This window comes from Entelurus aequoreus, linkage group LG10, assembly GCF_033978785.1.
Source record: "Entelurus aequoreus isolate RoL-2023_Sb linkage group LG10, RoL_Eaeq_v1.1, whole genome shotgun sequence".
NCBI classification, from domain to species: domain Eukaryota; kingdom Metazoa; phylum Chordata; class Actinopteri; order Syngnathiformes; family Syngnathidae; genus Entelurus; species Entelurus aequoreus.
Genome location: NC_084740.1, coordinates 51,032,348 through 51,155,732, shown reverse-complemented (window position 1 = coordinate 51,155,732; position 123,385 = coordinate 51,032,348). Strand labels below are relative to the sequence as shown.

At 38.5% G+C, this 123,385-nt stretch overlaps 2 protein-coding genes across 2 annotated transcripts; one reads left to right on the top strand and one right to left on the bottom strand.

Moving 5' to 3' along the window:
* The first annotated feature begins 10,122 nt into the window (after nucleotides 1-10,122).
* On the top strand, nucleotides 10,123-13,668 carry LOC133658762 (immunoglobulin superfamily containing leucine-rich repeat protein 2-like). The gene is made up of 2 exons (XM_062061135.1): nucleotides 10,123-10,401; nucleotides 10,530-13,668. Exon 2 carries the CDS (start codon nucleotides 10,533-10,535, stop codon nucleotides 12,633-12,635), a length of 2,103 nt encoding a protein of 700 aa, XP_061917119.1. The 5' UTR covers nucleotides 10,123-10,401; nucleotides 10,530-10,532; the 3' UTR covers nucleotides 12,636-13,668.
* Nucleotides 13,501-94,465, bottom strand: LOC133658763 (receptor for retinol uptake stra6-like). The gene is made up of 18 exons (XM_062061136.1): nucleotides 94,117-94,465; nucleotides 84,731-85,038; nucleotides 83,689-83,755; nucleotides 81,901-81,983; nucleotides 74,408-74,541; nucleotides 71,092-71,258; nucleotides 65,373-65,498; nucleotides 58,965-59,035; nucleotides 53,433-53,512; nucleotides 53,291-53,352; nucleotides 53,042-53,204; nucleotides 50,318-50,393; nucleotides 49,931-50,064; nucleotides 37,525-37,642; nucleotides 37,301-37,402; nucleotides 34,690-34,853; nucleotides 24,880-25,017; nucleotides 13,501-14,791 (listed from the first exon to the last, which is right to left on the bottom strand). Exons 2-18 carry the CDS (start codon nucleotides 84,796-84,798, stop codon nucleotides 14,580-14,582), a joined length of 1,965 nt encoding a protein of 654 aa, XP_061917120.1. The 5' UTR covers nucleotides 84,799-85,038; nucleotides 94,117-94,465; the 3' UTR covers nucleotides 13,501-14,579.
* Between the last annotated feature and the right edge of the window lie 28,920 nt (nucleotides 94,466-123,385).

The window sequence follows — 123,385 nt, the reverse complement described above, 5'->3', positions numbered from 1 at the left end:
AAAATGACTTTAAAAGTCTTATATAAGTGTTATAATGAAGACAACACATGATGTAAGTGTCTATTTATATTAGATATTAGCCTACTATCAAAATTACTTTAAAAGTCTTATATAAGTGTTATAATGAAGACAACGCATGATGTAAGTGTCTATTTATATTAGCCTACGATCAAAATTACTTTATAAGTGTTGTAATGAAGACAACACATGATGTAAGTGTCTATTTATATTAGCCTACTATCAAAATGACTTTAAAAGTCTTATATAAGTGTTATAATGAAGACAACACATGATGAAAGTGTCTCTCTTAGCAATATTAGCCTACTATCAAAATGACTTTAAAAGTCTTATATAAGTGTTATAATGAAGGCAACACATGATGAAAGTGTCTATTTTAGCTATATTAGCCTACTATCAAAATTACTTTAAAAGTCTTATATAAGTGTTATAATGAAGACAACACATTATGTAATTGTCTATTTATATTAGCCTATTATCAAAATGACTTTAAAAGTCTTATAAAACTGTTACAATGAAGGCAACACAAGATGAAAGTGTCTATATTAGCTATATTAGCCTACTATCAAAATGACTATGTTTTGCAGGCTGACGCAAATCTTTGTTGACAGAAATGTTGAAATTTAATATTTATTCTACACATTTTTACAACATTGAAAAAATATTAGTAAAACGGAGGCTTCTCAGAGGATGAGATAACTCCTGGAAATTGCTGACTTAGAATGTGTGTCCAAGTTAAAGGAAACATCAGGCTGTCTTCTTCTAATGGATTTATTACAATCTTTGCAAGCTGGGTAACGTTTGCTGTAGTCTGGAACAACATGGCACACAAACAACTATCAGAAATGTAGCCAATATCACATCCAGATAATGTGTCATGAGACATGCAAATATGAATTAAATACACAGAGGACATAAATAAAGGATATTAGATGAGCTCAAATATACCTACAAGCCTTAATAGCATGTTAGCATCGATTAGCTTGCAGTCATGCACTGACCAAATATGCCTGATTAGCACTCCAACAAGTCGATAACATCAACAAAGCTCAAGTTAGTGCATTCACGCACAGCATACAACGTTTGGTGGACAAAATGAGACAAAGAAGGAGTGACATAAAACATGTCTTTCTGTGGCAGCGTCGGAGAAAGTTGTACATGTAAACAAACTACGATGAGTTCAAGTACTGCTGAAATTAGTAGGACAAAACGGCACTCGCCAAATACAGTAAAGCATAAACACAAACATATTAAACAGTGGGATTTTTAACAATTAGGAAGGTTTGTGTTATGTTTGTCCTCTTGCAGAAACCATATTAGGACAAAAAATATGTTTTTTACCTCATTTTTGCCATTTTCATACATTTTTGAAAAAGCTCCAGGGAGCCACTAGAGCGGTGCTAAAGAGCCGTGTGACCCCCACACTAGGGAGTCACATGATCAAGATTTTTGTAAAGGATTTTTTTTTTGCTTTCATTAAAATCTGTCAGTTGTAAAATACGATGTTATAAAAGTTAAGATCAAATCAATTTTGCAGTCAAAGTTCAATCACAAGGTTGAAAAGTTTCACTTGTTTTTAGCACATAACTGTGGTGCGTTCAAAAAACCCTGATTAAGGTTCCAAACAGAGGCACCAGGTCATTTCATTTTTCATTTCATGAATTTATTTTGAACACAAAAATCTTATATAGCGTCTTCAATACAATATCGTCATCTGAAAAAAAACAATCATGGTATTAAAAGAAAGAAGAAGAAAAAAACATGGTGTTTGTCCAAAATGAGCAGGAAGAAGCCAAAGATGACATGGTCCTGCCCCCCCCCTCCTAGATGCACTAATAATTATAACTCTATATATATACATATATATATATACACACACTACCGTTCAAAAGTTTGGGGTCACATTGAAATGTCCTTATTTTTGAAGGAAAAGCACTGTACTTTTCAATGAAGATAACTTTAAACTAGTCTTAACTTTAAAGAAATACACTCTATACATTGCTAATGTGGTAAATGACTATTCTAGCTGCAAATGTCTGGTTTTTGGTGCAATATCTACATGGGTGTTTAGAGGCCCATTTCCAGCAACTATCACTCCAGTGTTCTAATGGTACAATGTGTTTGCTCATTGGCTCAGAAGGCTAATTGATGATTAGAAAACCCTTGTGCAATCATGTTCACACATGTGAAAACAGTTTAGCTTGTTACAGAAGCTACAAAACTGACCTTCCTTTGAGCAGATTGAGTTTCTGGAGCATCACATTTGCGGGGTCAACTAAACGCTCAAAATGGCCAGAAAAAGAGAACTTTCATCTGAAACTCGACAGTCTATTCTTGTTCTTAGAAATGAAGGCTAGTCCACAAAATTGTTTGGGTGACCCCAAACTTTTGAACGGTAGTGTACATTTCACTGATTGACAAATAAACTCAACTTTAGTTCTATTTCGTTAACAATTGAGCCTTGGTGGAGGTCGTTAAAGTAGAACATACACATAATGTGATGGCGGCCTGAGACATTTGCAGATTCATACTTCTACTTCCGATTGAATGCACTTTTTATTGTATTTTATTGTATATTTATAGTTTATGCCTGAGTTGGTATTCTGCATTATTCTGTGTTTTCACTTGCAAATGTTTTTATTGAATAGACACAAAAAGTTGATTTTGTTCTGCAAATGATTTCGTATTATAAGAATATATTTTTTATAACAATAATCGAATTATTGCTGGGTTGATTTGATTGTTTATTGCTTCAATAAAAAACGAGCTGATACAAACACGTCATTTTACGGATCTTCATGTCTTTGGCATTATAGAAATGTTGTGTTTTCCTGCTCTGTTACTCGTGTCTATCTTAGGCCAGTCACTCTTGGCAAGTTGTTGGCAGACAACATGTGAGTATGCATCATCTTCTTCTTCCTCAATCCCTCCTTGGTTTGCTCTTGTTTCCATGCCAAGTCTCATGAGAATGAGCTCCCTGATGCAAACTTTCCCCTCAGAGCTTTCAAGGTCTGCTTGGCTCCTTAATGATGAGATGCAACCAAACCCTCAGTGCAGCTGGGGCTTAAACCAGAATGTGTTGGCGTAATGTAACCTTGGTAAAGCCCTGGCTGATAGGATTGTCATCACTTCTATTCTAGTAAATAATCCCCTCACACCCTTTTACTCCCTTCAGCTCGGCGTCGCTTTGTAACTTCAACTGATACGGCGGCCTTGAAGTTTGCAGGGCTGCCGAGAGTAAATAGACCTTGGACCTCAGGGAAATTGTTAGGCCACCGTTTGAAGCAACTAATTGTTCAGTCACTTCCTGTGAACAGGAGGTTCAGGGAGGCGGCCAAAGTAAAGGAACAAGCGGAACGAAAACATTGATATTTTTCTTTTTTTAAGTGTAAAACATAGAGCCACGCCCTGCCAACACCAAAACAAGCTGATTAATTCTGGCCTTATATAATATTTTTGTTTATTATGTATTCATGTTTAGAGTTAAACAAGGGATTTCCAAAGTGCGGCCCCAAGCTCATTGTTTATTTTATTTATACGTAAAGATAAGTTAAAGGCCTACTGAAATGAATTTTTTTTTATTTAAACGGGGATAGCAGATCCATTCTATGTGTCATACTTGATCATTTCGCGATATTGCCATATTTTTGCTGAAAGGATTTAGTAGAGAACATCGACGATAAAGTTCGCAACTTTTGGTCGCTGATAACAAAAAAGCCTTGCCTGTACCGGAAGTAGCGTGACGTCACAGGTTGAAAGGCTCCTCACATTTCCCCATTGTTTACACCAGCAGCGAGAGCGATTCGGACCGAGAAAGCGACGATTACCCCATTAATTTGAGCGAGGATGAAAGATTTGTGGATGAGGAACGTGAGAGTGAAGGACTAGAGTGCAGTGCAGGACGTATCTTTTTTCGCTCTGACCGTAACTTAAGTACAAGGGTTCATTGGATTCCACACTTTCTCCTTTTTCTATTGTGGATCACGGATTTGTATTTTAAACCACCTCGGATACTATATCCTCTTGAAAATGAGAGTCGAGAACGTGAAATGGACATTCACAGTGACTTTTATCTCCACGACAATACATCGGCGAAGCTCTTTGGCTACTGAGCTAACGTGATAGCATCGGGCTCAAATGCAGATAGAAACAAAAGAAATAAACCCCTGACTGGAAGGATAGACAGATGATCAACAATAATATTAAACCATGGACATGTAACTACACGGTTAATAATTCCCAGCTTGGCGAAGCTTAACAATGCTGTTGCTAACGACGCCATTGAAGCTAAATTAGCAACGGGACCTCACAGAGCTATGATAAAAACATTAGCGCTCCACCTACGCCAGCCAGCCCTCATCTTCTCATGAACACCCGTGCTCACCTGCGTTCCAGCGATCGACGGAAGGACGAAGGACTTCACCCGATCATCCGTGTGGTCGGCGGCTAGTGTCGGCTAGCGTCGGCTAGCGCGTCTGCTATCCAAGTCAAAGTCCTCCTGGTTGTGTTGCTGCAGCCAGCCGCTAATACACCGATCCCACCTACAGCTTTCTTCTTTGCCGTCTCCATTGTTCATTAAACAAATTGCAAAACATTCACCAACACAGATGTCCAGAATACTGTGGAATTTTGAGATGAAAACAGAGCTTTTTTGTATTGGATTCAATGGTGTACCAATACTTCCGTTTCAACCATTGACGTCACGCGCAAACGTCATCATACCGAGACGTTTTCAGACGGATATTTCCCGGGAAATTTAAAATTGCACTTTATAAGTTAACCCGGCCGTATTGGCATGTGTTGCAATGTTAAGATTTCATCATTGTTATATAAACTATCAGACTGCGCGGTCGGTAATTGTGGCTTTCAGTAGGCCTTTAAGCATGTCCCAGATTAGAACATTGTAAAAACCTTAACAAAATTATACAAAGGCCCAATTTTCCCTATAAATGGGACCTGAAATTTTAAATGGCCGATGACCGCTGGTCTTGGATGGCTTCCACAAACATTTCTTGCAAGCCACGCTAAGTTTTCAAGTGTACTAAATTAAGCCCTCAAAATGATTCTAGTTGTCTGTATCATATTCATATCAGATCATTACAGATATAATGATGATAAGAAATATATCTCCAGCGGGTGCAGGCCAGGCAAGTTTATTGGAGAACACGATTTGTATGCAAGACAATTCAAAGTGCTTCACAGATGTATAACATCATTCACTAACAGTGTTACAAAAAAGATCAGTTATAATAATACATCATGTTGGATATAGAGAACATACAAACACTTTATTTATTGAAACAAAAATACTGAAATTCCACCACATAGTGAATTTGCAAACAGCTAAAATTATACACAAAGCAAACTATAACCTGCTAGACAAGAATGTTCAACAATTCTTCTCAAAAAAAGAGGAGAAATATAATCTTAGAGAAAAATGTAATTTAAAACATTTGTACACACGTACAACACTTAAGACCTTCAGTATATCAGTATGTGGAATTAAATGATGGAATGGATTAAGCAAAGCAATCAAAAAATGTACTAATATGATCCACTTCAAGAAACTCTTCACACTTAAAGTGTTTATGAACATTCTGAATTTATTTAATCCATCCATTCATTTTCAAAATAATCTTACCGTATTTTTCTGACTATAAATCGCAGTTTTTTTCATAGTTTGGCTGGGGGCGCGACTTATACTCTGGAGCGACTTATGTGTGAAATTATTAACACATTAGCGTAAAATATCAAATAATATTATTTAGCTCATTCACGTAAGAGACTAGATGTACCGATAGAAGAGGAAGCGGCGCATTGTCTACCTTTGGAGTTGGCAGAGTTGTATAGAAGCAACACAGAGGAAGAAGATTTCATCGGATTTAGCGATTAGGAGTGACAGATTGCACCGTAAAAACTGAAATCTAAGTAAGATGAAATATCTCAAATAAGGGTGATATTTGCTTATTTTCTGTCTGATAAGATAATTCTTCTCACTAAGCAGATTTTATGTTAGTGTTTTACTTGTTTTAAGGGTTTTGGTCCAAAATGATCTCAGTAGCTGAGATTTGATGACCTATATTGAGTAAAACATGCTTGAAACTAGAATATCAACTGTTGCAAAGCTGTGTCATCAACACTCACAAGTATAAAACTACTTTTTTAAAGTAATCATTTCTTACCTCAAGCATGAAAAAAAAAATCATGATGCCGAGCGCATATCATTATGTCAAGATAATGGCACTAGCATTTACTTATTTAAGAATATTTTTCAACATATTGAGCAAAAAGGTCTCATTTTTATTTTCTAGCAAGAAAAGTGCACTTGTTATTAGTGAGAATATACTTATTTTAAGGTATTTTTGGGTTCATTGAAGTTAGCTAATTTGACTTGTTTTGGAAAGTCTTGACAAGCCAAATTTTCTTGTTCTATTGGCAGATAATTTTGCTTAGTTCAAATAAAATACCCCTCATTTTTGTATTTTTTTTTCTTGTTTTTGAACACTGACTTTTTGCAGTGTAGTTGGTAAACGTATAGCATGTTCTATATGTTATAGTTATTTGAATGACTCTTACCATAATATGTTACGTTAACATACCAGGCACGTTCTCAGTTGGTTATTTATGCCTCATATAACATACACTTATTCAGCCTGTTGTTCACTATTCTTTATTTATTTTAAATTGCCTTTAAAACATGCATCCATAAATGTGGACGCATGTGAAAAAGTGCAATATATTTATCTGTACAGTAACCTATTTATTTATTTATATATGCACCTTATTGCTTTTTTATCCTGCACTACCATGATCTTATGTAACGAAATGTTGTTCTTATCTGTACTGTAAAGTTCAAATTTGAATGACAATAAAAAGGAAGTCTAAGTCTAAATGTCTATTCTTGGTGTTGGATTTCATCAAAAAAAATTCCCCAAAAAATGCGACTTATACTCCAGTGCGACTTATATATGTTTTTTTTCCTTCTTTATTATGCATTTTCGTCCGGTGTGATTTAAACTCCGGAGCGATTTATAATCCAAAAAATACGGTCCTCATATCACTATATGAAATATAACTTACTTACTTCACCGAGTATTATTTATTTATTTATTTATTTTTATTGTGATTACTTATGGAGTATATTGTGAATAAATTGGGAACAGGAAGTGAACAAAAGTTTTAGCAACTGTTATGTAAAAGAAAAGGGGTAGGATTAAATGGGCTCTGCTTCTTCCTACTCTTTTTCCAACATGTTCAAAAGAGAAACTGGAAATTGTGATGTATCATGTTGTATGCTTGCATGTTCCAAATAAACTCAAACTCAAACTCAAACATTACAAGAAGGCAAACAAAATGATGAATAAAAGGAATAAGATCCTCATAAAATAATGAAGAATTAATCTAATTGGCCTTGTAACCAAAGTTAAAATGGCATATTTTGACCTATATTGTATTGGTTTTAGTATATTTTATATACAACATGTATGAAGGTCCCCCACACACCCTTTAATTTGTGTGGCAAAATTTGGACACCCCTGCTTAAATAACAAATGTGTCTGCAGTGACTTCATGTAAACAACAGGGGGCAGTGTCTTACAGTTAAATCCATCCAAACACTGCTGACTGAGCCAGCGATAATCTCACCTATGTGGTAAATATATTATGTTGGTGAAACATTAGCTTCAGATAATAAAAACTGCATTTTTTGATACGTAATGTGTGATTGCTAATATATTTTCTATCCAATAATCAAATATATGTGTTTATATTTACAGTACCAGTTTGGACACGCTGACAGTACGCACTGTCACACTTGAGAAGGGTGTTTAAAGGCCGACTGAAATAAAAAAAAATGTATTTAAACGGGGATAGCAGATCCATTCTATGTGTCATACTTGATCATTTCGCGATATTGCCATATTTTTGCTGAAAGGATTTAGTAGAGAACATCGACGATAAAGTTCGCAACTTTTGGTCACTGATAAAAAAAAGCCTTGCCTGTACCGGAAGTAGCGTGACGTCGCAGGTTGAAAGGCTCCTCACATTTCCCCATTGTTTACACCAGCAGCGAGAGCGATTCGGACCGAGAAAGCGACGATTACCCCATTAATTTGAGCGAGGATGAACGATTCGTGGATGAGGAACGTTAGAGTGAAGGACTAGAGTGCAGTGCAGGACGTATCTTTTTTCGTTCTGACCGTAACTTAGGTACAAGGGTTCATTGGATTCCACACTTTCTCCTTTTTCTATTGTGGATCACGGATTTGTATTTTAAACCACCTCGGATACTATATCCTCTTGAAAAAGAGAGTCGAGAACACGAAATGGACATTCACAGTGACTTTTATCTCCACGACAATACATCGGCGAAGCACTTTAGCTAACGTGATAGCATCAGGCCTAAATGCAGATAGAAACAAAAGAAATAAACCCCTGACTGGAAGGATGGACAGAAAATCAACAATACTATTAAACCATGGACCTGTAACTACACGGTTAATGCTTTCCAGGCTGGCGAAGCTTAACAATGCTGTTGCTAATGACGCCATTGAAGCTAACTTAGCAACGGGACCTCACAGAGCTATGCTAAAAACATTAGCTATCCACCTACGCCAGCCAGCCCTCATCTGCTCATCAACACCCGTGCTCACCTGCGTTCCAGCGATCGACGGAGCGACGAAGGACTTCACCCGATCATACATGCGGTCGGAGGCCCGGAGACGGAGGAAGTCAAGGTGAGGTCGGCGGCTAGCGCGTCTGCTATCCATCTCAAAGTCCTCCTGGTTGTGTTGCTGCAGCCAGCCGCTAATACACCAATCCCACCTACAGCTTTCTTCTTTGCAGTCTCCATTGTTCATTAAACAAATTGCAAAAGATTCACCAACACAGATGTCCAGAATACTGTGGAATTTTGAGATGAAAACAGAGTTTTTTGTATAGGATTCGATGTGTCCGTATACTTCCGTACCAACCCTTGACGTCACGCGCATACGTCAGCATAAAAAAACGTTTTCAACCGGAAGTGTGGCGGGAAATTTAAAATTGCACTTTATAAGTTAACCCGGCCGTATTGGCATGTGTTGCAATGTTAAGATTTCATCATTGATATATAAACTATCAGACTGCGTGGTTGGTAGTAGTGGCTTTCAGTAGGCCTTTAAGTATCAAAGCTCTTACATTATTAGAAACCGTCTGTTGCAAAAAAAAATTACTTTATTAAAACCAACAATGATCAGTCAAAAAAATACAAAGTTATTTTATAGTAATCCCGATTTGTTTCATTCATCCTGTTCAAGTGTAAAGGTGAAAAACAAGGAGTGCATGCAGTCCAAACGTAGTCTCTTGTGATGACATCTTTCAGGCAGCAGAGGTCACTGTTGCGCTAAAGTTGAGGAAAAACAAGAGGGCAACTTCTTCCTGGTGACGTCATCGGACAAGCCTCCATAATGTTACATTTGATGTGTTTTAATACACAACTTATAGTCAAATGTGGGGATTTGTTTTGACATTTATTTTTTTTAAATCAATCTGCATACGACAAAGACAACACAAACATGAAAAATAGTCTATGTGTATTTGTACAAGTACATATTCACAAAAAATAATTTGAATTAAATGTTCATATTTAGCACGCTTCCTGAACATCAAACCAAGCTAATATACTTGCCTGTAGACTTTTAAATTCTGATTATTGATTTTATTTCTTATTTTTGATCCCACATGTGACTTGCACTCAGTACTCGTGGTGTACTGAGTAAATTGTTTTCTTTTCTAAAAATAATATATTTCAATTGTATATCAATAAATATTTGTACGATTATTTCATTTTTGAATGTCTTCTAATGTCTTTTATTTATTTTTGTAAAATGGTGCTCATGCGCAGTCCTCCCCTGCAGCTTCTTGAACTAGACTACTAGGTAAATATTAGTTTTAATATAGTGTAATATTATGGTGTCGTGTTATTTGAATCTGAAATGTGCACAAGGTGTGTAAAAACAGGACAAAAACAAAGCTGAATGAGGTCAAAGAAGATGTTTTGTCTGCTTTATGAATGATGGATGATTTCCTTGGAGGATGCAGCTTCTGTAACTTTAATAAGAGGAGAGGAGCGCGCGATGGGAGAGGCTGCGCGCTCCCGACGCCTTTCCTGGCTCCACGACGACGGGAGCGCGCAGTGGGGTTTGTCACGCTCACGAAAGGGAGAGAAATCACCGACGGACCGTGAACTGCTCACCGGGACAAACAAACACAAAAATGTTGCCTTTTAGGAGGGAAAAGTCACGTCAATTGTAAAAAAAAAACACCTTTTTGTGGCACTTTTGAAGCTTTTTGGGTGGAAAGTGGAGCGAATTGACTGAAGACAGACCACATTGGATTGGACAGGTAAGTTCATTTGAATATTTTTGGGAAAGGGTTAAGCAAAGAAAATAATGTTGTTTTAAACTCTTACATATTAATGAAAAGGTTTCTAAAAAGTAGCATTTTCACTTTTTTTTTTATTGTGTTTGCAGAAAATGGCGTCCAAGCTTGTGCGCGTCCTGGCTTTGTGGACCTCGCTGCTGGCGAGCGTCCGCTGCTGTCCAGAGCTTTGCACCTGCCAAGACAAATTTGCCCATCAATTCGCCGACTGCGCCTACAAAGACCTCCTGGCGGTGCCTTCGGGTCTGCCCGCCAACGTAACCACCGTCAGCCTCTCGGCCAACAAGCTCACTTTCCTGCCGAGCAAAACCTTCGCCGACATCACCCAGGTCACCTCTCTCTGGTTGGCCCATAACGAGATCGTCTCCATAGAGATGGACACTTTAGCCCCTTTGGTGCAGCTCCGAAACTTGGACGTCAGCTTTAATAAAATAGTCAGGTTCCCCTGGGAGGACCTTCGCAACCTGACCGCCTTGCAGCTGCTGAAAATGAACAATAACGAGATGGTGGACCTTCCCGGGGACGCCTTCGCCACGCTGAAAGACCTGCGCTCGCTGCGTATCAGCAACAACAAGTTCACCACCATCGTCCAGGGCACCTTCAGCGCTCTGTCCTCCATGTCTCACCTGCAGATCTACAACAACCCCTTCTCGTGCTCCTGCAGCTTGGAGTGGCTGAAGGACTGGATGGCAACGACCAAGATCTTGGTCCCCGAGCCCAATTCTATTGTGTGCGAATCGCCCGAGCTCCACAGAGGTGTGATGGTCTCCGAAATCCCCAAACTGGACTGTCAGGCGCCTCTTGTCACCATAACCTACCAACCGGACATTGATAAGACGGAGCTCCTTGAAGGCTCCACGGTGGTCTTGAATTGTGAAACACAAGGAAGCCCCAAACCGCAGGTCAGCTGGGAGGTGATTGCGGGAAACCAGAATTTCCTCTTCCCTTTGCCGTTCGGCGGCGAGACCAACAACCTGCCGGTCAATGACAAAACCACCAACAGTCGGTTCCTTGTTTTTCAAAACGGCACCCTAGTGGTCCCCCGTCTGACTAAAAAGGAAGACGGGAATTACAGCTGCCTTGCAGTGAACGAGCTGGGCAAGTCCCAGAGTTCTGTTCAATTGACCTCGACGGGCAGCAAAAAACACGCCGCGTCGTCGGACGCCACGGTGGACAGGATCCGACCGTCTCCCAACAAGCCTTCCCAACCCAAGACCTCCAAAAACAACGTCATCAAAAGCGACGACAGGACCAAGATCAAACCGCAAGGGTGGCCGGGCAAACAAGACGGCGCCCAGGCGGCTCCTAAAGACCCCGTCTTTAGCGGCAAGTGCGGCGTGAGGGACGGCAGCGAGTACGTCTCCAACCACGCCTTCAACATGAGCCTGGACGACCTCAAGCAGTACACCTTCGACTTCGGCATCATCGCCCTGGAAGTGTCCGAGACGGACGCCAAGGTCAAACTCAACCCTCTGCAGCTTTCTCGCAGCAAATCCAACCTTCACATGAGTCAGGGGGAGAAGGAGGACGTGTTGGTGCAGGAGCCCGCCGGTCTGTACCAGGCGTCCTCGGGGAACCACATCCCGGACATGCTCTACATCTGCGTGGACACCGGGCACGGACACTCCCTCATCAAGTGGTCCAACATCGAAGACGGGGTCAACTCCTATTTGTTCACCGGATTACAGCCTGGCACCAACTACACGCTTTGTCTCACTTACGGAGGACAGGACTGCCAGGTGCAGGTGGTCTTCACCACCAGGAGGAAGATCCCGTCACTGCTCATCATCGTGGTGGTCAGCATCTTCCTCCTGGGCCTGGCCACCGTCCCCCTGCTGGGGGCCACCTGCTGCCACCTCCTCTACAAATACCAAGGGAAGACCTACAAGCTGGTCATGAAGACGCAGAATCCGGACCAGCTGGAGAAGCAAGCCGACTTCCACCGCCGGGCGTCTTTGGTGGAGTCGGAGAAGACCTTCGACCCCAGCGAGGCGGGCGACGGGGAGGGGGAGAGAGACAGTCCCGTGCTGGGAGACGGCGCGACCGAGGCAACCGAGTCCATCCCGGGGTCCTCGTCAAAGACCAACCAGGACGACTTCGAGGCGGGGTCCGAGTACAGTGACAGGTTGCCGCTGGGGGCCGAGGCGGTCAACATCTCGGAGGAGATCAACGGAAACTACAAGCAGTCCAGCCGCTGACTGCCCGCCAGGTGTACACTTTTTGTAAGATATCACCCTTTTTCTTACCTGGAACCAAACCACCGCTGAGATTGTATTTGACGTCATTTTTAACATTAGAGGCATGTAAATGTAAAGCACACAATATTGGCCTATTAATTATTATTATTAATATTATTATTAATTACTGCGCAGCGCAACGAGCAAAAAAAAAAAAAAACCCGGCATGAATTTACAAAGGACTTTTTTTTTTTGTAACTAAAATAGTCAATCTGGTTTACTAAAAGCCTCTCAGGAATTATTTTAAGCCAAATCTGCCGGTGTTTTTTTAAATATAAAAATCCAAGTATGCATCAGCATTGATCGTGTGATGAGAATATGTTTACATATATCGTTAAATCTCATCTGATGTTAATAATGAATGTGTATTGACGCATGACGTCACTGGTGTTTTACTACTCTTTGTGTCGTAGATTACTCTTATTTGACTATTTTATATATGCTGTCAAATTGTGCCGTGAAGTGAGTTATCATCTGAGTATTTTTTAATTTTTTAAAACAAGTTTCTATAAGAAGCCCCCCAAAAAAAAAAAAAAAAAAAAAAAAAAAAAAAGGACGAGCGAGACGCGTCCTGCGGCTTGTTTTTTCTGTGGAATTTGATGTTAAACAAAAATAAAAATACATACCAAATCTGTGTACGCTCAATATTTTTGCTCTATCATTTCTTGTAAATGGGATTAATAAATTAATAAAACTTGGATTTGTCGTTCATTTTGCTGAGAAATGCGTGCAAATTCAGGTCAGAGAAGAAAAAAATAGACGCAATACTTTTCTTCTCACTAGATTTATTTGTAAAGAAAAATAAATGGGAGGGGATTGTGTTTTTGTTTCTTTTATGTCATTTTGTATTTTTATTTCCAGTGCAGTAGATATTCAGATTGTCTAATTCGGTTCCATGAGACCAGAAAAAAACATTTGTAAAGAATATATAATATTATATAAATAATATTTGTAAAGAAAAATAAATGGGAGGGATTGTGTTTTTGTTTCTTTTATGTAATTTTGTATTTTTATTTCCAGTGCAGTAAGATATTCAGATTGTCTAATTCGGTTCAATAAAACCAGAAAAAAACATTTGTAAAGAATATATAACATTATATATATAATATTTGTAAAGAAAAATAAATGGGAGGGATTGTATTTTTGTCTTTTATGTCATTTTGTATTTTTATTTCCAGTGCAGTATGATATTGAGATTGTCTAATTCGGTTCCATGAGACCAGAAAAAAACATTTGTAAAGAATATATAATATTATATATATAATATTTGCAAACAAAATAAATGGGAGGGGATTGTGTTTTTGTCTCTTTTATGTCATTTTGTATTTTTATTTCCAGTGCAGTATGCTATTCAGATTGTCTAATTCGGTTCCATGAGAACAGAAAAAAACCATTTGTAAAGAATATATAATATTATATATATAGTATTTGTAAACAAAAATAAATGGGAGGGGATTGTGTTTTTGTCTCTTTTATGTCATTTTGTATTTTTATTATTTCCAGTGCAGTAGATATTCAGATTGTCTAATTCGGTTCAATGAGACCAGAAAAAAACAATAGAATAAATCAGGTCCTGTTCCATTGAAAAGTAACAGCTAATGCATAAATAGTCACTTTGTAGAATAAATATACCCTCTTGTAAATAATTGTTTTTAGCACATTTATGTGTTTTAGTTGAGATGAATTCCACATTTACAGGCCAATAAGTGGTATTTATGTGCTGCACATTATGATGTACAGTAGACACACAAGCTCCTCCCACCTACAAGAGACCATGTGACCCATGTTGACCTCAAGGCCTGCAAGCACGGGACAAAGTGTGGAGGACTTGAGGAAGATCTGCACTGTAAGTGTGTGGAAAAACAACAACATGGCCGTTATGAATCACTTTGGACATTTTCATGCTCAGTTGCAGGCGGCCGCCTCCGCTTCCTTCCTGCTGCCCTTCAGGCTCCCGTTCAGAAAGCCCTCGGTGGCCGTGCGCTGCTGGAAGTGCTTCCGGGTGCCCACCAAAGAGGGGTTGTTGACCAGCGTGTAGAGGAGGTGCCAGTGGCCTCGGGCTCGCTTGGCGCTGGAGATCTTCAGGTGCTTCTTCTCCTGCTGGACCAGCTGGATCCCTGAGGACAACCGTTCATATAATATCATATACATCCTCACCGTATCATCTACCCTATTAGAAATCATATCATGCCATACCAAATCATCACGTCAAACCATATCATTTAAACCAGGGGAGTCAAACGTACGGCCCGCAAACAGTTTTTATCCGGGCCGCGGGAAGAGTTTGCTATGAATAAAAATGAGCCGAAATTTTGGAATGAAAAAAAAACTGCTGTTCTAAACGTGTCCACTAGATGTCGCAATAGCAATTCTTTGTATCCTTATAGATGATGCTACATATGTAAAAAAAAAAAAAAAAAAAAAAACCACCAGTCAAGGAAAATGAGCAAACTACATAAATCACATCCTGTAATTTGATTTTGACATGATTTTTTTATCTTGATAGATTGAAAATAAACACCAATGAGTTGACTCAGAAAGTATACATAACAACAAATAAAGATAGAACACTATTAACCGCAACGTGTAAGTGTAAAATAAAACCCAACCATTATGATTTTTACATTTTCAGAATGTGCTTGTTCCATTTTTAGACAAAGAAAACAATCTGAAGTTGTCTTTATTTTTAAGTTATCGTGCCGTGATTTTACCAGTCCGGCCCACTTGGGAGTAGATTTTTCATTTTCTCCATGTAGCCCCCCATCTAACATGAGTTTGACACCCCTGATTTATAGTCACTGTGTCATATGATACCACTGATACATCCAAAATATCACATCATATGACCTCATCCTGTATTACATCATCATTGTACATGTCATCTTATTAAAGATCATATGTCATTGTAACACATACAGTACAGGCCAAAAGTTTGGACACACCTTCTCCTCATTCAATGTGTTTTCTTTATTTTCATGACTATTTACATTGTAGATTGTCACATCAAAACTATGACACCTGTGAAGTGAAAACCATTTCAGGTGACTACCTCTTGAAGCTCATGGAGAGAATGCCAAGAGTGTGCAAAGCAGTAATCAGAGCAAAGGGTGGCTATTTTGAAGGAACTAGAATATAAAACACATTTTCAGTTATTTCACCTTTTTTTGTTAAGTACATAACTCCACATGTGTTCATTCATAGTTTTGATGTGACAATCTACAATGTAAATAGTCATGAAAATAAAGAAAACTCATTGAATGAAGAGAAGGTGTGTCCAAACTTTTGACCTGTACTAGGGATAATATCGGCCTGCCGATATTATCGGCCGATAAATGCTTTAAAATGTAATATCGGAAATTATGGGTATCGTTTTTTTTATTATCTGTATCGTTTTTTGGGGGTTTAAAAAACTTTTTTTTTTAATTAAATCAACATAAAAAACACAAGATACCCTTACAGTCTGCAAGGGATACAGTCCGTAAGCACACATGATTGTGCGTGCTGCTGCTCCACTAATAGTACTAACCTTTAACAGTTAATTTTACTAATTTTCATTAAATACTAGTTTCTATGTAACTGTTTTTATATTGTTTTACTTTCTTTTTTATTCAAGAAAATGTTTTTAATTTATTTATTTTATTTTATTTTTTATTTTTTAAAAAAGGACCTTATCTTTACCATACCTGGTTGTCCAAATTAGGCATAATAATGTGTTAATTCCACCACTGTATAAATCGGTATCGGTAATTAAGAGTTGGACAATATCGGAATATCGGCAAAAAAGCCATTATCGGACATCCCTAACCTGTATTGTACATCATACTATGCCAAATAGCATCATATCATACATCATCATGTCATATATCATATTAATGATTCTATATCATGGCTAAACCGTACTCCTCACACCATACCCTACCACACATTACATTTATGTAACAATAAGACAATTTATTTCACGGTTATTGTGAGCAAAATGATGAAGGTTATTATTGTTGCAATGTTGTTAAATGTGTCAAAGTCAGGGCCCGCGGGCCAGATCTGGTGAATGAATCATATATGGCCCCCGGGATGATATTTGATTAGTATTAGAACCGGCCCGCAGGCCACAGCCAACTACTTTGGCACGTGTTGCAGCCATGAAATTCTAAGTTAATTATTATTTGCCAAAAAAAAAATTAAGTTTATGAGTTTGAACATCAAATATGTTGTCTTTGTAGTGCATTCAACTGAATATGGGTTGAAAAGGATTTGCAAATCATTGTATTCCGTTTATATTTACATCTAACACAATTTCCCAACTCATATGGAAACGGGGTTTGTATTATCAATTTTATGCAGAAATTAGTCGTAAAAATTTGCTTCCGCATCTGTTCCTGACACATGCGTTTCGGGCTGGCTGCTCGGAAAACAAGCCCCGCCCACTCTGCTTTGTTCCTGGTCTGAGCTGCTGTGACCTAGATTACCCTAATAACTCCTAGAACACCCTAAAGTGCAGATTTCAACCATTGAAATACTTTCTATAGTTCAAGACTTGCGCTCATTATAAAAAACAGCACTGCACATCATAATGGCGGCGACAGTTTTGATGTTAAAGGTCTAAAAAAATATATTTTCCGCACTATAAGGCGCACCGGATTATAAGGCGCACCTTCAATGAATGGCCTATTTTAAAACTTTGTTCATATATAAGGCGCACCGCATTATAAGGCGCATAGAATAGAACATGGGTGTCCAAAGTGCGGCCCGGGGGCCATTTGCGGCCCGCGGGTCATTTTTTAACAGCCCCACGGCACATTTTAAAAATACGGTTGAAAAAAATTAAAAACATAAAAAGTGGTATGAAAGAGCAAACAGGTGAAATGTAACAAGAAAATGTTGCAATGTTTACTCTAATAACACAAAGCTGTCATGCAGGCTGTTTCTTTCTTTAAAAAATAATAATGAATCAAAATCAATGTCATTATGAATTATTGACCTATTCAAGGCTCCAATTACGTCACATTAAATATTGCACTGAGATATTTTTTGGGGAAAATGTTGCATATTTTGTGTTCGCCATATAAAAAAACTGAGCTATTTTTTTTAAAGAAGGGCCTCAAACGAACAAACAAAAAACATAAACTACAATAAAACTTATAATTGACGGACGGATCTGAAGTTGATCTCGAGATTATTGTGTTCAAAGTAAACAGTAAAAAAAAAATTATAATTTATTTTTTAAAACTTTAATGAGTAGGGCCCTTTTGGATCCCCAATAATTTTAGTGGGATTTGTTTTTAAGTGTCATTGCTTAAAAAATAATGAATTAAAATCAACGGTGTTATGAGTTATTGACCTTTTTAAGGCTCCAATTATTATATAATCTCAAATATTCCACTTAAAAATTTTATTGGGTGAAAATATTGCATATTTTGTATTTTTTCCATTAAAAAAATGTGTTTTCTGTGACAAAAAGAGCATACAACTTTAATCTTTAAAAACGTTATATTGACAGATAGACCTAATGTTGATCTAGAGATTTAAAACTTGAATAATAATAAAAAATTATAATACTGAATAATGACACATTTTTTATATTTTTTTGGACCAAAACCCTGTGGGGTCCCCGGGATCAAGCTTGACTGGAGGCCTAAATGTATATTTTTTATACACACACTACCGTTCAAAAGTTTGGGGTCACATTGAAATGTCCTTATTTTTGAAGGAAAAGCACTGTACTTTTCAATGAAGTTAACTTTAAACTAGTCTTAACTTTAAAGAAATACACTCTATACCAGGGGTCGGCAACCCAAAATGTTGAAAGAGCCACATTGGACCAAAAATACAAAAACAAATCTGTCTGGAGCCGCAAAAAAGTAAAAGCCATATTACATGTGTCATGAGATACTCGAATCAGTGAAGCATGTTTAATATAAACAGTGTGATTTATAACAATTAGGGAGGTTTGTGTCATGTTTGTCCTCCTACAGAAACCATACTAAAACAAAAAAATATATTTTTTTCCCATCATCTTTTTCCATTCTTCATACATTTTTGAAAAATCTCCATAGAGCCACTAGGGCGGCGCTAAAGAGCCGCATGCGGCTCTAGAGCCGCGTGTTGCCGACCCCCGCTCTATACATTGCTAATGTGGTAAATGACTATTCTAGCTGCAAATGTCTGGTTTTTGGTGCAATATCTACATAGGTGTATAGAGGCCCATTTCCAGCAACTATCACTCCAGTGTTCTAATGGTACAATGTGTTTGCTCATTGGCTCAGAAGGCTAATTGATGATTAGAAAACCCTTGTGCAATCATGTTCACACATCTGAAAACAGTTTAGCTCGTTACAGAAGCTACAAAACTGACCTTCCTTTGAGCAGATTGAGTTTCTGGAGCATCACATTTGTGGGGTCAATTAAAACGCTCAAAATGGCCAGAAAAAGAGAACTTTCATCTGAAACTCGACAGTCTATTCTTGTTCTTAGAAATGAAGGCTATTAAACAAAATTGTTTGGGTGACCCCAAACTTTTGAACAGTAGTGTATATTGTAGTAGTTTTTGAAATAAAAAATATCAAAATGGCCCCCGCTTGCTTTGATTTTTCAGTGTGCGGCCCTCTGTGAAAAAAGTTTGGACACCCCTGGAATAGACGCTGCAGTAGAGGCTGGGGTTGCGAGACCTGTTGTGGCTCAATATCGGTCCATATATAAGGTGCACCGGAGTATAAGGCGCACTGTCAGCTTTTGAGAAAATTGGAGGTTTTTAGGTGCGCCTTATAGTGCGGAAAATACGGTATGTAGAACGTCCAGGGGGCCGGATTGTAAATCTTAACGGGTCGTATTTTGCCCAGGTCGGCCATACCACATGACAAATAGCAAATATACAATTGATCAAGTGACACTGCAGCATCAAATGAGACATAAGAGTAATTTAAAAAAATGCATGGACAAAAATACTTAAAAATTAAGGGTAATTCACATAATCGGAGCAATTTTGCACGGAAAAAGTTTGATATTTTAGAACCGATCCTATTGTTGGATCTGCGCAGGTGTACCAGATGTCTGCTCTTCAATATAACCATCACTGCAATAACAACATTTGAGGACCGTAGAGATTGGACAAGAGCAGTAAGAATAGAAAGCAATCACACCGTAATCCCCTCGGCGCGGTACAGAACACGCGTCTGCGTTCTCGCCGTTAACGCCGAAAAAACCTGGGTCCCTGAGCCGCGTGAATATAAACCAGGCAATTAGCGCAGCTCATCTGTGTAATCAGCTCCCACACAATGAATCCATGTAGCTTATTGTTGGCCAGTAGTATCATATTAGGCACATCTAAAAGGGCCCTGATGGATTTTTGGGTTAATAGCTCAATTTATTTTCCTGCCTTCAGGCATCCCTTTAAATAAAACATGTGGTTGATATTTGGACACGCTGGAAAGGGCAGCTGAATACTTTATGACAGATTTGATTGAGACCATAAGCCCTGAGACTGTAAATTATGCCGCGCGAGACTCAATTTGCTCTTCACATATTAAATCAGCCTTCGTTTCTACGGCGCGTGCAAGACGGCGTCACGATGGGATTATGTATCGGACACTTGCTGCTGAATGCTAAAGCAACACCAGCTCCGTCTCCACAAGTCTGTCTGCTGCCTAAAATCCTTCTGGGGTGAATAATGTGATGATTATGTGGAGAAAAAACAATCACTACACTGCAAAAAGTCAGTGTTCAAAAACAAGAAAAAATTAAAGCTGCAAGCAGCGTTGGTCGGGCCCGCATATTTGGCAGGTGCTAGTCCTAAGTGTCCAAAAACTTTTGTCTACTGTTAGTCCTAAGTGTCCCAATACTTTTGTTGACATCAGCGCAGTGGTCCAGTGGTTTTATGAAGGCTCGTAAAATCACAGCAGCATTATCAGCGCAGCGGTTCTTTGAAGGCTCGTAAAATCAAAACCGTAGCACTTATCAAAACTCTTTGAGTATCCGTCAATCAGAAGGGTTCAATCTCTCTCCTGTAGTAGTTTGAAGCCGAAACGACAAACGCGCTCAGAGGAGATAATGTTTGATGTTTGGTGACCGCTTTTTACAAAAATTTTGTTTTGAAGGGGAGATTGCAAACTTCCTGTTAATTTTTGCTGAAGGATGTCAATCTATGAAATGTAGGTCTAAGTGAGACCTACGTATAGGTTTTTGTTGCATGTCTCTAAGACGATACTACCGGAAGTTACAAGCAGTTTTGTCTGTGTTTTCCTCTGAGGAGCAGTTTTGTCTCTGTTTTATTAAAAAATTGCGCTAGAGCGCAATTTTGAGTTTTGGGGTTCCTTTTTTTATTAGATCGCAATTTCCACCAGTCCTGATGTGTGTGAAAAGTTTGGTGAGTTTTGAAGTATTTTAAGGGGGTCAAATTACAGCTCAAAGAGGCAAAAATGAGTGTTTTTAGTAAATTTTTGTCTTGAAGGGGAAATTGCCAACTTTCTGTTGGTTTTTGCCCGAGGATGTGAAATTATGAAAGGTAGGTCTAAGTTAGACCTACATAGAGGTTTTTGTTTTATGTCTCTACGACCTTCCTAGTGGGAGTTACAGGCAGTTTGTTTGTTTTTTTTCCTAGGGGGCGGTAGAGCGCAATTTTGAGTTTTGGGGTTTGGTTTTTTTATTAGATGGCAATTTTCGCAGGTCCTGATGTGTGTGTCAAATATGGTGAGTTTTGAAGCATGTTAAGTGGGTCAAATTGCAGCTCAAAGAGGCGGCTGGTATAATAATAATAAAACCTTACAAATTCAATAGAGTCCTCTGTCCCTGTACAAAGGACTCCCTGTGGGAGTCCTTTATACAGGGCCATGCGGGCCCTAAAAAATACAAAAATGAGGGGTATTTTATTTGAACTAAGCAAAATTATCTGCCAATAGAACAAGAAAATGTGGCTTGTCAAGACTTTCCAAAACAAGCTAGCTAACTTCAATGAACCCCAAAATAGCTTAAAATAAGTATATTCTCACTAATAAGTGCACTTTTCTTGGTAGAAAAAAAAGAGACATTTTTGCTCAATATGTTGAAAAATATTCTTAAATGAAGTAAATGCTAGTGCCATTATCTTGACATAATGATATGCGCTCGGCATTACATTTCTTGAAACCAGCAAACTTATACTAAAAACTAGTTTATTGTTCTTAAAGGCCTACTGAAATGAATTTTTTTTATTTAAACGGGGATAGCAGATCCATTCTATGTGTCATACTTGATCATTTCGCGATATTGCCATATTTTTGCTGAAAGGATTTAGTATAGAACAACGACGATAAAGTTCGCAACTTTTGGTCTCTGATAAAAAAAAAGCCTTGCCCCTACCGGAAGTAGCGTGACGTTGTCAGTTGTTCACTTCCTCATATTTTCCTATTGCTTTCAATGCAGCTAGAGCTATTCGGACCAAGAAAGCGACGATTACCCCATTAATTTGAGCGAGGATGAAAGATTCGTGGATGAGGAACGTTAGAGTGACGGACTAGAATGCAGTGAAATACATATCTTTTTTCGCTCTGACCGTAACTTAGGTACAAGCTGGCTCATTGGATTCCATACTCTCTCCTTTTTCTATTGTGGATCACGGATTTGTATTTTAAACCACCTCGGATACCATATCCTCTTGAAAATGAGAGTCGAGAACGCGAAATGGACATTCACAGTGACTTTTATCTCCACGACAATACATCGACGAAGCTCTTTAGCTACTGAGCTAATGTGATAGCATCTGTCTCAAATGCGGATAGAAACAAAATAAATAAACCCCTGACTGGAAGGATAGACAGAAGATCAACAATACTATTAAACCATGTACATGTAACTACACAGTTAATAATTCTCAGCCTGGCAAAGCTTAACAATGCTGTTGCTAACGACGCTAAGGCTAACTTAACAACTTAGCAACCGGACCTCACAGAGCTATGATAAAAACATTAGCGCTCCAACTACGCCAGCCAGCCCTCATATGCTCATCAACACCCGTGCTCACCTGCGTTCCAGCGATCGACGGCGCGACGAAGGACTTCCCCCCAACACAGATGCGGTTGGCGGCTAGCATCGGCTGGCGCGTCTGCTATCCAAGTAAGTCCTTCTTGTTGTGTTGCTACAGCCAGCCGCTAATACACCGATCCCACCTACAGCTTTCTTCTTTGCAGTCTTCATTGTTCATTAAACAAATTGCAAAAGATTCACCAACACAGATTTCCAGAATACTGTGGAATTATGAAATGAAAACAGAGCTTTTTGTATTAGCTTCAATGGGGAAGCCATACCTCTGTTCTCCTGGCTACGTCACGCGCATACGTCATCCTCCAAAGGCGTTTTCAACCGGAAGTTTAGCGGGAAATTTAAAATTGCACTTTATAAGTTAACCCGGCCGTATTGGCATGTGTTGCAATGTTAAGATTTCATCATTGATATATAAACTATCAGACTGCGTGGTCGGTAGTAGTGGCTTTCAGTAGGCCTTTAATGGAAAGGCAACAAGGCAAGCGCTTGTTACTCTCGGGGTCTCCTAGCCGCTCATGCAAATCATATTGTCTAAAAAAGCATTTTTCCATGGATAACATGACATCATCGCGCCAAGTGCGTGCTCTTTCAGTCAATTAGTGCACATATATACAGCCCGGCTCCCGGCCAACATTTTTTTTATTGTAATTTTGAGGAATTTATCTGAATGTGCATGAACTTATTCTGTTCAAAATAGTTTGAAATGTTAAATGTTAAATATTTTAAATATTAACTGTCAGTTCACTGTACTGTGCCAACTGTACTACTACATGATTTTTTTTTCATGCTCGAAATAAGAAATGATTACTTTAAAAAAGTAGTTTTATACCTGTGAGTGTTGATGACACGGCTTTGCAACAGTTGATATTCTAGTTTCAAGCATGTTTTACTCAATATAGGTCATCAAATCTCAGCAACAAGCTGTAATATCTTACTGAGATCATTTAGGACTAGAGCTGTCCGATATTATCGGCCAATAAATGCTTTAAAATGTAATATCGGAAATTATCGGTATCGTTTTTTTAATTATCGGTATCGGTTTTAAATTAAATTTTTTTTATTTTTATTAAATCAACATAAAAAACACAAGATACACTTACAATTAGTGCACCAACCCAAAAAACCTCCCTCCCCCATTCACACTCATTCACACAAAAGGGTTGTTTCTTTCTGTTATTAATATTCTGGTTCCTACATATATTATATTATAAGAGGTTCCGCAGCCTCCGTAGCAGAACCTCCAGGTTCTGTAACAGCTTCTTCCCTCAAGCCGTAAGACTCTTGAACGCATCATAATTAAATTATCCCCTCATCTCCCCCCCAAAATGGATTAACTCGCTGGAATAAAAAAGACAATAAAACATACATCCATAAACGTGGACGCATGTGGAAAAGTGCAATGTATTTATCTGTACAGTAATCTATTTATTTATTTATATATATTTATATATTTTTATTTAGTATATATATATATATATGTATTTATTATTTATATATATTTATTTATTTATATATGCACCTTATTGCTTTTTTATCCTGCACTACCATGAGCTTATGTAACGAAATTTCGTTCTTATCTGTGCTGTAAAGTTCAAATTTGAATGACAATAAAAAGGAAGTCTAAGTCTAAGTCTATATATCAATACAGTCTGCAAGGGATACAGTCGGTAAGCACACATGATTGTGCGTGCTGCTGGTCCACTAATAGTACTAACCTTTAACAGTTAATTTGACTCATTTTCATTCATTACTAGTTTCTATGTAACTGTTTTTATATTGTTTTACTTTCTTCTTTATTCAAGAAAATGTTTTTAATTTGTTTATCTTATTTTATTTTATTATTATTTTTTAAAAAAGGACCTTATCTTCACCATACCTGGTTGTCCAAATTAGGCATAATAATGTGTTAATTCCACGACTGTATATATCGGTATCGGTTGGTATCGGTATTTAAGAGTTGGACAATATCGGAATATCGGATATCAGCAAAAAAGCCATTGTCGGACATCCCTGTTTAGGACCAAAACCCTTAAAACAAGTAAAACACTCTAACATAAAATCTGCCTAGTGAGAAGAATGATCTTATCAGACAGAAAATAAGCAAATATCACCCTTATTTGAGATATTTAATCTTATTTAGATTTCAGTTTTTGCAGTGTTTGGGCACCAAATGACATTCCTTTTTGCTACACACCCTCTTCAGCATCCCGCGACCTCTGCGTGACATTGTCCTTCTGGTCCGCCGACTGCAGCAGCATCCCGCAGAAAGCTTTCATCACAGGGTGGGACTGGCTCACCTCAATCTTCAGATAATGAGCATAACAGCGGTAGGCTGCAGACGGACACAAGTGGTGGAGGGGGTTTTAAAAAAAAACACAAAAAAAAGCGTTAGCTTTGAGGCAATCACACATAATCACCATACAATCATGTGCTTTTTCAAACACCTGTTTTGGCTGACAAGAGGTGTCTTAAAGCTGCAGCCGTTTCAGAGTGCGCTATTAGAGTCACTCGCATTGCGTCGCACCGCATACACAAATCACACAAGCTGCACTTAGTCGAGCCAGGGAAAGTCATGTGGATATGGTGAGGCTGAAAGCCGCATCAGCTCGGGGGAAAATGGCTTCATTTTAAACAATTCCAGGTTATTTGAATATTGTGAAAAAAAAAAAAAGATTTTGGATAGAGATGTATCCAAATGTACAGATGTAATATTGTACATGCTAATTGGGATATTTATATATTGTATATGTTACATAAAAATATAATTTAATAATATATCAGTATGTATCATATACTACGGAGCCCCTAAAGGGACGTAGGGGAATTTCTTTTTTTTATTTTATTTTATTTTTAAAAAAAAATTTTTAGACATGTATCTCCTGCGCAAGAGAAACTATCTCGTGCGTACGAGAAACTTTTTATAAAGTTATAAAAAAACATATACTTATAATTTTTTATTTTTTTAAATTTTTTTAGACATGTATCATGTATCTCTTGCGCACGAGATAGGGAAATTCATTTTTTTATAATAATTTTTTTTTTAGACATGTACAGTATCTCATGCGCACGAGAAACTATCTCGCGTGCACAAACTTTCTCGTGCGCACAAGATAGTTTCTCGTGCGGCACGAGATACATGTCTTTAAAAAAAAACTTTTTACAAAGTTATAAAAAAAAAAAAGAAATGTATAATTTTTTATTTTTTTTAAAAAACATTTTTAAACATGTATCTTCTGCGCACGAGATAGGGAATTTTTTGTTTTTATATATTTTTTCATTTTTTTAGACATGTATCTCGTGTGCACAAGAAACTATCTGCTGCGCACGAGATACATGTCTAAAAAAAAAAAAAAATTATACATTTTTAAAACATTTTTTTATAACTTTATAAAAAGTTTCTCGTGTGGCACGAGATACATGTCTAAAAAAAAAAACTTTTTACAAAGTTATAAAAAAAAAAAGAAATGTATAATTTTTTTTTATTTTATTTTTTTTAGACATGTATCTCGTGCGCACAAGATAGGGAATTTTTTGTTTTTATATATGTTTTTCTTTTTTTTAGACATGTATCTCGTGCACACGAGAAACTATCTGCTGCGCACGAGATACATGTCTAAAAAAAAAAAAAATTATACATTTTAAAATTTTGTTTTTATAACTTTATAAAAAGCTTCTCGTGCGCACGAGATACATGTCTAAAAAAAAACTCTTTACAAAGTTATAAAAAAAAAAAAAGAAATGTATAATTTTTTATTTTTTTAGACATGTATCTCCTGCGCACGAGATAGGGAATTTTTTGTTTTTATATATTTTTTCCTTTTTTTTAGACATGTATCTCGTGCGCACGAGAAACTATCTGCTGCGCACGAGATACATGTCTTAAAAAAAAAAAAAAATTATACACTTTTAAATTTTTTTTTTATAACTTTATAAAAAGTTTCTCGTGCGCACGAGACACATGTCTAAAAAAAAAAAAATTAAAAAATGTTTTTTTTCCCCCATGTCCCTTAGTAATATACTGTATATATAATATGTAAATATTACATATATGTTAGGGCTGGGCGATATGGCCTATTTTTAATATCTGGATATGTTTAGGCCATGTGACGATACACCATATATATGTGGATATTTTGCCTTAGCCTTGAATGAACACTTGATGCATATAATCACAGCAGTATGATGATTCTATGTGTCTACATTAAAACATTATTCTTCATACTGCATTAATATATGCTACTTTTAAACTTTCATGCAGAGAGGGAAATCACAACTAAAAGTGTATTTATTAAACAGTTATTAAGCAGTGGCACAAACATTCATGTCATTTCAAAACAGAAAGTGCAAGATTGTCAGAGACATTTTAAAACAAGCTATTAGTGCACTTTTGTGCATGATGTCACTAAGATGACATATCAAAACAACACTAAATTAAAGTGCACTTTTTGTACAGAACGCCACTACAATAGTTTAAAACAAATAAAGTGCACTTTTGTGCATGATGTCACACAAGATATGTCAATAAGTGTCAAATACAAATGAGCTGCATAATAGGAAATCAAATCCTTCGCTATGTGGTAGGTTCCTGCGGACAATATCTCCTTCTGTTGTTGACTATTTTTTTCCACACGGTGTTGATGTGGAAATGGTTGCTTGGGCATTTTGTGGGTGTGGCACCGGCCGGAGATGTTGACATGTGGGGTTTCAAGCACTCTTCATTCTCTAGCGGGTGACTTTTCAAATGATGCTACAAATTAGCAGTGATGCTACTTTTTGTAGCGACGCAATTGCCCCACACTTGACATATTACGGTTGTCTGTTCGACATCTTCCCGCTTGTAGCCAAACCACCGCCAGACGATGGACCCCCTGCTGTTTTTCTTGGGAATTAATTCTTCCTTCATTTGTTACCAGATCCGCACCTTCTTTCTCTCGTATTACCACTCGCACCAAAGCTAACTTTAGCCATGCTGCTACCTCTCTGCTCGGCGAGGGCGTATACGTATGTGACATATGTAAGAAGGTGCGCTTGTTTTACGTCTCTGTGAGAAGGAGAGACAAGAAAGAGTGAGAAGAGCCTGTAGTGTAATGCCCGCAGCTAAAAGCGACTGCGTGAGAACGTATACTCCAATATCACCATGTAGTAATTTTCTATATCGCACAGAGACAAACCCGCGATATATCGATATATCGCCCAGCCCTAATATATGTTAGATTTTATATTGCTACTATGGTACATTTTTAGTCTACTTTATACCTGCATTATCCTTTCCATCCTTTGTAAGTGAGCTACTGTGTGGGACAATTTCCCTTGTGGATCAATAAAGTTTGTCTAAGTCCAAGTCTAAGTCTAAGATGTAAAAAGGTGTTGCTGTATTTAATGAATCCCCAAAACTACTATTCAAATGAATTATTAGGGCATACTTGCCAACCTTGGGACCTCCGAATCCGGGAGATGTATATTGTAGCGTCCCGGAAGAGTTAGTGCTGCAAGGGATTCTGGGTATTTGTTCTGTTGTGTTTATGTTGTGTTACGGTGCGGATGTTCTCCCGAAATGTGTTTGTCATTCTTGTTTGGTGTGGGTTCACAGTGTGGCGCATATTTCTAACAGTGTTAAAGTTGTTTATACGGCCACCCTCAGTGTGACCTGTATGGCTGTTGACCAAGTATGATTTGCATTCACTTATGTGTGTGTGTAAAAGCCGCATATATTATGTGAGAGGGCCGGCACGCTGTTTGTAAGGAGAAAAAACGGGCGTGACGACAGGTTGTAGAGGACGCTGAAGCATACTTGCCAACCCTCCCGTTTTTAGCGGGAGAATCCCGGTATTCAGCGCCTCTCCCGACAACCTCCCGGCAGAGATTTTCTCCCGACAAACTCCCGGTATTCAGCCGGAGCTGGAGGCCACGCCCCCACCAGCTCAATGCGGACCTGAGACTTAGTGGGGACAGCCTGTTCTCACGTCCGCTTTCCCACAATATAAACAGCTTGCCTGCCCAATGAACGGAGAAGTTAAACAGGACAATACTGCCATCTAATGGATAGCCAACGGAACACTGAAATTCAAGTATTTTTTTTTTCTATGTAAATAAAATAAATATATATATATATATATATATATATATATATATATATATATATATATATATATATATATATATATATATATATGAAATATATATGAAATACTCGAGTTGGTGAATCCTAGCTGTAAATAACAACGCCCCCACCCCCCACCTCCTGATATTGGAGGTCTCAAGGTTGGCAAGTATGCACCGAAGGCATTGCCTTTAAGGCACGCCCCCAATATTGTTGTCCGGCTGGAAATCAGGAGAAATTCGGGAGAATGGTTGCCCCGGGAGATTTTTGGGAGGGGCACTGAAATTTGCGAGTCTCCCGGGAAAATCGGGAGGGTTGGCAATTATGTATTAGGGGTGTCGCGATACGATACTGATATCAGTCCGATATCAGCAAAACAAGTATCTGATGACATCGGCTTGCATGTAAAATCTACGATATAGGCGCAGATACGAGCAGTCCTACAAGCACGTTTACTTGTGCAAAGCTGGACAGCCATCGAAGTATCCTCCAATAAACACACAACGTTGGTCTTTTCTTGTATTCTAGTGAAGTCATTTACAAAAGGAAAACATGGGACCTAGCAGCTACACAACAGCTAAGCAGTTGTGTATAATACAATACAAGTGTCTTTAATTGACCAATATTGCAGTCTAAAACATGACATTGATGAATATAAACACAATAATTATAGCTGCATATTACTGACGGATACAAAGGCAGAAGCGTAGTAGAAAATATCCAGTAACAAATGTGTCCGCATTATTTAACTTACTGCCTCACGCCATTGATTTAAAGAATTATTGTGATGGCTACATGTCGCCAAAACCAAATTAACATTCCGTTTCAAAAGTATAAATCTGCCCTACGGTTGGTGTTTTTCATACCAACCTGAGTAATTACACTTCATCAAACATTTTCTAACATTCCACTTCACAAAATGGAGGCTCCAATATCGGTATCATATATCGGAGGTGAAAAAGTCGTATTGCTAATGATATTTACTCACATTACAGTAATTGAGGGGTTATTTGTACATTTTACAATCCAATGACCTAAATGTACTTCCTCCACCAGGAAGTCATGCAATCATGGTCAATGATGTTTCTGTCATTTAGGAAAATAACTCAAAATGTTAAGGGCAGATTTTCTATGAAAATTTCAGCAATTGTAAGAAATAGATCTAGATACAGTAATCCCTTGTACTGTTAATTGGTTCCGGGCCTGACTGTTGTAAATGGAATTATTATTCATGAATTAAATATTTTAATCGCTAGAGCAAGCAAAAGATGACCTTCAAAACACGAGTTTGACATTATAAAAGCCCTCTAGACATGAAAAAAGGGACACATGATTACATTTTAGCCTGATATTTTTCTACAGTGAATCTTGTTTTTTGGTTAGTCATCCATCCTAAAAAGGACTGAATCGTACAAAAATCCGATCAATTTTTTCATAACAAATCCAATGAATCCGTTTCAGACACCCTCAAATATGAACACAAACACATTTTGTAGAGAATAATTATATTTGTATATGCAGAAAACAATGCAAAATACATATAAATGGATGATACTTTTCCACAAGTTCTTTCTTGAATTTAATATACCCTCATCAACCAAAAGGACTTTGGCTTGGATAGCAGACGCGCTATCCGACGCTAGCCGCCGACCGCATCGATGATCGGGTGAAGTCCTTCGTCGCTCCGTCGATCGCTGGAACGCAGGTGAGCACGGGTGTTGATGAGCAGATGAGGGCTGGCGTAGGTGGAGCGCTAATGTTTTTATCATAGCTCCGACGAGGTCCCGTAGCTAAGTTAGCTTTAATGGCGTCGTTAGCAACAGCATTGCTAGGCTTCGACAGGCGGCACAGCATTAACCGTGTAGTTACAGGTCCAGTGTTTGGTTCTGTGTCTCCTGATAGTAGTATTGTTGATCTTCTGTCTATCCTTCCAGTCAGGGGCTTATTTCTTTTGTTTCTATCTGCATTTAAGCACAATGCTATCACGTTAGCTCCGTAGCTAAAGTGCTTCGCCGATGTATTGTCGTGGAGATAAAAGTCACTGTGAATGTCCATTTCACGTTCTCGACTCTCATTTTCAAGAGGATATAGTATCCGAGGTGGTTTAAAATACTAATCCGTGATCCACAATAGAAAAAGGAGAGAGTGTGGAATCCAATGAGCCAGCTTGTACCTAAGTTACGGTCAGAGCAAAAAAAGATACGTCCTGCACTGCACTCTAGTCCTTCACTCTTACGTTCCTCATCCACAAATCTTTCATCCTCGCTCAAATTAATGGGGTAATCGTCGCTTTCTCGGTCCGAACCGCTCTCGCTGCTGGTGTAAACAATGGGGAAATGTGAGGAGCCTTTCAACTTGTGACGTCACGCTACTTTCGGTACAGGCAAGGCTTTTTTTTATCAGCGACCAAAAGTTGCGAACTTTATCGTCGATGTTCTCTACTAAATCCTTTCAGCAAAAATATGGCAATATCGCGAAATGATCAAGTATGACACATAGAATGGATCTGCCAACCCCGTTTAAATAAAAAAAAATCATTTCAGTAGGCCTTTAAGGCGGTCTGTCATAACATTTTTAGCATTCAATCAGACTTCATTGTGAGGTTTTATATTAGTGTTCCTAAGATATACTGGCCCCCAGACACATTTGTTTCTCTAAATTTGGCCCCCGAGTCAAAATAATTGCCCAGGCCTGCTCTAGACCATCGCCTGAAACCCATAAATGCCATGAGGTCACTGGATTGCAACCCAGCTACACCCCTCTAACTGTATTCTATGTCTGCTCTTAGACAGTTGTATTAGTCATCAATCCCACTGTATTTTTAAGTCAAATAAACTGCAGGGCAAATAACGCTATTGTATTCTAGTTTAAATCATATATATTATTGAATAGCAAATATATACATAAAAACAAATAAGCACACCTGGAAACAATAGTGAATATTGGACAGAACAACCGCCTGGCAGTAAGTTATTTATTTATTTATGTTTTGCACTTTCATTCTTAAAAGGTGTTGCATAATTGACAAAGACCTGGTTTTATACCATGTGTTACAAACCCCAAAACCAGTGAAGTTGTCACATTATGTAAATTATAAATAAAAACAAAATACGATGATTTGCAAATCCTTTTCAACTTATATTCAATTGAATAGACTGCAAAGACAAGATAATTAACGTTCGAACTGGAAAACTTTGTTATTTTTTACCAATGTTAGCTCATTTGGAATTTGATGCCTGCGACATGTTTCAAAAAAGCTGGCACAAGTGGCAAAAAAGACTGAGGAAGTTGAGGAATGCTCATCAAACACTTATTTGGAACATCCCACAGGTGAACAGGCTAATTGGGAACAGGTGGGTGCCATGATTGGGTATAAAAGCAGCTTCCATGAAATGCTCAGTCATTCACAAACAAGGATGGGGCGAGGGTCACCACTTTGTCAACAAATGCCTGAGCAAATTGTTGAACAGTTTAAGAACAACATTTCTCAACCAGCTATTGCAAGGAATTTAGGGATTTCACCATCTACGCTCCGTAATATCATCAAAAGGTTCAGAGAATCTGGAGAAATCACTGCACGTAAGCCATGATATTACGGACCTTCGATCCCTCAGGCGGTACTGCATCAAAAAGCGACATCAGTGTGTAAAGGATATCACCACATGGGCTCAGGAAAACTTCAGAAAAACCACTGTCAGCAACTACAGTGTGTAGCTAAATCTGTAAGTGCAAGTTAAAACTCTACCATGCAAAGCGAAAGCCATTTATCAACAACACCCAGAAACGCCGCCGGCTTCGCTGGGCCTGAGCTTATCTAAGATGGACTGATACAAAGTGGAAAAGTGTTCTGTGATCTGACGAGTCCACATTTCAAATTGTTTTTTTAAACTGTGGACGTCGTGTCCTCCGGACCAAAGAGGAAAAGAACCATCCGGATTGTTCTAGGCGCAAAGTGGAAAAGCCAGCATGTGTGATGGTATGGGGGTGTATTAGTGCCCAAGACATGGGTAACTTACACATCTGTGAAGGCGGCATTAATGCTGAAAGGTACATACAGCTTTTGGAGCAACATATGTTGCCATCCAAGCAACGTTACCATGGACGCCCCTGCTTATTTCAGCAAGACAATGCCAAGCCACGTGTTACATCAACGTGGCTTCATAGTAAAATAATGCGGGTACTAGACTGGCCTGCCTGTAGTCCAGACCTGTCTCCCATTGAAAATGTGTGGCGCATTATGAAGCCTAAAATAGCACAAAGGAGACCCCCGGACTGTTGAACAACTTAAGCTGTACATCAAGCAAGAATGGGAAAGAATTCCACCTGAGAAGCTTCAAAAATGTGTCTCCTCAGTTCCCAAACATTTACTGAGTGTTGTTAAAAGGAAAGGCCATGTAACACAGTGGTGAACATGCCCTTTCCCAACTACTTTGGCATGTGTTGCAGCCATGCAATTCTAAGTTAATGATTATTAAGTATACGTATCTAAGTTTGAACATGAAGTATCTTGTCTTTGCAGTCTATTCAATTGAATATAAGATGAAAAGGATTTGCAAATCATCGTATTCTCTTTTTATTTACGAATTTACACGTGACAACTTCACTGGTATTGGGTTTTGTAAACATTGATACAAAAAAAAAGTCTGACCATTTTTAATCAGTTAAAAATGAGCAGATGTTTGGACGTGTAGTTAGGTCAAATTTCAGTTTTACATTGTTTAAGTACTTTAGTGATTTTTTTCACATAGAAATGTACTGCCGACGACGCGGCGTAAAGAGAAAATCAAGCCCTGTTCCTTCAGTACTACCACAAGCACTGAATGGTTAGATATTCCAAAGCAGTAAGAATACTGCTCTAAAAACATCTTATAGTGGGAAGAAGAATGCACACAAAATGTACATGCTAGGTCAGCTTAGGGCAGGGGTGTCCAAAGTGCGGCCCGGGGGCCATTTGCGGCCCGCAGCTAATTGTTTACCGGCCCGCCACACATTCTGGAAATGCTATTGCAAAAAACAAAAAAATTAACATTAAAAAAAGTGGAATGAGGTGAAATCTAACAAGAAAAAGTTGCAATGTTGACACAAAAGCTGCCATGCAGGCTATTTTTTTTCTCTTTTGTCTATCTTTCTTTTTCTTTTTTTTGCCACTGCTCAAAAAGAAAAATAATGACAAAAAATCCATGTTACAATGAATTATTTTCAAATCTCCAATTAGTTCAAATTTTTCACTTTAAAATGTTTTATGGGGTAAACATTGCATATATTGTGTAGTTGTCATATAAAAACAAACAAAATAATAGTTCAAACGTAAAATGGAATGATATATCTGAAGTTGATCTCGTAACTTAAGTGATGAAAGTAAAAAAAAAAAAAATAATAAAAATGTATCACTTTATGAGTGAGGCACCTTTTGGATCCCAAATATATTTAGTGGTATTTTATTTATCTTTTCACTGTGATGACTCAAAAATATCAAATAATTAAAATCAATGTTGTCCTGCATTATTTATATTTTAGGGCTCTAATTACTACATACTGCATATTTCAGTTTTACTATAAAAACAAAGTTGTTTTTGACAGAAAAGTCATAAAACCTTTTTTTTTTAAAAGTTGATATAGAGATTTACTGTAAGCGTTAAATAAAAAATAATAATACAAATTAGACTTATTTTTAACATTTTAATAACTGAGACCCTTTATGGTCCCCGGGACCCCTAAAGGTAAAATAAATACAAAAAAATCCATATATTTTGTTATGGTTTGAAATGAAAAATATCAAAATGGCCCCCACATGCTTTAATTTGTCCGTTTGCGGCCCTCAGTGGAAAAAGTTTGGACACCCTTGGAGACATGGAAGTAGTTGGCATGTTGGATTGTGTCTGCATGCCATCCAAAGAGGTTTACCTGGATCGAATGCTTCCACATTTCTGTTGAGAAGGCTGATGTCCATGCGTCCCATGTGAAGGATGTTAAACAAGGCTGTGATGATCAGACGCCAGACTGCTAGTAGCACCCCGATGAGAACATTGACTGGAAACAGCAGGAAGGTCAGCAGGAAGAGGTTTCCCCTGGAAGAGAGGTTAGTGAGAAGGTATTAATTGAACAATATGTTTATGATTGTAGTTGAAGTCGCTGCTGTAGAACTATACTGCACCCAGTGTTGGGTTAGTTACTGAAAACCAGTAACTAGTTACAGTTACTAGTTACTTTATTTCAAAAGTAACTCAGTTACTTACACCAAAAAGTAGTGCGTTACTGTGAAAAGTAAGTATTTTGTTACTTATATTTCTATATTTTTTTTTTTTTAAGGCTCCCATTATTGCCCTTTTAGCCTTCATTTCAGTACTGTTATTGCACTGGAGAATAATACAATGTGTTGATCAACTTGACATGCATTTGCATCACTGAACTCTGTAATGCTAGGTTCACACCAACGGCGCTTTGACGGCGCTTTAAAGCGGCATGCAAAGCGGCGTTAAAGCGTAACAAAGCCTGATTAAAGCGTGAGGGTCGTAATGGATCGTGGGAAAGCTTGTAGTGAAGCGGGACATGCGGCAAGTTCGCCAACATTTTTTAAACAGTTTAAAAAAATTCGGCGCTCTGTCAAGGATGGAATAAAGCGCCGAAAGCGTATCAAAGCGTAGGAAAGCTTAACAGATCTTGGTTCAAAGCGCGGACCCCAGTCTACAAGTACAAATAGGAAGAGACTGTGATATTGACTAGTGACATTGAATATAAAAAATAAAAGAAAGACAATTTTAGAAAAAAAATACAACCTTAAAAATTATTTTAGGATTTTTAAACACATATACCTTTTTACCTTTTAAAATCCTTCCTCTTCTTTTCTGACAATTCTGACAATGTTCAAGTAATTTTTTTTTTTATTATTGTAAAGAATAATAAATACATTTTAATTTAATTCTTCATTTTAGCTTCTGTTTTTTCGACAAAGAATATTTGTGAAATATTTCTTCAAACTTATTATGATTAAAATTCAAAAAAATTATTCTGGCAAATCTAGAAAATCTGTAGAATCAAATTTTAATCTTATTTCAAAGTCTTTTGAATTTCTTTTAAAATTTTTGTTCTGGAAAATCTAGAAGAAATAATGATTTGTCTTTGTTAGAAATATAGCTTGGTCCAATTTGTTATATATTTTAACAAAGTGTAAATTGGATTTTAACCTATTTAAAACATGTCATCAAAATTCTAAAATTAATCTTAATCAGGAAAAATTACTAATGATGTTCCTTAAATAATTTTTTTAATTTTTAAAAAATGATTCGAATTAGCTAGTTTTTCTCTTCTTTTTTTCGGTTGAATTTTGAATTTTAAAGAGTCAAAATTTAACATAAACTATGTTTCAAAATTGAATTGTCATTTTTTTCGTGTTTTCTCCTCTTTTAAACCGTTCAATTAAGTTTAAATATAATTAATTATTAATAATAACATAGAGTTAAAGGTAAATTGAGCAAATTGGCTATTTCTGGCAATTTATTTAAGTGTGTATCAAACTAGTAGCCCTTCGCATTAATCAGTACCCAAGAAGTAGCTCTTGGTTTCAAAAAGGTTGGTGACCCCTGCTCTAACCCTAACCAAAATTAAGTCTTTGTTACTTAGAATATGTTCCCCTAGTGTCCAAAAAACTCTAAATTAAGTCTTTGTTACTTAGAATATGTTCCCCATACTAAAGTGTTACCAAAAACATATAACTGTCTTGAATTTGAAAAAAACAACATTTTATTTTTCACTAAAGAAGGGTTCGGTGAATGCGCATATGAAACTGGTGGGGTTCGGTACCTCCAACAAGGTCAAGAACCACTGATTTAGAGTGATGTGATCATCAAACACTCTAGAAGTCTAGAATAAAAGAGTATATAAGAGAATTGACAGAGTGTGTGCACCTTCAGTGCTGTAATGGCTCTATCAATGTTGTCCTGGCTAGCAGTGCCTCGTTAAAATCCAGCCGCTGTTGCTTAGGAGGTGAAGTGTGTCTCTCTTTACGAGCTTCCTCGAAGCATGTTGCTTTTGTAGCTGTCTCAGCAGATTTGATCCAAGACACAACTTACATTGAACTCAAATGTTCATTTCTTTGTGGTCGACAAAAGAAAAGTAGTGAGAATATCTCCATATTAAGAAACTCGGCATCGGGCTTCGCCATGATGTCTTGTTAGTAAACACAGACACGCCCCCTCCCACACAGACAGAGCGCGCCTCATCTCCGTCGCCTCTTCTGCAACTCTCCAATAAAACCCACTCAGATCTTCTCAGTTTCTAGCCGATACTACATGGAAAATAACGTAAAATAACGCATGTAGTAACGGTAACTGAGTTACTGAATATAAAAAATAACGCGTTAGATGACTATTTAGCGCCGAAAGTAACGGCGTTACAGTAACAATCACTGACTGCACCATACTGAGAGTTGGTACTAATTATTCATTAATTAACAATTCAAGAGGCGTTAACATTTGTATTAAGCATGATAAGGACTGAAAGATACTTTTCATTTTACCTGTTGTCAAGGTCTCGTGTGCCAGCCGTCTTTTTGATAAAACAAAACCTGGCAGTTAAATGCTGAATCAGCACAGACAGGAGGATCATCAGCCAGAAAGGCCTAGAAGGACAACATAAACAATCAAACAGCTCCTGCAACGCTCAAAGAATCACCTTTTACAACACTACAGACGACAAACACGACTCTTGTAGCATCCTTTGAGTTACAATGTAGGCACTCACCACATGTTCCACATGGTCTGGAAGAGAATCAGGTTCTGCTGGTGCAGAATGGGCATGATGATGAGGAAGACAGCAATGAGAAGACACAGGAAGAACACCATGGTCTGGATCAGCATGGCTACACGGGGCGAGACAAGGCGTCATTAGTGCATCCAACAACACACACACACTAAATGCTGTCATAGGCAAAGCTTATTTGGAAGAAAGGTAGTTATTTAAAAACTCAATTCTCCAACTTAAATTTCAAAATGTACTGTCTGGAGTACATGAGAAAGTGGAGCAGAAAACTCTCTGACCACATGGTAATTTATCAACAAGTGTATTGCACAACACAGCATAAGAGAACCAGTGTTGTAGTAGCAGTAGGGAGTATGGAACTGGGCTAGCAATACAACCAATGATGGACTGCTTGTAAACAACAGTACGGCAAGTTTAACTCATAAAACAGCAGCTAAATAGCACAACCAACATTTTAAAGTGCATGCAGAGTGACATAAAGCTGCTAGAGCAGGGGTGGGCAATTAATTTTTACCGGGGGCCGTATGAGCAACCCAAGCACTGCTGGAGGGCCACATCGACAATATTTCAATTAAATTTTGATCAATATTATTTTTGATATATACCGTAAGATAAATAATAATAATAATAATAATTTCATTTAACCTAACTTAACTTTATACCAAAAGCACTGCTTTGGAAATCATTTGTACCCCTTTCAGAGATCACATTTAGTTGCCCTTAAACATCCTCATGTAGCACAATGAAATGTAAGCATAGGATGAAGTGTGCATTCCTGTAACTTTCTCTGGTAACAGCATTCCATGATTAATATCAATAAATTAACATTAATAATAAATGACAGTAAAATAAGCACATGTATGACTGAGGAGTCATAGTGTAACTTTGTGTGGTGTTTGAGTTGTCCGACTTTTTGTGTGGCCATAAACGCACCAGTGGCTTAGTGCTATGCGTGTTGGTGACAGATGACAAGTTGGTTTTAGCCTGGTTTGTACGGCAGAAAATGACTAGTTTTTCGAGATAAAAGTGTTTTACTTATGTTTTTGGTGTGGTTATGGCCGAATATAAACAGTTTTGCTCAATAAAGTGATCGATATAATTCCTGTCCTCGAAGCATCTCGATAGACGTTACAATAATTGAACGGCGTTCAATTGAACGGTGTTGACGAACACCGTTAGGGCCGCTTGTTGTCACTGTCACTCACAGTTGCATTGCAAAATTACACAGAATAAATGTGTTTATTTTGTTTAGACTTCAGATGGGATTTGATTTGGTGCGCAGCATATATTTGCTGTGCGCAGAGGACGGTTGAGCAGTGCGCAATTGCGCAGGCGCGCACCTTAGAGGGAACGTTGCTTGGCAGTCCATGTCTTGTTGAAAACACGCCATTCCTCATCAACTTTTCTCTTTTTAGCGTCTCGGGTGTAAACCGTGCATCACTTGTCGCTGTGCACCTTCCCTCACAGGATACACACAGACATACGCCCATAAATAACACTTTTCAAAATAAAAGCAGCACAGTTGTATTGCGCGCACGACATAGATGTTTTTTCAACTTTATTCTGTAATTTGTGATTGCAGCTGTTCACATTCACTCACAATCACGCACGCGCATACGTCCACACGGAAGTAATACAAATAACGCTTTTCAAAACAAAAGCAGCACCGTTGTATTGCACACTCGACATAGATACTTTTCTAAATGTATTTTGTCATTTATGATTGGCCTCACACGGGCCGGACAGGGACGCACAAAGGGCCGGATGTGGCCCGCGGGCCGCAGAATGCCCAGGTCTGCGCTAGAGGCTGATCACTAATACAATTAAATGCAGTTATTGTCATTTGAGTTAATAAAAAACTACTGGGAGGCAATACACTATTCAATGGGCAATTCCAAAAAAAATAGAAAAATAAAAATACAAAAGTATTTGGAAATTTCTTGGTATATTTTCGTAATTTTAATATTTGAAATCATTTGCACTTAAATAGTTAGCACTATTTTATTTTGCCTCACCTAAGTCATTTGTCTTATTTTACTTAACTGTACTACCTCTTTACGCCCCATCTTAACTCCAGCAGCTACTTGTTCTAATCCAGGAACAAAACCCTGATCTCTTGGTACCATTGATCTCGGTTGTCTTTAGCTAGATTAGAAAGTATGGGAGGGTTGAATAAACTGTTGTTATAGTTGTCATTGTGTTGTTTTTTCAAACTTCCTGCAAACATTTCCTACCTTTACTTGTACTTGATTGTCTGAAAAATGTATATACCATATTTTTCAGACTAGAAGGCGCAGTTTTTTTCATAGTTTGGCCGGGGGTGCAACTTATACTCAGGAGCGACTTATGTGTGAAATGATTAACACATTAGCGTAAAATATCAAATAATATTATTTATCTCATTCACGTAAGAGACTAGACGTATAAGATTTCATGGGATTTAGCGATTAGGAGTGACAGATTGTTTGGTAAACGTATAGCATGTTCTATATGTTATAGTTATTTGAATGACTCTTACCATAATATGTTACGTTAACATACCAGGCACGTTCTCAGTTGGTTATTTATGCCTCATATAACGTACACTTATTCAGCCTGTTGTTCACTATTCTTTGTTTATTTTAAATTGCCTTTCAAATGTCTATTCTTAATGTTGGGCTTTATCAAATACATTTCCCCAAAAAATGCGACTTATACTCCAGTGCGACTTATATATGTTTTTTCCTTCCTTTATTATGCATTTTCGGCAGGTGCGACTTATACTCCGGTGCGACTTATACTCCGAAAAATACGGTAAATATATTTCAAAAAATAAAACTACAGGAGGGTGCCTACAACCACAGCTATTAATGCAAGTGTATTTGGACCCAGTGCTACGTCGAGACCCCTGTGTTATTTACTTTTTTAGACCACGTATCCACATACTTGCCAACCCTCCCGATTTTCCCGGGAGACTCCCGAATTTCAGTGCCCCTCCCGAAAATCTACCGGGGCAACCATTCTCCCGAATTTCTCCCGATTTCCACCCGGACAACAATATCGGGGGCGTGCCTTAAAGGCACTGCCTTTAGCGTCCTCTACAACCTGTCGTCACGTCCGCTTTTCCTCCATTCAAACAGCGTGCCCACCCAGCCACGTAATATATGCGGTTTTTACACACACATGAGTGACTGCAAGGTATAAACAACTTAAACACTGTTACAAATATGCGCCACACTGTGAACCCACACCAAACAAGAATGACAAACACATTTCGGGAGAACATCCGCACCGTAACACAACATAAACACAACAGAACAAATACCCAGAACCCCTTGCAGCACCAACTCTTCCGGGACGCTACAATATACACCCCCTCGCTACCAGCAAACCGCCCCCCCCCCCCCCCCCCCCCACACACACACACACACACGCACACACACACTCCTGAATTCGGAGGTCTCAAGGTTGGCAAGTATACGTACCCACCAACCACCACAGGTGACTAGATTAAAAAGAACAGAGGCGTTAATTTAAGTATGATTTTTTTGTCCTGTAGTATGCACAAACAACTCAGAGCCTGCTACCATACCTGTAGTAATGACAAATAGGAATTGCAAACACCATAATAATACTGTCCACTAGGGGTGCAACGATTGATCAACACATCGATATATTCATTTATATTACCAAATTTCAAGTATATCAATATGTGCTCGGCAAGTTTTCCATCCAATATTGTTTTAAAAGTTAATCAATCGATTGTATCAATACTGGAAAAAGGAAAACATTGGCTTTAAGAACGGTAGACCTTTTATGAAGTTTAGAACTTTTAATAAAGATGTTAAACGTCAACTCTATTTTTCTGTCTGTGGCATCATCAAAACAAAAATGCCGCAGATCTACGGTGGTGGAGAAAGGTCATAACAAACGCAAACGCCACAAGACAATAGAGTACCGTATTTTCCGCACTATAAGGCGCACCTAAAAACCTCCAATTTTGTCAAAATCTTACAGTGCGCCTTATAATCTGGTGCGCCTTATATATGGACCAATATTGAGCCTCCAACAGGTAAAAGTTTCAATCAATCAATCAATCAATCGCAACTACGGTAAGCAGCCGCCAACTTAATTTTCCCCCGTAGAAGAAGAAGCGCGCGGTGCATGCTGGGATATATGACTGCGCGAGGCGTGCCGTTTCATTTCCATTTAGTTGTTTATGTAGAGACCCAAAAATGGCTCCTATTGAGAGACATGCTTACGACGCAGAGTTTAAACTTAAAGGCCTACTGAAATGCGATTTTCTTATTTAAGCGGGGATAGCAGATCCATTCTATGTGTCATACTTGATCATTTCGCGATATTGCCATATTTTTGCTGAAAGGATTTAGTAGAGAACATCGACGATAAAGTTCGCAACTTATGGTCGCTGATAAAAAAGCCTTGCCTGTACCGGAAGTAGCGTGACGTCACAGGTTGTGGAGCTCCTCACATCTGCACATTGTTTACAATCATGGCCACCATAATTTGAGCGAGGATGAAAGATTCGTGGATGAGGAAAGTGAGAGTGAAGGATTAGAGGGCAGTGGAAGCGATTCAGATAGGGAAGATGCTGTGAGAGGCGGGTGGGACCTGATATTCAGCTGGGAATGACAAAAACAGTAAATAAAGACATATATATACTCTATTAGCCACAACACAACCAGGCTTATATTAATATGTCACAAATTAATCCCACATAACAAACACCTCCCCCCTCCCATCCATATAACCCGCCAATACAAATCAAACACCCGCACAACACACTCAATCCCACAGCCCAAAGTACCGTTCACCTCCCCAAAGTTCATACAGCACATATATTTCCCCAAAGTCCCCAAAGTTACGTATGTGACATGCACATAGCGGCACGCACGTACGGGCAAGCGATCAAATGTTTGGAAGCCGCAGCTGCGTACTCACGGTACCGCATATCCAACTCAAAGTCCTCCTGGTAAGAGTCTCTGTTGTCCCAGTTCTCCACAGGCCAATGGTAAAGCTTGACCGTCATCTTTCGGGAATGTAAACAATGAAACATCGGCTGTGTTTGTGTTGCTGCAGCCGGCCGAAATACACCGCTTCCCACCTACAGCTTTCTTCTTTGCTGTCTCCATTGTTCATTGAACAAATTGCAAAAGATTCACCAACACAGAGGTCCAGAATACTGGACTTAGACTGATATTTTTTTTACTCTTCCCTCCTTTCCCAATATCACCTTTTTCCCACCTTTTTTAAAGGAGCGCCGTAAGTGGCGGATCCGTTGGCGGTCCTGTCTTGTCTCCCTGTAAACGTACTGTATGTCTGCTCTTAGTGGGACTGTGCCCAAAATGAAATTTCAGTTCTTATGTGTCTTGTACATGTTAAAGAATGGACAATAATAAAGCATCTTGAATCTTGAATCTTGAGTAAGTCCACAAGAGAACAATATGATACCATGATATCTGCTCACAGATGCTACCTGGTGGTTGTTTGAGACCACTGCAGCTAGTCCTGGACAGTCCCACTCCTTTATGCTCACATGCAGGATTCTCACAGGAGTGAGGCAAAAATACAACCTTACCTACCTCACCTCTCTGCAGAGAAATACTCTACTGCATTTAGACAGTGTTGCGCAGCCTTACAACATTGATGTTGATGTTGATACTCAAGTTTTAGCTTTCAATTACCACTGCTCCGCCATTCTTGATGAGGTTGCTCTTTTAAAGCCTCGTAAAATTCCAGCAGCAGATACAACTCGCTGGTTAAACGACGATATTTGTTGTCTGTGTCGGGGAGCTGAGTGCTTGTGGAAGTCAACAAAACTTATTGTCCATTGTCTCTATCTAAAGCAGGAATGTCCAAAGTGCCATTTGCGGTCCGCAGGTAATTTTTTAACGGCCCCACGGCAGATTCTAAAAATACGATAAAAAACAAACAAACATAAAAAGTAGTATAAAAGAGTAAACTGGTGACAATAAAATGTTGCTATGTTGACTCTAATAACACTAAGCTGTCATGCAGGCTGTTTCTTTCTTTAAAACATAATAATGAATCAAAAACAATGTTATTATGAATTATTGACCTATTCAAGGCTCCAATTAGGTCACATTAAATATTCCACTTTGAGATATTTTTTGGGGAAAATGTTGCACATTTTGTGTTTGCCATATAAAAAACTATGTTTTTTGTTTTTTTTAAAGAAGGGCCTAAAATGAACAAACAAGGAACATAATAAACAACAATACAAGTTATAATTGACGGATAGATCTGAAGTTGATCTCGAGACTATTGTGTTAACAGTTTAAAAAAAAAAAAAGATTTATTTTTTAACACTTTACTGAGCAGCACCCTTTTTGGATCCCCAATAATTTTAGTGGGACTTTTTTTTTTTTAAGTGTCGTTGCTCAAAAAATAATAATAAATTAAAATCAATGTTGTTATGAGTTATGTTATGAGTTATGTTATGAGCTCCAATTATTATATAATCTGAAATGTTGCACTTTAAAATTTTATTGGGGGACAATATTTCATATTTTGTGTTTTTTCCCAAAAAAACTGGGTTTTCTTTGACAAAAAGGGCATACAACATAAATCTAAAAAAACAAAAACGTTATATTGACAGATATACCTAATGTTGATCTAGATATTTAAACTTTGAATAATAATAATAATAATAATACTAAATAATTACATTTTTTAAATTTTTTTTTAACCTAAACCCTTTGGAGTCCCCGGTATCAAGCCTGAGTGGAGGCCTGAATGTATATTTTCTTTACATACACTACCGTTCAAAAGTTTGGGGTCACCCAAACAATTTTGTGGAATAGCCTTCATTTCTAAGAACAAGAAGAGACTGTCGAATTTCAAATGAAAGTTCTCTTTTTCTGGCCATTTTGAGCGTTTAATTAACCCCACAAATGTGATGCTCCAGAAACTCAATCTGCTCAAAGGAAGGTCAGTTTTGTAGCTTCTGTAACGAGCTAAACTGTTTTCAGATGTGTGAACATGATTGCACAAGGGTTTTCTAATCATCAATTAGCCTCCTGAGCCAATGAGCAAACACATTGTACCATTAGAACACTGGAGTGATAGTTGCTGGAAATGGGCCTCTATACACCTATGTAGATATTGCACCAAAAACCAGACATTTGCAGCTAGAATAGTCATTTACCACATTAGCAATGTATAGAGTGTATTTCTTTAAAGTTAAGACTAGTTTAAAGTTATCTTCATTGAAAAGTTCAGTGCTTTTCCTTCAAAAATAAGGACATTTCAATGTGACCCCAAACTTTTGAACGGTAGTGTATATTGTATTGGTTTTTTAAATAAAAAATATCAAAATAGCCCCCGCTTGCTTTGATTTTTCAGTGTGCGGCCCTCAGTGGAAAAAGTTTGGAATAATTGTTAGTTGAATTCAATTGTATGGTCAAGATGGCCAAAGCCTGTTATTTTACAAATCTTATTACCTCCAATAAATTAAATCCAAGGGTCATTTTCTACACTATAAACTACATTACTGGTGCACAACCATCAGTTCCACTCTCGTCTTTTAAAAAGGACTGCGGTATTTAAGTTTTTTTGTAAACAAAGTTGCCAGCGTCAATGCCAATAATATACCACCGTCCATCTTTTCCTTCTTACTCCTTTACAACATATCTTGTGCATAAAATGAATATAAATTCTAGTCCATTAGACATCCTGTCCACAACCTTGTTAAAAAAAGGTGTTTAGAACTATTGGTCCATCTCTGCTATACTTAATTAATTGCTCACTGGTTTCCGAAAGCGCCCCGTCCCACTTTGGGCAGCCTCTTCTTAAAAAATCAGACCTTGACCTCTTCATTCTTAGCAACTATCGGCCCATCTCCAAGTAGACTTTCTGTCCAAAATTTTAGAAACATTGTTGTGGCTCGGTTGGTAGAGCGCCATCTTAGTCACTGCCAATGTGTCTTTGAGCAAGACCCTTTGCCCACCTGCTCCCACTGCCACCCACACTGCTTTAAATGTAGCTTCAAGATGTAGATAATGGGTTTCACTATGTAAAGCGCTTTGAGTCTCTAGAGAAAAATGTTCTATATAAATGTAATTTCTTTCACTTCACTTCTCGTGCGGAGTGCCCAAGGGTTCAGTTTTGGTGCCCATCCTTTGTACCCTCTACATCAGGGGTGTCCAAACTTTTTCCACTGAGGGCCGCACACTGAAAAATCAAGCAAGCGGGGGCCATTTTGATATTTTTTATTTTAAAAACCAATACAATATATGTATAAAAAAGATACATTTAGGCCTCCACTCAGACTTGATCCCGGGGACCCCAAAAGGTTTTGATCAAAAAAAAAATTACAAATGTGTCATTATTTAGTATAATAATTATTATTATTATTCAAGGTTTAAATCTCTAGATCAACATTAGGTCTATCTGTCAATATAACGCTTTTAAAGATTTAAATTGTATGCCATTTTTGTCAAGGAAAACCGTGTTTTTTTATGGAAAAAAACAAAATATGCAATATTTTTCCTCAATAAAATTTTAAAGTGGAATATTTGAGATTATATAATAATTGGAGTCTTAAAAAGGTCAATAACTCATAACAACATTGATTTTAATTCATTATTTTTTTGAGCAATGCCACTTAAAAAAAAAAAAAAAGTCCCACTAAAATTATTGGGGATCCAAAAGGGTACTGCTCAGTAAAGTTTAAAAAAATAAATCCAACATTTTTTTTAACTTTTACCACAATAGTCTCAAGATCAACTTCAGATCTATCCGTCAATTATACGTTTTATTGTTGTTTGTGTTTTTTGTTTGTTCGTTTTAGGCCCTTCTTTAAAAAAACTTAGTTTTTTAAATGGCAACCAAAAAATATGCAACATTTTCCCCCCAAAATATCTCATTTCATGTGACCTAATTGGAGCCTTGAATAGGTCAATAATTTGATTCATTATTATTTTTTAAAGAAAGAAAAAGCCTGCATGGCAGCTTTGTGTTATTAGAGTAAATAATGCAACATTTTCTTGTTACATTTCACCTGTTTGCTCTTTTATACCACTTTTTATGTTAGAATGTGCCGTGGGGCCGTTAAAAAATTACCTGCGGGCCGCATTTTGGACACCCCTGCTCTACATGCTTCCACTCAGGGATGCCATTAGTAATGTTGAAGATACCTCATACCACATGTACGTGGGTGACCTTCAGTTATATTACCCTGATAGGACACTGGAAATGAATACACTAAATGGTTGTCTGAATGAAGTTTAAGACTAATGATCAACAGAAGTGTTAATTATTACTGCATCTTCAAAACTAGCCAGCTGCCGAGGGTAAATCAATCATCAATCAAAGTTTACTTATACATCCCTTAATCACAAGTGTCTCAAAGGGCTGCGCAAGCCACAACGATACCTTGGTACAACTGTGTGCCCCATTTTGAGGAATCTTGGGGTCACATTTAACCACTCTATACTTTTTGTTGGAGCACATCAAAAGTACAACCAGCTCCTGCTTTTTCCACCACAGAAACATTTTCAAAAACAGATCTATAGTATCTCATTCTGAACTAGAAATGATCTTGTGTCCTCACGTCTTGACTATTGTAATTCACTTGTCTCAACAAAACGTCTACAGATCGCCTGTAAGCAGTACAGCTCATGGAGGGCGGACGCTCACCTTTCCTCTCCCTTATCTCTCCTGCTTGCTTCTTTGTCTTGTCTTAACTTTATTGTTGCCTCTTTTTGCACTGCTCTCCAAATCTAAACATTGGAACTATTTAACTGGCCTCAACCAAATTGACAAGATCTTTGGTTTGGGGGAACTAGCTTGTCATGACGAAGCGGTTGTTGCTGGATACATGACGGACTCTTGGGAGAAGGAGTTCCGCGTGCCTGGCGACCCTTCAGTTGAGGACGTGAAGATATCCACCTATTCGGAATTATGACAACAGGACATCTGTTGATTGGAGTAAGCGTTGCTCTGGTTTGTCCACAAATTGGAAGTTGCTGGCAGTCTTCAAAGTAGCCCAAAGCTGACACAAATGATTGGAGGATGCGGGAAGAACTGTGGACACTCTTGTGATTTTGGATCACATCGGACTGTCTGCCCCGCAGGTTTGAGGACCGGTCATAGACGATTTAGAGTGAAAAGCAATTTTCACTCTCATACAAAACGTTCTAACTTGGATTGTTTCCCTGGCTTGGAGACTCTCCCGAAGGACAGTGCAGCGAAGACACAACAAACTCCCTTCTTGTCTCTCATGGACACACACCTGTTGTTGTTGACTTTGGACTAGCGACTGCACGACATCAAGGCTGCGGAACAGAGACACACTGCGGGTTTACACACACACATGCATCCACAAAAATATACGCCACACATACACACCCCACTCCCCCCAACCCAACGCCCTCGACGCAAATCCCATATGGGTGATGAATGGATGGTCAGCGTCTGAGAGCTGCGGCCTACCATCATGACCTCGCACTCCTCCCTTCCCTCTGTTGCTAGATATCTGGAGATGTACGTTGTAATATGTATATGTGCTTTGCTATGGAGGTTTTTTTCCCACTCCAGACTGGGCCCCCTTAGGAGCCCAGTCTAGATTGTATTTTTTTTTAGTCATCCTTCCCCAGCGTTTTACCTTTTTCCCCATCTTTTACGGGGCGTCTTGTGGCGACCCATCAACATTCCTGTTCTGTAACCCTGTACACAGTTTGTCTAATCTTGAACGGGTTTGTGCTGAAAACAAAGTTTCGTTGTACTTGTGCAATGACAATAAAGACCCATCTATCTATCCATCTATCTATCTATCTATCTATCTATCTATCTATCTATCTATCTATCTATCTATCTATCTATCTATCTATCTATCTATCTATCTATCTATCTATCTATCTATCTACAGAACACTGTCACAAGGCTCTTGTCAAGATGTCATCAATTCAGTCATATTACTCCCGTTTTAGTGTTCTTGGACTGACCATCTGTTCATTTCAGGATACAACATCCTACATACTTGCCAACCTTGAGACATCCGATACCGGGAGGTGGGGGGCGTGTTCGGGGGTGGGGCGGGGGCGTGGTTAAGGGCGTAGATGGTTAAGGGACGGCGTGGCGAAGTTGGTAGAGTGGCCGTGCCAGCAATCGGAGGGTTGCTGGTTACTGGGGTTCAATCCCCACCTTCTACCATCCTAGTCACGTCCGTTGTGTCCTTGGGCAAGACACTTCACCCTTGCTCCTGATGGCTGCTGGTTAGCGCCTTGCATGGCAGCTCCCGCCATCAGTGTGTGAATATGTGTGTGAATGGATGAATGTGGAAATACTGTCAAAGCGCTTTGAGTACCTTGAAGGTAGAAAAGCGCTATACAAGTATAACCCATTTATCATTTATTTATTTATATATATTTATATATATATATATATATACATATATATATATATATATATATTTATATATATATATATATATATATATATATATATATATATATATATATATATATATATATATATATATATGAAATACTTGACTTTCAGTGAATTTTAGCTATATATATATATATATATTTATTTTATTATACATATAAATAAAATAAATACTTGAATTTCAGTGTTCCGGGGGCTATCCAGTAGATGGCAGTATTGTCCTGTTTAACTTCTCCTCCGTTCATGACTCGACCACCGTTTTCAATGGAGAAGTCTGTTCTACTAAATGTACCGGCAACATAATTACATATCCCTTCCCCTTCGAACTGTCCTGGATGAACTGAAATTCTTGTTTCCATTCGTTTTGGAACTTGCAAGCGTATTATTTCATCTTGCTCGTCGACGGCGTTGCCATGTCTGTAACTTCCTCGTTCTTCTGCTTCGTCTCCTTGTTGTGTGCGCAGTTGTGCACTCTACTCTCTAAAAGCCGTAGATGTTATGACGTCATTGGGCAGGCAAGCTGTTTATATTGTGGGAAAGCGGACGTGAGAACAGGCTGTCCCCACTCAGGTCCGCATTGAGCTGGAGGGGGCGTGGCCTCCAGCTCCGGCTGAATACCGGGAGTTTGTCGGGAGAAAATTTCTGCCGGGAGGTTATCGGGAGAGGCGCTGAATACCGGGAGTCTCCCGCTAGAAACAGGAGGGTTGGCAAGTATGACATCCTATCTATATTACTTGCAGGGTACTCAGTGGCCAATGTGTGTATCTACACAACCTAATAAGATCCACTACAGGAACAATTAACAATTGTTTATTATTGTAGTTTAGGACTATCACTTTCCGTGATGCATTGCAGTTCTACACAAAACACATTAGTGTCCAATCATACATTCGACTCAGCTCTGATAGTGGACCTCATTAGATTGTGCATTTGTTGTGTCTGCAGTGCATTTTTATTTAGGCTGTTTCAAACATACCGATGCAGACGTGAGCAGCCGTGAAGCTGGTGTATCCCATCCAGCACACCAGGGCAGGCCGCGAAGCTCGAATACTTCTCTGGCAATTATAAACATTATAGATATCTCCCCTGTAAAGCCCCTTCAGGTTTGACCTGCAAAATAAAGACATAACGGAACAGCAATTTACTCTAATAGCAGGCCATTTAATTTATTTCTCTCTTAATAGCCGTTTCCGTGCAGCAGTAAATGCAGAACGAATTCAATCCAGTCATTCTAGTAAGTTATTACTCGATTGTGTTATAATAACACCCAAGTGTACCACTGTATTAAAATGAGAGAACCACAATGTGAAGCTTCTGCAGAAAGAATTACAATAGAGAAGGATTTTAGACTGTCTGTTCCTACCGATGGAGAACCATGGACCTCATGAACATTGCCAAGTTGACGAGGCTTGACAGGGTCATCGCTGAGATGTAGCACACTGCCATAAGACAAACAACATATTAGTAATGTGGTCTTTTTCTGCATAGACAAAATGCCATAGAAAATATTATAGATTATAGAATATTAGGGATGAGGCGATCGATCAACCACCAAATCAGTATCGGAAAATATGGAGAAAAAGTAAGTGATCACCATTGTCAATGAATGCAAATCACATACACAAATACCCATGGCTAACACTACATATTTGTAGCCCCTCGGCTGAAAAGCGGCTAGCAGCTAATTGTGTGTCTCCATACACGGTGTGGAGTCTCTTCCTTCACCTAATAATCTCCTTCATTGCAGCAAATAAACTTAATTTCTTAGTATCTAAAGTATCATTATCAAGTGATGATAATCACTGAAGGACGAGGCTAAATATGTTACACAGCGAGAGCAAGCCAGGAAAATACTAATAGCTAAGCTGACCGCTAAACAGTTTTTGCTTTTGTTTGACTTTTTTAGATCAAACAATTGTATTAATAAAAGAGAAGAAGGATCTAGTTTAAATATTGTGTTGATATTGTTAAGCGTTCAATAGCACTCACCGTAAATACTTTGAAAAATGTACAGTTAATACATATAATAGGTATTAGTATCCGCCAATCTCACTCATGAATGATCGCTATTAGAATTCTAAGCATAAAACCCTGATCGGAACATTCCTATTAATTAACACAATGCTGATTAAAGGCCTACTGAAATGACATTTTCTTATTTAAACGGGGATAGCAGATCCATTCTATGTGTCATACTTGATCATTTCGCGATATTGCCATATTTTTGCTGAAAGGATTTAGTAGAGAACATCGACGATAAAGTTCGCCACTTTTGGTCGCTGATAAAAAAAGCCTTGCCTGTACCGGAAGTAGCGTGACGTCACAGATTGAAGGGCTCCTCACATTTCCCCATTGTTTACACCAGCAGCGAGAGCGATTCGGACCGAGAAAGCGACGATTACCCCATTAATTTGAGCCAGGATGAAAGATTCGTGGATGAGGAAAGTGAGAGTGAAGGATTAGAGTGCAGTGCAGGACGTATCTTTTTTCGCTCTGACCGTAACTTAAGTACAAGGGCTCATTGGATTCCACACTCTCTCCTTTTTCTATTGTGGATCACGGATTTGTATTTTAAACCACCTCGGATACTATATCTTCTTGAAAATGAGAGTCGAGAACGCGAAATGGACATTCACAGTGACTTTTATCTCCACGACAATACATCGGCGAAGCACTTTAGCTACGGAGCTAACGTGATAGCATCGTGCTTGAATGCAGATAGAAACAGAAAAAATAAGCCCCTGACTGGAAGGATAGACAGAAGATCAACAATACTACCAAACACTGGACCTGTAACCAGCCTGGCGAAGCCTAGCAATGCTGTTGCTAACGACCCCATTGAAGCTAACTTAGCTACGGGACCTCACAGAGCTATGCTAAAAACATTAGCTCTCCACCTACGCCAGCCCTCATCTGCCCATCAACCCCCGTGCTCACCTGCGTTCCAGCGATCGACGGCGCGACGAAGGACTTCACCACGATGATCGGTACGGTCGGCGGCCCGGGGACGGAGGAAGTCAACCCAGACAGGTGAGGACAGCGGCGTGGCGGCGGACGGCATTGTAGCTTTCGACGACACCCCGGCCGCCATCAGAGTCGGCAAGAAACATATATTTCCCCAAAGTTACGTACGTGACATGCACATAGCGGCACGCACGTACGGGCAAGCGTTCAAATGTTTGGAAGCCAAAGCTGTACTCACGGTAGCGCGTCTGCTATCCAACTCAAAGTCCTGCTGGTTGTGTTGCTGCAGCCAGCCGCTAATACACCGATCCCACCTACAGCTTTCTTCTTTGCAGTCTCCATTGTTAATTGATCAAATTGCAAAAGATTCACCAACACAGATGTCCAGAATACTGTGGAATTATGTGGTGAAAACAAACGACTTAAACTGGCCACCGTGCTATTCCAAAATGTCTGCTTCAATCCGTGACGTCACGCGCAAACGTCATCATACATAGACGTTTTCAGCCGGAAGTTTCCCGGGAAATTTAAAATTGCACTTTATAAGTTAACCCGGCCGTATTGGCATGTGTTGCAATGTTAAGATTTCATCATTGATATATAAACTATCAGACTGCGTGGTCGGTAGTAGTGGCTTTCAGTAGGCCTTTAATATACTGTATTACATACTGTATTAATATCAATATATTTATTAATTCAATTGACATATTATAGAGACAAAAGATGAAGTCTGGGTATGTTTTTTGCTTTTTCCTTAAGATTTTTACAGCGTTTTTGAACTCCTTACTACAAAAACTGAATAGCCTTAAAAAAGGGTGTTATTAGAAGATTATACACAGGAATCTATCTCTAGCGAGCACATCATATATATCAAGTTAAGGTAGAGTATTTTATATGTCTTATTTGTGGTTAACTTCTTTTTCCACTTTATATGCCGCGTTACGCCATCAAAGTTAAGGTTTTCATTTGAACTGCAATTAACCTATTTCAACCCTTATATGACAGTAAACTGTGTTACCTAATAGAGGTTTTATAAAGGTGACAGTTTGACCCTGGAACAGATTATTGTAGTTCTATTTCCACTATTTTCTACTGGAAAAAAACGATTTGTAGATATACTCACCCTCCACACACCACATGTAATACACCACTATTCTGACCACTTCATGTTTATCTGGAGAGAGCACAATCTTGAAGCCGGCTAAAACGTTGGCGATGTCTTCATCCACTCCCATGCGGGCAGTCTGTAGTGAAGGCACTACAGATATTATCAGCAGCAGGCCCACCTAAAATATAAGTTTGTTGAAGCAGTTAAACAAGAGGAGAATGATCAAAAATATACCACACCCATTTATAAGCTATAAAAGATGACCTGATAGAGTGTGATAAATGACGCTACTCCAGATATGGCCAACTTTAGAGGGAATCGGAAAGCTGTTTCGGAAAGGCAAAAGTCAACTTTTTTGTCAGGTTATAATAAAACACACTGTATGAAAACAAAAAGGATGCTTTACCTTCCTCTGGTGTATAAATGTATGACTTTACAGCATCAATTATTCGTTGAGGGAGCTTAGGGGTCTCTGTGCTTGATGTGCTGAATGAGGTGAAAGGTCGACAAAAATTACAAAATGATACGTTATATTAGTGGTCACCAACCTTTTCCATGATCTCAGGCAACAACCAAAGCAATAAATACCCCCGCGTTAACTATGTTATATATATATATGTGTGTGTGTATATATATATATATATATATATATATATATATATATATATATATATATATATATATATATATATATATATATATATATATATATATATATATATATATATATATATATATATATATATATATATATATATATATATATATATATATATGTGTGTGTATATATATGTACAAACCCCGTTTCCATATGAGTTGGGAAATTGTGTTAGATGTAAATATAAACGGAATACAATGATTTGCAAATCATTTTTAACCCATATTCAGTTGAATATGCTACAAAGACAACATATTTGATGTTCAAACTAATAAACTTTTTTTTTTTGTTGCAAATAATCATTAACTTTAGAATTTGATGCCAGCAACACATGACAAAGAAGTTGGGAAAGGTGGCAATGAATACTGATAAAGTTGAGGAATGCTCATCAAACACTTATTTGGAACATCCCACAGGTGTGCAGGCTCATTGGGAACAGGTGGGTGCCATGATTGGGTATAAAAACAGCTTCCCAAAAAATGCTCAGGCTTTCACAAGAAAGGATGGGGCGAGGTACACCCCACAACTGCGTGAGCAAATAGTCAAACAGTTTAAGAACAACGTTTCTCAAAGTGCAATTGCAAGAAATTTAGGGATTTCAACATCTACGGTCCATAATATCATCAAAGGGTTCAGAGAATCTGGAGAAATCACTCCACGTAAGCGGCATGGCCGGAAACCAACATTGAATGAGCGTGACCTTCGATCCCTCAGACGGCACTGTATCAAAAACCCACATCAATCTCTAAAGGATAACACCACATGGGCTCAGGAACACTTCAGAAAACCACTGTCACTAAATACAATTGGTCGCTACATCTGTAAGTGCTAGTTAAAGCTCTACTATGCAAAGCAAAAGCAGTTTATCAACAACACCCAGAACCGCTGCCGGCTTCTCTGGGCCCGAGATCATCTAAGATGGACTCATGCAAAGTGGAAAAGTGTTCTGTGGTCTGACGAGTCCACATTTCAAATTGTTTTTGGAAATATTCGACATCGTGTCATCCGGACCAAAGGGGAAGCGAACCATCCAGACTGTTATCGACGCAAAGTTCAAAAGCCAGCATGTGTGATGGTATGGGGGTGTATTAGTGCCCAAGACATGGGTAACTTACACATCTGTGAAGGCACCATTAATGCTGAAAGGTACATACAGGTTTTGGAACAACATATGCTGCCATCTAAGCGCCGTCTTTTTCATGGACGCCCCTGCTTATTTCAGCAAACAATGCCAAGCCACATTCAGCACGTGTTACAACAGCGTGGCTTCGTAAAAAAAGAGTGCGGGTACTTTCCTGGCCCGCCTGCAGTCCTGACCTGTCTCCCAGGTCAGGACTGCAACCTCTACATAAAACAAGAATGGGAAAGAATTCCACTTTCAAAGCTTCAACAATTAGTTTCTTCAGTTCCCAAACGTTTACTGAGTGTTGTTAAAAGAAAAGGTGATGTAACACAGTGGTGAACATGCCCTTTCCCAACTACTTTGTTGCAGCCATGAAATTCTAAGTTAATTATTATTTGCAACAAAAGTTTGAACATCAAATATGTTGTCTTTGCAGTGCATTCAATTGAATATGGGTTGAAAAGGATTTGCAAATCATTGTATTCCGTTTATATTTACATCTAACACAATTTCCTAACTCATATGGAAACGGGGTTTGTATGTGCGTGTATATATATGTGTATATACGTTTGTATATATTAGGGTTGTACAGTATACCAGTACTAATAAAGTAACGCAATACTAATTAATTGAAATCGGTACTATACAACCTTTGAAAAATACCGGTACCGTTCTTTAATCCGTGTCAAAACGCACACATAAAGGGCATACAAGCAATACCATCTTGGCGAGGAAGAATGGCAAAAAAAACGTCATTTCTACTGGTTAATAAAGGGGGTGCATGAAGCGCAATGTGGAGATATTTGGGCTTCAAAACTAACGATAAAGGTGATGCTCTAAACAGGGAGGCGCTGCGCTGCGAGTGTTGCTTTAAAACACGCCTCGCCAAATGTGGCAGTTAGTATTAGCACCTTTGCTTCTGCGAGTGTTGCTTTAAAACACGCCTCGCCAAATGTGGCAGTTAGTATTAGCACCTTTGCTTCAAACTTAGGTAATCATTTAAATAATAAGAATTCAGATCTGCACAAGAAGTTTTTAGGAGTGACAGGTAATAATGTTGTTAGACCTTTCCTGCTGTTCGGCTCCGGTGCAGACCGTAGTCGAGGAGCACAGGGCTAACGTTCGCTCCAGGGTCGATGTTTTCGTCGGGGGTAACACCCTTCACTTGCTAAGCCCTACTTTTGGGTCAGAATGACAAGACTGCCGATTCGTGACAATCACTATATTATTAGTTTTGACATAGTTAACCAGCTCCCCTGCACATGTAGATATGTAGACTCTCATGACATAGTTAACCAGCTCCCCTGCACTTGTAGATATGTAGACTCTCGTGACATAGTTAACCAGCTCCCCTGCACATGTAGATATGTAGACTCTCGTGACATAGTTAACCAGCTCCCCTGCACATGTAGATATGTAGACTCTCATGACATAGTTAACCAGCTCCCCTGCACTTGTAGATATGTAGACTCTCGTGACATAGTTAACCAGCTCCCCTGCACATGTAGATATGTAGACTCTCGTGACATAGTTAACCAGCTCCCCTGCACATGTAGATATGTAGACTCTCATGACATAGTTAACCAGCTCCCCTGCACATGTAGATATGTAGACTCTCATGACATAGTTAACCAGCTCCCCTGCACATTTAGATATGTAGACTCTCATGACATAGTTAACCAGCTCCCCTGCACATGTAGATATGTAGACTCTCGTGACATAGTTAACCAGCTCCCCTGCACATGTAGATATGTAGACGCGCACACAGCTGCTTGACATGATGCCAAATATTAGCTGCGTTAAGACCGCCCAATTTGCGTCAACTAATGCAAGTGACATTACTGAATTTTGTAACAAATTGCTACAAATCGTGTTTTATCTTTAACAATTGTGCGTTTTACCTGCTACATCTGTGTACATTTATCCATATTTTTGTTTTTAGTACATACTAATAATTGTATTTCTCTTAAAAGCACAGGCCAGGAGGAGCATCCATAAATCATGAACCGATTAATATTATGTCTATAAAGCTTTTTATTATATTCTAATCTAATCCTTGATTATGGCAGACTATATATGTAATATGGAAAATTGTAAGTGCAACAAGAAAAGCCCAAAGTGTTTAATGCCCTTTAATTGATATTTCAACATTGTAAAATCGTTCTTTGAGTGCAATAAGAAACATATGTTTGTTGTATTGTAAGCGTTTCTGTTAAATTAAGTCAATATTGAAATTTTTTTTTAGTTCCCTTTATTTGGAAAAATATCGAAAAGTAACAATATACATTTTGGTACCGGTACCAAAATATTGGTATCGGGACAACCCTAATATGTGTGTGTATATATGTATATATATATATATATATATATATATATATATATATATATATATATATATATATATATATATATATATATATATATACATATATATATATATATATGTATATATATATATACATATATATGTATATATATATATATGTATATATATATGTATATATATATATATATATATATATATATATATATATATATATATATATATATATATATATATATATGTGTATATATATATATATACACACACATATATATATATATATATATATATATATATATATATATATATATATATATATATATGACGTATATCAAGATTCTTCTTCTTTGTACTTTGTGAACACTTGTAGTTTGAACAGCCTCTTAAACTGGATAATGTTAGTACATTGTCTGATATCCTTGCTTAATCTATTCCATACCATCTTACTGCAACCATGTTCCTATTTTTCTATTTTGCACATTTCCAGTTAATCTCCAAAGGAGGATGACACTCAGCAGAAAGGCATACAACCTATTTCCAATTGAACAGGGGTGTCCAAAGTGCGGCCCGGGGGCCATTTGCGGCCCGCATGTCATTTTTTAACGGCCCCACGACACATTCTAAAAATACGATTAAAAAATACCAAACAAACGTGGTACAAAAGAGCAAACAGGTGAAATGTAACAAGAAAATGTTGCAATGTTTACTCTAATAACACAAAGCTGCCATGCAGGCTGTTTCTTTCTTTAAAAAATAATATTTAATCAAAATCAACGTCATTATGAATTATTGACCTATTCAAGGCTCCAATTACGTCACATTAAATATTCCACTTTGAGATATTCTTTGGGGAAAATTTTGCACATTTTGTGTTTGCCATATAAAAAACTGAGCTGTTGTTTTTTAAAAGAAGGGCCTAAAACGAACAAACAAAAAACATAAACAACAATAAAACTTAGAATTTAAGAAACAGATCTGAAGCTGATCTCGAGATTATTGTGCTAAAAGTAATCAGTTAAAAAAAAAAAAGTATAATTTATTTTTTAACACTTTAATGAGTAGGACCCTTTTGGATCCCCAATCATTTTAGTGGGATTTTTTTTTTGCGTGTGTCATTGCTAAAAAAATGTCAATGTTGTTATGAGTTATGAGAATTATTTTATAATCTCAAATATTCTACTTTAAAAATTTTAATTGGGGGAAAATATTGCATATTTGGTGGGTTTTTTTTCCATAAAAAACCTGGGTTTTCTTTGACAAAAAGGGCATACAACTTAAATGTTTAAAAACGTTTTTTTGACAGATAGACCTAATGTTGATTTAGAGATTTAAACTTTGAATAATAATAATAAAAATAATACTAAATAATGACACATTTTTTATATTTTTTTGACCAAAACTCTTTGGGTTCACCGGGATCAAGCCTGAGTGGCGGCCTAAATGTATATATTTTTTATACATATATTGTATTAGTTTTTAAAATAAAAAATATCAAAATGGCCCCCGCTTGCTTTGATTTTTCAGTGTGCGGCCCTCAGTGGAAAAAGTTTGGACACCCCTGCTATTGAACCTTCCTGTAATTTGGTTGGTGTTTTTTTCAGTGAATTTGATATCCTCTACACATTTAAATCCAGCAGTCTCTATATGTACTGTAGATGCACTTTTCTTGTTGTAGGGGAAAGAGTGCCTGAATCTGGTCAAGTTTGCAGTGGTATGTCCCAAAAACAGGATTATGCACACACAAATTTGAGGTTTGATTTCAAGTATTTAATGTAAACAGCAAAGCTCAGAGGACATAGAATGTAGAGTAAAAAGAACAGTACTGGACCCTCACCTGATTTTCATAGGATTCTTTTTCTTAAGCAATTTCTTCACATAGTCATTGTAGTAGCTGCTGTTTAGATCCTACAGGACACGTGTGAGAAACCACAAGACAACAAGTTTAGTAGCAAACAGTACAATTTTACATTAGTACAGGGGGCTTTTAAAGGCCTACTGAAAGCCACTGCTACCGACCACGCAGTCTGATAGTTTATATATCAATGATGAAATCTTAACATTGCAACACATGCCAATACGGCCTGGTTAATTTATAAAGTGCAATTTTAAATTTCCCGGGAAACTTCCGGTTGAAAACGTCTATGTATGATGACGTATGCGCGTGACGTCAATGGTTGAAGCGGAAGTATTGGGACACATTGTATCCCAATACAAACAGCTCTGTTTTCATCGCAAAATTCCACAGTTTTCTGGACATTTGTGTTGGTGAATCTTTTGCAATTTGTTTAATGAACAATGGAGACTGCAAAGAAGAAAGCTGTAGGTGGGATCGGTGTATTCGCGGCTGGCTGCAGCAACACAACCAGGAGGACTTTGAGTTGGATAGCAGACGCGCTATCCGACGCTAGCCGCCGACCGCATCCATGATCGGGTGAAGTCCTTTGTCGCGCCATCGATCGCTGGAACGCAGGTGAGCACGGGTGTTGATGAGCAGATGAGGGCTGGCTGGCGTAGGTGGATAGCTAATGTTTTTAGCATAGCTCTGTGAGGTCCCGTAGCTAAGTTAGCTTCAATGGCGTCGTTAGCAACAGCATTGCTAGGCTTCGCCAGGCGGTACAGCATTAACCGTGTAGTTACAGGTCCAGTGTTTGGTAGTATTGTTGATTTTCTGTCCATCCTTCCAGTCAGGGGCTTATTCCTTTTGTTTTTATCTGCATTTAAGCACGATGCTATCACGTTAGCTCCGTAGCTAAAGTGCTTCGCCGATGTATTGTCGTGGAGATAAAAGTCAATGTGAATGTCCATTTTGCATTCTCGACTCTCATTTTCAAGAGGATATAGTATCCGAGGTGGTTTAAAATACAAATCCGTGATCCACAATAGAAAAAGGAGAAAGTGTGGAATCCAATGAACCCTTGTACCTAAGTTACGGTCAGAGCAAAAAAAGATATGTCCTGCACTGCACTCTAGTCCTTCACTCTCACGTTCCTCATCCAGAAATCTTTCATCCTGGCTCAAATTAATGGGGTAATCGTCGCTTTCTCGGCTAATGGGAGCAATCAATTCTACCTCTAAATCACTTTAAAAATGCATTCAAAAACAGTCAACAATACTTCATTTACGTTCTTGTTATTGTAAGAGCAAACACAGAGGAACTATTTTTTCTAGCGTACTAACACATCGGCGTGTTACGGTATTAGCCGTAAAAGCTAACTAGCGCAAGAGATAAGCTAGCTTCTATGTCAGCAAAAAAAGAAATCATCAATAACATGACCGAGCATGCTGTCAACTTGCCGAAGCAGTTGGAGCGTAAGACTGCTAGTCTGCACCATACTAAAGCAGAAGGAGTTTAACCCCAGCCAATGATGTTGAATGGTCTAAAAAGGAGAACATTTATCTATGATAATGGAGAAGCTGCTAATAGTGTTTGACGAAGAAGCAGTTAGATGGCGTAGAAGTCCACTCTCCAAAGTAAACGCTTTATATTACTACATTACGTCATAAAACTACTGTAGGTAGTTGTTTGTAGTACATTCTATTGTATTGCTTTTCATTCAATATTACTTAAACGGCATGTTACATGTTAAAATTGTGCTGTTTTTTTATTTTATTTGGCTGCGTACAAGCACCAATTGATTTAAATTAATTTCAATAAGACAATGATTTGAGATATAACCATTTTGAGTTAGCTTTGTCACAGAACCAATTAAAGGCCTATTGAAACCCACTACTACCGACCACGCAGTCTGATGTTTATATATCAATGATGAAATCTTAAAATTGCAACACATGCCAATACGGCCGGGTTAACTTATAAAGTGCAATTTTAAATTTCCCGAGAAACTTCCGGCTGAAAACCTTTCGGTATGATGACGTTTGCACGTGACGTCAATGGTTGAAACGGAAGTATTCGGACCCCATTGGATCCAATACAAAAAGCTCTGTTTTGATCGCAAAATTCCACAGTATTCTGGACATCTGTGTTGGCGAATCTTTTGCAATTTGTTTAATGAACAATGAAGACTGCAAAGAAGAAAGCTGTAGGTAGGATCGGTGTATTAGCGGCGGACTACAGCAACACAACCAGGAGGACTTTGAGATGGATAGCAGACGCGCTATCCGCTGCTAGCCGCCAAACGCATATATGATCGGGTGAAGTCCTTTGTTGCTTCGTCGATCGCTGGAACGCAGGTGAGCACGGGTGTTGATGAGCAGATGAGAGCTGGCATAGGTGGAGCGCTAATGTTTTTATCATAGCTTTGACGAGGTCCCGTAGCTAAGTTAGCTTCAATGGCGTCGTTAGCAACAGCATTGTTAAGCTTCGCCAGGCTGGAAAGCATTAATCGTGTAGTTACATGTCCATGGTTTAATAGTATTGTTGATTTTCTGTCTATCCTTCCAGTCAGGGGTTTATTTCTTTTGTTTCTATCTGCATTTAAGCCCGATGCTATCCCGTTAGCTCCGTAAATAAAGAGCTTCGCCGATGTATTGTCGTGGAGATAAAAGTCACTGTGAATGTCCATTTCGCGTTCTCGACTCTCATTTTCAAGAGGATATAGTATCCGAGGTGGTTTAAAATACAAATCTGTGATCCACAATAGAAAAAGGAGAAAGTGTGGAATCCAATTAACTCTTGTACCTAAGTTACGGTCAGAGCGAAAAAAGATACGTCCTGCACTGCACTTTAGTCCTTCACTCTCATGTTCCTCATCCACAAATCTTTCATCCTCGCTCAAATTAATGGGGTAATCGTCGCTTTCTCAGTCCGAATCACTCTCGCTGCTGGTGTAAACAATGGGGAAATGTGAGGAGCCTTTCAACCTGTGACGTCACGCTACTTCCGGTACAGGCAAGGCTTTTTTTTATCAGCGACCAAAACTTTATCGTCGATGTTCTCTACTAAATCCTTTCAGCAAAAGTATGGCAATATCGCGAAATGATCAAGTATGACACATAGAATGGATCTGCTATCCCCGTTTAAATTAAAAAAAATCATTTCAGTAGGCCTTTAAGCTCGTAAGTTGAGATACTGCTGTATTTAACAATTTATACCTAATGGTTGTGGATGGTAGTTGAGAAAGCAAATGTCCCTAATTTCACATAACAGTTTGCAGTATAAAAAAATAGCATCAATAACTAGAAGAAACAATCCCTGAAGGAATTGCGTGTGAATGCTCCAATGCTGAAGTTGAACTGAAATGCTGACAGAATGTAGTATGAATGTAGGAATAGTTTGAATGTTGAAAAGCTGACGCGGAACTGAAATGCTAGTGGGACGTAGGATGAATGTAGAAATGGTTTGAATGTTGAAATCGTTTAAACGCTGAAATAGTTTGAACGTTGGAATGTTGAAGAGTTTGAATTTCCAGGGAAACCAGAATTTGGTTTAGAACTTGGGAAAGTGTTAGTTTGAATGTCCAGGATGAGTGGAATGTGTTGATGTTGGAACGGTTTGAATAGGTTGAAAAATGTGGGAATTGTGCAACTTAGAAAAAAGTCCCATTCATTTTAATCGGAACTTCCTGGAAATTTGGGAATTTGGGGAAAAGCTGGATTAATTTTTTAAATGATTAGGAGCATGAATATCCTGAATGAGCTGAATTGGTTGGTGTTGGAATTGTTTTAATCGGTCAAGAAATGTTGAATTAGTAACAGTTTTTAATTGAGAAATTCCTACAATTTCTGAAAAACCGGGAATTTTTCTAGTTCTTTAACCAACTTGGTTTTTGTCCTGAATATGAGGAGTGTTTTGACGGTGGAACGGTTGAAATGGGTTAAAAAATGTGAAAGGAGTAGTCGAACTTAAGAAGGGTGGAAATAGGTTACCAAAAAACAGGAATTCCTGGAAATGTGTTGAATGTAGAAAAATGGTAGTTTGAATGTCCAGGATGAGTTGAATGTGTTGAAGGTGGAACTGTTTGAATCTATTGAAGAATGTGGGGATTGTGTAAGTTCGAAAAAGGGCCAATTAATTTTGAATGGGGAAAATGCACACAAAAAAAGAAGAAGGAATTATAGGAAATCTGGGGAAAAAAAATTTAATTGCTGTAGTAGAGCCCATAATTCCTGAACAGGCTGAATATTTTGAAGTTGGAACAGTTTGAATCAGATCAAAAATGTGGGAATTGTGGAACTTTGAAGATAGTCCCATTGGTTTCAAAGGGATTTTCAAAAAAATTGGGAATTTCTTTTTGAAAATCTGAATGAGTTGAAATGGTTGGTGTTGAAATTTTTCAAATCGGTTGGAAAATGTTGAAGTAGTAACACGTTGAATTGAGAAATGGTATTATGGAATTCCTGGAATTTCGGGAAAACCGGGAATTTTTCCAGTTCAAAAAACAACTTTGTTTTTTGTCCTGATTAAGAGGAATTATTTGATGGTGAAATGGTTGAAATGCGTCGAAAAATGTCAAAGGAGTAGTCACCAGAAAAAAGGGTGGAAATAGGGCTTTGGAAAAGCAGGAATTTTAGAAAATCCTGGAATTTTTTTGAACTTGGAAAAATAATAGTTTCAATTTCCAGAATGGTGGAATGTGTTGAAGGTGGAATGGTTTAAATAGGTTGAAAAATGTGGAAATGGTGAAAATGTGAAAAATGGCCAATTCATTTAAATCTGAACTTCCTGGAAATTTGGGAATTTTGGGAAAAGCGGGATTTTTTTTAAATGATTAGGAGCATGAATGTCCTGAATGAGCTGAATTGGTTGGTGTTGGAATTGTTTTAATCGGTCAAGAAATGTTGAATTAGTAACAGTTTTTAATTGAGAAGTTCCTACAATTTCTGAAAAACCGGGAATTTTTCTAGTTCTTTAACCAACTTGGTTTTTGTCCTGAATATGAGGAGTGTTTTGACGGTGGAACGGTTGAAATGGGTTAAAAATGTGAAAGGAGTAGTCGAACTTAAGAAGGGTGGAAATAGGTTACCAAAAAACGGGAATTCCTGGAAATTTGTTGAATGTGGAAAAATGGTAGTTTGAATGTCCAAGATTAGTTGAATGTGTTGAAGGTGGAACTGTTTGAATCTATTGAAGAATGTGGGAATTGTGTAAGTTCGAAAAATGGCCAATTAATTTTGAATGGGGAAAATGCACCAAAAAAAAGAAGGAATTATAGGAAATCTGGGAATTATTTTTTTTAATTGCTGAAGTAGAGCACATAATTCCTGAACAAACTGAATATTTTGAAGTTGGAAAAGTTTGAGTTAGATCAAAAATGTGGGAATTGTGGAACTTTGAAGATAGTCCCATTGATTTCAAAGGGATTTTCAAAAAAATTGGGAATTTCGGGAAAGCGGGAATTTTTTTGAAAATCTGAATGAGTTGAAATGGTTGGTGTTGAAATTTTTCAAATCGGTTGGAAAATGTTGAAGTAGTAACACGTTGAATTGAGAAATGGTATTATGGAATTCCTGGAATTTCGGGAAAACCGGGAATTTTTCCAGTTCAAAAAACAACTTTGTTTTTTGTCCTGAATTATTTGATGGTGAAACAGTTGAAATGCGTTGAAAAATGTCAAAGGAGTAGTCACCAGAAAAAAGGGTGGAAATAGGGCTTTGGAAAAGCAGGAATTTTAGAAAATCCTGGAATTTTTTTGAACTTGGAAAAATAATAGTTTAAATTTCCAGAATGGTGGAATGTGTTGAAGGTGGAATGGTTTGAATAGGTTAAAAAATGTGGAAATGGTGAACATTTGAAAAATGGCCAATTAATTTTGAATGGGAAAAATGTCCCGGAAAAACCGGAATTCCGGGAAAGCCCGCGATTCCCAAATAGGTTGAACAGTTTGAAATTGGAACGCTTTGAATCGGGTGAAAAATGTGGAAGGCTTGTCTAAAGCCATGCTTTTCTAAATACATCCTGTCTTGGCGTAATGGGGTTGTTGTTGGCGTGGACATGGGGGCCGGGCACAATCGCCTCACCCCAGCTTTGTCACACCCATGCTAAGATTAGCATCAAATAAACATGCCATTGTGTTTCCTTGGTGGGAAATACATAACCAACCTTTTCGTAATCTGATCAGGAACATAACATAAACCAATTACATGAAATCGACTTAAAATGAGCCGCTGGCACATTGCATAAGCCCTAAGAACTTTGACATGCTCCTAAAATGTGCACACATTGGTAAGAAATGTACAGTACGTCTTAGCGCAGGCTTATGTGGATTTTGTTTTAACAAGGTATATAAAAGTCTAAACATGCCAGTACAATAATTCAACACTAAAATGCAGCAAGAGGACTTACCTCAGTAACATTAGTCTTCTCCGTGCCCTTTAAGCCCTTAAAGAGGAGAAGAGGATACTGGAAACTAAGGAACGCTAAGCAAGCTATCTGGGGTAAGCTTGCAAACAGTGAGTAGTGCTTATGTATCTGTAAAGAAAAAACGAGAGAATAGTTTGCATTAGTCAACCACCATGTTGGATGCCCGTAGAGTAGTACACACAATGAAGCCTGTATGCTTCATTTTAGCTGCACATACTTGTCAACATTTGCATTTGAAAATATTTGACATTTCCCAGTGAAATGGGAAAAATTGATTTTAATTGTAAATCAAAATTCAAAAGGATATTATTCTGAAGAGATTGGCTCACAATTTGTTTTCCTTTGTGTGATGTGCTAAAACAGGGGTAGGGAACCTATGGCTCGCGAGCCAGATGTGGCTCTTCTGATGACTGCATCTGGCTCTCAGATCAATCGTAGCTTACACATTGCTTAACACGATAAGTAATTAATAATTCAGCTAGAAATCACATTGTTAAAAATAACGTTCAAAATATAAAACATTCTTATGCATTTTAAAGGCCTACTGACATTTTTATTTTTTATTTAAACGGGAATAGCAGATCCATTCTATGTGTCATGCTTGATCATTTCGCGATATTGCCATATTTTTGCTGAAAGGATTTAGTAGAGAAAATCGACAATAAAGTTCGCAACTTTTGCTCGCTGATAAAAAAAGCCTTGCCTGTACCGGAAGTAGCGTGACGTCACAGGAGCTAGTATTCCTCACAATTCCCCGTTGTTTACAATGGAGCGAGAGATTCGGAGAGATTCGGAGCGACAAAGCGACGATTACCCCATTCATCTGAGCGAGGATGAAAGATTCGTGGATGAGGAACGTTACAGTGAAGGACTAGAGAGGCAGTGATGGACGTATCTTTTTTCGCTCTGACCATAACTTAGGTACAAGCTGGCTCATTGGATTCCACACTCTCTCCATTTTCTATTGTGGATCACGGATTTGTATTTTAAACCACCTCGGATACGATATCCTCTTGAAAATGAGAGTCGAGCACGCGAAATGGACATTCACAGTGACTTTTATCTCCACGACAATACATCGGTGACACACTTAACTACTGAGCTAACGTGATAGCATCGTTCTCAAATGAAGATAGAAACAAAAAAAATAAACCCCTGACTGGAAGGATAGACAGAAGATCAACAATACTATTAAACCATGTACATGTAACTACACGGTTAAAAATTCTCAGCCTGGTAAGGCTTAACAATGCTGTTGCTAACGACGCTAAGGCTAATTTAGCAACTTAGCAACCGGACCTCACAGAACTATGATAAAAACATTAGCGCTCCACCTACGCCTGCCAGCCCTCATCTTCCCAGCAACAGCCGTGCTCACCTGCGTTCCAGCAATCGACGGCGCGACGAAGGACTTCATCCGTGGGTTTGGCGGCAAGCATCGGCTAGGCGTAGTAAGTAGTCCTTGTTGTGTTGCTGTAAGTATTGTACTTAGCCGCTAATACACCGATCGATCCCACCTACAACATTCTTCTTTGCAGCCTCCATTGTTCATTAAACAAATTGCAAAAGATTCACCAACACAGATGTCCAGAATACTGTGGAATTTTGTCGAAGAAAACAAGAGGTTTTTATATCGGGTCAGATGGGGTACAACCACTTCCGTGGATTTTGTGACGTCACGCGCATAAATCATATCCAAAGGAGTTTTTCAACCGGAAGTGGGGCGGGAAATTTAAAATTGCACTTTATAAGTTAACCCGGCCGTATTGGCATGTGTTTCAATGTTAAGATTTCATCATTGATATATAAACTATCAGACTGCGTGGTCGGTAGTAGTGGCTTTCAGTAGGCCTTTAATCCATCCATCCGTTTTCTACCGCACCTGTTCAAGAAGTCGTATTAATGGTAAGAAGTATTGTATTTATTATTGGTTAGCTTCAGAATAACAATGTTATTAAAAAGAATAAGAGACTTATTATACTCTAAAAATGTTGGTCTTACTTAAAAGTGCACGTATTCAGTTGTATTCAGGGCAGTGTTGTAACAATACCAATATTTTGGTACCGGTGCTAAAAATATTTCGATATTTTTCTGTACTTTTCTAAATAAAGGGGACCACAAAAAAATTGCATTATTGGCTTTATTTTAACAAAACATCTTAGGGTATTTATGTAATGTAACTTAGATATTGGGTTTCACTATGTAAAGCGCTTTGAGTCACTGGAGAAAAAGCGCTATATAAATATAATTCACTTCACTTCACTATTGCAGTTAAGTCCTTAAATAAAATATTGAACATACAAGACAACTTGTCTTTTAGTAGTAAGTAAACAAACAAAGGCTGCTAATTAGTCTGCTGACATATGCAGTAACATATTGTGTCATTTATCTACCTATTATTTTGTCAACATTATTAAGGACAAGTGGTAAAAAATTACTTATTAATCTACTTGTTCATTTCCTGTTAATATCTGCTTATTTTCTGTTTTAACATGTTCTGTCTACACTTCTGTTAAAATGTAATAATCACTTATTATTCTCTTCTTTGATACTTTACATTAGTTTTGGATGATACCACAAATTTAGGTATCAATCCGATACCAAGTAGTTACAGGATCATACATTGGTCATATTCAAAGTCCTCATGTGTCCAGGGATGTATTTACTGACTTTATAAACATAATATACATTTTTTTTAAACGAAAGAAGATGTTGTGATGCCAAAAAATATCGACATCATCATAGTAGTATCGACTAGATACGTGCCTGTACTCGATATCATTACAGTGGATGTCAGGTGTAGATCCACCCATGGCGTTTGTTTACTTTGTGACGTGGTGGTGAGCTACGGTGTGTAGTGAAGCATGTTTAGCTATTCCTCGTCCTGCAGGGATGATACTTGTAAGAAACTTACTCTAACGGTACATTTCATAGGCGATATAGTACCGAAAATTATTCATTAGTATCGCGGTACTATACTAATACTGGTATACCGTACAACCCTAATTCAGTGTTAAAAAATATTTTATGGCTCTCACGGAAATACATTTTGAAATATTTGGCTTTCATGGCTCTCTCAGCCAAAAAGATTCCCGACCCCCGTGCTAAAATCAAATCTTACAAAAAGTTTTGTGTGATGTGCTAAAATCAAATCTTACAAAAAGCATACATTTGTTCAACATTTCTCTTCTTTCGATCGTACAATAGGGCTCCTTAATAAGCCTCCTCTTTGTCAAGATGTTTACATAAATGTTTCTTCATGTTTTACATGTATTTGATTGAATCAGCACCGGAGAGGAATTGTTTACCTCCATAGAGAATACAAACATGGTATTAGGAAAACTACGGAAAAGAAGTGAAAAATATGGGAGTTTCCTGGGAAATATACGAGGGTTTAGAGGTATGGTTTGGCAAAAAGGATGCACAGGCTAAGGCAGACATCAATTTGGATTTTAAAAGAGTTGTTTGTCAGATATGACTTGAACCAGTTCAAGGGTGTCTCTCTTAAAGGCCTACTAAAAGCCACTACTACCGACCACACAGTCTGATAGTTTATATATCAATGATGAAATCTTAACATTGCAACACACGCCAATACGGCCGGGTTAACTTATAAAGTGCAATTTTAAATTTCCCGCTAAACTTCCGGTTGAAAACGTCTATGTATGATGACGTATGCGCGTGACGTCAATGGTTGAAGCGGAAGTATTGGGACACATTGTATCCAATACAAAAAGCTCTGTTTTCATCTCAAAATTCCACAGTATTCTGGACATCTGTGTTGGTGAATCTTTTGCAATTTGTTTAATGAACAATGAAGACTGCAAAGAAGAAAGTTGTAGGTGGGATCGGTGTATTAGCGGCTGGCTGCAGCAACACAAACAGGAGGACTTGAGTTGGATAGCAGACGCGCTATCCGATGCTAGCCGCCGACCGCACAGATGATCGGGTGAAGTCCTTCGTCGCACCGTCGATCGCTGGAACGCAGGTGAGCATGGGTGTTGATGAGCAGATGAGGGCTGGCTGGCGTAGGTGGATAGCTAATGTTTTTAGCATAGCTCTGTGAGGTCCCGTTGCTAAGTTAGCTTCAATGGCGTCGTTAGCAACAGCATTGTTAACCTTCGCCAGGCTGGAAAGCATTAACCGTGTGGTTACAGGTCCATGGTTTAATAGTATTGTTGATTTTCTGTCTATCCTTCCAGTCAGGGGTTTATTTCTTTTGTTTCTATCTGCAGTTAACCCCGATGCTATCACGTTAGCTCCGTAGCTAAAGTGCTTCGCCGATGTATTGTCGTGGAGATAAAAGTCACTGTAAATGTCCATTTCGCGTTCTCGACTCTCATTTTCAAGAGGATATAGTATCCGAGGTGGTTTAAAATACAAATCCGTGATCCACAATAGAAAAAGGAGAGTGTGGAATCCAATGAGCCAGCTTGTACCTAAGTTACGGTCAGAGTGAAAAAAGATATGTCCTGCACTGCACTCTAGTCCTTCACTCTCACGTTTCCTCATTCACGAATCTTTCATCCTCGCTCAAATTAATGGGGTAATCGTCGCTTTCTCGGTCCGAATCGCTCTCGCTGCTGGTGTAAACAATGGGGAAATGTGAGGAGCCTTTCAACCTGCGACGTCACGCTACTTCCGGTACAGGCAAGGCTTTTTTTATCAGCGACCAAAAGTTGCGAACTTTATCGTCGATGTTCTCTACTAAATCCTTTCAGCAAAAATATGGCAATATCGCGAAATGATCAAGTATGACACATAGAATGGATCTGCTATCCCCGTTTAAATAAAAAAATGTCATTTCAGTAGGCCTTTAAACCCACACATTGTTCCAAGCATCTGATGAGAGTTGCATGATCTACTGTGTGGAATGCACTAGTCTAATATAATTCAAATGGCAGAATCGCCAGAGTCAATGGATATTAAAAGGTCGTTGAAACCCTTAAAAGGTATTGTATTGTTTTTATACAATATATTTTTTACCTAAAAGGCATGTTTCATGTACAAATGGCACTGTTTTGGGGAGGGGCCAAGCACCGATCAAACATTTTAAATTCCATTCAATGAGAGACGATGTGAGGTACAAGTGTTTTTCTAGAAGATCCATTATAGAACCATTTACAGAAAGCTAATAAGTTGAGGTGGTTTCCAGCAAGTATTTAGTGCATTCAACATTTCTGAAGCAGCTCTTCTCTGTTGACAAAGGGCTGCAATGAATAGTTCTATTCATGTATTCCATCAAGTACATTTTATGGTCTGTGCTGATGAGTAACGCTCTGTCTTGCAGATGATCTCAGCACTGCAGCATGGTGGCATTAAAAGAAAAGCCACCATTACAAAATATGTAATAAAACCCGGATGCCACTGAGACACACTAAAGTGATTAAGTATGACGAAGCCTCTTGATTAAGACCACCAGACAGTGGAACTAATTGCTTTGAGTCAGAAAACCATTCCTTTCACATAAAAAATAATAAAAATAATAAAATATGTATGAGGCACAAAAAGATTACATCTCAGGCAGCCACAATCCACTTTGAAAGGCTGATATTAATCATTTTAAATCACATTTTATTTTGTGTATGATAACACTGATCATTACCATTAAAGGGTTTTCCTACCAGAACAAATTAGTTTCCCCCGCATTTATCTTCAGTGAAACACTAAATGAACAATGTTGACAGTGATCTATGCATACCTGTGGTGTTTTGGGGCAATCTATCTTCTGCCAAACCAGGATGCTAAAGTGTGTCCATGACAAAAGGCTACCAAGAACGTAGCCCAGTTTATTATGCAAGGTACCACATGCCAGGAGAGGGTAGTAAAGTGCGGGGTAGAAGAAAACACCCAGGATTATCCAGTTCTCTGTGGATGCAACACATAACGTTCATCAGCCAGTTTATTAGGCACACCAACATAATCTACCTATACAGAAACTGGATTAAATATAACATATTTCCAAATATACAGTGCATTCGAAAAGTATTGACAACACTTTACTTTTTCCACATTTTGTCATGTTACAACCTTATTCCAAAATGCAATTAATGTATTTTTGTTCTCAAAATTCTACAGAGAATACCCCATAATGACAATGTGGAAAGTTTTTTTAAATTATTGCATATTTACGAAAACAAAATATCAATACCGTATTTTTCGGAGTATAAGTCGCTCCGGAGTATAAGTCGCACCGGCCGAAAATGCATAATAAAGAAGGAAAAAAACATACACTACCGGTCAAAAGTTTGCGGTCACATTGAAATGTCCTTATTTTTTAAGGAAAAGCACTGTACTTTTCAATGAAGACAACTTTAAACTAGTCTTAACTTTAAAGAAATACACTCTATACATTGCTAATGTGGTAAATGACTATTCTAGCTGCAAATGTCTAGTTTTTGGTGCAATATCTACATAGGCGTATAGAGGCCCATTTCCAGCAACTATCACTCCAGTGTTCTAATGGTACAATGTGTTTGCTCATTGGCTCACAAGGCTAATTGATGATTAGAAAACCCTTGTGCAATCATGTTCACACATCTGAAAACAGTTTAGCCCATTACAGAAGCTACAAAACTGACCTTCCTTTGAACAGATTGAGTTTCTGGAGCATCACATTTGTGGGGTCAATTAAACGCTCAAAATGGCCACAAAAAGAGAACTTTCATCTGAAACTTGACAGTCTATTCTTGTTCTTAGAAATGAAGGCTATTCCACAAAATTGTTTGGGTGACCCCAAACTTTTGAACGGTAGTGTATATAAGTCGCACTGGAGTATAAGTCACATTTTTTGGGGAAATATATTTGATAAAAGCCAACACCAAGAATAGACATTTGAAAGGCAATTTAAAATAAATAAAGAATAGTGAACAACAGGCTGAATAAGTGTACGTTATATGAGGCATAAATAACCAACTGAAAACGTGCCTGGTATGTTAACGTAACATATTATGGTAAGAGTCATTCAAATAACTATAACATATAGAACATGCTATACGTTTACCAAACAATCTGTCACTCCTAATCGCTAAATCCCATGAAATCTTATACGTCTAGTCTCTTACGTGAATGAGCTAAATAATATTATTTGATATTTTACGCTAATGTGTTAATCATTTCACACATAAGTCGCTCCTGAGTATAAGTCGCACCACCGGCCAAACTATGAAAAAAACTGCAACTTATAGTCCGAAAAATACGGTACTTTGTTGATGCACCTTTGGCAGCAATTACAGCATCAAGTATTTTTGAATACTATTCATTATTTAACAATATGTAGAACAGCACCATTTACCATATTTTCTGGACTATAAGGCGCACTTAAAATAATTATATTTTCTCAAAACGCCAGAATGCGCCTTATAACCCGGTGCGCCTAATGTAAAGAATAAGTTTGGTTGAGCTTACCCGCCTCGAAGCTATTTTATTTGGTACATGGTGTAATGATAAGTGTGACCAGTAGATGGGAGTCAAACATAAGAGATAAGTGTAGGCTGCACTATGATGGCAGTATGACTCAAGTAAACAACACCAACATTTTAAATGTTCCATTGAAAAAATAGAACATTACACACGGTGCTCAAAAATCTATCAAAATGTTTTAGTACGACTTTGGCAAGCTATGAAGCATAAAATATTGTTTCGCAATATTATGCAAAAGCAACTCTCCTTACCTTCTGGTACCTGCTGATCTGTGTTTGGGATCTGCATAAATCCGGAAAAATTGCGCGCGTTCGCACCAACGCCATATTTGGTAAGTTTCTTCTTTTTCTCTATCTTCTTGTTATGTGACATTCATCCTCCGCTGTTGCCATTTCTAATATAAAGTAGTGTAAAGTTCTTACTTATATCCGTCAGTAAACTCGCCATGAAAGCGCTAAAACATACCGGTGTAGTGAGTTTACATTATTCACCCAAGGAACTTTAGTTATTAGAGTTCCGGTCGGACGGTTTTTCACGGGACACATTTCCGGTGTTGTTGTTGTTATTCTATTCTATTCTATTGTTTACGGATGAGGAGATGCTGCTCCGTTATTGATTGAAGTAAAGTGTGAATGTCATTAAAACAGTTAGCTCCATCTTTTGACACTTCTTCCACTCCCGTCCTTGCACGCTACACCGCTACAACAAAGATGACGGGGAGAAGACGCTGTCGAAGGTGAGCCACGTAAATAAGACCGCCCACAAAACGGCGCATCCTGAAGCGACTGTCAGAAAGCGGCTTGAAGATGATGTGTAAAACATAATCTATGCAACATTTTGAGCAAAGAACCACCATTACATGTTATGTAGACCACAAGGAAGTCTTTTACATTTAGAAAAAATAAATAATAATATGATTCCTTTAATGCAGCCATAATTCGGTGCGCCTAATATTTGAAAAAAGATTTAAAAAATTGACGTTCATCAGCAGTGCGCTTTATAATCCGGTGCGGCCCATGTTCCGGAAAATACGGTACTGATACTGTGCTACGTTATTTAGCTCAGTCTGGTACAGTTCACTGTTGCTGACTATTATAATAATAACCATATTGTAAAATAATCCCCAGGCAACGATTTCACTGTAAATACATTTTATTAGCTACTGAAAGAGTGATTTTAGCAGCTTTTTGTTCACTTGGCATGTGTAACATATAGACATGGTCCAATAGGTTCTGTTTTGGTGCCAAAGCAATGCTGAGTGGCAAGAGACCACACTGGTAAATCCTCTGTGCTAAACATTGTGTTGTTTCAGGATTGTAAACACTTTCACCAGCATTGCCAACGTTCAGTTAATTCTTATATAATTTAATTTCTGAAAAAAAAACAGCTTATCCAGTTCCTAATATGAAAATAGCCCTGCAATAAGAAACAATTCAATGACATAACATAGCTAATATGTGAAAAACATCCTGAGTACAAGGTTCACTCCTAATCTAACAGGATATATTATTGTCTTCTCTAACAGATTTATAGTGTGTGTGTACCACATAAATGAGGACAACGGATGTTGGAGGGAAGTACAAAGATGACCTCACGTTTGTTCTCTGCCTCCGTCGTGAAGGGGAGAGGGTTTGGTGATACAACGAGTCCACAGAGTTTGCACAAGAGCACTCCGAACACAGCCACGGCCAGGCCCTTGTGCTGAGTATGGTCCAGGAAGTTGACCGGGCTGTGAAACCAAAGCGGGAAGGTATTTAGAGCTCAGGTGTGAGTGGCCTCACATGCAGCTGAGATGGTTATTGAGCAGACTTGATCAAAACAGTCCTTGACACTGCTGTTGGTAGCAGTCAATTAAACATAAGCAATAGGTAACGCCCATTCCTGCAAAGTGTTTCACACATTTTAAATTCAAGCTGCTGCACGGCTTACTGTTACAGTGGGTCATACATGTTTTGAAGAAGAAATATAGAATCAAAAAGCAAAAACTTATTTGAGATATTTTCATTGAACAACATACTCTAGACCAGTGGTTCTTAACCTAGGTTCGATCAAATCCTCAGGGATTCGGTTGAGCCTCCACTGCGGAGGTCAAGACACACCCGACTCATCGTGTAAATAAAAACTTCTCCCTATCGCCATATTATGGATACCCCCAAACAATGTTCCCTCTAATTTTCCATCTGATTCGCAGGTGTGTAATTTGTTGTGAGTTCATGCACTGTGTTGGTTTTGTTCTTTGAACGAGGTGATGTTCATGCATGGTTCATTTTGTGCACCAGTAAAAAAAACATATAACTTTGTCTTGAATTTGAGAAAAAAAACATTTTGTTTTTTACTAAAGAAGGGTTCGGTGAATGCGCCTATGAAACTGGAGGGGTTCGGTACCTCCAACAAGGTTAAGAACCACTGCTCTAGACTTCAATTTTATGTGCAGGATTTGGATGTGTCATCTGTATCAACAGCTTCATTTTCAAAGACTGTTTATCTTTCAAATCTAACCGGTTAGATTAGGTTGTTTTCCCCCTCGCAGATGAAGCATTAATGCCTCTGTGTACTTTTGCCTATCGTTCACAATCATTATGAGAGACAAGAATATAAAAGGTGTTTGAGTTTGCTTGCATTGTAAAATCGGCTCGTTCTAGGTGGCTAGCAATGCAGCCGATGGGAGCAATCCATTTTTACCTCTAAATCAGTGGTTCTCAACCTTTTTTCAGTGATGTACCCCCTGTGAATTTTTTTTAATTCAAGTACCCCCTAATCAAAACAAAGCATTTTTGGTAGAAAAAAAGAGATAACAAAGTAAAATACAGCACTATGTCATCAGTTTCTGATTTATTAAATTGTATAACAGTGCAAAATATTGCTCATTTGATGTGGTCTTTCTTGAACTACTTGGAAAAAAAGATATAAAAATAACTAAAAACTTGTTGAAAAATAATCAAGTGATTCAATTATAAATAAATATTTCTACACATAGAAGTAATCATCAACTTAAAGTGCCCTCCTTGGGGATTGTAATAGAGATCCATCTGGATCCATGAACTTAATTCTAAACATTTCTTCACAAAAAAATAAATCTTTAACATCAATATTTATGGAACATGTCCACAACAAATCTAGCTGTCAACACTGAATATTGCATTGTTGCATTTCTTTTCACAGTTCTTTTTGACAGACATTTTAAAAAAATCTCACGTACCCCTTGGCATACCTTCAAGTACCCCCAGGGGTACGCGTACCCCCATTTGAGAACCACTGCTCTAAATCATTTTAAAAATGCATTCAAAAACCGTCAATACTTCATTTACGTTCCGTAACCCCGTAAAATAACCAAGCTGTAGCGATGTTGTTATTGTAAGAGCGAACGCTGAGGAACTATTTTTCTATCGTAGTAACACATTGGCATTATCCATAAAAGCTAACTACGGCAAGAGATAAGCTAGCTTCTAGAACAACACAAAACACGTTTGAGTTTGTAAGGCACCCATTTGTACTGACTGAAAAACATGAACAATCATATTACAGTATCTGTAAAGTATTAGCCCACATTTCATGTTTTGTTTGTATACAGCAGAGCTAGCCAGACAGCGTATGTACTGTAGTTGTTCACTGCGTGTATCATGGTCGATATTGAAATGACTCACTGGATGGACAGTTCGTCTGGTCCAGTGGAACGGGGACGTTTCCTGTTGATTTTGGGTAAGCAATCCATTTATGTCGAAATAGCTTGGCTCCAAGTTCCATATCTATAGCGTTATAATCGCTTTCATCGCCCTCTCCCGGCTTCCGTCTGCTCCAACGTCTCACTCTTCCTTCTTGCTCGCTTCTATAAGCAGCAGTATATTCAGCTTCAAAAGTATAAGGTTGCAAATCTTCATTTGTCCAAAAATAGTCGTCATCGTTGTCGGTTACCAAGTCTCTAATTAATCTTTAAAATGCATTCAAAAACCGTCAACAATACTTAATTTATGTTCAGTAACCATGTAAAATAACCAAGCTGTAGCGACATTGTTATTGTAAGAGCGAACACGGAGGAACTATTTTTCTATCGTTGTAACACATCGGCGTGCTTCGGTATTAGCCGTAAAAGCTAACTATGGCAAGAAATTAGCTAGCTTCTACAACAACACAAAACACGTTTGAGTTTGTAATGCACAACACTGCTATACAACATGAACAATCATATTACAGTATCTGTAAAGTATTAGCCCACATTTCATGTTTTGTTTGTATACAGCTGAGCTAGCCAGACAGCGTATGTACTGTAGTTGTTCACTGCGTGTATCATGATCGATATTAAAATGACTCACTGGATGGACAGTTCTTCTGCTCCAGCGTGCTGGGGACATTTCCAGGTGATTTTGGGTAAGCAATCCATTTATGTCGAAATAGCTTGGCTCCAAGTTCCATATTTATAGCGTTATAATCGCTTTCATCCCCCTCTCCCGGCTTCTGTCTGCTTCAACGTCTCACTCTTCCTTCGTGCTCGCTTCTATAAGCAGCAGGTATATTCAGCTTCAAAAGTATAAGGTTGTAAATCTTAATTTGTCCAAAAATAGTCGTCATCGTTGTCTTTTACCAAGACTCTAAATAATTTTTAAAATGCATTCAAAAACTGTCAAATATACTTAATTTATGTTCAGTAACCCTGTAAAATAACCAAGCTGTAGCGACATTGTTATTGTAAGAGCGAACACGGAGGAACTATTTTTCTATCGTTGTAACACATCGGCGTGCTTCGGTATTAGCCGTAAAAGCTAACTATGGCAAGAAATTAGCTAGCTTCTACAACAACACAAAACACGTTTGAGTTTGTAATGCACAACACTGCTATAAAACACCAAATTGTACTGACTGAAAAACATGAACAATCATATTACAGTATCTGTAAAGTATTAGCCCACATTTCATGTTTTGTTCGTATACAGCTGAGCTAGCCAGACAGCGTATGTACTGTAGTTGTTCACTGTGTGTATCATGATCGATATTGAAATGACTCACTGGATGGACAGTTCGTCTGCTCCAGCGGGCCGGGGACGTTTCCTGTTGATTTTGGGTAAGCAATCCATTTATGTCGAAATAGCTTGGCTCCAAGTTCCATATTTATAATGTTATAATCGCTTTCATCCCGCTCTCCCGGCTTCCGTCTGCTCCAACGTCTCACTCTTCCTTCTTGCTCGCCTTTATAAGCAGCAATATATTCAGCTTCAAAAGTATAAGGTTGTAAATCTTCATTTGTCCAAAAATAGTGGTCATCGTTGTCTGTTACCAAGTCTGCCATGATTAGAGAACACACTTGTGTTTGATTCCGGAAGTAGGAACACACATGTTGCCAGAAGTCAATGATTAAAATGATCAAAATAGTGTAAATATTGTACATATTACATATTGTTAAGAACGTGTCTGTCACAACATTATATATATACTTGCAGTGTGTATATAAAACATTGCTGGAGGGTTTTGAAGTTGTTCTAGAGGGCTTTGAAGGATACAACAAAGACTCCCATTAGCCGCATCTGTCAAGCTTTTATCATCTTTAAAAATCATAATTAATTGTTGTCTCTCATAATGCAGTGTTTCCCACACATTCATTTATTTGTGGCGGCCCGCCACGAAAGAATTAAGGCCGCCACAAAAAAAAATTGTTTTATTTATTTATTTATTTTTTTGTGTCCTGTCAAGCTTCTCAGGCAAATCATATAGTTGATGTAGATGCCCATATCGGCTGTTCAGATTTACTTTACAAAAGAGAAGTGTAGGATCAAGATTTTTGGAGCTCTTTGTTCAGTGGATCAGATGTTTGATGAAGCTTTGTGTCTATCTACCACCACTACTGTTTTCTGTTTATTTGTTACTGACTGTGGCAGGACACCTCTGCCTCTGTTTCACTTTATGTTGCTGGTAAATAATATGGTTGTAGTAGTAGGCTAAAGTTAAATTATTTAGTATGCACTAATTAAAGGGGCAGAGCTTTAAGAGACATTTTAGCTTTTATATTTTTATAAGATATATTTTTTGTAAGAACCACAATTAATAAATATATTTCAGTGAATAACTTATTGTTCAAATCTGTATATAAATATGTACATAAAGTGATGGATGGATGGATGAATGGATGGATGGATGGACGTTTAAAACAAAACTGTTATTATTAATTAGTAAGTATACATTTTTTGAGCCTTTATAGAGAAAATCATGTAATTGTAGTAAATTATGCAAATTACTCGATGATGTCCTGGTGACCACGCCCATAGCCACGCCCCCACCGCCACAGGTATCTTGGCAGTTTATGGGAAACACTGTAATGATTGTAAACAATAGGCAAAATTCCAAAAAAAAGTGCAGTTACCCTTTAAGCAAAAGAGAATACTGTTCACCAGTGCTATTCAACTGGCGGCTAGAGTGCTCCTGTTGTGTAAAGGAACTTGGACCACATTTAACCCAACTTGTGATTTACATAACTGAGGCATTCCTCAAAGCACCCCTGCAAGTCCTCTCTTTTTTGGCAGTTACATTTTTGTTTTCCTAATGTGATTTATGTAACTTAGGTGTTGCTGTAGCTTGTTTACTTCAGATGCAGTCATTTGTTCAACGTTAGTTACACTTGTAGTGTTCGTCAAGGTACCGTTTTAGCTCCTCTCATTTTCATCATTTGGGCTATTTAACTGGTGGGCCACAAGTACCGTTAAAAAAACATGCGAGAGAGTCACACTTTTGCAGCAGATTCTTAAAAACACCAGAGTGCTTTCATGGAGACGATCTTTGACTCGCTTTTTGCAGAAGGTCCTTAAAAACAGTAGAGCATTCCTATGACTTTGGTGAAATAATTAGACTAAAATCAATTGTCTACTATGGAGGGCGGTGGTTTTCCCGAATATACAAAACAAGACGAACAGTGAAGGGAGACGTATGGCTCCCCCGTAATTAGCTTTCTGGAAATGGTAACTCTCAAAACAATTTACTTAAATATTAGGGGTGTAACGGTACACAAAAATTTTGGTTCGGTACGTACCTCAGTTTAGAGGTCACGGTTCGGTTCATTTTCGGTACAGTAAGTAAACAACAAAATATACATTTTTTGGTTATTTATTTACCAAATTTGTAAACAATGGCTTTATCCTTTTAACATTGGGAACACCATAATAATTTTGCCCACGTTAATCAACATTAAACTGCCTCAAATTGTTGCTCAGATTAAATAAAATGACAAAACTTTTCTACAAATAAAAGTGCAACATTAAACAGTTTCAAGTCAACTCATCATGCTTAATTTATTACAGCATTTGGGAAGCCTATAGTTGATTTTTATTATGTAAATGTTATATTGTTATCAACATGTGATAGCAGGGACCCCGCCATTCAAAACTAGGCTGCTCCATTACTAATGATTAATGTAACTATAGCTGAAAAAAATGGTACAATAGCAATAGGAGAGACTATTCATCCCTGAACACCATGGAGTTCATGTAGGCTTAATGATGCAGTTACATTATTATATCAACTATCAGAGACAGAAACTCTTCATTTAACATAATGTCCTTTTTTGCTGCTTCAACACAGCTCAATCAACACAGAAAAAGGTAAAGTGAAATAACAGACAGACAGGGCTTTGCTATCCGTAACACACACACACACACACACACACACACTCACACACACACACAAACACACACCGCAAAATGAGCTAACGTTACGCTAAAAGCAAATTAGCTTTCACCTCAAGCCAGGACTGCGAGCGAGCTGAGCTGCCTTTTATATTTCTAGAAGGTCAACGGGCTCATAGTGATGTTACTAGTAGTTGACTGGGAGGTGTTTATTATAATTTGGGGAGAGCCCGCGGCCTGATGATTACCTGCTAAACGCTAAGCACTGACCACATGCGCTCTGAATACACACTGCTGATTGGCTGTTACCGCTCTGTTTGTAACCAATCAGATGGTTGTGTGGGTGGGACAATGCTGTGTGCTGTGTAGAGTAAGAGACAGAGGCAGAAGGAAGCGGAGGCGGCTACTTAATATGTTCGTGTGGAAACTCGTTCGGTACACCTCCGAACCGAACCCCCCGTACCGAAACGGTTCAATACAAATACACGTACCGTTGCACCCCTATTAAATATCTACAGTATGTTGTACACCCTAAAATTGTGCCACAAATCAGCAGCTATCATTAACTTGACATTGTAGCATAATTGATATTTTCTTAAAAAAAGGTCAAACCTTGTAAAGTTACTGCCACTGTGGTAAATGTGGTAAAGGTGCATTCGTTTCTATAGTGACACATGTTCAAACTAATTAGTGTGCATGCTAAACACGAAATAAACTCATGTGTTCTATCACATTATAGCAAATCTTTGCACACAGAAATGTTTCACCAATGACAGCAAGGACATTAAAGGTCTTGGGTGGTCCACTAATGCTGCATCCCATTATTACATATATTTGCTTTAAAAGTCACACTACCTTTCAAAAGTTTGGGGTCACATTGAAATGTCCTTATTTTTGAAGGAAAAGCACTGTACTTTTCAATGAAGATAACTTTAAACTAGTCTTAACTTTAAAGAAATACACTCTATACATTGCTAATGTGGTAAATAACTATTCTAGCTGCAAATGTCTGGTTTTTGGTGCAATATCTACATAGGTGTATAGAGGCCCATTTCCAGCAACTATCACTCCAGTGTTCTAATGGTACAATGTGTTTGCTCATTGGCTCAGAAGGCTAATTGATGATTAGAAAACCCTTGTGCAATCATGTTCACACATCTGAAAACAGTTTAGCTCGTTACAGAAGCTACAAAACTGACCTTCCTTTGAGCAGATTGACTTTCTGGAGCATCACATTTGTGGGGTCAATTAAACGCTCCAAATGGCCAGAAAAAGAGAACTTTCATCTGAAACTCGACAGTCTATTCTTGTTCTTAGAAATGAAGGCTATTCCGCAAAATTGTTTGGGTGACCCCAAACTTTTGAACGGTAGTGTATATCAAATTGGAAACCAGTGTGACAGCTATAAATATTGGCGCAAAAGATTATAATTTCAAGATGTTGTTATGTAATCAAATAAAATACAAACTTTATGAGAGCCTCACCTGAGTAAACCTGACAGTCCTTTCTGTCTGCTGCCCGCCTTTATGCGTCTGGCTAAAACTGCCAAGATCACCATGACGACGAGCTATAGGATGAGATAGATTATTAAGTGTTACATGCAGAGAAGAATGCTCTGAAGAGATGTGAATTCCCTCAGAATTCACTGTGCTTCGGACAAAAAAAAGTGGATGACATGGATGGCACAGAAGGCAATACCTCGTTAGTGCTCCCTGTGGATGTGGCCTGAATGAAACATCATTAGTCAAGATCATTGACCAGTGAGAGTTTGGTGAACTATCATGACCTGGAACACATTGAGGAAACACCCGACAAAGGGAAGAATGCCTCGTGCTAAATTGGACCTGTAATGACCAACATTATGAGCACCTATTTGTCAAAACAAGTCCAAACATGAAATGGGCCTGAGGAAGTGCAGGAGAAAATGCTCTTTTTAGTTTAATGTCTATATTTATTTTAAAAAAATGGGATTAACAATGGGATACACTATTGATTGTTTGATTGATTGAGACTTTTATTAGTAGATTGCACAGTACAGTACATATTCCGTACAATTGACCACTAAATGGTAACACCCTAATAGGTTTTTCAACTTGTTTAAGTCGGGGTCCACGTTAATCAATTCATGGTAAATAATATGTGAGAGGCCCTCCTTACTTCCCAACAAACTAATTTTGGTTTGAAAAATGATGTCTTTTTTCATTTTTCCACCTCTCACTTTAAAAACCCCTGGTACAAAACCTTACATTTTGGTTTACTAATGTTTTTAGCATAGCTCTGTGAGGTCCCGTTGCTAAGTCAGCTTCAATGGCGTCGTTAGCAACAGCATTGTTAAGCTTCGCCAAGCTGGAAAGCATTAACCGTGTATTTACATGTCCATGGTTTAATAGTATTGTTGATTTTCTGTCTATCCTTCCAGTCAGGGGTTTATTTATTTTGTTTCTATCTGCATTTAAGCCCGATGTGCTATCACGTTAGCTCCGTAGCTAAAGAGCTTCTCCAATGTATTGTCGTGGAGATAAAAGTCACTGTGAATGTCCATTTCGCGTTCTCGACTCTCATTTTCAAGAGGATATAGTATCCGAGGTGGTTTAAAATACAAATCCGTGATCCACAATAGAAAAAGGAGAAAGTGTGCAATCCAATGAGCCAGCTTGTACCTAAGTTACGGTCAGAGCGAAAAAAGATACGTCCTGCACTGCACTCTAGTTCTTCACTCTGACGTTCCTCATCCACAAATTTTTCATCCTCGCTCAAATTAATGGGGTAATCGTCACTTTCTCGGTCCGAATCGCTCTGGCTGCATTGTAAACAATGTGCAGATGTGAGGAGCCTTTCAACCTGTGACGTCACGTTACTTCCGGTACAGGCAATGCTTTTTTTATCAGCGACCAAAAGTTGCGAACTTTATCGTCGATGTTCTCTACTAAATCCTTTCAGCAAAAATATGGCAATATCGCGAAATGATCAAGTATGACAGAATGGATCTGCTATCCCTGTTTAAATAAAAAAAAATCAATTTCAGTAGGCCTTTAAGGGCTGTCTGTATAAATAATCTTTGATTGATTGCTTTGATTGAAGTAGGGCACAATGTAAGTTGCTTCTGGTCACTATTTTATTAAAAGATGGAAAGTGTGTGGTGATAGAATACCTCTATAAAAAGGCCTATGCTGCCTCTCCTAAGTCACAACATGTTCCCACAGTTTCAGTACAGTTTGTATCAGTGTCAAGTGGTACTGTAGTATGTCAATGCAACATGTAAAGAGACTCACAGACACTGCGCTGATGCATATGTGGTAGAGCCTGTCATCTGCGGTCGGGTCACATGGAAGAATGACTCTAAAAAAAAAAGACAAGTGAGGAGAACAATCAGTGTGTGTGGTAGCACACGGCCTTAAGTAAATGAGCAGGCCTGCACCTCACTAAACCTTTCGAGAACTTTTTGTGGCAGGCAACTTTGGAGCTAAAATCCCATAGCGGAGATTTGCATTTAACCGGATTGCTACCAGCGTGACGCAGAAAACAACTAATGCCTATGTTCATGTTCCCGTGCGCTACAAGAGCAAGAATGCTTGGTCATGAGGAAGTTATTACTACTTTGATAGTCCAAGAAGTTTGTAGTACACTACCTGCAGCTTGGTAGAAACATCCAGGATGGACAACAGCCTCTCACCTGTGCAAACATTGAATCATTTTGGGACTTTGGCCCTCGCTCAAAAGACCGGACACTGGCATCACATCAAACCACATGTGTATTTTAAAGCAACGTCAAAATTCACAACCACAGTCGGAGTCTGTAGAGAGGATACCGGACTATTTACACATACGGCAAAACTGCTAAAAGCACTTGCAAGCTACATCAAAGCTGGCAAGACCACAACTCAACACCACTTACAATTTAAGAGGACAGTTTCATTGCAACTATTCACGGCAAAACCCATACTATCCTGCAGTTTATTTAGCAATACTGTTCTTATAATAATATTTAGTTTCTTATTCACTCTGGGTAAGTCTAAGGATGGTTGTTTGTTTACATGGTGAATTAAAAATAGATGAAAGGACTAAACATTAGGTCAGTTGCATTGTAATGTGTTTTTCATTTTGTTTCTCGTCAACAATACAAACTCTTAAAATATGAAGATCATGCAGCTTCTGAACTAAGTGGAAGCCTCACTCTGACATGAAGTACGTCAAGCGAGAACTAACATATCGGTGAGTGAAGTTGATCACCGCTTAAATACACACAATTGTTGCTAGCAAGTCTCCAATAACAGTAAAAACAATAACAATGCAAATGTTAATATTTTTACTCACTCCTTTTTAATCCTGTTAGGCACAGGGTCAAAATCGGAGTACTCGTAGTCCACTCCATCCTTATCCATTGTGCCACCTCTTCTTCAGACAGTTTCAAAGTTTGTACCGGGGAGACTTTGTGCCACAATTTCAAAGTGGCACACAGCTGCGACCTATGCCAAGTCCCAAGTTTTGCCTCCTCGTTGCTGAGCGTAGGGTCAGCTCGGACTCAGGTGTTGTGGTCCTGTGAGTTCATGTGACAGCTCCTGGCTGCGCCTCCACCCTGCAAAGGCCCTTTTTCAACAGAGGGCTACCATCACACTGGGAGCCTGGGTAGAGAGTGAGGGGGTAGAGGGGTTAAGGTGGTGATGTGGTGGGGGTAACAGCATGTGTGTGAAAGGAGGGAAACAGTAGAGATGTGGGCAGCCAATCTGGAAGGCCACCTGCTGCTTACTGGGATTACATCTACTTGTGAGGTTGTGTTGGACATGTTGCTGTAGTCAGGTGTGCTCCGTTATAAAACTATAGCTGGGACCATGTGGGTTGGATTAAGGGGATAAAGACCGCTTATGTGGACTTCCATGATGATACCTGAAAAATGTGTTTTCTTTAATCATGAGAACCAATAAAAGGTTTCTTAGGTCTTGTCTACATTAAACTGGATAACTCCTTAAAGGCCTACTGAAACCCACTACTACCGACTGCAACACATGCCAATACTTATAAAGTGCAATTTTAAATTTCCCGGGAAATATCCGGCTGAAAACGTCTTGGTATGATGACGTTTGCGCGTGACGTCACGGATTGAACGGAAGTATTGGGACACCATTGTGTCCCAATACAAACAGCGTCTGTTTTCATCGAAAAATTCCACAGTATTCTGGACATCTGTGTTGGTGAATCTTTAGTAATTTGTTTAATGAACAATGGAGACAGCAAAGAAGAAAGCTGTAGGTGAGATTGGTGTATTAGCGGCTGGCTACAGCAACACAACCAGGAGGACTTTGAGTTGGATAGCAGACGCGCTATCCGACGCTAGCCGCCGACTGTACCGATGATCGGGTGAAGTCCTTCGTCGCGCCGTCGATCGCTGGAACGCAGGTGAGCACGGGTCGTGATGAGCAGATGATGGCTGGCGTAGGTGGATAGCTAATGTTTTTAGCATACCTCTGTCGAGGTCCCGTAGCTAAGTTAGCTTCAATGGCGTCGTTAGCAACAGCATTGCTAGGCTTCGCCAGGCTGGACAGCATTAACCGTGTGGTTACAGGTCCAGGGTTTGGTTCGGTGTCTCCTGATAGTAGAAGTAATAGTAGTATTGTTGATCTTCTGTCTATCCTTCCAGTCTGGGGCATGTTTCTTCTGTTTCTATCTGCAGTTAAGCACGATGCACTCTCATTTTCAAGAGGATATAGTATCCAAGGTGGTTTAAAATACAAATCCGTGATCCACAATAGCAAAAGGAGAAAGTGTGGAATCCAATGAGCCCTTGTACCTAAGTTACGGTCAGAGCGAAAAAAGATACACCCTGGCGTCCTGCACTGCACTCTAATCCTTCACTCTCACTTTCCTCATCCACAAATCTTTCATCCTCGCTCAAATTAATGGGGTAATCGTCGCTTTCTCGGTCCGAATCGCTCTCGCTGCTGGTGTAAACAATGTGCAGATATGAGGAGCCCTTCAACCTGTGACGTCACGCTACTTCCGGTACAGGCAAGGCTTTTTTTATCAGCGACCAAAAGTTGCAAACTTTATTGTCGATGTTCTCTACTAAATCCTTTCAGCAAAAATATGGCAATATCGCAAAATGATCAAGTATGACACATAGAATGGATCTGCTATCCCCGTTTAAATAAAACAATTTCATTTCAGTAGGCCTTTAAATGGTGGCATTGTGTGTGTGTGTGGACAAGGATAAGGTTAGGTAGGCTATAGCCTGGATATCCTTAGCCTGTGTAGAAGGGGCCTTAGATTAAAAAAAACAACAACTACACACCTTGATAAACATCAAGGACAGAGTTCTTTCAACTTGACACTTTATCATCGGCAGATAAAAATTCCTTCAATCATGTTTGGGGAAATTGTTTTTTCAACTTGGACTCTTATTGTGCATAACAGGTGCACTAAAACTGTAAATTGTAAGAGCGAACAACTTATCACTAATTAAACCAAGCAAAGAGGTCAGAGACAAGTTGGACAACCACAGCTTCTTGAGCATTAAATCTACAGACACACACAACTTAGTGTTCCCAGTTGGACTTACTAAGGCTGTCTACATGGGACAGTTCTTAAGTCAGAAAGGTAAAGTTTTGTATTGTTCCGGCTGTTCATCCACGTGGCAACAGAGTACTGGGTGCCCTGAAAAAATAAGTTTTGAGAACTTGTTGTCATCTGGAGAAGTAAACCACTACTTTTTGAGAACAATGAACAAGAGATGACCCGACATGCAACCATTGCTAACAAAATTGCAGACGACTCCAAGTTGAACATATTTTGATATTTTGTTGTCCTGTCATTTAATGTAGGGATTTAACAATATGAAATTGTAATCTCAGTTCTGGTTAATTATTATGATTGTTTAATGTGCTCAAAAAATACTTATAAACACTGAAATGTTTTACCAAGTGTAGTTTAAAAACATAAAATAAAAAGATGCGCGATATATTTTCTTGGCAGAAGAAACATCAAACATTGTGCTTACTTCTGTTGTTTTTTTGGAGTGTTGAAAAATGTTTATCTTCTTCCATTTTAATTTGTAAAGGTTTTAGTGTGTTTTTTCTTTAATAATAAAGACAACATGTGCGCTTCACTTCCTGGTTATGTGACACCACATGAGTTCACTTCCTATTGTAGACACCTGGTTGTATAGATCAATCACTCTGTGCTAAAAGAGCACAGCTTGTGAATAGCTTAGTCGCTCACGCGTTGAGATTGGGATATTACTCTTCTTAAGGGGAAAAGACGTTAATGTCTTCTTTATTCATGACAGCATTTAAGCTAATTAGCGATCAAACACTAGCCAATCCGTGATTTTATTAAAATGTGGTTATACATCACGGTTTTAGGGAAATTTTGATTTCAAACCATAATACAGCTGGGAAAGGCTCTAGCACCCCCCCACCCCACCCCGCGACCCCGAGAGAGACAAGCGGTAGCAAATTAATAAATACCAACAGTTGGGAGATTTACAGCGGTTTATCATTAAATATGTACAAGAGACACTTGTTTCTTGCATTCCTTCTCCATTATCTTCTTCTTTGAGTTTGTTTGGTGTGTAGCAAAACACAACAGACTACATGATCAGTACCGGAAGACACGATAAGTCATGTCCTTCAAACAGGATTTTTACTTCTGCGACGTAACATGCTGTGATATTTACATTTTTGTAAAAAAAAAATAAAAAATAAATACATAAAATCATTTTTGGTGATTTAACCCCCAATTCCAACCCTTGATGCTGAGTGCCAAGCAGGGAGGTAATGGGTCCTAATTTTATAGTCTTTGGTATGACTCGGCCGGGGTTTGAACTCACAACCTACCCATCTCAGGGCGGACACTCTAACCACTAGGCCACTGAGTAGGTTGTATGTAATGTTTATATTACATTGTTAGTGAAATAAAACATATTCAAAAAGTAAATCTATGGTAACAGTGACAGCGTGCACAAATATAACTGTTGTAAAATAAGTGACGCAGTCTTTGTGCATGCGTGGACCGATCGTGTCTTCCAGTACCGATCATATAGTGACAAGGCGCATGCACTCTTGCTTCTATAGTTTTGGTGATCCCGATGGCTCTGTATATGTCTTACAGCGCCACATGTAGGTGTAGCATTTGTATTACATCAGTTTCCTCTAGAGATGTCCAATAATGGCTTTTTTGCCGATATCCGATATTCCGATATTGTCCAACTCTTAAATACCGATTCCGATATCAAGCGATACCGATATATACAGTCGTGGAATGAACACATTATTATGCCTAATTTTGTTGTGTGGATGCATTAAACAATGTAACAAGATTTTCCAAAATAAATCAACTCAAGTTACGGAAAAAAAATGCCAACATGGCACTGCCATATTTATTATTGAAGTCACAAAGTGCATTGTTTTTTTGAACATGCCTCAAAACAGCAGCTTGGAATTTGGGACATGCTCTCCCTGAGAGAGCATGAGGAGGTTGAGGTGGGCGGGGTTGAGGTGGTGGGGGGGAATATCGGGGGGTGTATATTGTAGCATCCCGGAAGAGTTAGTGCTGCAAGGGGTTCTGGGTATTTGTTCTGTTGTGTTTATGTTGTGTTACGGTGCGGATGTTCTCCCCAAATGTGTTTGTCATTCTTGTTTGGTGTGGGTTCACAGTGTGGCGCATATTTGTAACAGTGTTAAAGTTGTTTATACGGCTACTCTCAGTGTGACCTGTATGGCTGTTGACCAAGTATGCATTGCATTCACTCGTGTGTGTGAAAAGCCGTAGACATTATGTGATTGGGCCGGCACGCAAAGGCAGTGCCTTTAACCCTACATCCGAGTACCACTCCGTACAGCGGCGTTTTAGTCATAAATTTTACTTTTTGAAACCGATACCGATAATTTCCGATATTACATTTCAAAGCATTTATCGGCCGATAATATAATATTATCGGACATCTCTAGTTTCCTCTGGTGATTTGTTACCATCTGGACGGGGCTACTTATTTATCCCACATGTTGTGGACGCTGGTTTTTCCTCGCCATGTGTTCCCGTGTGGATAGGGCCTTAAGAACTTTGTCTAAATTCCAATATCAAGGCTATATTTACACTTTAAATACACTCAAATACACAACTGTAATACCAATTATACATAGATAAGAATGCTCAGTTTCGATGACATTGTTATTAATGTAATACTACAAAACCCGTTTCCATATGAGTTGGGAAATTGTGTTAGATGTATATATAAACGGAATTCAATGATTTGCAAATCATTTTCAACCCATATTCAGTTGAATATGCTACAAAGACAACATATTTGATGTTCAAACTGATAAACATTTTTTTTTTTTGCAAATAATCATTAACTTTAGAATTTGATGCCAGCAACACGTGACAAAGAAGTTGGGAAAGGTGGCAATAAATACTGATAAAGTTGAGGAATGCTCATCAAACACTTATTTGGAACATCCCTCAGGTGAACAGGCAAATTGGGAACAGGTGGGTGCCATGATTGGGTATAAAAGTAGATTCCATGAAATGCTCAGTCATTCACAAACAAGGATGGGGCGAGGGTCACCACTTTGTCAACAAATGCGTGAGCAAATTGTTGAACACTTTAAGAAAAACCTTTCTCAACCAGCTATTGCAAGGAATTTAGGGATTTCACCATCTACAGTCCGTGATATCATCAAAGGGTTCAGAGAATCTGGAACAATCACTGCACGTAAGCAGCTAAGCCCGTGACCTTCGATCCCTCAGGCTGTACTGCATCAACAAGCAACATCAGTCTGTAAAGGATATCACCACATGGGCTCAGGAACACTTCAGAAACCCACTGTCAGTAACTACAGTTGGTCGCTACATCTGTAAGTGCAAGTTAAAACTCTCCTATGCAAGGCGAAAACCGTTTATCAACAACACCCAGGAACGCCGTCGGCTTCGCTGGGCCTGAGCTCATCTAAGATGGACTGATACAAAGTGGAAAAGTGTTCTGTGGTCTGACGAGTCCACATTTCAAATTGTTTTTGGAAACTGTGGACGTCGTGTCCTCGGACCAAAGAGGAAAAGAACCATCCGGATTGTTATAGGCGCCAAGTTGAAAAGCCAGCATGTATGATGGTATGGGGGTGTATTAGTGCCCAAGACATGGGTAACTTACACATCTGTGAAGGCACCATTAATGCTGAAAGGTACATACAGGTTTTGGAGCAACATATGTTGCCATCCAAGCAACGTTACCATGGACGCCCCTGCTTATTTCAGCAAGACAATGCCAAGCCACATGTTGCATCAACGTGGCTTCATAGTAAAAGAGTGCGGGTACTAGACTGGCCTGCCTGTAGTCCAGACCTGTCTCCCATTGAAAATGTGTTGCGCATTATGAAGCCTAAAATAGCACAACGGAGACCCCCGGACTGTTGAACAACTTAAGCTGTACATCAAGCAAGAATGGGAAAGAATTCCACCTACGAAGCTTCAAAAATGTGTCTCCTCAGTTCCCAAACCTTTACTGAGTGTTGTTAAAAGGAAAGGCCATGTGGTGAACATGCCCTTTCCCAACTACTTTGGCACGTGTTGCAGCCATGAAATTCTAAGTTAATTATTATTTGCAAAAAAAAATAAAGTTTACGAGTTTGAACATCAAATATCTTGTCTTTGTAGTGCATTCAACTGAATATGGGTTGAAAAGGATTTGCAAATCATTGTATTCCGTTTATATTTACATCAAACACAATTTCCCAACTCATATGGAAACGGGGTTTGTATCTTTTACTATTATCTCGATAGATAGCAATTGTGTTTTTGCCAATGAGAAAAATGATAAACAGAAGGTAACTAAAGATACACATGTATGCCGGCGGTTTTGTAAAAGTGGAGCTCAGAAACAGTATGGGGGCGGGAATGGTGACTGACTTAAGTGAAACAAAAGCATGTGAGCGTTACAAGGACAGAATGGGGTCAAAGTGCAGATCAACACCCTTCTCCAATTATTTTACAATAACAAGGAATAGTATAAAAGTTTGTAAGTGAGAATGTAAATCATTATGCAAGCTTGCCTATATACACAAAAATGATTACAAATCTTGTCTGTGGGAATCTGACACTGCAGAAAGCCAGAGTGGAACTGAAACTGTGACTGTTTTGCAACACCGCCTCCATGTCAGCATACACCCATTATGGCAGGATTACAGCCACAGTTAGTTTCGAAAGCAACACAACTTTCTTTCTCAGCACTCCTGAGAATCAAGTGTTTCTCAAGCAGTGTAAGCCACCACACCAAATGTGCTCAGGAAGAAAAAAAACAGCCCCACAAATAAAGGGGTCAGTGAACAAAGAATGCTTTGAACGCTTCTAATGACATCACACAGAAGCTCTTTGATTTAGCCGGACAGTTAACTTGTATCAGGTTTAGGGAAGTAGGTTTACATTTCATTGAAAGCCTCAAACATCACTGCACCTGACCAATGGCCATGCTTAGAGAACACAGCAATATGTATCCATGACAACTACAAACGGATTCATGACAACTACAATGAGAATACAACCTCATGCACCTTAACAAAAAATAACACTCTAATAAGGAGGGTATAGTTTCACTTTGTGAGCAGCAAAAAGAAAACAACAAATCGTAGTTGTGCGATCAAGAAAAAAAAACAAAATATTTATTGAAAATTTTTTCAGATTTAATTAATTGTGCAAGGTTTTCCGTCATCTTACAGCAAGGAATTAACGATGTTGGGACAACAATTAAGGTAAATGTGTAAGTGTGGTGCCATTATGAAATGAATACTGTTACATTCAAAAATCCTTTCATCATTGTGAGCAGAATTATGAAAAAAATATGAATTAAAAATACAATTTCCCCAGAAATCGTGTATATAAGGTTAAGGAAGAACCCATTAAATGTTTCTGTAATTGTCATTCGTTTTCCATTAAATATTTAATACATTTTCGGACAACATTCAGGCATATGTAGGAGTTAGGTGTACTGAAAGTGCATAGCATGCTGCTTTATTAAAATTAGTAAACACAAAATCAATAAACACGAGATCTTGCACAAGAGTTTGCTAGTTAATTTACAAACCCCGTTTCCATATGAGTTGGGAAATTGTGTTAGATGTAAATATAAACAAAATACAATGATTTGCAAATCATTTTCAACCCATATTCAGTTGAATATGCTACAAAGACAACATATTTGATGTTCAAACTGATAAACATTTTTTTTTTTTTGCAAATAATCATTAACTTTAGAATTTGATGCCAGCAACACGTGACAAAGAAGTTGGGAAATGTGGCAATAAATACTGATAAAGTTGAGGAATGCTCATCAAACACTTATTTGGAACATCCCACAGGTGAACAGGTTTTGGAGCAACAAATGTTGCCATCCAAGCAACGTTACCATGGACGCCCCTGCTTATTTCAGCAAGATAATGCCAAGCCACGTGTTACATCAACGTGGCTTCATAGTAAAAGAGTGCGGGTACTAGACTGGCCTGCCTGTAGTCCAGACCTGTCTCCCATTGAAAATGTGTGGCGCATTATGAAGCCTAAAATACCACAGCGGAGACCCCCGGACTGTTGACCAACTTAAGCTGTACATCAAGCAAGAATGGGAAAGAATTCCACCTGAGAAGCTTCAAAAATGTGTCTCCTCAGTTCCCAAACGTTTACTGAGTGTTGTTAAAAGGAAAGGCCATGTAACACAGTGGTGAACATGCCCTTTCCCAACTACTTTGGCACGTGTTGCAGCCATGAAATTCTAAGTTAATTATTATTTGCAAAAAAAAAAAAAAGTTTATGAGTTTGAACATCTGCGATGCGGTGGAGACTTGTCCAGGGTGTACACCGCCTTCCGCCCGATTGTAGCTGAGATAAGCTCCAGCGCCCCCCGCGACAACGAAGGGAATAAGCGGTAGAAATGGATGGATGGATGGAGTTTGAACATCAAATATCTTGTCTTTGTTGTGCATTCAATTGAATATGGGTTGAAAATGATTTGCAAATCATTGTATTCCGTTCATATTTACATCTAACACAATTTCCTAACTCATATGGAAACGGGGTTTGTAAAATAGATTTTTAAAAACTGCATTAACCCACTAAAAAAAAGAGGAAATGTGTTTTCCTCAGCGTTAAAACATACACACGCGTGTAAGCAAATACTCCTAAAAAGTAGTTAAAATAAATTGTATTCAATTTAGAACGTTAAAAGTAAGAAATTAATTAATCATACGTCTTCTAGACATTAAAATATACATTCTACTCTATTTATAATTAACAAACTAAAACATCATGATTTGTTATAAAACATATGTCAGTTTTAATCAGAACCAAAAATTCTTATAAGTGTTGAGGCATAACACTTTTTTGGCAATTAATTCGTGCAAGTGTACCTAATGTTGTGGCCTACACAAAAACGGACAGCACAAATGTGACGTAAAACGACGAAATAGTCGTAATTCATCCTACATCCGAGAAAGTTCTAGAAGGCACAAATAAAAACACACCAGTTTGATTTCTTTCAAAGTGAGTTCCTGAGATTAGCAAAGTATGACATGTCAGGTAAATTCCTCTCTTGTTTTGCTTGGCTTTTGCTTGAAGGTAGACTCGCCATTGTGCTCCTTTCACGCCCAGAATAAGTATATTTTGTGTGTCTTTGTATGTCATTTCTATCAAAAACGTCGACGGAGAGGAGACGACAGATTACTCACCTGCACCTGCACCTGCGTTCAGCACCAGGTAGGCCTGGGCACATAATTGATGTCGAATGAATGAAACAATTGTACTATTTTGTCTATCAAACCGTTTTAGATCCTCTTTATGGCGGATGAACCACCGTCAAAATAGCAATAGCTACAGCCGTGATAGTAATTTACTTTCTAATAATTCCCTAAATGTCTGTTCACTATTTGAGAGGGAAGTTTACAACAAGCAGGGGACTATCTAACCTACTAATAATTCCCTAAATGTCTTTTCACCATTTGAGAGGGAAGTTTACAACAAGCAGGTTACTATCTAACCTACGTATGACTACAATTCCCATAATGCTATGCGCCGTATTAGCTATTCCTAGTAGGGATGGGCAATACCACACTTTTAGGATTCGATACGATACCGATACTTTTTCTTGCATTTTCATCGATACCGATACCATTAATTTCCTATTGGCAATTTTTGTCAGTCAAAAATATTATTACTATTAGGGGTGTGGGAAAAATCGATTCGAATTCGAATCGCGATTCTCACGTTGTGCGATTCAGAATCGATTCTCATTTTTAAAAAATCGATTTTTTTAATTTTTTTATTTTTTTTAATTAATCAATCCAACAAAACAATACACAGCAATACCATAACAATGCAATCCAATTCCAAAACCAAACCCGACCCAGCAACACTCAGAACTGCAATAAACAGAGCAATTGAGAGGAGACACAAACACGACACAGAGCAAACCAAAAGTAGTGAAACAAAAATGAATATTATCAACAATAGTATCAATATTAGTTACAATTTCAACATAGCAGTGATTAAAAATCCCTCATTGACATTATCATTAGACATTTAGTTTATGAGATGCGATGCAAGTGTAAGCCACTGTGACACTATTGTTCATTTTTTGTATTTTTTTTAAAATTAATGTTTGTAATGATAATATCAATGAGGGATTTTTAATCACTGCTATGTTGAAATTGTTACTAATATTGATACTGCTGTTGATCATATTCATTTTTGTCTCACTACTTTTAGATTGTTCCGTGTCATGTTTGTGTGTCCTCAATTGCTCTGTTTATTGCTATTCTGAATGTTGCTGGGTCGGGTTTTGTTTTGAAATTGTATTGCATTATTATGGTATTGTTGTGTATTGTTTTCATAAATAAAATAAAAAAATAAAAAATCGTTTTTGAATCGAGAATCGTGTTGAATTGAAAAAAAATCGATTTTGAGTCGAATCGTGACCCCAAGAATCGATTTTGAATCGAATCGTGGGACACCCAAAGATTCCCAGCCCTAAATACTATTGTTATTATTTAAGACAAATCACAAGACAAATACAGACCATTTATACCACATTCATTATGGTCAATATATAATAAAAGTAAAATTAAAATAAATAACATAAATATGAAAAATAAATTAAATATAAACAAAAATATACGCATTTTCACTTTTCTTATTTCTCAAAAAAAAAATATTGGTAGAAAAAGCTTTAAAAAACATTTATTCATAACAATGTTATGTTTCAAACCTCTTTGTGGAAGTAAACTTGTAACACTTCTCTGAAGCAAAGTCAATAATTTCCTTATCACAATAAACTAGGATTTCCTTGTCCTATAAACCTGCATACGAAAGACAGTTCCCTGAGAAAATGAACTTGGAAAAATGATCTACAAAAATGTCTGACACCATCACACCTTTAGTGTACCCGAGATATGTCGTCACACGTCACACTTTATTGAAGTCTCAGATTGCTGTTCAGGAAAAGTAACAACGCTGTCGGCTGGCTGTGTGTGTGTTGCACGTTAACGACGCTCATTCGCTGTCTCCTGTGACGTGACTGGGCCAGCTCTATACTCTGCCAGGTACAGGGGTGTCCCAGCACATAGTAAGTTAAGTAAGTCATCAAAAACATCTGAAAGTGATGCTTGCACCTCCCACACGCCGTTTTTTGGTTTATATCGATACTTTTTTCAGAAAAGTGATGCCAAATGAGTAGCGTGTGAGTATCGATATATCGATACCACAGGATCGATACGCACATCCCTAATTCCTAGCTACTCCTTTGTTTAGCTGTGTTGAAGCCCGTAGATTATTTTGAACACAAATTGAAACGTAATTTAGTGATGCAGATGTAATACAGATGTTACAATGTGTATTTTCGCTGTAATTTGTGTGTCCAAAATACATTAGCTAGCTAATTTAAGCCGTCCCTCTGCTTTGATTGATTGATTGAAACTTTTATTAGTAGATTGCACAGTACAGTACATATTCCGTACAATTGACCACTAAATGGTAACACCCCAATAAGTTTTTCAACTTGTTTAAGTCGGGGTCCACTTAAATTGATTCATGATACAGATATATACTATATATATATACTATCATCATAAAACAGTTATCACACAAGTTAATCATCAGAGTATATACATTGAATTATATTATAATCCGGGGAGGTGGGATGTGGAAGGGAGGGTGTTAGTTTAGGGTTGAAGTTGCCTGGAGGTGTTGTTTTAGTGCGGTTTTGAAGGAGGATAGAGATGCCCTTTCTTTTACACTTGTTGGGAGTGCATTCCATATTGATGTGGCATAGAAGGAGAATGAGTTAAGATAGCCTTCTAGTAGGTTAAAGAAGATGCTAGGCCAGGGTTGTCAAACGTACGGCCCGCAGGCCTGATCCGGCCTGCGAACAGGTTTTATACGGCCCGCGGGATGAGTTTGCTAAGTATGAAAACGAGCCGACATTTTTGAATGAAAGAAACTGCTGTTCTAAACGTGTCCACTAGATGTCGAAATAGCAATTATTTGTATCTTTGTAGATCATACTTGCCAACCTTGAGACCTTCGAATTCGGGAGATTGGGTGGAGGGGTTGAGGTGGGCGGGGTTTGGTGGTAGCGGGGGTGTATATTGTCACCCGGAAGAGTTATTGATGCAAGGGGTTCTGGGTATTTGTTCTGTTGTGTTTATGTTGTGTTACGGTGCAGATTTTCTCCCGAAATGTGTTTGTCATTATTGTTTGGTGTGGGTTCACAGTGTGGCGCATATTTGTAACAGTGTTAAAGTTGTTTATACGGCTACCCTCAGTGTGACCTGTATGGCTGTTGATCAAGTATGTCTTGCAGTCACTTTCGTGTGTAACCGCACTAAAAGAACACCTCCAGGCAACTTCAACCCTTAACTAACACCCTCCCCCTTCCACATCCCACCTCCCCAGATTGTAAATAATCAAATGTAGATACTTGTTCTTATGCTTTCTGATCTCTCTCTCTATGTCCACTACTTGCTGTACATATTCTACCAAGTCAGACCTACACTGTTTTAATGTCCATTTCTTTTATGATGCAACTGTTGATGACTGAAGTGTTGATATCAACCAAACCAAACCTAACCCCCCCCCCCTCCACATCCCACACCCCGGATTGTAAATAATGTAAATAATTCAATGTATATACTCTGATGATTATCCTGTGTAATGACTGTATTATGATGATAGTATATATCTGTATCATGAATCAATTTAAGTGGAACCCGACTTAAACAAGTTGAAAAACTTATTCGGGTGTTACCATTTAGTGGTCAATTGTACGGAATATGTACTGTACTGTGCAATCTACTAATAAAAGCTTCAATCAATCAATGCAGAAACTGCATACAACTGTGACTGGGCCGGCACGCTATTAGTATGGTGTAAAAGCGGACGCTAAAGGCAAGGCCATCACGGCACGCCCTTAATAGTTGTCCGGGTGAAAATCGGGAGAAATTCGCGAGAATGGTTGGCCCGGGAGATTTTCGGGAGGGGCACTGAAATTCGGGAGTCTCCAGGAAAAATCGGGAGGGTTGGTAACTATGTTGTAGATGATGCTACATATGTAAAAAAAAAAAAAAAAAAAAACCACATGATGTTAGTGCACCAGTTGAAGAAAATGAGCAAACTACATAAATAAGATCCTGTAATTTGATTTTGATATAATTTTTTTATCTACTGACATTTAACACCAATGAGTTGACTGATGAACATTATCACATAATGTATTCAGAAAGTATAAATAACGACAAATAAAGATAGAATACTATTAACCGTAACATGTAAGTGTAAAAGAAAACCCAACAACATTATGATTTTTACATTTTCAGAATGTTTCAGACGAAAACAATCTGAAGTTGTCTTTATTTTGAAGTTATCGTGCCGTGATTTTACCAGTCCAGCCCACTTGGGAGTAGATTTTTCTCAATTTGGCCCCCGGTCTATAATGAGTTTGACACCCCTATGCTTGGCTAACCAAGATGCTATAACTGGTGTCCCCATGTGCTTTTCCTCGCACTGACTTTAAGCATTGCAAAATTAAATAGTTTGCCTTTGAGAGTATCATTGTATTAGTAAAAAAAAGAAGCATATTTCATTATTGATTTAAAATTCATAGAGTATATTTTCCTGATTTGAAACTAAAATAGAATAATTGTTGGTAAAGTATGGTACACTTAATACCAGAGGTAAGCACTCCTAAAGGTCATATACTGGAATCCCCCTGGCACCAAATAATGTAGCAAAAACTGCAGAGTTGAATACATATTGTGCTTCCTAATAATACAAATCAACTTAAAGCACTTGCAAATGATCTAATATCCTGTTATGGAATTCAATTATATACCTTACCTTATCACCCTGAATCCTTCTCACCAAGGAAAAACTTCAAAATGCTCAGGTACATTTAGAAAAATCTCAAGTTCAATTTGTTTGTAGTATCCTGCTGTGTGTACCTGTGTGTGTTTCTGTGTGCGTGAGGACTTTGAACGTCTCTATCTTGCAATGGCAGCAACCTGATTGAACTCCTTAAGTGTTGTCAAACCTTTAGAGAACTCATTTGGTCAAGTTTATTGATGTTTGAAGAATTTGTTATTGGCATACCATGTATGAGGATTTTTCCAAGCGTTTTTATGGTCTTGGAGACAATAAGTGTAACTTGTTTTTAATACTACGTCAAAGCAGATAAAATGCATGCAGGCCAAAAAGGACCATGCATAACCGATATTTATTTAACACCCTCTATACCTGGATCAGCTAACTTTGTCACAATTTTTACATCACACAATTATGGTCTGTTGAGACTATTCCAAACATAGCATTGACTTTGTTTTTTCCTGGAGAGCTAAGGATGCCAAATTTGAGGTATTCTTATACCAAAAAAAAAAGAAATTATTTCATGGTGGGTTCCGAACATAAGCTTTGATGTGGCGTGTCAGCAGGGGTGTGCCGTCAGGGCCAGCAAGACCTCCTCTGCTGGCCTAACATAACCAGAAATCATGATCACAATTAAAGATAAAATTATTTTTTAATTTACTTTCCCTAAATATCTCAAATTATTCATATTCTCTTCATGTCATATTATGCTCTTTCCAGTGCTGTTGGTTTTTAGGTTAGATAGATAGATAGATAGATAGATAGATAGGTCTTTATTGTCATTGCACAAGTACAACGAAACTTTGTTTTCAACACAAACCCGTTCAAGATTAGACAAACAAACAGTTTACAGGGTTACAGAACAGGAACGCTGATGGGTCGCCACAAGGCGCCCCGTAAAAGATGGGGAAAAAGGTAAAACGCTGGGGAAGGATGAGTAAAAAAATACAATCTAGACTGGGCTCCTAAGGGGACCCAGTCTGGAGTGAGAAAAAACCTCCATAGCAAAGCACATATAGATATTACAACATACATCTCAAGATATCTAGCAACAGAGGGAAGGGAGTGTGAGGTCATGATGGTAGGCCGCAGCTCTCAGGCGCTGACCATCAATTCATCACCCCTATGGGATTTGTGTCGAGGGCGTTGGGTTGGGGAGGTGGGGTGTGTATGTGTGGCGTATATTTTTGTGGTTGCATGTGTGTGTGTAAGCCTCTAGTGTGTCTCTGTTCCGCGGCCTTGATGTTTGTGAAGTCGCTAGTCCAAAGTCAACAACAACAGGTGTGTGTCCATGAGAGACAAGAGTCTTTTAGAGTTTGTATCCAATCAGAATTCAGCTAGTTTATGTTGCCATGCTGTACGAAATCTGCCTGGGGCCTTCAAGTGAACGGACACAAACAGTTGATAGACAGTTGCGATAGCCAATCAAATCCTGAGTTGGTGTCAGTAAGACCTTCTAGCTGGGCTAAGGTTGAACGTGACATTTACAAGTCCTGTGATTGGATACTCACCGGGGCTGTTAGCGGATCAATTTGAGAACACACAGTTGATAGACAGTTGCGATAGCCAGTCTGATCACAATTGTTGACAGTAGCATATCTAGGTAGCCTGATCTTAACGAGACTGTGATTGGATAAGCACTTGTCATTCCAAAGTGAGTATCTAATCACAAGTTTTAATTTAGCAGGAAGCGGGAAGTGTTGACCCGCAAAGAAGGAGAACAAAACGTTGATTAGGTGGCAGATATATATTTGCAAGGCCATTTTCAAGAAGGATATTTAAAGAGAAACTACATCTTGTGAGACGATGTCGGCAATGAAATGGAGAGATGTCCGCCATTTCCACTCGAATCAACCGACTACGAGGGGTTATACAGTGTAGAATGGGTGCTACAAATTGTGAGTCCAAATATTAAATTCCTTTATTTTTTCACGTTTAATATGTTTTTTTGCAATTTTAATTTTGACAGTACCACATAAGATATGTTTTAATTGCTGATGCGGGTTTATTGATTTTTTTGCCAGAAAATAACCTGTTCTGTACTTTGTTGGTGGTGATTCAATGCCCATTAGGGCGTAAATGTGTTTCTGTATAGTATTTCTCCAGCAATGGTCATGTGGTGACATAAATTATGGTATTTTGGGAGGTAACCACTGAAGTCGGACATCACTGAAGGCCTAGGTGAGAAACGCACGGCCCGCCACTGCGTGTCAGTGAAGGCGGGCAATTCCACATTAGATTTCATTTAACAGTCAACCTACTTTTGTAGGTTGACTGTTTATTTATTTATATATGCACCTTATTGCTTTTTTATTCTGCACTACCATGAGCTGATGTAACGAAATTTCGTTCTTATCTGTACTGTAAAGTTCAAATTTGAATGACAATAAAAAAGGAAGTCTAAGTCTTATGTTTTCTTCCAGTGGAAAAAAGTAAAGTCCAGTGCACAACAGATGTCTTGCACCTGGCATAGATTACTTTCCATTAGGGCTGCAACTAACGATTAATTTGATCATCGATTAATCTGTCGATTATTACTTCGATTAATAATCGGATAAAAGAGACAAACTACATTTCTATCCTTTCCAGTATTTTATTGAAAAAAAACAGCATACTGGCACCATACTTATTTTGATTATTGTTTCTCAGCTGTTTGTACATGTTGCAGTTTATAAATAAAGGTTTATTTAAAACAAAACAAAAAACAAAAAAAAACTTTTTTTTTTTTTTTAAAGTCTCTGCGCATGCGCATAGCATAGATCCAACGAATCGATGACTAAATTAATCGGCAACTATTTTTATAATCGATTTTAATCGATTAGTTGTTGCAGCCCTACTTTCCATTTTATAGACAGCAAGTACAAACTCCTCTTTGTTGTTTCTCAGTAATGCCATCAAAATCATGAGATGGTCTGTATGCAATACTGTATTTCACAAGTTTTATCCGTCCATCTATCCATTTTCTACCACTTTTCCCTATCCGGGTAGCCATTTTGTCAAAAGTATCTCACTGTTACCCTACTTTTAATTTAAATAGGTGTTGACCAGGCGATGAGGTGGCGACTTGTCCAGGGTGTACCCCACCTTCCTCCTGAGTGCAGCTGGGATAGGCTCCAGCATCCCCCGCAACCCCGAAAGGGACAAGCAGTAGAAAATGGATGCTTGTAACTTGATCAAAATAAAATGTTTCATACCACAAAATATAACAACCACACCAAAGGGTATTTTATGTTACCATTAGTGATTTCAAATGTATGTTTTTTGCAATTACTAATTTTATTGCATAAAAGTTGCTTGTCGGCCCGAGGAAAAAGCCTGGCTTGTCTTGTCTTGTCAGGCTAGCAGCTAAACTTTGCCACATCGCTATCAGTAGTTTATGCGTTTAAAGATAGATATCATGCTTACAACACATTAAAAAGTTAGCGTCCACTTGGCAGCCACCTCACGGTTGGAAACAGCACATTTAAATTGACATTTTGCTTGTATTTGTATATTGTTAATTGTGTCCACCACAAGTTTTGCGAGTCAAATTTCAAATTGAGTCCTACCAAAGAATATTGCCTTTGTATTAAAGGCCTACTGAAATGATTTTTTTTTATTTAAACGGGGATAGCAGATCCATTCTATGTGTCATACTTGATCATTTCGTGATATTGCCATATTTTTGCTGAAAGGATTTAGTAGAGAACATCGACGATAAAGTTCGCAACTTTTGGTCGCTGATAAAAAAAGCCTTGCCTGTACCGGAAGTAGCGTGACGTCGCAGGTTGAGGGCTCCTCACATTTCCCCATTGTTTACACCAGCAGCGAGAGCGATTCGGACCGAGAAAGCGACGATTACCCCATTAATTTGAGTGAGGATGAAAGATTTGTGGATGAGGAGCGTGAGAGTGAAGGACAAGAGTGCAGTGCAGGACGTATCTTTTTTCGCTCTGACCGTAACTTAGGTAAAAGGGCTCATTGGATTCCACACTTTCTCCTTTTTCTATTGTGGATCACGGATTTGTATTTTAAACCACCTCGGATACTATATCCTCTTGAAAATGAGAGTCGAGAACGCGAAATGGACATTCACAGTGACTTTTATCTCCACGACAATACATCGGTGAAGCACTTTAGCTACGGAGCTAACGTGATAGCATCGTGCTTAAATGCAGATAGAAACAAAAGAAATAAGCCCCTGACTGGAAGGATAGACAGAAGATCAACAATACTACTATCAGGAGACACCGAACCAAACACTGGACCTGTAACCACACGGTTAATGCTGTGCCGCCTGTCGAAGCCTAGCAATGCTGTTGCTAACGACGCCATTGAAGCTAACTTAGCTACGGGACCTCGTCAGAGCTATGATAAAAACATTAGCGCTCCACCTACGCCAGCCCTCATCTGCTCATCAACACCCGTGCTCACCTGCGTTCCAGCGATCGACGGCGCGACGAAGGACTTCACCCGATCATGGATGCGGTCGGCGGCTAGCGTCGGATAGCGCGTCTGCTATCCAACTCAAAGTCCTCCTGGTTGTGTTGCTGCAGCCGGCCGCTAATACACCGATCCCACCTACAGCTTTCTTCTTTGCTGTTTTCACTGTTCATTAAACAAATTGCAAAAGATTCACCAACACAGATGTCCAGAATACTGTGGAATTTTGCGATTAAAATAGAGCTGTTTGTATTGTGATACAATGTGTCCGAATACTTCCGTTTCAACCATTGACGTCACGCGCATACGTCATCATACATAGACGTTTTCAACCGGAAGTTTTCCGGCCGTATTGGCATGTGTTGCAATGTTAAGATTTCATCATTGATATATAAACTATCAGACTGCGTGGTCGGTAGTAGTGGCTTTCAGTAGGCCTTTAAATCTTGGTACTCGAAGGCCTCCGAAGAGTCACGGCTAATTACAAGTGCTATTTTTCTTCTGCTCTGCTCTGCACTGTCTCTATCATAATCAATGAGCCTTGTAACACTCAATTAAGGCCTAATTGGATTAGTGCGTGTCCGAGGTGGAAAGCCATGTAGATTGAAGCTGACATGAAAGGATTGTTTAGCATTGGCAGCTTCAATGAAGCCGAACTGGGTCAACCCAATATAATACTTTTTTTTTTTTCCCCATTCAGAAAATCATTTCAAAATGGGAGTGATGAAATACTTGATTGGAAATGGGGAAACAATGGCCAAACATGGCTCAATTTATCAACCAGGCTATAAAATCAGAGAACCAAAGCGCATATCCAGGCAACTTCAACCCTAGACTAACACCCTCCCCCCTACACATCCCACCTCCCCGGATTGTAAATAATCAAATGTAAATAATCAAATGTATATACTTGTTCTTATGCTATCTGAACTCACTATGTTCTCTGCTCGCTGTACATATCTTACCAAGTCAGACCTACACTGTGTCAATGTCCATTTCTCAGATGATGCAATTGTTGATGACTGAAGTGCTGTTATCAACCAAACCCTCCTCATCCCACCCCTCGGATTGTAAATAATTCAATGTATATATTCTGATGATTAACTTGTGTAATGACTGTATTATGCTGATAGTATATATTTGTACCATGATTTGATTTAAGTGGAGCCCGACTTAAACAAGTTGAAAAACTTTTTCGGGTGTTACCATTTAGTGGTCAATTGTACGGAATATGTACTGTACTTTGCAATCTACTAATAAAAGTTTCAATCAATCAAAAAACATTGACATTTGAAATGCAGTACATGAACAAAATCAAAGGGGCGCTACTACCGCAGAGTTTTCTTTTTTTAAAGTTGCAAATATGACTCTAAAGTCAGGGTTGGGGTTTTAATATACCGAATGTGACTTCAGTTAAGCGTCAACATTAAAAGGGTTAATTATTGTTTTGCATGTGTTTTGCTTATATTTTCACTAATTTAACACCAGTAAAATATTTTGAGATTCCTACTTAGGTTTCTATATATATATAGAAATGTGTAATGTTAGTGCCCTCATAATATATATATACAGTGGGGCAAAAAAGTATTTAGTCAGCCACCCATTGATTGTCAATGGGTGGCTGGCTAAATACTTTTTTGCCCCACTGTATATATATATATATATATATATATATATATATATATATATTATGAGGGCAGTGGTTTGACAATTTTCCGTTCCCACAATTTCCTATAGAAGAAAAAGGAGGTTGACTGATGCATTGGCACAGATTTTGTTCAACCTTAGAGGTTCCACTATAATTATGTTAGACATATAATGTTCATTGTTCTTACAGTAAGCGTTCACAAGAACAAAAAATCAATTTCAGTCATAGCCTGGCTGCTTCTGCTTTGATGTATAGCTGCTGTTGTGGCAAAAGATTTATTCTTTCTTTTATGAGCCCTGAAAATGAGATGTACGTAAGGAGCCCGTGACAAGTACAAATCTTCCTGGTAGATATTAAAGTGCTTGTGATCACATTGATCTGTGAATTTATAGCAGGCTAGTCAAGGTCACATCACCTTATCATTTTTTGTATACAAGCGCTTTGTGGACAATGTGGCGCCCGATGCGCTGCACACTCTCAAGAATATAATTTGATTTGATCTGTTTATCTTAACAAACATCCCAGCTGGTGTGTCTCTCACAAAGATCATAAATCATGAGCTGTTGATCATTAGAAAACACATTTTTATTATCTAAACATTGATGCATTACATTCAAACATCTACCAAATCAACGTGGCAGTGAAAAGTATGTTTTAATCAATGTGCTTTGTGTATTTTGATACTCCTTATAGTGAAGATGTTGCATGGCATTGTGATAGACGATATCCTTGGCACGCCCTCTATTCTCCAATTCTGCTTGTGTGTGTGTTATTTTCCAGAGCCATGTTGTGCAGTTAGCTTATTGGTTTCTTGTGAAATTTACCATGTTTCTCTCTTATCTTGTGACCTATATAGGTGAAGGAGTGTAAAGTACAATGATATTGAAAACGCAGTACTTTTTAAATATTGTATTTTTCCATAAAGCAAAATTTGTGTTTGTACTTTTTAAGATAATACATTGCAAAAACAGAACAAAAGTGTGTGTTTCCCAATATGAAGACATAAAAAATGTGCAATGAATTTCAATTTCCCTCTCAAGGCAGCATAGCATGCAGGATTGATGGTGTATTTGCATGTCTCACATCTCCAAGATTTTTAATTATGAGATACATTTTTAGCCAAGCACGTCAAACGTACCGTAATCGCTTTCAAAATGGGAGATTTGCCAAAGTGTCCCAAAAGAGCTAATCGAGGGCAGCAAATACTGATGAGCTTGTTTGATCATGTGAGCATGTATGATTGCATATTTCGTGTGTGTGTGTGTGTGTGTGTGTGTGTGTGTGTGTGTGTGTGTGTGTGTGTGTGTGTGTGTGTGTGTGTGTGTGTGTGTGTGTGTGTGTTGGGGGGGGGGGCGTTATTGACGTTTTTATTGTGTGTTTTTTCATTGCACTGCAAACTGACGCTTATTTAAAAAGTACTTAAACTGATTTACACAAACTTTAGGTGGCGAACTATTGCTAAAATTATACCGGTAGTTGAAGTTATTTTTCACACAACTTTGTCTCACACATGTTAGCTTGTTACCTTGCTAGCTAGCAAACAATCTTACTGAGTTGAGACCCCATTCTCCAGATGTCCGACATTCCACCGCTTTAAATGCTCCCTTATCACAGATGTTTTGTCATAAAAACAAGATCTGTTCTGCAAAATGAAGAAGGTATTCATGTCTTTAACAAGAACATACATACATATTTTCACCTGCGACACATTCATTTGTTAGCGACAAATTTTAATGTCGATATTTGTAGACAATGGCAACAAATCGTTGCACCCCGATGTGTAATGTTAGTGCATTTACAAGGAGCTAATGTAAAATTAATGTGTTCGGCTTACCACATAGACATGGATGAAGTATTAATGTCATTTAACTGTGGTATGCACACATTAAAAGCAATGTTCAACACTCAGTGAGAATGAAGTTTATTTTATCGCCAAAATAGCGGTAATCTTGTTTTTCAAAACATAGATTTCAACAGTGTATGTGGTGGGGCTTGGTGAGAATAATTTGCATCTCGAAAGACAGCCTCCCCAAAACGAATCATTTTACAGGCTTACTAAGAAAGGGGGTTGAAAAGACTGCGGATCAAAATCTACACAAAATATACACCAACGCATAACCAATACTTTTTATCGAGACCACAATATAAATTTGAATTATCACAGGTCCCCTTAAATAAAATATTGTATTTTACTTCATTTTAGATTATTTTGACACACCACAAGCAATGACAGCAACACCTCTGATGGGACTGTACCTTTGGGCTCTTCTATAGGCACACAGGCCCTGAGGTGCCACACTATCCTTCCACCTCCCATTGATTCACCGCGGTACGTATGTGCAAATGACAATCTGTCACCACCCTAATTAGGTAAGATGCTTGGTCACGTGCAAGAGGGCCGAGCGGCTTCATACGGCTCGGAGAGATGATCACACATGATGTAAAAGTGTTTTAGAAATCAAAATAAAAAGGAAGATATCACACCAGACAGTGAGATATTCTAGCCCTGGCAACCAATACAAGGCCCTATGAGGGTTCCCCTTCTGGACTATCATGTAACCACTCTGGGACATGTGAGTCACTTCTGTGTATGTGATGGATATTGCAGGAATCAATGAGATGATGTCACTGTGGCAGCAGGAAGATTCCCAAATGCAGATACTTGATATCAGTTGACAAACACAAAATGTAAACCTGGTTAATTATTGCAATATTGAAATGACAGAAGTAGATAAATAAATATTTGCCTATTGTCACCTCTATGTGGGCAAATAAATATCTTCAGGCATGTGATTTTTCCGTCTAAAGTCGGAATTCCGTCTTTTTTAATCTCGGGAAAAAAAAAAATTATCTCCCGTTTTTCCGTTTTTTTTTCCGACCCTAAATCAAGATTCGAGACGTAGTTTATATTACGCCGTAGTTGATTGGTCGATATGTTCCTTGTGACCAATCAGGACATCTGTTATGAATAATGACGTTAATAACGTCATCATTCATAATGGTTATTACCGCCATTTTCCATATGTAAACTATGTCGGTTCTCGAGAGAAAGGACGCTTTACGAGTAAAAGAAATTGATAAACATGTCAAAAATAAGTTTCGATGGGACTGGAGGGAAAGGGAAATCACTGATACTGTTGGGAAGAAGGAAGTTACGACTTTGTTCGGTGATTTTATTCGGAAAATCGATCGTCCCGGAAAGGTTTTGTGCACGTGGTGTGATAATATTGACTATGGATCACAAGGTTTCAAGGCTTTGAAAGTACATGCGAAACGCCAAAAACATGAAACAACTTGAAGCAAGGAAAACAAACTTTTCACTAGCTGGTACTTTTGGATGTCAACCAAAAGTGAGCAAACCTTACGGACTTCATCCTTTGTTTACATCGACAACTGCCGTAGACGTCGAGAGGAAAGATCCACCCAAACAACCCACTTCAGTTGCAGACAGGGTTGTTAATAATGAGGTAAGCTAAAAAAATATTTGCTTGCGAAATACGCATGTTTGTTTTAAATATTAACCAATTATTGCTTTGCCAAATATAAATGGGTTTTTCTAAAAATAAAAAGCCACGTGAAAATATATTATGAAATTACAGAAATTCAAAGAGTCGCATTATTGATTCCGGTTAACAATTTATTTGAAATAAATTTGCATATAATACTATTTTGTAACTTGGGACTGAACCATATACAGTGATTCATTAGGATAATTGGGTTATGTATGTTCTATTAATTATGTTTTCATGTCTTTAAACACTAAAATATTTTCTTCAAATGGTGCTGTCTTTGTTAATTTTAGCATGTTAAATTGGTGAAAAACCAGGAGCTTCGGGGGGCGTTGCCTGGACCTGGCTGGGGGCCTTCGTCCCCCAGACCCCTGGAAATTTTTTCAGTCTTTTTCATTGTGGTCAAATCACATGCCTGATATCTTGCTCCCTCAAATAAAATGTGTTGAAGTTGAGAAAGTACCTTTTAAACATACTCACAAAATTAATATATCACAAGTTCACCAAATTATCGGTATAGAGGAGAAATCCGCTGAAAAAGGGACACGATACACTAGTATCATCTTCTCTCATCTCTAATTGTCGTCAAAAGACTATGACTAAAACTACATTGAAACTACTGTCAAAATTAACACTGCAGTAAACTACCAATCACTGTTGCAGTATGCAAATAATGCAGTGTCAAGTTTTGTGTCCACAGCATATGATAAACTGAAGACAAACCTGTGTCTGACAGACCCCTACGTGAAGCCCCACCCCAGGCTGTAGTTCTGTTTTGTTCAATATAAACCATATTACTGACTTTCTGTTCCTGCTCTTAGAAGCTCACAAAGAGAAAGTTAACGCTGTGTATTGCACCCGTTTTTTAGAGCTTTTAAAATGGTTGGTGCTGCTCCTGCATGTACTGGTAGTCCATCAGAGACAGCAACCAGCATACCTTTAGTATCAGCAAGCACTGCTTCTCCTGCTTCTCCCTCCATTCCACAAACACGTGCTGCCCCAAACCATCCTGCACAGCAACCCCGTGACTTAAAGGGTCATATTAGCCAGCTCAGTGGCCTTGTGGTTAGAGTGTCTGCCCTGAGACTGGGAGGTCGTGAGTTCAAACCCCGGCCGAGTCATACCAAAGACTACAAAAAATGGAACCCATTGCCTCCCTGCTTGGCACTCAGCATCAAGGGTTGGAATTGGGGGTTAAATCACCAAATGGTTCCCTAGCGCGGCGCATGCTGCTGCTCACTGCTCCCCTCACTTCCCAGGGGTTGAACATGGGGATGGGTCAAATGCAAAGGACAAATTCACCACACCCAGTGTGTGTGACAATCGTTGGGACTTTAACTTTAACTTTATGTTTTTTTTTCTACAAGTAAAACGCTTCCTTGTGGTTGACATAATATATAATAGTGATTCTTTGCTCAAAATTTTGCATAGATTATTTTTTATAGACCATCTTCATGCCGCTTTCGGACCATCTCTTTAGATGCGCCGACTTGTGGGCGGTGTTATTTACGTGCCTCCACTTTGACTGAGTCTTCTCCCCGCCAGCCATGTTGTAGTTTTTAGTCTGTCTACTGACAGATATAAGTTAGAACTATAGGCTACTTTGTTTTGGAAATGGCAACAGCCGAGGGTGCATTTGCATGAACAAGCCAGTCTACCACACATCAAAAGGATAGAGAAAAAGAAGGAACTTATTAAAGGCCTACTGAAAGCCACTACTACCGACCACGCAGTCTGATAGTTTATATATCTATGATGAAATCTTAACATTGCAACACATGCCAATACGGCCGGGTTAACTTATAAAATGCAATTTTAAATTTTCCGCTAAACTTCCGGTTGAAAACGTCTATGTATGATGACGTATGCGCGTGACATCAATAGTTAAACGGAAGTATTCAGACACCATTGAATCCAATACAAAAAAGCTCTGTTTTCACCTCAAAATTCCACAGTATTCTGGACATCTGTGTTGGTGAATCTTTTGCAATTTGTTTAATGAACAATGAAGACTGCAAAGAAGAAAGTTGTAGGTGGGATCGGTGTATTAGCGGCTGGCTGTAGCAACACAACCAGGAGGACTTTGACTTGGATAGCAGACGCGCTATCCGACGCTAGCCGCCAACCGCGCGGATGATCGGGTGAAGTCCTTCGTCCTTCCGTCGATCGCTGGAACGCAGGTGAGCACGGGTGTTGATGAGCAGATGAGGGCTGGCTGGCGTAGGTAGAGCGCTATTGTTTTTATCATAGCTCTGTGAGGTCTAGTTGCTAAGTTAGCTTCAATGGCGTCGTTAGCAACAGCATTGTTAAGCTTCGCCAAGCTGGAAAGCATTAACCGTGTATTTACAGGTCCATGGCTTAATAGTATTGTTGATTTTCTGTCTATCCTTCCAGTCAGGGGTTTATTTCTTTTGTTTCTATCTGCATTTAAGCACGATGCTATCACGTTAGCTCCGTAGCTAAAGTGCTTCGCCGATGTATTGTCGTGGAGATAAAAGTCACTGTGAATGTCCATTTCGCGTTCTCAACTCTCATTTTCAAGAGGATATAGTATCCGAGGTGGTTTAAAACACAAATCCGTGATCCACAATAGAAAAAGGAGAGAGTGTGGAATCCAATGAGCCAGCTTGTACCTAAGTTACGGTCAGAGCGAAAAAAGATGCGTCCTGCACTGCACTCTAGTCCTTCACTCTCACGTTCCTCATCCACGAATCTTTCATCCTGGCTCAAATTAATGGGGTAATTGTTGCTTTCTCGGTCCGAATCGCTCTCGCTGCTGGTGTAAACAATGGGGAAATGTGAGGAGCCTTTCACTTTGTGACGTCACGCTACTTCCGGTACAGGCAAGGCTTTTTTTATCAGCGACCAAAAGTTGCGAACTTTATCGTAGATGTTCTCTATTAAATCCTTTCAGCAAAAATATGGCAATGTCCCGAAATGCTCAAGTATGACACATAGAATGGATCTGCTATCCCCGTTTAAATAAAAAAAAAAAATTTCAGTAGGCCTTTAACTACAGCGTCGGACTACAATGGAGGACTTGCACAAAGCACTTTGGGTAAATCTCAACCATGTATAAAGATCTCTTCTGACATCCCCAATTGGGCAAATTCCGAACGGCTTGTTTGGAAGAAGTATGAAGGAAGGCAAAATTGTTTTATAAATATCTCTGCAATGCCTCCACAGTGTGATTTCACATTTTCGGAACTTATGCAGATCCCAAATAAACAAAAACAGGTACCAATAGGTAAGAAAAGTAGGTTTTATATAATATGCAATGCACCATCTCAGCCAATACTGGTTAGCTACCCATAGCGTGCACTTGGTACAACATTGAGATCATTCAACCCTGCATGGTACCGCACACCACCATGGCTAGAGTATTCTGTGGTGCGAAATGTTTGCTTCTGTTTCCCCTTTTGGAAATATAGCAGCGCTGTTAATGACAGGGATGTTGATTTTACCTTAACTGCTTTTAACAATTGGAAAGCAGCACTTGATGGAGACAAAGGGCTACACAGATGCATGCCACAAACATGTGCATGCTTCAACTGTAGGGACTCAACAAAAGCACAGAGGCTAAAGAGGGAACTGTTGACTCGCTGTTAGTTGGTAAAACACAACTTGGAAAACAAAACCACTATGTATAGAGTGTGGGCAGTGCTGTTAAGTGAGTTAAGTGAAGTCCTAGTTAAGGTTAAATTCAATTTAAGAATTAGGCCATCCAGTTAAGATAAATGTTGTGATGATGTGTGTAATATAAATACATTTAACAAAGTCAAATACAAATAAGGCAACATGATCCTACACTTCTCTTTTGTAAAGTAAATCTGAACAACATTAACTATATGATTTGCCTGAGAAGCTGGACAGGACAAACAAATTAAAAAAAGATAAATGTAGTGATGGTTGATAAAATGCTAATGGGTACTTTATTTTATTTATTTTACTTGTATTTTTAGTCCCCCCCACCCCTGAGGGATTGCCACCTTATTGTGGTCAGGGGGTTGTGTACCTCAGTGACCTCAAGAACTATACCATCAGAATCTTACTGTAGTCTTCAGGTGGGACACTCAAGTTGAACAGGCCTAAAGGTAGAGGCCTGATAAAGTACAATCCACTTCTCCAGGTTGGAGTTGGAAACATAGCTAACAACCAAATTCAATGAAGAAGGACATGTTATTACTGTATTAGCACAGAAATAAGCAGCGTGTACACATGATGCCTCCTTCACATTTCTGATTGCCTATAACCGGCACTGCCAATCACTTGATTAATTTGGTTATAAAAACGTATGCACTTCAAACCATGTTTACTAGAACCTTATTTATGGCGGCTGTCCTCTCATGGTGTCAGATGAAAAGGGGTCTTTGTTCACATGGTGACATGTGGAGAGAAGCCTTTTGCTAAAGGAGGCTGGCACGACTGACCTTTGCGGGGGACCAGCGCAGTGTGACGGCACCAATGTCTCAATGGGACCAACTGCCATTTTCAAAGAACACACACATTTCCGTCCGCCGGGCCATTTGTGACCAAATGACTTTTAGAAATGACCAACTCTGAGTCTTCAAAGCAACTGCAGCAATTTGTTTACTGTGACACGGGTGGATGGATTACAAAAGCTGAAATAAGGCTTGTTGCGTTAAAGAGACATTCAGAAAAACAACCTCTGTAGAAATGTGTTTTTTCACAACAGTCACAATGGCCCAACCTCTGACATATCGCTTTTCTTGAGATAAGAAAAATGGAACTAAAGCGCCTCAAAATGACTTTTTTACAACTCCAGGTCAACATTCAGATAGGTTACCAGGTTCAAACTACAAAAAAGTTAAGTATAGACTCACAACTAATGCAATTAGAGGTATAATTACTGCTGCATATGTTGCTTTCAACAAAAGTATGTAACAACGCTACTATTATTTAGTTTGTAATTCAGGGTATGGACCGCAGAGAGCAGTGACGTTTTGCATGTTGGGTCAGTAGCAGCGCGGTAGTGAATACGCGTTAAAAGAAGAGATTGAAGAAGTGTTGGCAGTAGGGTAGCACAATTAGGCTCAAAAAGATATTCACATTTATTTTCATAAATATTGAAATCACGATTATTAATGACGATTATTCAACATCTTAGGTAAAAATAGTAACAATTGGGGGGGGGGGGGGGGGGGGGGGCGTGTGAACGTGAAGTCACCACGTAATTTGAAATGAAAGTCTAACAAAAAGGCAAAATAAACGTTATTCATTATCCAAGACAAACATTTGTGTTTTTGTTCATTATTAGTTCACATTTCAGCTTTTTGTCATTACATTATTCCTTTAGCTTGATTTATCCATTTTGATGTTTTTTTTCAGGACCATAAAAACAGCCTTGTCCTGTGGGTGGCCTGCTTGACACCCTGGCTTGACCTAATCATACATTTGATTATTTGTAGTGTGAAACATGCATATTAAATAACAAAATATTGGCAAGGCAAAGCAAGACAATTGTATTTATAGAGCACAATTCGTACACAAGGCAATTCAAATTGCTTTGCAGAAAATTAAAAGTAGGCAAAAATAAATATATACAAATCATAATTAAAATTAAAATCAGGAAATACAATCATCATGAAAACAATCATAATCAATTAAAATCAATCAAATAATGTAGATAAAATACCTTCATTCGTCATATGAACAATTAAATAAAAGTGTTTTCAGTTTGGATTTGAACATTACCAACGTTGAGGCCCGTCTCGCATCTTCAGGAAGACTATTCAAGGTTTTAGAAGCATAAAACTGAGAAGCAGTTCCACCATGTTTGGTCCTGACTCTGGACACCAGCAGGAGACCACTCCCTGACGTTCTCAGAGTTCGAGACGGTTCATATGCTTCTAACGTGTCAGAGATATACTTTGGCACAAGGCCATGAAAAGACTTGTAACAAGGAGAGCTGTTTTAAAGTATATTCTTTGAGCAACAGGAAGCCAGTGCAGTGACCGAAACACTGGACTAATGTGGTCGTATTTCATGGTTCTAGTCAGGACTCAAGCAGCAGCAATCTAGATGTACTGCAGCTGCTTTACATCTTGTTTAGAGAGCGCAGTGAGAAGACCATTACAGTGGTCTAACCGGCTGGAGACAAAGGCCTGGGTTAGTCTTTCTCGGTCTGATTTAGGCATTATTACTCTGATTTTGGCAATGTTTTTCAGGTGGTAAAAAGCTGCTAATGTTATTGACTTAATGTGGCTGTAAAAGTTCAAGTCTGAAATATAAAACTTTAGCTTTATTTGGTGTGACAATTTTACCCACGTGATAGAGTCCTTCACTGTGCAATTACATTTTCACATTCTCTGGATTCATATGTATGTGCAGATGCAGAGGGTGCATGAATCCTAAAGGGGAGAGCTTGATCATGATTAAAATTTGATTCTGAATGTGAGTGTGAATACTTGTCTGTGTTGGCCCTGCGATGATGTGGCGACTTTTCCAGGGTGTCCCCTGCCTTCCGCCCAAGTGCAGCTGGGATAGTCTCCATCCCCCCGCCCCACAAACCAAAGAGGGACAAGTGGTAGAACATGGATGGATGGCTGGATGATTGTACAGCACTAGTTGGTAGTAGTTTTCATGTAGTTGTTATTACCCGATCCTATGAGCTGCCCGATCCGTTTGCACATGTGCCAAAGGTCACTTACATACAAACGAACATTGTGGCATCCTACTCTGATCAGCGGTCCTTGAACATACCGTAAAAATACCTCTGTCTTGTATTCCATAACGATCACTTTGTTTTAAAAGAGCACAGCTTATAAATTCGATGTGCACAATTAAATAGCTTAGTTGCTCAGAGTTGTTTATGTAAGTTCAGATTGGAGTATGTGGTTTCTAAATGGGGAAATACATTATTGTTTCTTGTTTTCGTGTTCGCATTTAAGGTAGCGAACTGGTGCGAGTCAGTCTGTGAGTTTATCAAAGTGCAATTACCGATCAAGTTTTTTTTGTTCATTTTAGTTTAAAAAGGTAATCCAAACCGTCAGGAGTTTTACTACGTTTATCATTATTAGCATTTATTGTTACATCCCTAATGCAGGGCTAACTTGTTCAGTTACCCTGCCTCATTAATCAGCTAACATCACTAGGGATGATGGGTTCTCCCGATGCGTCGATAAGAAAAGAACCGATTCCATGGATTCGAATACCTTTTTGAGAGCCGGTTCCCGTTATCGAAGCCACTGTACCATATTTTCGCGACCATAGGGCGCACCGTATTAAAAGGCGCTGTGACAGTTACGGGTGCTATTTCTGTATTTAACGCATAAATAAGGCTCAGCGTATTTTTGGGCGCAGGCATGGTTACGCTAGCTTAAAACATACGCTAGCATGCATGGACGCTGTTTTAAAAAAGCAGCAGGAGCAAAGCTGAGTTCAATTATACTTTATTAAAGTATTTATCAATGTACTCACATTATTTTTTGATCAATCCTTATCCACAAATCCATCCAAGTCCTCATCTTCTGTGTCCGAAATGAACAGCGGGAAAGTTCTCCATCAAACACGCCAAATTCCCTCTCCTCATTTTCAAAGACAGTCTCGTTGCCGTGGGGCTCCTCGGAAAAGATGCCGGCTTTTGCGAAAGCTCGAACCACAGTGCAAGCAGACATGTTGGCTCAAGCATCCACGATCCATTCACAAATTGTGGCGTAACTCGCCTGACGCTGCCTACCAGTTTCCGTGAAGGTGTGTTCGTCTGTCATCCATCACTCCCATGACGCTCACAACTTCACTTTGAACGTCCTGTTTACACCCATGTCCAGCGGTTAGAGTTCCTTCGTCATGCCTTAAAGGCCTTCTGAAGTGAATTTTTTTTTATTTAAACGGGGATAGCAGATCCATTCCATGTGTCATTTCGCGATATTGTCATATTTTTGCTGAAAGGATTTAGTAGAGAACATCGACGATAAAGTTCGCAACTTTTGGTCGCTGATAAAAAAAAAAAGCCTTGCCTGTACCGGAAGTAGCGTGACGTCGCAGGTTGAAGGGCTCCTCACATTTCCCCATTGTTTACACCAGCAGCGAGAGCGATTCGGACCGAGAAAGCGACAATTACCCCATTAATTTGAGCGAGGATGAAAGATTCGTGGATGAGGAACGTGAGAGTAAAGGACTAGAGTGCAGTGGAGGACGTATCTTTTTTCGCTCTGACCGTAACTTAGGTAAAAGGGCTCATTGGATTCCACACTTTCTCCTTTTTCTATTGTGGATCACGGATTTGTATTTTAAACCACCTCGGATACTATATCCTCTTGAAAATGAGAGTCGAGAACGCGAAATGGACATTCACAGTGACTTTTATCTCCACGACAATACATCGGTGAAGCACTTTAGCTACGGAGCTAACGTGATAGCATCATGCTTAAATGCAGATAGAAACAAAAGAAATAAGCCCCTGACTGGAAGGATAGACAGAAGATCAACAATACTACTATCAGGAGACACCGAACCAAACACTGGACCTGTAACCGCACGGTTAATGCTGTGCCGCCTGTCGAAGCCTAGCAATGCTGTTGCTAACGACGCCATTGAAGCTAACTTAGCTACGGGACCTCGTCAGAGCTATGATAAAAACATTAGCGCTCCACCTACGCCAGCCCTCATCTGCTCATCAACACCCGTGCTCACCTGCGTTCCAGCGATCGACGGCGCGACGAAGGACTTACTCGATCATCGATGCGGTCGGCGGCTAGCGTCGGATAGCGCGTCTGCTATCCACCTCTAAGTCCTCCTGGTTGTGTTGCTGTAGCCAGCTGCTAATACACCGATCCCACCTACAGCTTTCTTCTTTGCAGTCTCCATTGTTCATTAAACAAATTGCAAAAGATTCACCAACACAGATGTCCAGAATACTGTGGAATTTTGCGATGAAAACAGAGCTGTTTGTATTGGGATACAATGTGTCCAAATACTTTCGTTTCAACCATTGACGTCACGCGCAAACGTCATCATACATAGACGTTTTCAACCGGAAGTTCCCCGGGAAATTTAAAATTGCACTTTATAAGTTAACCCGGCCGTATTGGCATGTGTTGCAATGTTAAGATTTCATCATTGATATATAAACTATCAGACTGCGTGGTCGGTAGTAGTGGCTTTCAGTAGGCTTTTAATGATGACTGCAGGTGGAAACTTTTCTTTCGACAACATCGTTCCCTTGAAAATCACCATAGGTGGCAGTTTCTGTCCATTAGCACAGTAAGCTAGCACAACAGTAAAAGCCGACATCTCTTGCCCCGTTGTGCGAAATCGATTCGCTACCATGCTGGTCCCCTTCTTCTCCACAGTGTGCTTCACCGGCATGTCAAAAGTGAGCGGACCTTGTCCACGTTGGTGATGTTTGTCTGCAATTTTTTTTTATTTACAACGCACATAGAAGCACTATATGCTCACTGGGGGCGTGCCTTTAGCGTCCTCTCTCACCTGAAACCTTCACCCTTTAACGTCCACATGCTGTCCTCAGTCACGTCCGCCTTTCCTCCATATAAACAGCCTTCCGGCCCAGTCACATAACATCTACGGCTTTTGGAACTCAGTGCACACACAACAACCTATCTGGATCTGATAAGAGATCCGATAAGGAATCGGTTCGATAAGAGAATTCGATAATGGCATCGACATCGATAATTTCTTAACGAACATCATCCCTAAACATCACATATCACATATACAAACCCCGGGGTTTATTAGTGTCCAAGACATGGGTAACTTACACATCTGTGTAGGCGCCATTAATGCTGAAAGGTACATACAGGTTTTGGAGCAACATATGTTGCCATCCAAGCAATGTTACCATGGACGCCCCTGCTTATTTCAGCAAGACAATGCCAAGCCACGTGTTACATCAACGTGGCTTCATAGTAAAAGAGTGCGGGTACTAGACTGGCCTGTCTGTAGTCCAGACCTGTCTCCCATTGAAAATGTGTGGCGCATTATGAAGCCTAAAATACCACAACGGAGACCCCCGGACTGTTGAACAACTTAAGCTGTACATCAAGCAAGAATGGGAAAGAAATCCACCTGAGAAGCTTCAAAAATGTGTCTCCTCAGTTCCCAAACGTTTACTGAGTGTTGTTAAAACGAAAGGCCATGTAACACCGTGGTGAACATGTCCTTTCCCAACTACTTTGGCACGTGTTGCAGCCATGAAATTCTAAGTTAATTATTATTTGCAAAAAAAAATAAAGTTTATGAGTTTGAACATCAAATATCTTGTCTTTGTAGTGCATTCAATTGAATATGGGTTGAAAAGGATTTGCAAATCATTGTATTTTGTTTATATTTACATCTAACACAATTTCCCAACTCATATGGAAACGGGGTTTGTATTTTGTTGTACTATATTGCCCACTTACATAAAACACATTTCATTAATGCTGTGCACTTATATTCTGACAAAACGGTCACAAAATGATTTGACTTAATCATTTTCAAACACAACACGGCAATTTAAAGGCTCTCTCAAGCCGCCCTTGTGCCCGAGAACTATCTGAGCATAAAATGCATTTTCTTTCGTTGCAAAAGAGGATGTGATGCTATGCTGCTGACAACCAGGACATGGTCTTGATTCAGCCTCATTCCAGTAGAGATGTGTGAAAGCCAAGCCTCTGTGAACACACGCAGATGCACATGCACGGCCGTCTGCATATTCACACTATATGAAAAAAAAATTCCTCGGAGACAATCAAGTCCCTGATTATAGACCACAAGTAAGCTTTTGAAGCTAGTCAAATTATGACATCGGACCCGGCCGACATCCTGCATGGCTGCAATGCGACCCTGTGTCTGTCTGAATGAGAGGTAACACGGATAAGTGCCTAATGTGAATCACACAATATTCATGCAATTTGTAAATGTATACTACAAACACCTGCACACACACGCACATGCACACAAAACATTGGGCAACAATGCACCTATAACATAAAAGATTAAACATACAATCTTTTAGATAACTAAAATGTTAATAATTAATTAATGATACAATTTTATACATTTAGTCTATTAGATTAAAAATACCCGATGTTAATCAATATACCAGTGTGCAACTTTTTTTTTTAAATCATCCCAAAATGCGTGTTTCTTTTTTAATAAGTTAGTTTTTGGTGTTTTACTGTTGTTGTTATTGCTGCTATTTTAACTGTCCTTTTTTGCATTGTTTTTTAAAACTTTGCCTGTCTTTGCTTTTAAATGGACACAAGTTTAATGATTATTTTTATTTTGTAACAGCCGAATAAGCAGCATAGTTACAGTATAAATAAATATTTATGAATTAATTAATCACCTTTTGTTGTTCATAAGCACATGCCTAAAATATTTGTAGCTGAGTTTGAAAGTTGATGGCGGAATTAGAGCTACTGAATTTGTGTACACTTAATAATCCGTCGACTTACCGTTAAAATAGTCGATGACTAGTCAACTATCAAAATAGTTGTTAGTTGTAGCCCTAGATACAGTACATATGCACACTTTTTTACAAAATAAACAGGAGACTGATAAATTGACATACAGTTACAGATTTTTCTTGTGGTTCTTCAACACGACTAAGTTGTAATGTTTGAATGGCACCGTCTTTCAGTAGCAGTTTAGCGATTAATCCAACTTCGTACTGGCCCATGTTGACAAAACTGTCCCGTGTAAAATGTTGTGAATATATAAACATGGAACACGGAAGTATGTATTTTATGACATCAGAATAGGTGGGAAGGCATGACCCGGGAGGCTCCAACACAGAAGAGCAGTCAGAGGAGTGGCCTGGCAGAGAATGTGTACTAGAATACCCACATAGGTACGCTCGTCAAATTGTGACATTACAAATTGCACATTGTTAAGAAAAGACTACAAAACACAGTGTTCAGAAGCATTCAAAGCTACGTGCAGGCTCACGTTTAAATGCATGAAACTTATGATTTGATGCTTTGGCGTTGTTTAAAATGAGTATCCAACAGTGTGACAAGGGATACCGGACCATTCCGTACGCCCTGCACGCGACAATTTACCCTTAAGGACCACATTCTTCGCTTTTGTCGTTAATTTTGCAGTGTGAGCGTGCGCGCGCATGTCTTTGCAGATAGCAAAATGTCAAAGCACCATTGTGTCTCTACCAGATCCCTAAACCCCCCTTACGTTGTACAGAAAAAAAAACCAAAGATTTATGGCAGGGCTATTCAACTACGTAATGAAGAGGGCCGCAGTTTCAAGAATCCAAGAGCTCAGAGGCTGGATATTGAAATGTGAATGCTTCCGCAGGTAGTGTTTCTTAAGTGGACTTGAAGTGGGTGTGGCATGGATGATTGTTTGGCGCCAAATAAAAGACTTGATGGAGGATTTGCATTTACTTAATTGCAAAGTAAACACATCGGCTTTCACACTGCACAAATTGTTTAGGATTGATGTTCCTTCTTTTTAATTATTTTCCTTCCTTAGTTTTATTTCTTGTTTGTAAGACTGTAAATATAAAGATAAATTGAACATAAAAATGAATGAATGTTGTGTATTTTACATAAATAAAATACAAGGTTTAGTGTTAATACATTCACACATTAAACGACACATGTTTACACTTATAGAAATTACACAACATTCACACACGAAACATTGTATGTGACTTATCACTATTAGCGTTTTCGCCCTCTACTCGTCAAATTTAGCACTACATGTATATAACAAAGTTTGAGCATTAATCTCAGACAAAAAACAACACAACCACGAATACAAAATACATCATGAAGTCAGCAATTTCAATACAAAACAAATTAATATCTTTATGCACAAATTATATCTACTTACAAATGTTTGACCGAGTTTGGTGATGAAACTTACACGCTGTGATTTCTACCATTGTTGCTGCTTGTCTGGATCAATGCGTCCGTTGCTTAAAAGCTCCGCCAGAAAACAATGACTTGGGTAGAACGTTCATACTTTGTTGTCTAGTCGTTGTGAAAAGTCAGATATTTGCAATCTATTTGGATTTTTTTCAGGGTTGAATGAGTAGTCTTCTTCTACTCATCCAACTGCTGCTTCGCTGTGACACATATGCATCGCTGTTGCCCCCTGCAGGGTGGCGGGAGTACTGCATACATGATCAACCCAAGTTTTAATGGTTTCATCAAGCCTATTTTTTGCAATGTTTGACAGGCCAAATGAAAAGATTTGGCGGGCCGGATTGGCTCGCGGGCCGCCAGTTGAATGGACCTGATTTTTGGCCATCATGAGCAGAGAATTTGAAAGACAAAATTTTAAAGAAGTACCGGCTTCATTCAAAGACACAATTTGTGGCTAAAAACTTTTTCCTGAAATGTTCGCACTTTGGGTCACACCTGATGGTGTGTGCCACTGCCAAAACACTGGTGGGAAGAACTGATGTTTACGAGTAGTCAAGGAATAAGAGGCAATATATTATTTGAAAGTGCTGTGTTTAGTTACTTATAGTATTTAGTACACCAGTGACACTTTAATTGCAAGATGCAGTTTTTGCTGACAAGCAAAATAAAGTTACATTTTTAATGGTAAATGAAATTGTTCTCCGTAAACACAAAAAAAGCACCGAAGCTGAACCAAAACCGTCGTCCAAAAACTGAGGTACGGACCATACCGTGGGTTACCTTTCCCTACATTTGTAAGTCAGAAAATAAGAAAATCCTCGTAGGTCCCCTTTAATGGAACAATATCAGATTGTGTCTTAAATCAAATGCTTCATGCTTTCTCACGGTTTACAGGCATAGTAGTATTTAACACAATTTGATATGCAAACCGGTCTGGAAAAATTTCCCTTCAACCACCCACTTAATTCCCAAGGTAATTGTAGCCTAGTGCCCACAACAAATATAGACACACATGAATATATGCAAACTTAGCTTCAATCTAACAAATTATATTAAGGTAAATAAAGAGTAAATAAGGTAAAATAAATAAATAAATAAATAATACATAAGATATACAATAAAATATAACGTAAAAGTAAATAAACACAAGGAATGAGGGTGGGGGGGGGGGGTCTTCAGCGGTCAGTTCTGTCTAAGTTGTGTTACTCGAATCGCTTGGGGTGATGTCATGTGAGACTAATTTTTAACAGGCTGCAGAATTAAGTCACAACATGCTTGCAGCTGTTTCATTTAAAGTGAAACGTTTAAAGTAAAAAACGAGAAAAATGAATATTGATACAAATATTCTGTGGCCTTCGTTCTTCATTTTTATCATGTTTCCGAATTTGTGTACGTCTCAGTATCTCTTAAAGTTTCTCTTAATAAACATTTTTTAAAAATTAACAATTCATAATTTTTTTATTTATTTCAAAACAAAGGTTTACCTTAATATTTTTATATTGTTGTTATATTTAATGTTTGTTATCCTTACCCCAGTATATCCTGCTGCAATTGGTATACATTTATACTGAGCAATTTCAGCAAAAAAGACTGCCTTGGCTCTCTAACAGACTTTTGATTAAGCTGTAACTACTGTATCAGCATCATCAATATCACCCATCCTCATTAAAACGGTTATTAATGCAAAGACATTTCAACACTGATTTCCATTTATGCTCGGTGGACACTGATCGATGCGCCATTGGCTGATGTTAATCCATTTTGCCTACATTTCTTTTCGTTTTTAATAACATACATGCTCGGGTAATGCACATCCAAAGAAAGTGACTGGACTGTACAGCAGTTCCTTTGGACATATTGACTGAGACAAGTTGATTGACAGAAAGAATGTCAGAAAGCCTCTGCTCTATGTAATTGCTTGAGGTGAGGAGCCAGCAAACAGGAGTAAACCTCACCATCCCATATCTGCTCTTTGGCTTCTGGTTTTTTCCCTGCTCAAAATCACTCACTAGTCTGTTCCCCTGAGAGTAAGCCAGTTGTGTGTTGCTGTTCTACAGCACAGTAGCAGGTATACTTATTTTTTCCATTAAATCCACTAGCACAACTCAATACTTGATGGGATTTAACTTCATTGCCTGACATCTACTATATCTCT

Excerpts from the sequence above, each read along its gene's own strand:
- LOC133658762 (XM_062061135.1), top strand. The coding sequence starts at position 10,533 with ATGGCGTCCAAGCTTGTGCGCGTCCTGGCTTTGTGGACCTCGCTGCTG.
- LOC133658763 (XM_062061136.1), bottom strand. The coding sequence starts at position 84,798 with ATGGATAAGGATGGAGTGGACTACGAGTACTCCGATTTTGACCCTGTG. Across the intron at positions 71,259-74,407 it reads GACGGAGGCAGAGAACAAAC|AGAACTGGATAATCCTGGGT; the intron begins GTGAGGTCATCT and ends TTGCATCCACAG. Across the intron at positions 14,792-24,879 it reads GTCGCGGGATGCTGAAGAGG|GGATCCAGCTGGTCCAGCAG; the intron begins GTGTGTAGCAAA and ends GGTTGTCCTCAG.